We start from the raw sequence: 140,295 nt of genomic DNA, 5'->3' as shown, positions 1-140,295 counted from the left end.
TAACTATTAATAGTTTTAGAAATTGTGCTATAAGAATCATTGTTAGTGTTTAAGCAATCAGAAAAAACTGTAAACACTAACAATGATTCTACTACTCTGAACTAAAAGCAAAAAAACTGCTTTACACTCAATTTGCACTTTTGTAACACACAATTTGCAATTGTATAAATATAATCCACTTCACAGCACTCTTTTTGCTGAACTGTAAACACAACTCACTGCTTTACACACAATTTCCAAATGATCAACACACTCCTAGTAAAACTACACACATTTATGGCTGGTATTTACACTATTTTGCCAACTGTCTGGCTACACTGTCACATGTGAGAACTGTTTTACATCATTAGTTCACTTTGCAATCAGCATGAGCTCTGTAAATAAGACACAGGTAAGCTTCAGTGTGGAGAACAATGGAGGAAGAAGACTGAGAAGAGTGAGAATTAGAGGAGGATGAGGACATGAGGAAGCAGGAGGAAGAGGAGGAGGACGAAGAAATAGAATTACTGATGTCATCAGAGCTACAATAGTGGATCATGTGATCAACCATGGAATGACCCTGAGGGAAGCTGGACGGGTTCAGCCTGAGCCGCTACACTGTAGCAAGCATCATAAGGACATATTGATGAGAATGGGTTAGTACAGTTCCCTCACTCTAAGTTTTGTAGGTGTACCATACTCTAATGAGAAAAACAACAATACTGTACATGTAAAACTGAAACTGTTACTCCACAGAATTACTAGACATCCAGCATCTGGAAGGAGGCATGCGAGGATATGGACCAGGCATCATGTCAGGCCTGGATACGGCACTCCAGGAGACATGTTCCCCGGTGCCTTGGACTAGAAGACATTGCATGCGACGTTGATGAAATTCTGTGGCCGGACCCAGAGAGACAATGAGACTGATTTTCTCTCTCTTTCAGTGAAATTGTATGTTTTCTTTTGTTTGTTTTGATGTGTGTGAATAAACATTCATACTTGAAATTTGAATCCCTGTGTGTTTATAGAACTATTTATGACAAAAGTTTGACCTCACATGGACAGACCTTATGCACAGAGAAAGCAAAAGCCAGATGTGTTTTCAGTTACAGTTTTTTCTGATTGCTTAAGCACATTTCTGTAACTATTGGCTATTTGTGCAAAACTCTACACACAAATAAAAAAACCTTACACCAAATCAGCAAAACATTGTAGATCTCTTGCAAAAGCTAATACGTCTTGCTTAACTCTTCAAACCTTTGTAAAAATGGTATTTTTGTACCACACAGTTAACACAAACCATCATATTACTAAGCACACAATGTGCCAACTACACACTGATGGTATTAACTGAAAACACATCTGGCTTTTGCTTTCTCTTCGCACAAGGTCTGTCCATGTGGGGTCAAACTTTTGTCATAAATAGTTCTATAAACACAGGGATTCAAATTTCAAGTATGAATGTTTATTCACACACATCAAAACAATCACAACAAACACAATTTCACTGAAAGAGAGAGAGAGAGAAGATCAGTCTTGTCGTCTCTCTGGGTCCGGCCACAGAATTTCATCAACATCACATGCAATGTCTTCTAGTCCAAGGCACCGGGGAACATGTCTCCTGGAGTGCCGTATCCAGGCCTGACATGATGCCTGGTCCATATCCTCTCATGCCTCCTTCCAGATGCTGGATGTCTAGTAATTCTGTGGAGTAACAGTTTCAGTTTTACATGTACAGTATTGTTGTTTTTCTCATTAGAGTATGGTACAGCTACAAAACTTAGAGTGAAGGAACTGTACTAACCCATTCTCATCAATATGTCCTTATGATGCTTGCTACAGTGTAGCGGCTCAGGCTGAACCCGTCCAGCTTCCCTCAGGGTCAATCCATGGTTGATCACATGATCCACTATTGTAGCTCCGATGACATCAGTAATTCTATTTCTTCTTACCCTTCCTCCTTCCTCTTCACCTCCTCGTCCTCTTCCTCTAAATTCACCTCCTAGTCTTCGTCCTCCTCCTCTTCCTCCTGCTTCCTCATGTCCTCATCCTCCTCTAATTCTCACTCTTCTCAGTCTCCTCCTCCCTCCATTGTTCTCCACACTGAAGCTTACCTGTGTCTTATTTACAGAGCTCATGCTGATTGCAAAGTGAACTAATGATGTAAAACAGTTCTCACATGTGACAGTGTAGCCAGACAGTTGGCAAAATAGTGTAAATACCAGCCATATATGTGTGTAGTTTTACTAGGAGTGTGTTGATCATTTGGAAGTTGTGTGTAAAGCAGTGAGTTGTGTTTACAGTTCAGCAAAAAGAGTGCTGTCAAGTGGATTATATTTATACAATTGCAAATTGTGTGTTACAAAAGTGCAAATTGAGTGTAAAGCAGTTTTTTGGCTTTTAGTTTTGCAAACTCAGTGAGTGATTTTGCTATAACTATTAATAGTTTTAGAAATTGTGCTATAGGAATCATTGATAGTGTTTAAGCAATCAGAAAAAACTGTAATACCATCAGTGTGTAGTTGGCACATTGTGTGCTTAGTAATATGATGGTTTGTGTTAACTGTGTGGTACAAAAATACCATTTTTACAAAGGTTTGAAGAGTTAAGCAAGATGTATTAGCTTTTGCAAGAGATCTACAATGTTTTGCTGATTTGGTGTAAGGTTTTTTTATAGCCAATAGTTACAGAAATGTGCTTAAGCAATCAGAAAAAACTGTAAGACACACCGCCTGTGGTGGCCACGCAATGATTGGCACCGTGGCTATATAAGCACCACGCATGCGTGGCCTCCTCGGTTAACCTTGATTGGAACGCGTTTCCGAGTGGCCTGGAGCTGGAGAGATAGTCTCTCCACTCAGAGGACCAAGGTTACAATGTAACCCATCGTTCTCTTTTGTGTCAAGACGTATCACTCCACCCTACATATTCCATATGTACGGGGACTCTGTAAGACACACCACGAGGAAACCAAGGAGACAGAGCTGCAATGGCTGAGGGTGTGATGGCAGATGAACTCGGGTGAGACGTCCCTGCCACCTGAATAAACACCCATGTGGTTAACAGAGAAATATTTATATACACACACCCATCCCTTGTCCAGTGCCCGAGGGCCCTTGGACTTGGCTGGCCTGCCAGACGCTAAGCCGGTTGTAAAGGGTGGAAGGCCATCCCAGCCTGCCCTCCTTAGCAGCAGGCTGGCTCGGAAAAAAACGCCTCATGAGTCTGACCACCACCTGGGTGTCGGAACGTCATGGGAAACCTGGCAATGTATGAGGCGAGACTGCAAGACCAATTCAGGCAGCATAGCCACAATAACCACCAGGGGGAGGGAGATCAACTCCACCATCCCCAAAAAACGACACTCTGGCCAGGGTCCTAATGGGGAGCCATGGCCTGGGAGGAAGGGTAAATTGAGACCTGTTCTTTTCTACGTCCTGCTGTGCAGTGCCCAGTACACGTTTGGCAAACATTGTGCGGGCTGCTACATTTATGCAGAGGAACCTGATAAATGTAGATGGGGTCATCGCCGTCTCCTCACAAATTTCAGACAAGGAGGCACCTTGTAGCGGGGTCCCATGGAATGTGCCCACAACTCTGCAGGGGGTGACCTACACGCCCTCCTGTATGCCTCTTGGATCACCTCCTCAATCCAATGCAAAAGCATCTGCCTGGTGACCGGGCGGCCCAGGCAGGTAGGCCTGTAGCAGACGAACAGCAGGTAAGTTGTTCTGCGGGCATGTGTGCGGGCAACGTATACTGTTAGAGTCCTAACAGGACTTAGCAGTGACGACCCCACTTTATGTGCCCCACCATCGCCCTCCTGAGGAGGGTGGAAGGGGTACGGCCGAATGGACCCCGGTAGGGTCTTTGTGTGGAATGCAGGATGCAGCATTCCTCATGTGCAGAGAAAGCATGCAGTTCCCCCACTCTCTCAGCTGACACTATGACCAGCAAGAGTGTCCGAGAGGAAGCCAATTCAGCACAACGGTTTCCAGGGGCTCAATGGCTCATTATCCAAGTCCCCTGGAGGAACAGTTGGCCCCCTCTGTAGGGGCGTAATCCCTCTGACAACTGGGCAATAAGGTGGCAACCTTCACCAGCCGGAAGAGGTAACCCCCAGTGCTTAACCCAGACACCGTGGTAATACACCGGGTGCGGCACGCTCTGCCGTAAGAAGACCAGCTGGGTGGCCGAGCACCTATGGAGGCAAACCCATGGCCAGGAACTGAGCCCTCTCAGGGGCCAAGGCACAATGTGCGAGCCCCTGGGGAAAAGGGGTGGAACAGAGTCCCCTGGGCCCGGCACAGGAGATCCCGTCTGGCTGGCAGTTCCCAGTGCTTCCCACAAAGGATGGTCGCTGGGAACCAGGTCATCTGAGGCCAATTCGAGGCCACCAAGATGAGACTCACCTTCTCCACCTGAACTCTATGAAGAGTGGGTGCAGAAGGGTAGAAGGGGGGGAAGGCCGTGTCCACTACCCCGTCTGTGCGTGAGGGGAGGTTGTCCATCCCCAGGAGAGAACAGGAAACAGTCTGCTGTCTCCTGGAGGCAATACAGCACCTGGTATTGCCAGGCGGACCCATCCAAGTACTAACCAGGCCCGACTCTGCTTAGCTCCTGAGATCAGACGAGATCGGGTGGTTCTAGAGTAGTATGGCCGTGAGCTCTTTCTCACCAGCACATGGCAGTTCGGAAGACCCGGCAGGAAATGCTGGAGGGCCAGGTAGCTGCCTTCAGTCGCAGCCCCAGCCAGGGACCCTCCATCGGCCAGAAATACCAGCCTGCCAGGGAGGCGTTCGACGACACCATCTGGCGACGCAGACCCAGCGCATTAGGAGGGCTCCCCGCATCTGCGGCAGGCCCCAGATGCGAAGAGTCTTCCCACCAGCAGAGAGCCCTGCGCATCCTGCGTGTCACCAACACTCTGGCTTGCAGATCCCTCTGGGGGCACATTCCCTGGCCCAAGAGGCGATGCTCACTGGGTGCATATGTAGATGGGCCAAAGGTGCTGTGTGCACTGTGGCTGCCATCAAAACCCAGGAGGCGAAGGCACAACTGCCAGGTCACGGAAGCCCTGAAGTGAAACTAGGACAGGCAATTTCCTAATGGTGGCCTTCTCCCAGGCATCAGGGCTTCTCCAGAGAATTCCTGCCCTGGCATCCAACCACATGCCCAGGAATTCTGTGGACTGGGAGGGCTGCAGCCGGCTCTTTCTTTTGTTGAGGCGCAGACCCAGGCGCTGCAAGTGCTGCAGAAGACGAGCCCTCTGAAGGTCGCACTGGCTCTCCTTTCTCTTCCTTTCGGAGTTAGCACATACCAGCTCATCATCCAGACCTCTGAGCTGGGTGTGACACTCTGCTGTAAGACCAGCTGGGTGGCTAAGCACCCAGTGCATCAGCTGCAGTAACACACCAGATGACAGCCGACAATTACCCAACCGGGAGCCGCCTAGCACGTGACCGCAGCCGCAGCAATATGCTGAACCACTAAAATACAGCTGAAGCAGCCACGGTGAGTAGGCCATACACTGCAGCGATGCACCAGGTAGGCCACAGCTGCAGATTGAATAGCCATGTCCGCACGGCACCGCAAGCACTACACCAGACAGAGCCAGCGTGTGGCCCCGAGCCAACACGTGTAAGCCCCAAGGAGTGTCACCGGCTGTGTTAGCCCACCACCGCAAGCAATACACCAGGGCAGAAATGGAAATGCCAAACGGGGCACAGAACTCGAAGGTCCTGCCATTGAAGGTGAACCTGAGGAATGCCTGCGGTCCTCCTATATTGGGACCTGAAAATAGCGTCCTCCAGGCCGATCGTGGCAAACCAGTCGCCTTGGAGGATAGCCTAATAGACCCCTGGCACCATCACCATTGTCCGGCATGTTAGCTCACGACACCACAAGCAATACACCGGACAGAGCCAGTGGCCCCGAGCCAACACACGCAAGCCCCAGGGAGTGTCACCGAGTGTGTTAGCTCACCACCGTGAGCAATACACCGGGACAGGAGTGGAAATGCCAAATGGTAGGGCACAGAACTCAAGGGTCCTGCCATTGAGGGTGAACCTGCCCGAAAACAAGCGTCCTCCAGGTCGAGTGTGGCAAACCAGTCGCCTTGGAGGACAGCCTGTCAACATTCTGCACCAAAGTGGGCCTCAAAAATCTCCCATCCTTCTTGTGGATGAGAAGTACCCGGAGTAGAACCCAGCTCGCCAATCGCACTGCGCTACTTCTCTTCCTTTTTCCCAGAGAGAAGTGATTACTGCTGCCAGAATCTCCCTGAGCTGAGGGCCTGACCTAATCAGCAGGGGGCGGCATAAAAACTGCAGGCGATAGCCCTGAGTCATGGTGAAAACGATCCAGGGGTCTGCCCCATGGGGGGGTCAAGGCGGGGCTGGGCTCCATAGAACGTCAGGGCCGAGGAGAGGGTTTGGGGCCGACCACGTCTGGCCCTGCTGCGACAGCTGGTATCCAGACACACTCTGAGGTCACCCGGAGCTACCGGGGGCTGCGATGACCCCATTGGTGGAGCTGCTGGGATCCGCTGTCTGTGGCTCTGCTGTTGTATGCCTGACGTCTCCCGAGCGGGCCTCCTGGGCCTGATGCAACATCTCAGTTGCACCTGGCCCAACAGAGCTGATGGCACTACAGGCAGCCTAAGCCGACAGGCCCGATCCTCCGCATCAGTGGCAACCGGGACAGCCAAAGATGGCGCCTCATCACCCAGAGGGAGGCATGGTCCTGCCCATGGCCGCTGCCTGCTCCTTCATCAGCCTACCAGTAATGTTGTGCAGCCGCGTCAGCGCTCAAACTGTTTAGCAAGCTGACACTGGCACAAGGCTGAAATAGCCCCTGTATAGGCCAGTTGTCCATGGACAGCCATGGCTCCATGCATTATAGCGAGCCTGGCCTCCATGGCCCTCCTTTAACAGCACAGACTTGGAGAGTGACATGAACATGACCAGTGCCTGGTCCATGGAAGGACATGGCCCACAGCCGATACTTTCCTGACCATGCACTCGTGCCAACTGCCTACATAGCCCTGTCTACCAATGGCAGGCTTCAGACGGCTTGCCAAACTGCCTTTTTTGCAGCACCACTTCCTCCACATCAGGAAGTAGCAGCACAGCTCTTATTTTTTAGAAGGGGCAGGACACCCGTGTCCTCCTCCTCAAACAGGAAGGGCCCCTCACAAGCTGCTTAGGTGGCAATTCTTTCTGTTAGCTCCAGTGTCCTGGCAGCTCGGGTAACAACTGATTTTGTGGCAGCGGGGAGGTGGCTGCTCCAGCTCATCCTCCATCTGCCGATGACCCACACCCCATGTCTGACACATGAGAGAAGGCGGCAGATATGGAGGCTTTGTATAAGCTGTTAGTGTAGTAGCACCAGTGTGGTTGACAAAACTGTTGTTTCACTTGGAAATAGTTTCTGTATGTCACCGTGTTTTAAAATCAATGAGTTTTTGTCGAGCCTGTCTCTGAAATAGTCATTGAGTTAAGTGTTTACTTCTGTAGGTAAAATAGGTGTTTAACAGCCTATTAAAATTGTAAAATGTTTCATGATGTTCAATCAACTGATCCACACATAAATAGTAGTGTTTTAATGGTACACTCCTTTTACCAAGGAGAAAGTGCTTCATTTTATAATTCAAAGGTAATTCACACTAAGTGAGAGAGAGCTCATTGTCCAAACAGTACCATACTGTATGGTGGATGGGACAGGTCTAGTCCAGATGTGTACAGCATAACTGCGAGCCTAAAACATACATGCAGACTGCATAAGAGTGGAATAAACAGATGATATACATTTACAGCCGGGTACTGTGACAGTATTGTTACATCACTTTATACATTTATTCATTCATTCATATTTATATAAGATGACATTTACAGTAAATCACGAGGGATGGTGTAGTCGGCCATGTTGGGAAGACCAGAAAGCACACAGCAGTTCAGAGCGCTGCAGCTGACGTCCATGTCACAGGCCTGAGACCACTCATTCGTCTCACTGTCATAGTGCTCAACACTAGAGGTGCTGGTGATGCCATCGAAGCCCCCGACAACAAAGAGCCGGTTCTCAAGTACTTCGATGCCAAAGCTGCGGCGGGGGGTCATCATGGAGGACACACTGTGCCAGGTGTTGGTGTGAGGGTTGTAGACCTCAGCGGTCTGCAGACAAGCTGTTCCATCAAAGCCACCAACCTTTGGAGTCAAGGATATGAAGAGAGATGCATCACTTATCAATTCAATTGTCACATAAAAAACTAGCCGCTTTAAACCGCTGATGGAAGCTGGTCACACATTTCTTTCATGCACTTACTGCATAAACATGGTTGTCGTATGCAATGACTCCTACTCCATTGCGTCGGCTAGTCATGGGAGAGATCAGGGTCCACTGGTTGGTCTCTGGGTTGTAGCACTCTGCTGTTTGCAGGTACTCATTCCCGTCAAATCCACCACATATGTAGATCTGAATACAAAAAGGGGTGGCAACAATAAGAAATTGTCATTTTTGTTGGATCAAACTGTCAGCAGCATTTTGTAAACAAATCTTTCTGTTCTCTGTCCCATTGTGTTCCACCCACCTTGCCGCTGAGTGCTGTGCAGCTAGCGTGGCTCCTCTGCTCATGCATGGGTGCAATTTCAAGCCACTGGTTGGTTTCTGGCTGGTAGAACTCAGCACTGCTGAGACGTGTGTGCCCATCATAGCCTCCCATGGCATAGATGCACCCGTTCAGCACAGTCACGCTCACATAAGTGCGGCGATAGTACATCGGTGCCACCTCTTGCCATGTCCGTGTGCTCAGGTCAAACCTGAGCACACTATTGGTGGCTATGAACCCCTGGGCAAAACCACCAACAAAGTAGACATACCCACAGAGGTATGCTGCACCATGATAGGCGCGAGGAACCTGAGAAAGGTTTGTTATGTTCATCCAGTGATTTGCACGGATGTCAAATGCATTGATTGCATTAGTTAGATCCCTGAAGCTGTTCCAGCCTCCAATGGCCAATAGGAGGGCAGAAGGCAGACGAGGCCGACCGAGGATTCTGTCTTTGCATTCGATGACCTCAGAGACCATGGCCTGGCACCTCAAGTTGTCCGTCACCAGCTCATTGGACAGCACATGACTCTGTATGTACTCTGTAGGCATCATGCTCAGCCTGACCTACAACAATACAGAGAATAAAGAGGCTATAACTTAACAGTCTGTGTCAGAATAAATAAAAATACATACAAATCATGGTTCCTAATAAAGAACATCACAATAAATACAACAAGTAAAACAATAAAATAATGGTCAGTTATTTGAAATGCTATTAGCTACCGGAACAAACAAGGTCTTCATTCTCTTCATCGTGGCAGTCAATCAGGATCAGTGGTGCAAAGTAACTAAGTATTTGTACTTTGTTACTGTACTTAAGTAAATTTTTATGTATTTATACTTTACATAAGTAAAGATAATAGTGCATACTTTATACTTTTACTTCATTACATTTTGCAGTTGTTATCTGTACTTTCTACTCCAGTGTTTGTAGTTACTTGTTACATGTGATGAACACAGTGCTGGACTGATGTGAGGTCAGACTCTGCATGGAGGTGGTGTCACGCTGCCAGCTGTGTTTCTATAATGAGCCTCAGTCATGATGCCGGTGCTCTGGCTCAGTTAGCTAACTAGTTAGCTGCTGTCTGCTAACACAGGTCCATCCTTCTACTTTTACTTGAGTATATATTTTGCTGGGTATTTGTACTTTTACTTAAGTACCAAGCTTCCTCCACCTCTTTGAAGTCTTATCTTTGATATATTTTTTTCAATCCTCTCATTACTCTCCTCCCTTCATCTGTCATAGTATCATTATCAGCTTATTGATTGTCTGAGTTGCATTAACCTACACACAAAGCTTATGCAAATAGCCAGCATTACATGTATATGTTCCTAATTAGTTTATGTACTTGTACTACTAATAATAAATTATTATAAATGCTTGTGCCAGCGCCCAGCTTTAACAGGAGGTTTAATAACTTTTGTTTCGTTTTCTTATATTTTCATTTCTTGCTCTTTCATAGGTAGGTTGTCACACCGCAAATGCTCGGTAAGGTTTTGGAAAAGATGATGATTTGCATAATTTCTCCTCCATTTCCAGAGTCACCCAGAAGACCAGCATGCACATGAGCACAATGCGTCACTCAGGTAGTCTGTGTTGCTTTCTATTTATCACTCATCAGAATAGATGATATTGCACCTTCTGGCCTATAAAAGGGTAAAGGATGGCTGTACTGGCCATCATCATGACATGGAGCACATCTAATAACTGATAACCCCCTATTGGGCTGAGGTTGGCTTCAGTCACTGTCTTGAAATAGATTAACCTATAAAGTGAAAAATATAATGTATAATATAAAGTACCTCTGACAAGAGAAGATCTGCGTATCCTTCTCGTTCCTGAGGTTCATGTGTGATCCACCGAATGATGGCCTCAAACACAGCTGCCTCCTGTCTCACATTGAGGTTGTCACGGCTAATAATGTCACTGACATCCTGGGCCGAGAGCTGCAGGAACTCTTCGCCGAAAGCCACTTCCTCAAAGTGACTGAGGACATAGTGGAAAGCCTTGAGGTGCAGTTCAGGGACATGGTAGGTTTTTGTGAACTGCCAGATGCCAACGCAGTTGTATGGGCAGAGTGTCTTTTCAAAAAAGTTGCAGCATATTTGCACCAGCTCCACTAGATTGAGGGAATCAGCTGCCATGAAAAGCCTCCGTGCATTGGACTCTGTCACGTCAACAGAGCCGGTGTATGCAAACTCAATGATGAGCTCCATCATGTCTGAGGATAGGTCAGGGATACTGTAGACTTTATTGTCAGCTTCAGACGAGCGTGTGAAGAGAGCTCTGAAAGACACAGAAAAAGTTCCACAACATTATACACCACTTTTATGCATTTCAGTTTTTAAAATGCTTACTAAAATTAGTCACTAAGTCACTGGTGGATTTATAGGTAACATTATACAACAGTCTAGTTAAAGGTCTAAATCTGATTGCTGTAACATTATCTAATTTACTTATGACTTCTAAACTATACATCAAGTTTAAGTTTAAGATAAAATAAGTTTGAGCCTATAGCGGGAGAAATTACTATAAGATGCATTAATGTCAACATGTCAAACATGTCCTATCATCCAAGTCCCACCTGGGGCCAGCAGATTAAGACACACTTGTTCACTGGTTGTTTTTGTCATGTTCAAACATTAAGGACTGCTGCTGCTTTCTTTATGAGGTCAGGCTGACAACATTTTCCCCAGCAGTTGACTAGTCATCACAACAATATCAGCAAACACACTGAAACACTGTAAGCTATAAAAACAAGATTGCAGTGAATAATCTCCAACACTCACATCATAAACTACAACAAATCCTTGTTTTTAGTTGACTAGTCATCACAACAATATCAGCAAACACACTGAAACACTGTAAGCTATAAAAACAAGATTGCAGTGAATAATCTCCAACACTCACATCATAAACTACAACAAATCCTTGTTTTTGTCAACCTATGTAAAGGTTACTAACACATTCATTTAAAAATGAGATAATCAGTTCACCTGAAGTAAGTGTACTTGGCCAAGATGACTCTGTGGATGGGAAAGTCAACCTCCTCCACTCTGATGACAGCATCGCAGAGCAGCCCCTGCTCACGGAGATCTGTGTACACGTTCATGCTGACTTTGCAGACTTCTTCTGTCAGTGTTTGTTGCCTGTCTCCTCTCAGTATGTAACAGAAGTTCAAAGACACATTGTGAATGGAACCCTTATCATCAAAGCACTTCACATCACCATGGAGACATGTATACACATGTCTCCATGGTGATTTGAAGTTCTTCAAATACTATGACAACAACTACAACTTTATCAGGTGCTCTTAATATAATTTAATGGCAATTATTTGTCAAAGACAGCAGACTGTCTCTTATCACTATTATAACCATTGATATGAAAAATATGTTGATGCTGTACATAAAGGCCTCCAATGAAAAACAGTACCATACTGTATGGTGGATGGGACAGGTCTAGTAATCCAGATGTGTACAGCATGACTGTGAGCCTAAAACATACATGCAGACTGCATAAGAGTGGAAAAAAACAGATGATATACATTTACAGCCAGGTACTGTGACAGTATTGTTACATCACTTTATACATTTATTCATTCATTCATTCATTCATTCATATTTATACAAGATTTACAGTAAATCACGAGGGATGGTGTAGTCGGCCATGTTGGGAAGACCAGAAAGCACACAGCAGTTCAGAGCGCTGCAGCTGACGTCCATGTCACAGGCCTGAGTCCACTCATTCGTCTCGCTGTCATAGTACTCAACACTAGAGATGCTGATGATGCCATTGAAGCCCCCGACAACAAAGAGCCGGTCCTCAAGTACTTCGATGCCAAAGCTGCGGCGGGGGGTCATCATGGAGGACACACTGTGCCAGGTGTTGGTGTGAGGGTTGTAGACCTCAGCGGTCTGCAGACAAGCTGTTCCATCAAAGCCACCAACCTTTGGAGTCAAGGATATGAAGAGAGATGCATCACTTATCAATTCAATTGTCACATAAAAAACTAGCCGCTTTAAACCGCTGATGGAAGCTGGTCACACATTTCTTTCATGCACTTACTGCATAAACATGGTTGTCGTATGCAATGACTCCTACTCCATTGCGCCGGCTGCTCATGGGAGAGATCAGGGTCCACTGGTTGGTCTCTGGGTTGTAGCACTCTGCTGTTTGCAGGTGCTCATTCCCGTTCCATCCACCACATATGTAGATCTGAATACAAAAAGGGGTGGCAACAATAAGAAATTGTCATTTTTGTTGGATCAAACTGTCAGCAGCATTTTGTAAACAAATCTTTCTGTTCTCTATTATGTTCCATTGTGTTCCACCCACCTTGCCGCTGAGTGCTGTGCAGCTGGCGTGGCTCCTCTGCTCATGCATGGGTGCAATTTCAAGCCACTGGTTGGTTTCTGGCTGGTAGAACTCAGCACTGCTGAGACGTGTGTGCCCATCATCGCCTCCCATGGCATAGATGAAGCCGTTCAGCACAGTCACGCTCACATAACTGCGGCAATAGTACATCGGTGCCACCTCTTGCCATGTCCGTGTGCTCAGGTCAAACCTGAGCACACTATTGGTGGCTATGAACCCCTGGGCAAAACCACCAACAAAGTAGACATACCCACCGAGGTATGCTGCACCATGATTGGTGCGAAGAACCTGAGAAAGGTTTGTTATGTATATCCAGTGATTTGCACGGACGTCAAATGCATTAATTACATTAGTTAGATCCCTGAAGCTGTTCCAGCCTCCAATGGCCAATAGGAAGGCAGAAGGCAGACGAGGCCGACTGAGGATTCTGTCTTTGCATTCGATGACCTCAGAGACCATGGCCTGGCACCTCAAGTTGTCCGTCACCAGCTCATTGGACAGCACATGACTCTGTATGTACTCTGTAGGCATAATGCTCAGCCTGACCTACAACAATACAGAGAGTAAAGAGGATATAACTTAACAGTCTGTGTCAGAATAAATAAAAGTACATAAAAATCATGGTTCCTAATAAAGAACAACACAATAAATACAGCAAGTGAAACAATAAAATAATGGTCAGCCGGAACAAAGGAGGTCTTCATTCTCTTCATCATGGCAGCCAGTCAGGATCAGTGGTGGAAAGTAACTAAGTATTTGTACTTTGTTACTGTACTTATGTAATTTTTTATGTATTTATACTTTACATAAGTAAAGATAATAGTGCATACTTTATACTTTTACTTCATTACATTTTGCAGTTGTTATCTGTACTTTCTACTCCAGTGTTTGTAGTTACTTGTTACATGTGATGAACACAGTGCTGGACTGATGTGAGGTCAGACTCTGCATGAAGGTGGTGTCACGCTGCCAGCTGTGTTTCTATAATGAGCCTCAGTCATGATGCCGGTGCTCTGGCTCAGTTAGCTAACTAGTTAGCTGCTGTCTGCTAACACAGGTCCATCCATTCATTTCCACTTCTACTTTTACTTGAGTATATACACTCAACAAAAATATAAACGCAACACTTTTGTTTTTGCTCCCATGTTTCATGAGATGGACTTGAAGATCTAAACTTCATTCCAGATACACAATATTACCATTCCTCTCAAACATTGTTCACAAATCTGTCTAAATGTGTGATAGTGAGCACTTCTGCTTTGCTGAGATAATCCATCCCACCTCACAGGTGTGCCACATCAAGATGCTGATCTGACATCATGATTAGTGCACAGGTGTACCTCAAACTGCCCACAATAAAAGGCCACCCTGAAATGTGCAGTTTTGTCTCACAGCAAAATGCCACAGATGCCACAAGCATTGAGGGAGCGTGCAATTGGCATGCTGACAGCAGGAATGTCAACCAGATCTGTTGCTCGTGCATTGAATGTTCATTTCTCCACCATAAGCCGTCTCCAAAGGCGTTTCAGAGAATATGGCAGTACATCCAACCGGCCTCACAACCGCAGACCACGAGTAACCACACCAGCCCAGGACCTCCACATCCAGCAGGTTCACATCTGAGATCGTCTGAGACCAGCCACTCAGACAGCTGCTGAAACAATTGGTTTGCATAACCAAACAATTTCTGCACAAACTGTCAGAAACCGTCTCAGGGAAGCTCAACTGCATGCTCGTCGTCCTCATCGGGGTCTTAACCTGACTCCAGATTGTCGCCGTAACAGACTTGAGTGGGCAAATGCTCACATTCGATGGCGTCTAGCACGTTGGAGAGGTGTTCTCTTCACGGATGAATCTTGGTTTACATTGTTCAGGGCAGATGGCAGACAGCGTGTGTGGCGTCGTGTGGGTGAGCGCTTTGCTGATGTCAATGTTGTGGATCGAGTGGCCCATGGTGGTGGTGGGGTCATGGTATGGGCAGGCATCTGTTATGGACGAAGAACACAGGTGCATTTTATTGATGGCATTTTGAATGCACAGAGATACCGTGATGAGATCCTGAGGCCCATTGTTGTGCCATACATCCATGTACATCAACTCATGTTTCAGCAAGATAATGCACGGCCCCATGTTGCAAGGATCTGTACACAATTCTTGGAAGCTGAAAATGTCCCAGTTCTTGCATGGCCAGCATACTCACCGGACATGTCACCCATTGAACATGTTTGGGATGTGCTTGACCGGCGTATATGACAGCGTGCACCAGTTCCCACTAATATCCAGCAACTTCGCACAGCCATTGAAGAGGAGTGAACCAACATTCCACAGGCCAAAATAGACAATCTGATAAACTCTATGCGAAGAAGATGTGTTGCACTGCATGAGGCAAATGGTGGTCACACCAGATACTGACTGGTTCTGAGTCCCCAGACCACCAATAAAGCAGAAACAAAATGCACATTTCAGGGTGGCCTTTTATTGTGGGCAGTTTAAGGTACACCTGTGCACTAATCATGATGTCAGATCAGTATCTTGATGTGGCACACCTGTGAGGTGGGATGGATTATCTCAGCAAAGCAGAAGTGCTCACTATCACACATTTAGACAGATTTGTGAACAATGTTTGAGAGGAATGGTAATATTGTGTATCTGGAATGAAGTTTAGATCTTCAAGTCCATCTCATGAAACATGGGAGCAAAAACAAAAGTGTTGCGTTTATATTTTTGTTGAGTGTATTTTGGTGGGTATTTGTACTTTTACTTAAGTACCAAGCTTCCTCCACCTCTTTGAAGTCTTATCTTTTACCCTTTTATAGGCCAAAAGGTGCAATATCTATTCTGATGAGTGATAAATAGAAAGCAACACAGACTACCTGAGTGACGCATTGTGCTCATGTGGCCATCATCATGACATGGAGCACATCTAATAACTGATAACCCTCTATTGGGCTGAGGTTGTCACTGTCTTGAAATAGATTAATCTATAAAGTGAAAGTTATAATGTATAATATAAAGTACCTCTGACAAGAGAAGATCTGCGTATCCTTCTCGTTCCTGAGGTTCATGTGTGATCCACCGAATGATAGCCTCAAACACAGCTGCCTCCTGTCTCACATTGAGGTCGTCACGGCTGATGATGTCATTGACATCCTGGGCCGAGAGCTGCAGGAACTCTTCGCCGAAAGCCACTTCCTCAAAGTGACTGAGGACATAGTGGAAAGCCTTGAGGTGCAGTTCAGGGACGTGGTAGGTTTTTGTGAACTGCCAGATGCCAACGCAGTTGTATGGGCAGAGCGTCTTTTCAAAAAAGTTGCAGCATATTTGCACCAGCTCCACTAGATTGAGGGAATCAGCTGCCATGAAAAGCCTCCATGCATTGGACTCTGTCACGTCAACAGAGCCGGTGTATGCAAACTCAATGATGAGCTCCATCATGTCTGAGGATAGGTCAGGGATACTGTAGACTTTATTGTCAGCTTCAGACGAGCGTGTGAAGAGAGCTCTGAAAGACACAGAAAAAGTTCCACAACATTATACACCACTTTTATGCATTTCAATTTTTAAAACGGATACTAAAATTAGTCACTAAGTCACTGGTGGATTTATAGGTAACATTATACAACAGTCTAGTTAAAGGTCTAAATCTGATTGCTGTAACAGTATCTAATTTACTTATGACTTCTAAACTATACATCAAGTTTAAGTTTAAGATAAAATAAGTTTGAGCCTATAGCGGGAGAAATCACTATTAGATGCTTTAATGTCAACCTGTCAAACATGTCCTATCATCCAAGTCCCACCTGGGGCCAGCAGATTAACACACACTTGTTCACTGGTTGTTTATGTCATGTTCAAACATTAAGGACTGCTGCTGCTTTCTTTATGAGGTCAGGCTGACAACATTTTCCCCAGCAGTTGACTAGTCATCACAACAATATCAGCAAACACACTGAAACACTGTAAGCTATAAAAACAAGATTGCAGTGAATAATCTCCAACACTCACATCATAAACTACAACAAATCCTTGCTTTTGTCTCCCTATGTAAAGGTTACTAACACATTCATTTAAAATTGAGATAATCAGTTTACCTGAAGTAAGTGTACTTGGCCAAGATGACTCTGTGTATGGGAAAGTCAACCTCCTCCACTCTGATGACAGCATCACAGAGCAGCACCTGCTCACGGAGATCTGTGTACACGTTCATGCTGACTTTGCAGACTTCTTCTGTCAGTGTTTGTTGCCTGTCTCCTCTCAGTATGTAACAGAAGTTCAAAGACACACTGTGAATGGAACTTTGTCATCACCATGGAGACATGTGTATACATGTTTACATGTCTCCATGGTGATGTGAAGTATTGGTGGGCAATATTTAAATATTGCCCACCAATACTTCACATCACCATGGAGACATCACATATACATTAGGACAGATCAACCTGTCTCTGGAAACAGGATATGTACCACAGGCTTTTAACCTGCTGTGATCATTCCGATACTTAAAAAACCTTCACTGGACCCGGACGTCTTAGGAAACTACAGACCGATCTCCAACCTCACCTTTATTTCTAAAATACTTGAAAGAGCTGTTGTAAGTCAGCTAAGTGACCACCTGCATAGGAACAGTCTGCTTGATGCTTTCCAGTCTGGATTCAGAGCCCATCACAGCACAGAAACAGCACTGCTTAAAGTCACTAATGACCTCCTCATCGCATGGACTCGTCTCTGTACTCATTCTACTGGATCTCAGTGCTGCCTTTGCCACAGTAGATCATCGTATCCTGCTACACAGATTAGAATGCGAGATTAGGATTACAGGAACAGCACTGCGCTGGTTTAACTCATATTTATCTGATAGATTTCATGTTGTTCATGTTAATGATGTTTCCTCCTCGCCTACAAGGGTTAATCACGGTGTTCCACAGGGTTCCGTGCTCGGACCCATCTTGTTCACCCTCTACATGCTCCCTCTAGGAAACATCTTCCAGAAGCACGGCATAAACTTTCATTGTTATGCTGATGATACCCAGCTGTATTTATCCATGAAGCCTGAAGAAACGGAGCCACTAGTCAGACTACAGGTATGTCTAAAGGACATAAGGGACTGGATGACCTCCAACTTTTTACTTTTTACTCTATTAAACTCAGACAAGACAAGACAAGACATCTCAGAACTAGATTATCAGATAATACTTTTTCTCTGGATGGAATTACTTTGGCCTCCAGTACGACTGTGAGGAACCTCCGAGTTATCATCAAGACATGTCGTTTGTCTCTCATATTAAACAGGTCTCCAAGACCGCTTTCTTTAACCTGCGTAATATTGCTAAGATCAGGAGCATCCTCTCTCAGAGTGATGCTGAAAAGCTCATCCATGCTTTTGTCACTTCAAGACTGGACTACTGCAACTCATTATTGTCTGGATGCCCACATCAACAGTCTGCAGCTGATCCAGAACGCAGCAGCTAGAGTTCTGACAGGAAGCAGCCAAAGGGATCATATCTCTCCTGTTCTAGCGTCTCTTCACTGGCTCAAATGGACTCAAGAATACACTTCAAGATCCTTCTTCTAACCTACAAGGCTGTACATGGACTTGCTCCATAATATCTGCAGGACCTGATTGGACCATATGTTCCTAATAGGACACTCAGAGTGCAGGTTTACTTGTAGTTCCTAGGATTCATAAAAGTAGAATGGGAGGACGAGCTTTTAGCTATCAGGCACCGCTACTATGGAACCAGTTACCAATCTGGGTCCGAGAGGCAGACACTGCCTCCACCTTTAAGACTAGACTTAAAACTTTTCTGTTTAGTAAGGCGTACAGTTAGCCTTAGACCTAGTGTGTAGGGCTGGTAGGTATAGTTACAGTCGCCTCAGCCACAGGTAGAACAGGTGTCATAGGCCGATAAAATCTTAACTTTGCTGCTCTAGGCCTACGCTGTCGGGGGGCACAAACACGACCCACTGAGCAGTTCCCTCTTACCCTCTGACCTCTCCTCTACTCTCCTTAGTCTGGCTCATACTGGTAATATCGTCTCATAATCTGTGTTTACTGTCTTCCTCGTAGTTTTGTGCCTCGCTCTCGCTCTCTCTCTTTGCAGGTCTCAAGACCTGCATACTGACCTGCAGTCCGGCCTCTGATCTCTCCTGTGCTCATCGACTTCATCAGCCCCTGCTGCTCATCTTTGCTTTAATTACTATCAAATTACTATTACTACTTATGGACTGACGATATATATAGATATCCATTATAATATAATCACTGTTTCATCTTGCTGTCATGTTTGCTCTGTACTGTATCATATTTGCTGCATGTTTGCTCCTTTCTCGCTCTCTCTCTCTCTCTCTCTCTCTCTCCTTCATCCTCTCTGTCCTGTCTCCGCTTTCTTCTCCTCCTCTACACGGCCGACTGGCAGCAGGAAGGTTCTTCCTTAAGAAACGGGTCCTGCTCGAGGTTTAAGGGAGTTTTTCCTTGCCAGTGCTCTTAAGGGGGTTTAGGCTCTGGGTCTCTGTGAAGCGCTTTGAGACAATTTCTGATTGTAAAATGTGCTATATAAATAAAACTGAATTGAATTGAATTGAATTGTCCAGAAGTTCTACTCCTGGAAACTATTTAACCATTTCTTGTCTCTTTAGTGGCCAAAGTTTTATAGTATTAAGATGTCACATGTGTACACATAGCTGATTTTACATGTTTAGTAATTGTAGAGTAAGGGTCATTTGAGTTTAGAAATTATTCGTGCATCCCACACTGTTATAAAGGCCACTTGTAATTTGGTGGCAGTGTAAATGACCTTCATTATGTTTTGTTTTATTGAATTTTGTTATTATTATTGGGTATTATTTGTCATTATTTATGGGCAATCAAGCTTTATTTTGAAATGTGTGCTTTTATTTTGAAGGACTGTGCCTTTGAAGTACGGAGTAAGGAATTATTGGCTAGTTTGTATTTTGTGTGTGTTTTTTTTTGTTAGAACCTGGCTGATGAGGCAGTTTTTGTTAAACTAAGGAAAAAATTGTACAAATAAAGCAACAAGTAAAACATCAGTTATGGAGTTGGGACTGTGATTCGGGTGGGATACTACACTCATTCATCATGAAATTAGTAAAAATGACATAAACTGCTATATTGTTGCAACCCAGCTAGCGTAAGGTTCTCCCTTTGTTTAAAAGCTAAGCTAAGCTATGAACAAACCAAAATATTACTGTGTACTTTGTTAGCTAGACATTTAGCAACCTTAGTTAGCAGTTTAGCTATGTGGGTAGCTAGCTAATTAGAGTTTAATATACTTATTACTTACTCAATTTTATAACTCATGCTCCTTATAAGTAGCATGAGCTCCTTATATCCTCATAATCCTTATAAGTTGGAGCAGGTTGGCTTCCATTCAGATTGACTTGGTATGAATCTGTTCTGTGGATAATTCGCTGTGTTCCTGTTATGAATGGTGTGTTTAGCTGAAGACTACTTGCAGCAGACATTCAGTAACAGCCCCGTCTTGTTTGCCGCCTGGCTGTTGAGCCCACTTCGTTAGTCAAAGTCAGTCGTACTCATTAGCTTCTCTGACCCCGCCGTTCGCTGTGGCTGCTGCACAGGAGTACACTCCGTTCTGTAGCAACAGCACTGCACACTGTGCTAAACTTATTGTGGTATATATGCAGAGTCATTTGTATGGATGCACTCAGTGAGATAGTTAATCTGTAAGCGCCTGCCGGAGAAAGCAATTAACCTCAGCGACCACCGGGGGAGTTGATATGGGGGAGAGAGAGCATCTCCCTGCTGCTTAAATATACACCGGAGGGGCTCACACCGCTCACATTTAGCCAACCTATTATTCATCATCGCCGCTTTAAACGGCCTCTTCATGAAGACAGGACTCACTCCCTTTTACACTGACATGTGTACTGTAGACACACACACACACACACACACACACACACACACTCTGTCTGACTGATCCCCATGGCTCTGGAGTTTCACATTGCCCTTGACGCAGAGATGAATAAGGTCAGCTAAAGAACAAGAAAATTAAATGCTGCATTCCTGGTGATCAGGGAATTTAGCAGAGGGAAACTATGCAGACTCCATGCCAAGTCTGGAAAAGGGAGATAGAGAAAGGTCCAGCCTGAGTATTTTCAATGCCAGGACAGGTTTGGCCTGGCCAAAGTATCCAGTGAAAAGTTTCACTAATGCTTTATTAGATTGACTTCTCTGCTCAGTGACGTTATAAAATCTCAAACATGTAAAGGGCTCAGTGGTCGACTTCTTCCTGCCCGTCAGAGCGATAAACTTTTTCACAGCCTGTGCTGTTCAATATGAGTCTGACTGTGTGTTTGTGCGCCACCCTGACCTGCCAGCTCATTCCCTCATGCATCAGTAACCTCTCTAATGAGGAGAGAAACACCGGCGCAGATGGACGGAGGAGGAGGAGGAGGAAGAGGAGGAGGAGGAGGGGATGTGCAAAAGAGGGGGATGATGGAGGATTGGTGATGAAATGAGCTGAAAGACGTGGTTGCAGTAGATTCCTGTTAGTGTGCAGGAACATTTAAACAAGTCACGTATTAGATGTTTTAGTTTGGACGAAGTTTTCTCAGAGCGAGCAGAGAAACATCAGAATTTGCATTTAAATTTCAATCAGACACATTTTAGCACCACAACTCTGTCCAGTTTTACACAAATAAGAGCAAATGGTTCATAACAACAATGCTATAATCTCAAAGATCAGCATGCTAATCTCTGAGATTCCAACAAACAATTAAATACTTATATCTCTGCTAGAAATGGTGGAAGAGACACAATTAGTGACATTAGTGACATTAGCAGCTTAGCTCTGGTAATTGTTAATCTGACTAGATGGATCGTAACATTTTGCCATAATTGACACATACTAATGTAAACTCAGGGCATGGCAGCAAATCAGAAAGCTAAAACCTCTGATTTTAAAACATGGACTGACACCATGATGTAAGGTTAGGAGTTGTTGGGATACTTTGTGCTGTACAGAAGAGTTTCAGCTGTAACACGTTGCCTCCAGAATGCAGTGTGGGATTAAAGTCAGATTAAAGTTAGACGGTTTGATGTGATGACCTCCCAGAAGAACCCATCAATGTGGATTTGAAACTAAAGAAATAATTGCTACAAATTTTCTTCACAACTCATAAATCTATTGCTGTCTTTAAGACTCTGTGGAGGTTTAGCAGCATCAAACCTGACCACATGGTCTAAACATTTCCCTGTAGACAGGAGACCTTGGCTCTTACAGTAACATCCGCTTCTGATTAAAGCAAGCCTGTCTCTGTCTTTGTCCTTTTTAAGTCAACATCTGAGCAGACGGGGGCCAGGTCTGGGTTGGGGGGAGGGTGTTCACCTCCACCGCAAATCACTGCGACTGATGTCTGTTAAAGTGACGCCGTCTATTTCAGCACATAATGCACATACAGAGCCATGAGAGATGTCTGTTGTGTTAGAGGGACTCGCATGCCGTCAACTGTTTGAGTGAACTCCAAACACAGCAAACCCCTCAGAAAGCAAATAAACTCACAACAGATGTGTTGTGGTGATGAGGGATGTCTCTCTGTTTAGCCACAGACGCGCTGGCATGCGAGCTCGCAGCCCATCAGAATGCACGCCACCTTTCCTGGTGTTAGTTACAACAATATGAAATGAATTCCAAAATAGTTTGGGTTGATTGAGCCAATTTATGATGCCTGTGGCATCCCACTTTTTTCTGTTTTAGACGCAGCTTCATACCATTTTCTGTTCAGCAGCTCTGCAGTTTTACTTCACCACAGAGTGATCTGCAGCCTCTGCAGCCAGGGTAAGCTATTCTAGTGGAAGTGCCAAAACTGCAGTTCCTCAAATTGCCACATGTGGGTGGAAATTCCAATGACCTCCTTGTTGCTCCAAATCCACCTTAGCAGCAGAAAAAAGCATGTAATTTTTCATTGCAGCAGTATGATGGATACATTTAGCAACTTTAAAAACACATTTATTCTGGCTATGCACACAACTCCAAAATGACATATGAAACAATGATGGAACCATGGCATTTGCTAACATGCTAGCTAAACCTTTGAGGTCCTATAGGTCCTATCCTGCTGTGTTGAAAATGTTAATCTGAGGTAAGCTAAAGCTGATTAAAAGCATTGGATCACATGTATATTTAGATGATTTTACTTCTCTAAGTTGAATGGACAACTTAAGAGGGCTAAGAGCTAGCATGGAGCTAAGAGATGGCACATGTTGTGTGTGGCCATGTAGGGGTGGCCATTTCTATAGGGTTTCAGTTTTGATGACATCCAATCACATATTATCATACAAACTGTAACTGCCTTAAATGATTTATTATTTCAGCGTATGACCACCAAACACATGTGTTGTGTTGATGATTAAAGGTGAAGTCCTGCACTATGTGAACAATAAGTGCTGACTATAGACTGCGGGGGGATTTTAAACTTCCTGAACTGTTGGTGGTAGGTACAAAAGTTAGCTGAAAGTAGCTAAATGTCATATTTCTGTGACTGAGTGCCATCATGATGGATCACCACTGGGCATTAAGTCTCACAACAATCAGTGTAGCATCTCCCTCAGTCTGCACTCCTGATGAATGTAAGTCTGTAGTCTCCTTTTAGCTTTGAACTTGTGTCCAGGTACCATAAAGTGGGCTTTTATCAGAGCTACTGCTGGAAATGAGGTTGATGAGGGTGAAATCTATCATCGGGACTCTAACACTACAAATGCAATGGTTAATGTAGACAATACAAACTGAAGAAGGCTTGAAGGCAAAGTTCTAAACACACACACACGTCACTCGTCTTTGTCTTTCCTGTTGTGTTTCTCTCTCGCTCTCTCTCTGATGTCTCTCATTTGATCTACAGTGTCAGACATCTGGAGCAACGCTTTGCTTGAAACACCTGTTTTCAATTCAGCCAACTGACAGAAACATTTGATTATTTCTCTCTCTCTCTCTCTCTCTCTTTGTCTCTCACTGACTCACAGGATATTTGTAATGTTGAAGCCAAAGATCAGCTCTGCAACAGGTAATAGATGGAGGAATCGTTTGAACTTGATTAAGAACAATATGGAGGAATATTTCCCAAGTTATTATGTCTGCAGTTTTGGCACTTTGGCTGCTGAATGAGGTTGATTTTAAATAGCTTCAGTGTGTCTGAGATTAAAGTGAATGTTAAACTTTTGCCCTTCACTTTATAATAGGAAACACCGGTCTTCAATTTGACATGTTTTCATGATAGGTAGTATGGAATCAGGTCACATAGTGCCTGTTATGCTAAGCTAAACATTCATATGTGCTTTAATATCATCAGCTGTGGATGAAACTGGCAAAATAAACGTGTATTTTATTTGGTGTTGAACAGGAACAGCACCCGAAAATATCACAGCGCACACTGAAGTGAGAATAAAGCTGAAGAATTTCCGAGCTAGCAGTGCTGCCAACTTCTCTGAAACACTTAATTATGCCTAATTGTTCAGAGGACAGAACACACACAGAGGCAATTAGAAGGGATATGCATGGACGGCTCTTCACAGGGACACAGCGTTTAGGCCAAACAATAACAAAGTATGCACAAATACACAACTATATGTGCAAATAAATGTATGATAACTGCTGCTACCACTGCATGAATATTAACACTGTCTACTCAATGCTACTTTACATATTTTTAGCATTGTATTCTATGTTGAAATATAAAAGCCCTGTTTTATAAAATAAATATCAAAAACATCACGTCAAAATCCATGTATTAGACTGCCATTAGTGTTTTCATAGAGAACATCATCTGAACTTTAAGGCTGAACTTTGACATTTGGTTAAACGGGACAGCACTCATATCATAGTTAGCATGAAGCTAACACACGGCTACGTGTTATAGTGTTAGCTTCATGCTAACTATAGATGGACTATACATAATGCTAATGTACTGGCTGGTTGTACTCTTCTCTGTGTGATGCATTGTGGGATACATGCATTTGGGCAGCTTTACAAAATGGCTAAAAAAAGGGAGTAGGGGTGATTTGAGACTCAGCCAATGACAAAATGAGAAGTGGGCATGAAATAAAATGCTGCATGTACTCCCAAAGGTGCTACTACCTGATCTGAGAGACCTTTTTTGGGGGTGAAATATTTATAACTTAATTTAGATCTTGGTCTCTGCAGAGGGGAAAAAACACACTGACTTCTGAAAGTTCCAAGTTCAAAGGCAAGGTTCCTGTGATGGAAATGTCTCTTTAGGTTGAAAAAGCAGGACATTGTACTGTGTTGAGCTGTAAACAGCTGTTTCTCAGTAGCAGTCATGGTTTTAAGCCTGGATACAAAATGTTGGTGGGTTTGTAGATGACTATACAAAGACTCACATTCACCATCAGATGCCATTTACATTAGGAATAATAAACATGCAGGGAGACACCAGTCTTCTGTGCATGTAATGGCGTCTGCATCCACAGCGTGTATGATCCTGCTGTGTGTTTCCCAAATTGTCAAAGTGCTGCTTTAAAGGACTGATGACACGACACATGTCTGTTACTTCTAGTATGCATATTAAATACTTAAAGGAACGGAAGTCTACAGTATGTATTAAATGACTCGTACACATATGCAAAATAGGCATGCCGATGTGTGCATACATACATACGCCTATACAAACTGTACATGAGCACCACCGCACACACACACTCACACAGACGCACTCTCACACACGTCAGATGAAGAATTGGTCGCTGCTCAACCAGCCGAAGTACTTCAAGCAAAAGTAGTACTTAAGAAATTTCACAAGAAAAGTCTAAACAGGTAAATATACATTAAAATACACTTAAACCATAATGTGACAGACTATGTGACAGAGTGTTCTTTTGGTACGTTTTGAATCTGCTCTGCAATTCAATCATGTGCAAAACTGTGTTTTTTAGTTTATAAAATGCACTGATGTCACAGTTCCATCACACCGCAACCCAGAGGATTGAAATGTTAGTGCCGCCCTCGTGCGTTATCTGGTTAACCCGTCCTCGGATGCAGTCCAGAGTGACGTACAGAGCTGTACCATTCTGGACCTGAAACGAAGCTCTCAGTCCGATACTGGCCCACTCGCTATTCTCAGGCATAGATCCAGACACCTGCTGAGCCACAGGACCCGCCTGCTTGCCCTGACCCCCGACCCGCTGCACACTGAGTTTAACTATGTTACAGGAGTGGATCAGCTTCAGGTTGAGGGCTATGTTCGCCGTCCCCTTCTCGTGGAATATAAAGTTCTTTCGGTTGCCTGGTTCGCCTGGGCGGGCCAGGTGAACCTGCGGCGTGTCAGGGCTGATCTGCTGGAATAGCAGAGGTTTATTTCTGACTGCTCCGAAGGGAAGACCGGTCCTGGACACAGTCGCAGATAAAGCTGAGGACACAGCTGATGGAATCCAGATGAGGCTCAACATGCTGATGCCAGTGTTGTCTCCAAAGTAGCGGATGTTGCACTGAGATGGGGAAGTGATCTCGAAGCTGAGCGTGTCTCCACTGTCCACGCTCACAGCACCGGACAGTGTGATGGAAGTGTCTCTGTAGTTCACACCGGTCTTGAAAGCCTGCATCACCTCCTGCCCGCTCCCATTCCGGTTGACATATGAAATCAAGGAGAAACCCTCACGGACGCAGGTGTGACCCATGGAGTAGAGTGCCTGCTGGAGCACGAACTTCACCACTCCGCTTTCTGTGAAGCGCACCCCACGGTTGTCGTGAGTCAGGCTGATCATGTAGGGGTCAGACACCGAGGTTATGCGGAAAGTTGGGCGGTAGTTAGTCTGATAGTGCGCCAGCAAGGACATCTGAGCCGTCATAGCTACAGCACCGGTATCATGAGACAACCAGAGGAGACTCAGAGAGGGAGCAGAGGTATCATAGGGGTGAAGATCCTTGCTCTGATTGCAGTGCTGGTTTGGACTCTTCAGCAGCAGCGTGAAGGTGTGGTTAGGCTCCACCTCCACACCACTACTGACGCTGACCCCCTGGAAGTATTTCCCATCTGGCTGTTCAATGCGAACCCCACTCAGGTCCTGCTGACCCTCCTCCTCCTGGCTCCCGTTGAGCCTCATTCCCACCTGGAGAAAGTTCCTGCAGCTGTGCTTTATTGCAAAATTATGATCCAACCACACCAGGCCGTGCTGCAGGAAGGTCACCTGCCCCGCCTCGTTCCACAGCAGACTGCTGCTCTCCTTGCCTCGTACATTAAGCTGCAGCCCAGGGAAGATGTGGGCGCTGGATGTCCTGGCGAGCGGAACCGCCACGTTCGCCGACCAAGACTGGGAGAGGCGGCTCTCTGAAAGTTGACCGCAGACCGTGTCGCTGACCGCCATGCAGGGAACAGTGACGGGCTCTCCATCACAGTCGGAGCAGGCCTGGCACTCCTGAAGCTCCTGGTTGTAGAAGTAGTCGTGACCGCACAAGCCCATCATGGCTTCTCTCTCAGAAAGTCCCAGACACCTGAATCCCCCTACACAACAGCAGACAGAGATATATAATACACTTCTGTCTGTATTGGTTGGATAATGTCTCCAAAAATAAAAACGGTTTCCTCACCTGGTGTATTCAGGCACTTCACCCGCTCTCCACAAGCATTTGGTAACTCCAGACATTCATCTCTGTCCTGTAGAACACACACACGACAGATGTGAGTTTCACCTTTTTATCCCAGACAGAGAAAGGCTGTCAGCACAGTACCTGGCACATTCTGTCTGCGGTCGGGGAGCACTGTGAGATCAAGAAGAAGCCCGGCGGACACATGGTGCACTTCTCACACTGAGGCGGATCCTTCTGAAAGTCGCAGTACTCCTCTGACCTGCAGGCCGACGGGCATCCCAGCAGCGGCCGAGGAAAGTGAGCCTCCCCGGCAACGTCCATCACCTTTGAGTCTACGTCCATTTTGTGGACGGCGTAGGATTTCTGCAGATGGCTGCGGGCCTGGCTCTGCAGGCCAGCCAGGTGGCTCTCGAAGTAGCTCTGCAGCTCGCCCTGCAGGCCCTGGAAGGACACCTGTTTGATGGTGTCCGACAGGAGTCCATACTGGGCCTTCACCACGTCCATTTGCTCGTACATCCGCCGCTGCTGCTCCAGGATCCCGCGCTGCTGTGAGAGCAGCGCCTCCTGTTGGTCGGCGAGCTTCTGCTGCAGGTCGTGGATGAGGATCTGCTGACCTCTCAGGGCTTCCACAAGCTTCTCCTGCCCTTTGGCCAGCTGGAGGTGCAGGATGAGGGCATCTTCAGAGGGAACTTCATTTTCCCCTGAGATGAAATCAAAGTAGATAAACTGATTAAATAAGATTAAAACAGAAGAACAGTTTCAAGTGTGAACACTCAGTGACCCCGAGGGCTCAGTGCAGCCAAAGGCAAGTGTACTGAAAGTTTCCTATATGGAGCCACATCAAAGCACTCTACATTTTCTGGACAATTGACTCTGAGACATTTTTCCGGTCCAGCTACTCCTGTTGCTCTGCAGGTATCTTTTTTTTTTTTTGGACTGAAGGTCAACAAAGTCAACCCTGCCTTCAGAAAACATCCACTCACTGGTGGGAAAAGACACAGAAAGTCAACAAAGGCGTTCATTTATACTCAGGCTGCTCTCACTCATGGCAACAATAAAATGCGCGCACTGTGTTTAATTAGACAACAATCCAAAGACACGGGGTTAAATGATGATGAAGATAACAGACCTGGCTTGATGTCACATGTGAGCTGGACACTCAGAGGCGCGCCGCCAAGTTCCGACGACGGATATCCAAACTCCGGAAAATCTCCCAGAAACTGCGCGGCTCTGTCGGACAGATGGACAGGAGGAAGCTGGCTGGAGGAGGAGGAGACGCTCTCCTCTGAAACGGCCAGACAGCCCTCTCCTACGCACGACCTCGCCCGAGTTTTTGGCCGTAACCTCAGCGGCAGTCTGCACTCAATCCCTCTACAGTCTCGGGTGTCGTTGGTGGGCTGAAATGGTTTCACACGCGCGGCGCAGTCCGCGTCGGCGCATCCTGCGGGTAAAACTTCAGGCGCCCTGGTGCGTGCGCTGCCGCGGACGGCCGGATAAGCTTCCGATGATGCCGCTCTTGGAGAGCCCGGATACGCGTTGTGTTGACCGGCTACTATCTGAACCGCTTTCCCTTGCGCTGCTGGGTTGAACTGCCTCGGCGGTCTGGACGATCTGCTCCCCGGACAGTGCGCTCCGGTGCACGGTCTTGGATCTCCAGTCTCCGCGCCATAGCAGTGCGTCCCGCGGCAGATCTCCGGCACAGCCTGCGCGGGGTTGTGCAGGGACACGCAGGAGAGCAGCAGCAGCAGCACTGATGTCAGTGGAACCATCCTGCCTCTAGTGTGTCTGCAAACCAAATAATCCAACATGAAAAAAAGTCTCCTCTCTGATAACTGTCAGAGGTGATGGCAGGACTGTACCTTCCGGTCCCGGGCTCGGTCAGACTGCCTGTGAGGACGCGCTGCTGCTGCTGCTGGCTCTCTCCATGCCTGACCCACTCCACTCTGATGGATCCTGCGCTACAATCAGTCAGTATGTGGCATTCCTGAGACTTAATTAGCATCAGGTTTCCCTGGCCACAAATTAACCCTTCACCCTCCCTGCTCTCCTTGCCCTGTGAGGTGAAAGATGATTAACAACCATTTCTGTGGAAAAAACATTTAAATATCCCTCACTCTTTTTATGTTTATGGAAAAATATTATCCTCCAGAGCATTTTGAGATGTTTTAACCCTTGACTGTCACTTTTCATTGTGCTTCCTGTTGACTCTTGCGCGACCCTGCAGGCTGTCCACTGCACAGAGAGAGGCTGTACCTTTTTTTTGTTAAACACATCCTGAATGTTGAGACAGCTGCTGGTCCTCAGCCTGCAGCGTCCTTCGTGTTATACCGGCCTTGTCAACACAGAGTGCCCCCCCTCCACCCTTTTTATAGACAGAGCCAGCGGAGGTCAAACTTTTGTTGAACAGAATGGCAGAAGTCAGGAATGTGAAACTCACAGCTGTTTTTTTTTTAGCTTTCTACTAAACTCTCAGATTTAGTGCTGCTGCACAACCACACATCCAGTTAGAGATTATGTGAGGCTGCTCTCATTGTAATTATCAGATTATTTCAGGGTCAGGAACTCAAAGAAATGCAACAACCACAATGACAGCATAACAAGTCCACCTTTTAGACTTTTATTTTGATATGTTCTGTGATGGTAGTACTGTACTCAAGCACAACCCGACACTAACCTGACACCTTTTTAAAAAATGTTTATAACATACTCACTCCCAGTAGTAATCTAGCTAAGGCTTGCCTGCTCACACAGATGAATTGCTATACCTACTATATTAAGTGGCATCTAACATATACATACAGTATAGACCCCGTTCACACTGGGGAAATCAATCCGGCTAGAGCGGGATTCGGGCTGTTTCTGGATAGTTTTTTTCTGAGTCTGACATGAATCAAGATATTGATTGATAGCTAGATTGATAGATTGATTAATGTATTTCAATCCACCTCTCGGAGGTGGATCTAGCCAATTTGGCTTAAATCTGGCTCTGGTCTAAACGCAAATCCCGCTAGCGACGTCATACTTCCGGGTTCACAGGGACAGTGTCTGGGTCGTGGGTCGCTTTGCCCCGAGTTCATCCGCGGCCTGAACGGACTCTGTATATTACATGGCGCCATTTGGAGGACAACAAACAAGCCGGGTAAAGCTGGATTGAGATTTGAAAATATCCATCTTAAATCCGGATTCAATCTTACTCTGGCTGGATTGACTTTCTCCAGTGTGAACGGGGTCTTAGAGTGTGGACCATCAGCTAGTCTAATTTAGCCAACCTTTCTTACACAACACATATGGATTGTGATCATACTTGTGAGCAACAAGCAACACATTTGTTATAAGTTAACTACCGGTAATCACAGAAGAAGTTTAACTTAAGTCAAACGTCCTTTTCCTGTTATGCTGCTGAGCAGTGCAGGGGTCCTGATCAGAAACCTCAGACAGTATGGACACATTAAACTAACCCATGCTTATTTTCCATGGTGTAAACCTGTGGGTTGGGATATTGCACCACTAACTGCAGCATGAAGTGCCACCACAGCACCACCCACTGAGTTCAATAGGCGTGTTGAGTACAGCAGAGTACACACAGAGGGCACCACAGCACTCCTGCATGCATCACTCTTCACATCATCCCCAGTCTGACAGGCTGTCCTCTGCAGTTCTACGGTTTTTGCAAAGCGACCCACTGGTTTTGTCATTATCAGCCCATTTTCTTGAGAAAGGTGTGCGCGAGCTTTCAGGCACACCTCCTGATGGCTGCAAACACAGGTCTCACACCTCAACATCTGGGGCTGAACAGACCCCGCTTTGTCAGGCTGTTCTTTTTTACCAAAGGTTTGACAATGCAGCTCCTTTTTTATATGATTAAACACACTTCCTGCTGTGATCTATGAGCTGCAAGACTGACATACTGGCAAAATCTACTCAGCTGGACCAGCACTGCAGTGTGTGTGAAGACACAACAAAGCAGGAGAAGTCACCTGGCTTTCTGTGAACTCTATAGCTGTTAGTCAGTGTATTTATTTGAGAAATGTTTAGAAGACGCTTTGAGTTAGGTGGTGGAAGGGGAGGGGGGGTTGACTTTTGGTTTCCATGTGTTTGTGAGAGAGAAGAGGGGGGAAATGAGGGTGGTTGGGACGCCCGCACTGTACCCAGAGTGTTTGTTTAATACATCACAAACCCATGAAAAGCTCTTGGAAGCATTCAAGGTTATTCAGCCCCAGACCGTGCGTGTGTGTGTATGTGTGAGGAAATAAAGGCTGTTACAGGTATGCAGTACAAGTGAAGGATCACGGGTGTGCAGCTGATGCAGAGGGTGTAGAGACACACACATGTGCAGTCCTCCATCATCACATGGGTGATGACACTTCACATACAACACTTTACAGCATCGGGTGTTCTACATATTTCCGACATCGCCTCCTTGTGGCGAGAAGTAGCTACAACATGTTGACGCCTCCAAAGCTCAGCGTATCACCGTATATCAGACCCCAAGCTGAGCTACTCGTGTTAGAAGGTACATGAGAGGATTGTGTGTGAAACTGAGCTACCCATGAGCACAACAGACTGTTATATAACACCACTTATCATCCCTGTGCACATGTCAATGACCTTTGACCTTTGTATTATAGGAAGCAGTATTTAAACAGTAGTATACTTCAGCACAGAGCTGGACATTCATTCAGCTTTAACTGTAAAGTATCTGCGCGGTCAGATAAGAGCCAGCAGCTATTCACAGCTCGACAGTTGGACTCTCCTCAGTTCCTGAAGATAACCCACCTCCTTGCACCAACCCGGCCTCTTAACATACTCAAAGAAATGATGCAAAGTGAGCGCAGGTGAAGAATTCTGACCAGCAAGGGGATATAAGTGTGGAGTCTGGTATCTGCCACTCCTGTCTAAAGACCTGCTGTAAATCAGTTACAGCGAGGTGAGTTATTAACCGAGACACGTCACAGTCCTCCTGCTGAATCAGCCCGATTCTCTCAATCCAGCAGAGACCTCCTCTCCCTCCATCATCTGTCCGAGTGGCTGTCAATCATCAGCAAGCCCCTCTCCTCCTGGCATAGAGCTTTGGAGCGGTTTGTAGTCCAGATTAAGGAGGATGAGGATGAGGAGGGGGGTGGCCCTGTGTCTGCCCTGACAAGACTGTTGTGAAAGTGTCGAGCACTCAGCTGGAATGCAGTGACAGGTCTGGACCTGAACTTCCGCATTAAGCAGGAAGAAGCCAACAGTCACACAGAGCCAGATGCAGTCCACAGCAGCATCTGACGACTACTGCTCCTTTCTCGTCTTTGGTTTTTTATCTCGATCAGAGAATAATATTTTACAAGAGGTGTTGACGTCCATGCGGTGGATATTTTGAAACTTGACTGTTGGAAAAAAGGATTAAGACATTTGAAAAGGTGAGTTTGATCTCAAGTGGTGAACATACCACTAGTTTGTTTTTTCCTTAAGCGCAGAGTGAGAATATTTGTTGTTGTATTTTTTATATTTAGATAGAGCCGGTTCATCATAATTAAATGGATTTAAAAGATAAAAGACTAAAGTTGTCTGAAGTGTGAAATTTGACATTTTTTTGTCAAACATAACAAAAAACTGTCATTATATTTAGATTTTTTTTTTTAAAAAGCAGTGTTGGTTCATATATGTGTTGTGTACTTGTGAACTGGGTGGACCCTGCTCTTGTTTCAGACATGCAGTGTGACTCAATAACAGCATGTAGCTGACAGGGTTAACCCCTTAGAGCTGTCGGTTTGTCACTGGTGAGGACTGGAAAACAGTTTAAAAAAAAAAAAAAAGCTGTCCTTTCAGAATAAAAGCCTGTTAGCTGAAAACACGACAGTGTTCAAGGAGACTTGTCTAAATGAGATATAGAGCTTGTGTATTGTTGCGTGTCCATGTTCTTCTAATGGCCCCCCCTCAGGGTTGTGTGTCTGCTGTTGAGCTCTTAATTTGCCTAGAGTACAGCCAGTTCTGTAAACACATCTGTTTAAAACTCCAGCACAGACATGTGATCCGAGTAAGAGAGGGAGTTCCTTCATGTCACGGTAAACATGCTTGTGCTTCCAGAGCTGATGTCTGCTTTCCATTTTCTCACCCTAAAGTACACACATGTGGACTCACAAAGAGGCCCGAACATGTATCTGAGATCATTCACAGGGCCGGAACAAATTCTTAAGGAAAGCAGAAGTCCCTCACTGTCTGTGTTTTCACATGTATGAACTTTAAATGCACTTATTGAAAGGAAATGAAGTGATCTTCATCCAGCAGTAACATGCTTCAGTGTTAGTCACGCTGGAAGCTCCTCTGTCACCACTGACACACACATCTTCTGTGTGAACACATTGACGTCAACGGCCTCTAATCTTTAAAGAAAACATTGGGGATGCTCTATATTAAATTTTATAGCTAAAGCCAAAATTATGTTAGCCTAGCTTAGCATAAGGTGTCATTCATTAGACCAGTGATTTTCCTCTTTAATTCTGTTTTCAGTTACTATTTGGATCAGTCAAAATCTTGTTTCTATTTGTATTCATCAGCATCCACCTTCATTTGACCCCTGCTGTTGTAGCTTTCGTTAGCCTTTTAGCATCTTTTTGGGTATGTATGCTAGCCTGGGCTTTTATCACCTGTTTTTTTTAAACAAACAAAATGTTAGCATATTAGCTGGTTGTTTGGTCTCTGCATGCTAGCAGCACTAATCACATGACATTGGAGAAGCCGTCCTTGGAAATGGTTGCTGGGTTAGTTACAGTCAAAGAAGACTTCCTAATTTTGCCATTTATTTAAGATGTGACTCTATTCTAAAGCTCGTCTTATGAGGAAGTGTCTGTAAAATGTGTCTTTTCCCATCATCAGCAGATGTCTTTTCTTACTTCTCTCTAGATTTGCAAGCGAAACAATTTAATAATACAATGTCTGTTATTCTTATATTTATTAAATGTATTTCTGTGCTGATAAATATCACACGTCAGCTGGGGTTTTCACACCTTTAAAGGGTGACATAGTGAGAATGTAGGAGAATGCAGTGCCGATGAATTTGCAGGCCGCTGTTTGTGTCAACACTTCAGATTGCAACAGGGCAGGAAGTTTAGCCTTCACCACTTCCTCCTTCCTTTCTGGGTAAGTGCAGGGCGGAGGAGTGGCACGCGTTTCGACAGCAGTTAGAAAGGATCACACACACATGCAGGTGGCGTGGAAACGATAGCTTGACTCTCAAAGACATTCCATCAGCATCATAGGAAACACCATCAGTGTATATGTCTGATCCATGGAGTCAGAACATGCAGCTTCTTATGAGCCGTTCACACACCAGCTGTTAGATGTTGAAACAGTATTGATCCTGTATGAACTCTTGCCTTAATTAAATTCCTGCAGACTGTTTTCTTGTTGGATTTAAAAGTTAATTACTTGCAGTGAGCTACACTGTCTGAAAGATAATATTTTTATATCTAATGTGCCATAGCAGCAGAGAAGGGGGGGGGGGGCAGAATTAGTTACTCAAACATTTAAGGAGAGAATCTGATTGGATGAGGTGGAAGCTGGGTGGAGCTACAAGCTAGGCCAACATGAGGTGTGTGTGACAACAAAGAACTGTTACATAACTCTAGCCGCAGCAAGCGTCACGTAGACTAAGCTATTTTTTTTATCTAAAGATAACATTTCAACATAATATCTGGGTTAGCCGGTGCAGCTTTTTTTTTATTTATGTCCCACTTTTTAATTATTTGTACAACCATATTAGCACATGACAGTATTGTGTTCAGCTAAATGCTAACATGCACACATTAACATATTATTGGGCATATCTAGTTTGCGTACAAAGCAGCAAAAAAATACAAATAAAGCTAGAGTAAAGCTAGAGGAGCATTCAGCTAAATGCTAACATACTTATATTAACATGTTAGCTAACAGGTTGTTAGCTTCATGCTCAAAGCAGGAGGCCAGGACTTGTGGCTGTTTCAATAAATGCATGTAAAATCTTCAATGTGCTGATTATGCATCACAAACCACCTGATGCCTCAGGTTAGAGGGTGATTAGCATAGCCTAGCATATGGACTGGAATACTGGAGACTAGTTTACTTGTCTTTGAACCATACATTCAATATGTTATGTAGATAAATAATTACATATTTCATGAGAAAAATCAGTCATTTTTTGACTGAATTTGAGTCTACACACTGGTACGGATCATTTAGATCATCTACTGACTCAGATGTAGCAATTCACTTTTTATGTCACGGTGCAGCCCGGTGAAAGAGCCTGTTCGTGCCTGCTACCACTCATGTTCCACTGTAAGAAAAGTAAACAGGGACTCTGCTTTGACTGCACATTCTAAACCCAGCATAACATTTCCTCTGAGAGACGGAGGCTTTGAATAAAAGCACATCTCAAAGGAGGTGTTTTCACTTCAGTTCAGGCTAGACTAAAGAACTACCATGGACGATGAAGACATTTCACTCCATGCATCCACGTCAGGTTCAAATGTATAAATCTGCAACACTCTATGAGTCAGTTCTGAGACCTGGTCAGCAATTTATGGCTTAGTTCATCATGCAAGCTTGCATACTCTGTGCTGTCAATGGTTTCAGTTTCCTCCTGGCTCAGCGTGTTTCAGTGGATCCATTTAAAGCATTTCAGTGTTGTTGAGTTTTTCAGATCAGTCTTGCTGTGATTGTAAAGTAAAAATTCAGAAATGAAATGATACTGCAGCATGTGCAACAAGACACCACACGTTCAGGCAAACACTGACAGCCTGGAGCTATGCGTAGCCTACGTTCTTTTCCTCCTGCAGTCTGAGATGTTTTGCAAGATAGCGTAGCTTCAGGGAACGTATTATAACAAAGTACTGCTGCAGCGCTCCGTCTCAACACTGCAAAAATAATGCATGTGTTTTCTCCATGACAGATCCAATCAATGAAGGTTCTTTGCTCAGTGCAGGTCATTGATACGCATGCAGTGTGTGTGACTCTCCACTGTCTTGTTTTTACAGATGGTCGACATAGACGCCATGTTCAGCGACCTGCTGGGGGAGATGGATCTCCTCACACAGGTGAGTTCACACCGTCTCCATGGCAACTACGAAAAGGAATAGGGTAAACAAATATATGTAGCCATAGATCACACCGATGAGGTTTGTCAATGATTTAAAATTTTGTACAGAAGTGGGCAGCGACGGATTTCTTATCTTGGTTTTGTGGTGTGTGTGTTTGCAGCGTGTGCTTTTGCACAGAAAAAGCCCTCATGGGCAAGTCTGCACAGGCACAAAAAAAATTGTCAGAGGTTTGTGTTCACACTGTGAAGAAAGATTTACATCAAACCAGGAGAAATGAAGCCCATGCAGAAAACCTGAAGATCCCCCCCTGTGGCGTCTAGGGGGGCTGGCCACAAAAATTAGCATCAAGCATTGACAGTAAAAACTATGGACAGAGCTTCCGTGACGACACCTGTTTGTTTCTAAAGAGCCTTTTTGAGGCTTGGTGGGAGGTTCCGGGACTCTCCGACCGCCGCCATGTTGGCAGCATCACAGTCCACCACAAACATGTTTATTTCTGCTGTGACGTTGGCCATTTTAACATGGGAAATGACTCGCTTCTGGAGCCAGCCCCCAGTGGTTGCAGCATGAACTACAAGTTCTGACACTTCCACATGGGCTTCAAGTCCCAAAGGTTGCTGCTTGGCGTCAACACCCCCTATGGTTAACCCCCATAGATTGCCTAAAATGTCCATCTGTACAGCACTTATAGATAAGATCACAACATAAACTTGTACCAGTTACATTTAATACTGTAAATAAAGGCCAAACTGTAACAACTGGTACAGGCTGGGTACCATTATAGGAAGATGTTTTCACAGTAAAAAGGGCAGATTTCATGCAGTATAAAACCAACAACACATTTTTTTCTCCCAGTCAGCCCATGGTTAATGCTAATATCTTAAAATAGTCTTTTCTTCTTTAGCAGCAGATGACAAAGTCAGTAAAAGCTGCCATCCATCACTGGGACGCTCCACGACAGACGCAGCGGGGAGGAGCGCTCTCTGTGGTCATCTAACATCCATAAATTACTCTCTCTTTTTCAGAGACGAGGTCAAATGGCAAACTCATGTGATTTCACTTAAAAACAACAAAAACCCTGCTGATCACTCTGATGTTGTTTTCCAGGCCAGCAGTCATTTGAAATCATGTAGCACTCATAGACATGTTCGTTCTTCTCCCCCTGCAGAGCCTCGAACAGGAAGTGGCCCCTCCTAAGTCTCTGCCAGCTCTGCCCAGTGCAGACAAGGAAGTCAACTTCTCCATCGGCTTCAGCGACCTGAACGGTGACTCTTAATGTTTTGTTTGTGTCATGAGTGTGGTGTAGAAACACAGCACACACACAGTTGACTTATTACAACACTCACAGTTGTGCAAGGCTGGGAGAAAATGAGCGTCATTGGAGAGCTGACATAAAAAAAGGTGAAAGAGCTGATTCAGTCTGTATGTGGCCCCTGCTCAGGACGTGATGTCACAGATTAGGGCCTAATTACTCACCGTTTGCAGTAAAGTGCAGAAATAATCGTAGAGCAAGGTAGAGCAAGGCTTCTGTTGTTATTAACACTTTAAGTTCCTCTTTTGGTCTGTTCTCTATTAACCCTATTAATGAAGAAATGGTTCCATTACCTTAAATTATACATTCAGCCTAACATGAACTCAAAGCTAATCTCAAGTGCATCATTATCACGCTCATGCTAATGCTAACGCTCAGCGAGTAACCACAGAGCATCAGTATCACCAGGATACACCGAAAAGATGAAAACATATTCCACAATGTCTATTCAAAGACTGAGATGTTAACTGTTGGCAGCTAAAATTATGCTAACATAACTGCTATATTCTCTTGGTTGGATTGTTAGCACCACAGAATAGGATGCTACAACAATGCTGCTAAATGGGACAGCCTTCAAAGAGAACAACCCAATACGAGGTGCAGCTCAGGTGTTAGCAAACAATATAATTATTAATATCCTTTATTTATATATCATTTATATATATTTAGTTTTTACTCTTTAGATATTATTGACTATTTCTCTGTGTTGCAAGCTGTCAACACTTCCTAGAATAAAGGGAAGATTTACTAGCAATGAAAATGAAAAAACTTTCATAATTTCGTTTAGCTGCTGAATAAAATTACAAAACAGGAACTTGTCTAAAAAAGGGAAAGTTTTAAATGTTCACAGAAAAAAGTGAGTCATGTTGCAACAGGAAGTTACTGACATATTTAAAAGTATAGTAAACATCAGGTCATGTTACAAACACACACCTGAGTTATTTCTTATGGAAATGTTCCAGAGTCCCTCGGTGAGCTGGAGGACAATGACTTGGATGCGCTCATGGCTGATCTGATGGCCGACCTCAACGCGACGGAGGAGAAGCTCGCAGCAGAGATAGAAGAGCTGAAAGTGCCATCACTGCCCCCGGCGAACCTGCCAGCACCCAAAAACCTGAGCATCCATCCTGCCTCCTCCATCACCTCACCACCATCAGCATCACCTGCAGGCAGCAGCAGCACCCTGGCCTCCTCATCCTTACCACCCCCGCCTCCTCAGTCTGTAAAGCCTACAACAGTGAGTCACCTCATATACATATCATACAAGTCACCTTTTGACCTCTCTGTTTCAAAATGTGAGACGCGAGTCAGGAGTTTTGATCCAGACTAATAAATATTTTGTTTTCAGGGGGAGAGACTTGGATTTCTGTGCATCAGAAGCAATAATGTCACAGTCCGTCTTTTATTGGTGGCGTGTCTTGAGCGATTTCTAAGCCGTGCGTGACGCGACAGTATTACAACGAAAACATCCCCGTTTCTCAGCATATGCATTTCCTACATGTCCTTCTTTTTGGTGTGTGTGGAGTGGTATTGCTCTTTATAACGGCCGGACAGTGAGATCACAGCCGTGCTGAATGGAGGCGTCTGTTACAGTTACAGAGGTGAAACAGGCCGGGGTCTGTCTGGAACAGATCAAAAACACACGGCTGAGAGGATGGGGGGGGTGCAACAGGATCAATGGCAGAGGTTTGAGTAAGGGGAGTGGGGGGAAATGTGGCAGTGATGTGAGGGGAGGAGGGGAGGGGGTGGGGGTAGACGGGAGCTTATTGCTTTAGCAGAGTTTGTTACCTCATCCCTCTGAGGTAAATACACCAGCTGTGCCGGGGCAGTGAATGCGTCATTGTTAGGCGTACAAACTCATTACAGCTAAAGGAATATTACACCTGACTAATCTAAAGAAAATAGTAGCTAATCCCTGCTAATTGAAATTGGTAGGGAATAGGTGGGATGACATGACGTCTCTCCACCTACAGGAAGAGATCAGCCCATCTGAACACTGAAGTGCTACAACCACAGAAACAGATGGTGAAGTGTAGTCAGTGGGTTGATGGATGCAAAGGCCGCGTTCACACTGGGGAAATCAATCTGGCTAGAGCGGGATTCGGGCTGTATCTGGATCCAGCTTGATTTCAATCCACCTCTCGGAGGTGGATCTAGCTGGATTAGCTCAAATGTGGCTCAGGTCTGAACGCAAATGCAGCTAGCGTGATACTTCTGGTTCACGCTTACAGTGTCCGTGTCACGTACAAAAGCCATATGTAAACAACCGTCGAACTACGACAGCTTTGCCCCAAGTTTATTTTCTCACACGAGGTCCTACTGCGGCCTGAACGAACTCTGTATATTATGAGGCACCACCTAGTGGTTTGGAGGACAGCAAACAAACCGGATTAAGCTAGATTGAGTTTGGACACACGTGTGTGATAGCCAGATTTGAAACTAGGTCTGAACGTATCCAGCTTAAAGGCTATCCTGATTAAATCCTCTAGCTGGATTGACTCTCTCCAGTATGATTGGGGTGAAGTTCAACTGGGTGACACCTCAGATTAAATTAAATTATTAGGTATAGCCATCATACATGGCATTTGGAATTACAAATGTACCATCTTGTAATTAGATAGTTAGAGACAAGATTTCTGTTTTATTTCTGAGGTCTGTTCGAATCAATTTGGAGCCACCAAGTGGCCGTTAAAAAAACTGCAGTTACGAAAATTTGGATGTTTCACGTTTAAATTGACTCGTTAGACCTTTGATCATTTGTTTCTCATTTATCTATATGTTTTTATTTAGTTTTATTTAGTTTAGCATTTGACATCAAAAAGAATAATATATATCATGTAATTCATGTGTGTATTATTATTGTTTAGGAGGAGATGGAGGCGCAGATGAAGGCAGACAAAATCAAACTGGCTCTGGAGAAGCTTAAGGAAGCTAAAGTGAAGAAGGTAAGACAGCTGCACTGTTCTGTGAGCTGACATCCACCGGCAGCACTAAAGACTCTTAGAAGAGTTACGGCTACCTGGATGTTGCTGTAAAAGCTTTATCTTCAAACACGGCGCGGCAGCTCTTTTCTTACGGACAAGCCATCAATCACAGTAACGGATGGCTGCTCTCATCCAGCGTGTTTCCTCTCTGCCTGATATATGTGGACACAGGAGCACAGATCTAACATCAGAAGTATCTGCGATTTTACAAAACATAAAAAAGGAGCTTGTATATAAATGTGTATGAGGAAGTTCCGACCACTGGCCAGTTTCACAGGAACATCTGCCTCCTGCGAGGTGTGTCATCGGTGGTTTCAGCAGCACTCTCTGTGGTCATATCGTCAGCTCTCAGATACACACTTTCTGGTTTCACCGTGGATTCTTTTTAAAGACACTTTATGCACATTAAAGCACAGAGGAGCAAAATAATGTGATATTCAGTGCTGTTTCTTTTAAGCATGTGTTAAAACCAGATAGTTTTCTAGTGAAGGTTGAGACAGTGTGATATGTGATCTAACACTCTATGTGATAACATCTCTGGAACCCTTATGACAAAAGGAAAGAGACTGTGGCTGTACTGTGAAACACCTCGGCTGGATTTGTTTCCAGATGAGAGACAGGGTGAAGCCATATAGAATAGAATAGAATAGAATAGAATATACTTTATTAATCCCTTTGGGAAGGTCCCTCTGGGAAATTTGGGAGGTTTGAGGAAATTCGAGAGCGAAGCAGTGCTCAGAGCCAAACTATCTGGATGAGGAGAAGAAATCACTAAAACAGAAGTAAAGCTAACATGTGTTCAGTGTATGCAGCCTGCAATGAAGCTGCATGTGCTTCAATGCCAGAGGACAGCTAGCATTAGAATAAAGACAGGATGCTAAGAGGAGTTAGCTACCTGGTTCTGTCTAAATGTCATTTATTGACATCATCATCATCTTTATTGTAAAGTTTTATGAACATTTATGCTCTGTTTCATAGTAAAGCTTTTCAAAGCTAACACCTGCTGCTGTCTACAGCATGCTGGAAACCTTTGACCTTTGAGAGTTTGATGAGAAAATGCCAGCTGGTGTATCTAAATCTCTTTTATTTACATTTCATATTTTCTTCATTTAGTGCAAAAATAAGCTTTATGAGTAAACGCTGAGTTCAGGGCTCAGTAAATCAAAGCTAAGCTAAGTGGCAGCTAGCTGTTTTTCTCAGAATGTCGGGTTATAAAAGTTATGTTTCAAATCATTTTACATGTGTGTCACAGTTGGTGGTGAAGGTAATGATGAATGACGGCAGCTCCAAGACGCTGATGGTTGACGAGAGGCAAAATGTCCGGGAGGTTCTAGACAACATGTTCGAGAAGACTCACTGTGACTGCAACGTGGACTGGAGCCTGTGTGAGACCAACCCTGAGCTGCAGCTTGGTGAGTGCCGGCCATCATCAGCAGATATCTGCAGAGGGACTGGAGCACCAAGGGTCTGATGGTCGTAATTTATTGGAAATGGTGATGTGTAACATGGGAGAGGCTGCTGCTGCTGTCAGATGAATCTGTCAGCCTTCAGCCTACAGTCAGCAGTTATTACTGCAGCGCAGAGGCTCCACATGTGGAGGTATGTGCTGTTTTAAACACCTGGTGGATTTTCTAGGCAGCACTTAAATCAATCAATCAATAAATCAAGAAAGCTGGTCACTAGAATGAGTAGAGAATGAGGGAGAATAAGATGTCATACTCTCATTGACAAGTGATTTCTGGGTAATGTAGTGCAGACGCAACCACGGCGGAGCAGCAAATATATCAACAGAACCAGAAGAAGGCAGCGGTGACAGATTACTGCTTTAACAACATAAGCCTTCAGTGTGTTTTTATTGTCAACTAAACACACACACACACAGTGTTCAGGCTGGGATATTTCATCCCGGTCCAGATGATGGACTGTGTTTTTATTGGCACGGTGGCAGCCACACTGCAGCGAACTCACACTGAAACACTGATCTTACTCCCATCCATCTCCCCCTTCCTCCTGCTCTCTCTCTCTCTCTTCTTTACACACACACACACACACACACACGTAGCATAGACAGGTGGGTTTAATTTGCTGTATCGGTCACTGTCAGTCATCCTCCCCCTGTCAGGAGGAAATAGAAGCCTCATGATCTCAATCCTGCACCCGAGCTGTCCGTGCTGTATTTACCACCATCAGATTCTCCGGCTGCTCGTTACCATCTGTCTTCTAACAACTTTATCAGACTGTTATAACCTTAATAATTCATATTTTTAACAAATCAATCTTATATAGATCATGCACGGCGACTCGTTTTACTCCAGCCTGAAGCGGTTTTAATGAAATTCTGGTGGTAAAGCCATTAACGCTTCACAGCAATAAGTCTCAGGGTCAGTTTTATTTTGCTTTGAAATCCTTCAGTAATTTTATATGCAGCTGTGACGCACACAATTAATGGATTACCTGGGAATTGTTTTTTTGTACAGTATTCTTTTAGGAGAAGATTTACTTACTGTGTCGTCAATCATCAAAACTGTGTCGTTTTAGTGTGTACGTAGAAAATATGTTGAACTATTTTCAGCTCTCATTATCACAAATTATACATGAGGAAAAGTGTGCAAGTTGTAAGAGCAGCTATGCAGTATGGTTTAGAGACTGTAGCAGTGAGGAGAAGACAAGGCAGAGCTGGAGGCAGCAGGGATGAAGATAAAGATGACGAGGATGGACAAGATCTGGAAGAGCACAACAGAGGGACTAAGCCAGAGAGGCCAGATTGAGGTTTGGACATGTGCAGAGTAGTAGTTATACTGGTAGAAGGATGTTGGAAATGAGAGCGGTCAAGAGGAAGACCATAGAGGAGATATATGGACGTGCTAAAAGAGGACATGAAGGTAGCTGATGTAAGAGAAGAGGATGCCGAGGATGGATTTAGATGGAAACAGGCGGTTCGCTGTGATGACCCCTGACAGGAACGGTCTGAGGTAGAAGAAGAAGGAAGTCTGGCAAAGACGTCCGGTTAAAGAGCTGCAGCTATGAGAAAGAAGAGTGAGTGGCTACTGGCTAGTTATTATAATATCACAAAGTCTTTATGATTATAAGTTTTCGTCAGCTCATACTTCAAAAGTTCTTGACAAAGATTATGTCAATACTCATATTTCCAACATAAGGACCTGGAACCACTTATTAATAAGGACAGGAAAGAAATGCTAACAACAAGAAAGCTGCCATGACAACAGAGAACCGTTTGTTTCCACATGTTTACTTACTTTCTGTGAAAACAGTGAGCCACCTTTGCTCTGAATGGTCAGCTGATTAAGTCCCCCCCCCCCCCCAATTTAGGAACAGCTTTCCTTGTGAAACGATGAACAGACATAGAGATATGAACAAACAGTGCAAGAACTATTATATTAAAAAAAACGTTAAGACTTTAAGTTGGTACATTAAGTTTATAATTAGTTCAAATGTGACCTCCTTGATTGTCCATGTGATGGTAAAGATTTGTACCACATGTAAAGATGCACTACAAACAAATAAGGACGTCCGTCTCCCTTTAGTCAACACTTAAATGAAACGACAGGTCATGTTGAAAGAGCTGTCTGACACACAGGTTGATATTTATAGCATGTCATCCTCTCCGTGGGTCGTGACTCACGCACACCAGGGTGTGGATGGCTGCTTGTGTCATTACATGACAGCTCCACGGTGGAAATCATGTGAGTCGACTCATGATCCCCACCCAAAAAGTGTATTCCGAACCTTTTAGTTAACCCTTTAATCCTTATCAAGGAAAACAACAGCAACACCATCAGATCCACTCGAGCAGATCCTCCCATGTGCTCACCATGCATGCCACTGAAAGGCACCATGTGGTTAACGCATTTTTTTTAACTCCTAATAACTCACTCCAGCAGCAGCAGCAGCAAAGTCACACCATCCATTTAATGACTGTAAGATTCAAACCATAGTCTGGAACCCTGGCTGCAATTTATTTAATGCCTACCTCTGCCTCGCCTGTTCAACCTGTAATTGGAGGCTAAACTACAGTCGAATGCCCAGTGTGTGATGGAGATCTGCTGAGTGTGGGTGGCAGAGAGGAGGGGGAGGAGGGGGGGAAGTGGTTTTAATGTGTTTGGAGGTTTATTGTTATTTAAAGCCCTACCAGTAAATAAGGAGGCTTTAATTTTCACCCATTTGACTTAAAGCTCAGCTGATTGTGACTGCTGTCCACACACATGTGTTTTACTGATATGTTCTGGTTTAAATAACCACATAATGCCGAGTCAGCGTGAGAAAATGAACTGGATGCAGTTTCATCTTCTAAAGTGACTGCTCCAAATGATTTATATGGAGGAAAGATCAGCTGGATTTACTGCAAATGAACACATTCAGCTACTGTATCACACTGTGACACTGTGGGCACTATTTACACCTACCACACCTCTGGTTTCCTAAAGTGATCCATGACAAGAAGTCAACAGGTTCATGGGACATTAGCACAGAACTGGGTGTCCATGCAGGGGGTTCCTGGGTCCTGGAACTCCACAACTCAGGCCTTTTTTTAGTCTTCCATCATGATCTGTAATGGAGTGTGGGACTTTAACTGACCAATTTGTTGTCCCATTAGAAATTACAGGTAGACTTTCAGGAGATATTGGGACGTTTTGACTGTTTACTATGTCGCATAAGTTATCTACATCTAATTTGACCATCCTTTGACAGAGCGGGCGTTTGAGGACCACGAGAACCTTGTGGATTTGCTCTCAACCTGGATGAGGGACAGCGAGAACAAAGTGCTCTTTCAGGAGCGAAAGGAAAAAAACGAGGTTTTCAAGAACCCGCAGGTCGGTCCCCTCACTGTGTGCACCTTTGTAAATCAACACTCTTACCTCTCTGAATATAGTTGCAGTAACCAGAGGTGATGTGTGTGTGTGTGATATCTCCAAATGTCTGGCATGCGCCCGTTCCTTATTCTTGGCTTGGCTTTGTGCAGATCTCTCTCCACACGGTTTCAGTTCAGCTCCATCTGGCTATTTTCACTGCTGAGTTGTCTGAATTATGAGACGTCTTTCCTCCACGCAGGATGACCTCTTACATTTTACGTCCTCGCTGCAATACATCAGACAAAACAGCTCCAGGCCAAAGACAGTGAGATCTTGGCATGTTTGTTGATAATAATGGGACCCTTTATAATCCGAGAGTATTTAATGGATTCGGTCTGTTGGCAGAGACAAATGACCTGTTGGAAAACCCAGTGAGACGTTCTCATTTTTAAAAACGCTCCATCATGTCCTTCAGATCTGTTTTATACAGTACGTCCCTGTTAATTTACTGTTTTAACTTCTGACATGAGCTACCAAATAAAATGTCCCTCTGGGCTTTGTCCCACAGTGGAAACATACTGCAGGTCCAGGCTATGATGTGGACTGTTCCAGTCACATGGAGGCAAAAGTTTAAAGGACTGATGGGAAGTTTCTGATGCATGATATGACTTGTGTCTTCTTTGAAGATAAAAGATTCTTGAAGAACATTAAGCCGATAGTGTGAGACCTTTGCATAAAAATGAACATCAGACATGTTCAAACCGGGGTTGAATGAGTTCACACATGGTTTGTGGGTAAATTTCTCTGGTGTCCATGGTGACAGACAAGCAGGATTACAGTCGACGAATGACGGCAATCAACAGCAAGGACAGAGCTGTATAACAGTCCAAGGTTCATATTATGGTTGGTATATGACCAAAGCGGCATGATGAGGCTTCTCTCTCTCAGTTCCAAGCTAGGTTAGCTTAGCTTAGCTATTGTTTGAACAAGAACTAAGCTAAAGCAGCTAAGGTTAGGCTACAGAGCGTCTCCTATGTAGCTTTAAATCAAACAGCCTGGACGGTCTCAGCCATTCTGTGGACGCAGACATTTCATACCTGATGAAGCTAAATGCTACAAGCTGCCATTGTTAAGCTGTTACATAGCAACATAAAACTAACAGCTGCAGTACTGGAGAATAAATGATTTTAATTTGCTACAGCCCGACACTGACCTCTCTGAAGCTTTAAAAATGAAAGATGGCTGACATCGTTTCTCATTCTTTTTCTTTTGTTCCTGCAGAACTTTTATCTGTGGAAGAAGGATAAGAAAGCTCTGAAAGACATAAAAGACAAAGACAAAGGATTATTAATACAGGTAAACACACATATGTGCAGAGGCACGGTACGCTTTTTTCATTTGTTTTCCGAACATGAACTCTGACCCTCTTAATCTCCGTTTCTCCTCTGCAGGAGAACTTCTGCGGGACTTCCATCATTGTGCCTGATCTGGAGGGGATACTGCACCTCAAAGAAGACGGCAAGAAGTCCTGGAAGCAGCGGCTCTTTCAGCTGAGGGCCTCTGGGATTTATTATGTGCCCAAAGGGAAGACAAAGGTCAGGGGTCAAAGTAGACATGATGAACACACATAGTGATGCTCTAATCTGGAATCCATTAAGCTGAGTTAGCTTTGTTGCTACGCTAACCAAAGCTCCCCGCTTGTTTCATGGACCGCTGAATATAAACAGAGCTTTTACTCCCTGTTGGACACCTACAGTACTTAAAATATATCTTGGATCTCTTGGCAGCTCCCGAACATACCACTTGTACATTAAGCCCTAAACGTCTTTTCTTTCTTTCTTTCCAGTCCTCCCGTGACCTCGTCTGCTTCGTCCAGTTTGACAACGTGAACGTCTACTACAGCAAAGACTACAAGAGCAAATACAAGGCCCCGACTGACTTCTGCTTCGTCCTGAAGGTGAGTTATCAATCTGACTCCTTCAAGAGACACACACTCCTCTCACTGTCAAACTGATAAATGCAGAAAGTTCAACTTCTGCTTTGAAGAAGCTAAAAATGGCTGCTAGGTGTTACAATTTGCGATGCATTGTGTGATAGCAATGAAGAACTGATGACTGCTGTTTGCTTGACTGGAATTTTAAGATGCAATAAATACTGTAGTTTGAAGAAGTGAAAGGAGACATTACACCAAATTTAGCCTAAAGTGTTGAGCGCACTTTAATTTAAATGTTACACATGTGAGGCTGAGAAGTGCTGATGGGACAAAAACAAGAATTAAAGTGGTGAAGTCGTGTGATATGTGAAAGTTTCTTTCTTTTCCTCTATCTGGTCTGGGAAACACTGGAATCAGCAGAGAGTCTCAGATGTTGAGGAGCAGAGAAAAAAAGCGCTTAGAGAAGCAAAGAAACTGATTTAACTTCAAGTGAGAGACACAATCCTCAAGGCCGGAGCTGAGGGGAATGAGGTGCAGCTTGAAATGACCTGCCAGGGGCCATGCTTTAGAAGGCTGGCCGGGTTTCACAGGTCCTTCATCTCTGGTCCTTGTTGTTATCAGTGAAACACACAGCTTCTTGTAGCAGTTTACAGCGCTGTGTTAAAGTGTTAAATTAGGGTGTGTTCCGACAGATCGGTGGTGTTTATGAAGCACTTTAGCCTCACTGTTAAATATGCAGAGCGCTAATGCCATCCCCATTATGTAAAACCACATACCTCATATCATGTTGAAGACTTCTCCTCAGGGGATTGACTGACTGCAGGATCACCGGAGCTGTCTGCAGTGTACAGCACGTACTGTTGTGGTCAGACATTCAACATGTTTTAGCATAAAATAAAACAAAAGGACATCATCTTCATCTTCAGTGTCAGGATTCACAGGATTACAGGGACCGTCTGGGGACACACATGTTGTTTCCATGTTTGCAGACACAGATACTGACACAATCACCCCTCACTAATATATCTCTCTGGATCCAGACACACTCCGCCCCCTGGTGGTGACGGTGAATATTGCTGATTATTGAAGTAGCACAGACTCAGACTTGAAACATTGTGGTTTAAACACACACCGATTTCACAATGGACTAATTTCATAATTAATTTTCATAATTTACTAAAATCAAATATTATTTCTTTCGATTTTTCTGTGCAGCAATCGCCTGAAAAGAGTCAGATCTTTGGTTCACTATCTTTACGGACAAACGCCAGATTTACCAGATTTAGTGAGATTAGTGATAAATTATGATTAAATGTCACAGCACACTTCACTGATCTCACCACTACAATGCCGATTTGTCTGTGCAGCATCCTCAGATTCAGAAAGAGTCTCAGTACATAAAGTACCTGTGCTGTGATGACGCCTGGACCCTGAACCTCTGGGTGACCGGAATACGCATTGCAAAGGTAAAATTCTGCTTTTTCACATCAAAATAAATATATAACCTTCTCTGAAAACATCCCGCTCTGTTGCATGCCCTCTTGTATTTGCAGTATGGCGTGGCACTGCATGAAAACTTTAAGACAGCAGAGCAGAAGGCCGCTACGAGCTCAGCTTGGGCGAACCGCAGCACTTCTTCCAGTTCCAACTCGTCGACGCCCTCACCCACCATCAAAGGTTAGCGTGATGTTACTGAGTGATGTGACACATGCAGGAGGATGTGACGGTGAAGACCTTCTCTTTGAACAGGAAGTTCACTCAAGGGTTTCTCTTCTTCTCTTTTAGCCAAATCATCAAGCCAGGCCAATGGGATCTTTCCAAAACCAGGACCTGCACCTCAGGTAACTGTTAAATGTCTTGAGTTGCATAAAAATCTACCAACTACAACTACATTTCCCATCATGCCATCAACACCATTTTTCACTGCAAACTGTCTTTCCACTTTCTATAAATCCTTTCACGTTGTCTTGTCAGGACTTTGGAGACTTGCCGCCTCCACCACCACTAGCAGCCAACATCCTCCCACCACCACCTCCAGAACCAGGCCTCCCTCCACCTCCACCTCCTCCTCCTCCTCAGGCTGCCAAAGGTTCCGCAAAACCTGCTCCACCGAAACGACAAATGCCAGCTAACTTTCCTCCACCTCCAACCGCGATGGACAATCTCCCGCCTCCTCCACCGCCTCCACCCATCGACAACTCAGAGGCTCCGCCTGACTTCCTACCTCCGCCTCCTCCCGCCTCCGGCTTTGGTTCTTTCCCACCTCCTCCACCATTAAATTCTCTTCCACCACCACCTCGACCGGGTGGTTTTGGAGGCATGGACCAGTCCCTGCCTCCTCCGCCGCCAGATCCAGAATTTTTACCCCCTCCGCCACCTCCACCTCAAGCAGTTTTCACAGGAGGAGGAGCACCACCGCCACCACCACCACCTCCGCCTCCACCTGCTGCTGCTGCTCCTTCTACTGCCATCCCACGAGTAGGCCTGCGGCCTGCTGGGTCACTGAAGAAGCTGCCTCCCGCTCCTCCAAAGAGAACTACACCATCGATGCAAGGAAGTGGTGGAGGAGGTGGTGGAGACTTCATGTCAGAACTGATGCTAGCCATGCAGAAGAAGCGTGGGGATCATCCTCCTGCAGTGCTAGCATCAGGGACATAAAATACAGCGACCGCACTTCAAGCTGCTTTCCATGGAAAAGCAACATCTACCTTGTTTATCTTCTGAACTGCTTCTGAGATACTTCTAATATTTTACAACTTAATTTTACAATTAAAAGAGGTTACTTAAAGCATCTTAAGAACAGTTCTGCACAGTCTGCAGATAACCGTAATGATCACCAGAGTGCTGCAGGGATGATTTTATTTTTTGTAAAATAATCTCAATAATCCTGATAATCCTGGTTCCTGCTGAATTATTTACAGTAAAAGTTTACAGTCACGCACAAGCTTATCATTGCAAATGTTTTAGAACATTTTAGACATGTAACCAAAACTGTTTTCAAAAACTCTCTAAAGGGGGTACTGGGTATTCAGCAGCACTGTATTTGAAATATTTGTTATGATATTAAAACCCTGCCATCATATTACAAAGAGACATTTTTATTGAATTGTATATATGCTATGTTTTATGGAGGGCTGTAATTACTGTAAACAGAGTATAACCTGCCGCTACTAGCTGTATAAAAACACATGATATATCACATAAACTGAGCTGAAAGCAACATCCACACTGGATTCTGTTTCATCATTGATCAGTGTGATTCCTCTAAACGTCTGTTTCTGAATTCCAAATGACAGTTTCAGTGACAAAATACAGCCATGTCACTCAGGAGGAACAGCTGACCTTTAACCTCTCAGCCCACAGAGGGGGTCTTGCTGCATAGCCCGCCTCTTCTGCAGTCTCTTGTGTAACAAAGGGGGAGGACAGGATGTGGTGCAGCAGCTCCACCTAGTGACAGATGAACAGATTACAAAGAAAACTTCTCCTGACTTTGTCTGGTTCAAAAGTTGTTTACATGACACAAACCTCAGAGAAATCGTTCATCTCAGCTTTTCTTATAGCAGACTCTGCCATCCAGTTCCTCAGCACGTATCTGGGATTTACATCTGGAAGATATTTAATGCATTCAGATGAAGAAATGTTTAGTCATTCATTTACAGATTTAATGGCTTACGTTTCATCCTGTGCTGACGATCCAAGTCACTGCCATTCTGACGTCTGAACAGAACAAGAAAACAATTAGTAATATCAGATTAGGAATATGTTTTTTATTTGATTTTTGAATTCCATTGCTTACCTGCTGAGGCGGCGCAGATACATGTTGAGCCAATCAGAAAAGTGCGTGTGATATGAGAGGTCATCAAGAGCCCACATCTGAAATGTAGGACAGACAAACACAATGTGAGAGGGCATCTCCAGCTTCTCTGAAAAGATACACTGTGTGCAGAGCGAGAGAGAGAGAGAGAGAGAGAGAGAGAGTGTGTGTTGTTATGATTGGTGGAAATTAGTTTTTGATAGACTTTATACACCTGTGACAAAAAGCAAAGATTGTATGCCTTTCAACAACTTTACAACCTAATATTTAGACACGTTGCTGCCTCAGCTCTGTACCTGTGTGAAGTTCATGCTGTGAAGCTGCTGGGCTGAAACCTCACTGAGTTGCCTGAAGGTCATGGTGAAGTCTGACTGTGTATCCTCCATCATCTGGGACAACACACCGACACAGATTATTCAAAAATACAAACTACAGTTATATCAAAGTGCACGGTAACCATATTGCTAAATGACTTGCTTTGAGCAGGGAGGCAATGAGGTAACCGTCTGTCACCTCCTCTTCACCAAGAAGATCCAGTTTTGCTTTAAATATCTGGTGAAACCTGTAATATAAACAAACAAAACATTAAAATGAGTTTCTATTACAATCATGGCTTGGAAGTAGCACAGGAAACAGGTTTACACATGGAGCTCACCTCATCTGGTAAACATTGACATATCCTTTTAATATCACTTTAGCCCTGAAAAATGATAAACATTACACAAATATTTATCACTTTTCTTCCAAATGATGACATCCAGATGTCATGTAGATCCTACTGTTTCTGCTGTTCCAGTGTGAGCACAGGACTCAGAGCCACCAGCAGCTTCTCCAGGTTAAACAGGCCCACATTAGGCTGCCCTCCAATTCTGTATCTCCCCTCGTCATCAGATGTGTTGGGGACAAAATCTGCAACATCCACAAACTTTTGTAAGAAACAGACATCTACATAATTCAGAAAAACACAGCATCGTACACACTGGGGTTATAGGACTCCATGAAGCCGAACGGTCCGTAGTCAATGGTGATGGAAAGAAGACTGAAGTTGTCGGTGTTGCAGACGCCTGTGGTGATAACACAACAGCAGGTGTCAGCAGAAAGACGAGGTAGACTGTGCGATAAAACAGGAACACGTTCTCACCGTGCGCAAAACCCACAGACATCCACTGAGCCATCAGATGAGCCGTTTCATTTACGACTGTGGAATAAAACACCTACAGACACAAAGAAAGCCACAGTAAGTTATTATTATTATTATTATGAAAAATATTTTCAACAAATAAATGTAGATTTGACTCACCAAGTATTTTTCTGTGTCATCCAAACTTATAAAAGAGAAGTGCTCTTTGATCACAAAGTTCAGCAGCTTTCTAAAGAGTAACATAACAATCAGATCATGTCACAGAGTCGCACCAACAAAACCTGACATCATGCTCACACCTCAGAAGATCTATCTCTCCACTTTCAGCCAAAATCTCTAATGATCCAATTCGAAACCAAGACTGGGCCAAACGCAGAACAACAGCTCCTGTGGGACAAAAAAATATTTAAAAAAATACGCTCACACGGTTTTAAATTAAAAAAAAAAAAAAAACAGAAACAAAAATTGTTCATATGAATTCATCGTACCCCTCTCTGTTTTCACATTTCCATTGTAGAACTGATCCCTCAACACCGGCTCCTCGCTCACAATCAGACTGAAACAAAGAGTCATCGGGTCAATAAAAGAAACTCAGTAAAGGAAAAATCTTTCACATTCACAGCTTGTTAGTCTCACCTGGCAGCCCTGCTGGTGGGGACACCCAGGAAATGCATGGCCTCGCTGCACAGGAACTCCCTGACAGAAGAGCGGATTACAGCCCGACCATCTCCAGACCTGCAGAAAGAGGCAAAGACAGAGTGTTTAATAATATAGAGACACAATTTCGCAGCTCTGCTCTCCATTAACAATTAATATAAGACACATGGACACATGTGAGTTCATGTTTTACTCCCTAAAACTGAAACAGACTTCCAGACATGCAGTGTTGATCTGTTTTGTGTAAACCGTTCCAAAGTTGGATACTAGGAAAATACAAATGCAGGGTTTGGCAGAGTATAGTGAAAAAATGAAAAGAAATATACCTTGAATATGGAGTTTTTCCAGAGCCTTTAAGCTGCAGTTCCCATGTTTCCCCCTTCCTATGAACGAGCACCATTTATAAGGAAAATATGCAAACGCTTGAACTAGAAATGCAGCTTATATAAAGTTATAAATATAACTCTCTCACCTGTTGGAATACTGACCAAGAAAATGTGCTCGGCCGTCACCTAGCTGACCTGCCCAGTATCCAAACTATTAAAGAGGAAGATGAGGGAAAAATAAAAACTTATTTGTGACTAAATTTCTTTGTAGCCTCGCAGAAAATCTCAACATGTTTATTTTTAAAATGTATTATTCACCTGGTGTCCCCCATATCTGTGAGCAAGTGGTACAGACCCCGGTAACAGTCTGCTGCCACTTGCACAATGCAGGAAATCCTCTGATTGCGTGACAGCTACATGTAAATCTAAGATCTCCTCAATGATGTCCTGTTGAGACAATGACAGATGTCATTTGTCATGTATTTCATGGTGCTGCTCATGATGCTGAAAACACTATGACAGACTCACCTTAGAAACTGCGGCCACTCTTAATGGTCCCCTCAGTGGTGTTGGAGTGGATTTGGAAAACACACAGTTCTTCACAGTGCGAACAAAGCTGCCATCAACCTCATCGACTGGGAATGCTTCTGCAGAACAATGTGTCATTACTGCTGTTCTCTCTGTGGTGACCTTTATATACGAAAAGCTCTTTTTACCTAATATCTTCCCGCAGGAGACTCTGAACCGGTCCAGACTCTGAAGGAGGTTTGAGTCGCTCATGTTCCACCTGGACTTGATTGGAGTGAAGCGTGAGGATGGCTGGCTGTTTGCTGCTGTGTTGTCATGACAGTCAGCAGAGTCGGTCCCGTGACAGAACTCCAGGACGTACACAGGTGTGAAGCTCCATGCTGCTGTCACAGCAAAGAGTAGAGCACTGCAGGCGCGCCACATTTCCAGAGATCACAAATCGCTGAGGAGTAAACTGTGGCTTCCAGCTGGTCATCATAAGAAGACAAACAGCCTCACAGTGCTGGTGGAAGAAGAAGTCTGATTAAAAGTGAAAGATATGTTAGCTTTAAAAATGGGGGAAAACACAACAACATGACCGAGAAGGACTCAAACACATCTGGCAGTTTATATAGTAATGTTTATTATTATTATTTAATAACTAATGCAGTAACACTGCAGATAATTTGAACTATATTTGTTATTTTTAATGCATGCACGTTTAATTGTGCTGTAAATCTGAAATAGTAGCCATGAAGTATTATAACTAAAAAAAGGCTCAATATTGCATTTAAACTGTTTAACTGCTACAAATGATCACAGAACTTTTGGACTTTTTAATTTCAGTAAAGTATTTAAATATGACAGACAACAAACTGCTTTGGCTTTGGAGAACTGTACTGTGAGGTATTAAATAATAAATACAAAATGATATTGTTTAGGGTTTAAGCTTCTAAAAGCTGTTTACAAATCCTAGTTGCTAGCTTCGCTGCTAGCTTTTCAGCTGCTAGCTGCGTCCTAAATACTCGTAAATGTCTTGAAGACACATTGGTAATAACCACTTTTTAGTTTAAAGAGTTTATTTACAATACCTATACCTGCTCTGTTTTAAAATAAAATCACTCATGCCTCTGAGAAGTGTATTCCTGCTGCACTTCCGCGTTATGAAACGTCATCATTCGACGCCGGGTTGCTGTTTTCCGTTTCCGGTGAAATATAACCTGTCCCAATGCACGCTGCTGGGGAACATGGCGGGCCCGTGGTGGAGGCAGTGCAGGAGGTGGAGTACAAACTGTACAACCGTGAGTTGGTTTGAAACCTCGTGGTATCTTAACGGCAGGTCTGTGTCCTCCTTCGCGTCCACCCTGGGCCGGAAGTCCGGGTGCTCCGGGCCGCTAAACGAGGTGAGTTTGCGGCGACAAGCCGGGCGGGGAGTGCTGTCAAACCCAGGAAGGTCATCCACACAGTCGAGCTGTCAGCCGGCACCAGCGATGGGAGGTGTAGGTCCTCCACTGGTCTATCTGTCGCTGCGGTGTTTGTGACGTGCTGTGGACTGAACCCTGACAGTTGATGCGCTGTTTTGTTTTCTTCTTCACATCTTTCAAACGAACCTGTCCTGCGGTGACTTGGTGCAGGGTGTGTTGGTTTTCTCTGAGTCCGCATAAAGGTCAAGACCTGCTGCTGACATTACTGATCACTTCCTCTAAGCTGTCTTTAACTCAAGCAGCTGTCCACCTGAGTGTGACCGGTGCAGTCAGCCTGCCAGTGTTTTAGATCCGTTTTTTCAGCTCATTCATTCAACATTGACTCAGATGTGCTGGACTTAATTTAGAAACACTGTTAGAAAAGATGAACTTCTACATCAGTCTCAAATCAGGATGTATGTTTTTGTATTTATATTAGTGCAGTCTTAATGTCACAGCTCCCTGGAATTAAAGCCTATGATAGCCAGTTATGTGTGTGAATGTCTATGACCCAAAATGGAGCCCTGGGGGAGCCCTCTGTGTCATTTTAGTTGATGCCCTTTTTTAAATTCAGATTAAGATCAGTTTAATTTTGTGCCAGAATCCATTCTGTCTAATACTACATTATGGTTAGCACACGTTACCTGCCTATGCTAACTGTTATAACCTGTGGCTGCTCATACATACTAGTACATTAAGTACTGTAGACTTTAATGTAGCTCTGTTTTGAGAATAATCTTGTTTTTTAAACGTATGCGGTGCCACACAGGTCATTTTCCTCAGATATTGACCAGAATGTGGGCTAACTGATTTCATGAAGTTAGACCCAGTGTTCACTATTGCTCGTGTTGTGGATTTCCTTAATGAACAAACCTCATTTCTGTTTTTCATGTCTTTACTTTCAGAGGCATCATCCTGCATCGGCTGCACAGACACACTCAAAGACTCCAAACTTTACTTTGTCTCTGATCAGGTGAGCTGTGACATGTCATCATATTTACGGTTATATCTTCATCTTAGGATGTTGAAGATGTTAAGATGTAAATTCCTTCTCTCTCCAGACACACGTCACGGTTCCTGTATCCCACAGTTCAGCCGTGCTGTTGCAGAACAACTCACAGTGACGTGAAGCTGAAGGACCCCTTCACATTAGCCCAGAAAGACTTAACCAGTTTATATGATGACATCAAAAAGGTAAATCTTCAATACGACGCTGGAATCTAAAGCTCGTCTAATCTGCCAAGAGCCTCGGAAGTTATTTTGGTCTGTTTGTGACACTTCACAGGAGCTGTTTGTGTCCAAAGATGAGCTGAAGTTTCTATGTGACTACTACTTTGATGGCAAAGGCAAAGCTATCCGACCAATGATCGTTGTCCTGATGGCCCGCGCCCTCAACATCCACAGCAACAGAGCCGGGTAAACTAAGACATGTGAACCGTGACAGGCACCACACCATATCATAAATCAAAATTATTATCTGAAATATAATCTGGGGTTTTATTTCATCCCACTTCCTGCAATCTGTTGTCTTGTTTGTGTCCTGCAGAGATTTGCTGCCCGGGCAGAGGGCCATAGCTATGATCACTGAAATGATTCACACTGCCAGCCTGGTGCACGATGATGTCATCGACGGATCAGACAAGAGACGAGGGAAGAGGACGATTAATGAAGTGTGGGGTGAAAAAAAAGTAAGGCCTCCCTCTCTCCTGACCTCAGGTCCTCCTTTGTTCCTCCTGTATGTTGATCCTCTCCTGTCTCCTCTCCGTCAGGCCATCCTGGCCGGAGATTTTATCCTCTCAGCTGCATCGATGGCGTTGGCTCGCATCGGTAACATCACCGTGGTGAAAGTGTTATCCCAGGTCATAGAGGACCTGGTGCGAGGTACGGTGAGCACGTGTTTTTCCCACTATCAGTGCATTTTCTAGCAAAAAGGACCCATTAACACACGGTGTTGTCCTTCCAGGTGAATTCATGCAGCTGGGTTCCAAAGAGAACGAGAACGAGCGCTTCAAACACTACCTCGAGAAAACCTTCAAGAAGACGGCGAGCCTCATCGCAAACAGTTGTAAAGCAGTATGTACGTTCTCTTGCCACACAAATAGCACCGAGATGAAGAAAAGACTCATCTCCTGTGCTCATTGTTTTTTTGTTGACTGTTGGCTTCTCTTTTCTTTAAGGTATCTATTCTAGTAAACTCCGATCCTGAAGTTCAGGAAATAGCCTACCAGTATGGAAGAAATGTCGGCATCGCCTTCCAGGTAATGTTTGAGCAGAAGCCATGTGCTGCATGTAACAGGTAGCTAAAGAATGTTTCATTATGGAGCCTAAAGGAGCAATAATGAGTTGGATCCACGTCAGTTATGATTTGATAACTGCTGCTATAATCCTCCTTTCATACAGTGTCCTATGTTTTATTGTCTGTCATTGAGTTAAAGGTAGGGAATTAAAGGTTCTGCTTTCTGTCTTGCAGCTTGTAGATGACATTTTGGACTTCACCTCAGGATGTAATCAGCTGGGCAAGCCCACTGCCGCTGACCTGAAACTGGGTTTGGCCACTGGACCAGTCCTGTTTGCCTGTCAACAGGTGAGCCGCCCCATCAAGGTTTCATAGAAAAAGCACACACAGAGTGTATCTCACTGTCAGTTACCTTCCTCTTCCTGTTTTCAGTTTCCGGAGCTTCATGCCATGATAATGAGACGTTTCAGCACTAAAGGAGATGTAGATCAAGCCTGGCAGTACGTTCTTAAGGTAAGATGGTGTCAACAAAGTTCAGGAAGTTACGAAATGTTACACAAGCTTTACTCAGATTTGAATCAGAAGCTTCTGGGAATCTTCAGGTCTTTCTGTAGACATTAAGGCATCATGTCGGGGTTAAATCTGAGGTTGGAGTGTCAGAATTGCCGATCCTTGCTGGCACAGATCATCAACCACTGTTCTTGTTTTAGAGTGACGGTGTGCAGCAGACCAGCTTCCTGGCCCAGCGCTACTGCCAGGAGGCGATCAGACAGATCAGCATGCTCAGGGCGTCCCCGGAGAGAGACGCCCTGATCAGGCTCACTGAGATGGTGCTCACCAGAGACAAGTGAACCTCCTCGGCCGGGCTTCTTCTCAGGCAGCTATCTGTGGAAACTCACCCTCAACCATGTGTCTGTCCAGGCCAGGGGTCGACCTGAAGCGGCGAGAGCAGTGACAGGAGGTTTGAAAGAGCCCTGCTGCTCTGAGCTGGTCGTTTCATGGCTGTCTCTCCCCCACAACCAAAAATCAAAGTGAATGGTTTAATCCTGCTAGAACATATAACTACAAACCATTGTGCAATCACAGTGATAATCTGAAAACAAATTCTAATCTGCACCCCAAACCCTTTCACTACAAGACAGTACTGTAACTGTAGCACCTGCCCACGTCCTCACTCTAGCCAGCTGTGACCGAACAGCTCGTTACATGCTAGCTCTGAGCCGTGGTCGGTGCTGCAGGATTTCTGTAATTCCAAACGGAAGTGCGTCATTGTCGTCGGTGTGCTTGTTGGTATCCGTCCACACCTGAAAGGCCAAACATCATCGTCACGTGTCTTTTCTTGACTCCGAAATGTTATGAGGTTACTTCTGTAATACAAAGTGCCCTGTAACAACCAAGGCCTTAACACCTACAATGACTGTGTGTGTGCTCAATAAACCAACTGTTCATTTTTTTATTATTTAAACCGTTTTTGCTTCTTCTTTTTAATAACCACACCTGCATGTTGTACATAGAATTGTTTATTATAAAAGACTGTACATTAATTTTTCAATCAACATAATATATATACACAAATGAAGGGCAGACGGGGATAGATTTCAATATTTCTACCCATTAAATTGAGCTGGAACATGTTGATGTTTGGGGCATAAATTAGTCTATGGAGGATGTATGTATATTGGAGGGCCAACACAAAATAAAAAAAGATGATTCCTAGACCTGAGTGACACCTAATATCGATTGAAAAATGGATTATATGTACACCTGTGCAGCCCAGAGGATCACATGATCCTTGAACACCAAGCAGGTCATTGTTGCTTTGAGAATACTGCAGAGGTATTAGAGTTGTTTATTGGTCTATGTTATAATATCTGAACTGTGAATGGCAGTGTCAGGCAGGACACGTTTTACCTATCAGAAGCCCATTATTGCCCGGTAGCGGTGGATTTTCTGTGGATTAGTGTGAAATCAATAGTAACAGTGATGCGACTTGATACATGGAATGTGTTCTCCGGCTTTTAAATGCCTTAAAAGTCATTTTGTGAGTTTAAAGGAGCAATCTGTGAATAAGATTTAGTACTCTCCTTGTTCTAGAAGGGGGGCGCTGTTGTGTTTGTAAGGGGACCTTTGGAGTCGGATCCACCACTCCACCAGTAATGATCATAGGAAACTAGCACCGAGCTGATGTAATCACACCAGATACCACTATTAGCCTCATCATTCAGAGCTACATTTCTGCCGGTATGTAAAAAGATAAGCCTGACTAGCTGAATAACCATGTCGCAGTCTGAAGGAGGATAGGCTGGCTAGGACTGATTTTTAGCAAAGCACAGACACACAGGGTTTTTGCTAAAATCTGATTCTTTGTAGAAAGCTACCTCTGCCACTGGCAGCATGAGGTACAGGTAAATAACATCCTGGTCACCACCGTGAACCCAGATTTAGATGTTTATCCAGCAGATCATCAAGGTTGGTTGTTGGTACAAAGTGGTATTACATGAGGTTACGGTAGCATGGCAGCTTCAAGATATACAAACATGTCATAGCTCTTATTTCTTCACATTTTTCAAGTCTGTCAAACAATCTTAACAAATTGCTCCTTTAAATTCAAATATAAATCTGCATTTAAAATGTGAGAGGGAAAGTCTGTAGTTTACTTCAGAGTCCAAAAAAAAGTTCAGTGATTTCAACAGATTCAAAATAACAAAAAGGTGAATACATTTACAACATAATGGAAGCATAATGGCAATAAACTTAAAGAGTACATTATATCTCAAAAAGTTGCATGCTTTAACGCCAAGCAAGACTGATTCTGTAGTACTTATCTGGATTTACAGTTCTTAGATTTTGAAAGTAGGCCACCTGCGTTTGTTCAGAGTTGAGGAGGGCACCACTAATGAAAACTATCATATAATAGACATTCACTGGATTTTACATTACAAGAAAAGCGGCTGCAGCTCACATTGTATGTACAACAACCGACAGGACGAGCACATTCTGAATTTGATCCTCGCTCGCACGTTTTTGTTCAGGCAAGATGTCGTACTGTATCCTTCAGCTGTGGTCAACCTGTGTGAGCATGTGCAGTCCAATCCTTTAGAAATCTATCTTTACATATTCCATAAATGTCCCCCACCTGTCCCCTATAACACCAAAATAAACTAAATAGATATTACTTTTCATTTTATTTGCAATCAGTAAGGGAAAGAACATTCTGTCATATCAAAAAAAGAAGGGGGTTCATACAGTTATGTCTCAGGAGTCGGGCACTGCTCTCAGTCTCTCAGTGGATCATGATATGACTGAATAAATAAACTTTACCGCATGGTCCCTTCAGTCAGCGTAGTGCATGATGGACTCCACGTAGTTGCCAGGGAACAGGCCGGTGACGCCGTTGCACACGCCCTCGAACCAGCCGTCGTCGTTCTTCTTGATGACGTAAATGATCGCCCCCTCCATGAAGCTCAGCTCGTCTTCCTTGTCCTTGGAGTAGTCGTAGATAGCCACCACTGTGAATGCAAAGATCATATTAGCGTCTAATTAACACACACAAATTCTCGGCTGGGTGACTCTGCACCAACCTTTCTCAACGTAGTTCTTGGGGGCCCACTGCGGGTCTCCATCGGCGTATGGGTCGTTGTAGTGTACTACAGCAGCGTCCTCCTCCTCCTCGTAGTCCACCGGAGGAGGCGGAGGAGGTGGGGGAGAGTCGTCAAACATGGGTATGTCATCCGGAGGAGGAGGCGGAGGTGGAGTCGGAGTATCAGCAACTGTTGAACAGAGGTATAAGGTCAGAAATTACTAGTCAACATGAGCCCGGAGGAGGAGAGGGCGGCAACATGCAGGACTTTATGTGAACATGCTGTGACATGCAGAGGTTGAAATCTGTTAATGTTTGTACTCATGTTGTGGCTTTGACATCTATTCAGGCATGCATCTATGGAAAACAAATAATGAGCCACTCATACTGTGAATAGTACAAGCAGAGTCCTGTCACTGAGAAGGTTAGAGGTTTGTAAGCCACGGAGGATCAAACCCGCCAAAATAATAAAAAAAAAAGATTATTGTTACATCCTATATTGGTTTATTCTTATATAACTTATTTTAAAATTTAATTTATTAATTATAAATTCATTTTCTTCTACTACCAATCATTTTATAATTCTCACTTGACTGATTCTCACTTGTGACTGTAAGTCACACCCCATCTCCATTAGATGAAGATGGTCCTCCGTAGAAAGCATCCACACTAAGGAGTAAAGACCTATAAAAAGTTTCACTATAATTTCGCATCACATTAAAATGCCCTGGTGGCTTTGTACCAGCAGGGGGCAGCAGAGAGCCCTGCTCTGTGGTGGTGACCTGTGGCACATTTGTTTCCTCCTACATATATTAACATTCACCTCAGCTCACCCCCTGCAGTGCTACAAATACACTCCGTACTCCAACTGCTGCAAGGCAGCAAATTACTTTAAAGCACAAAAGACGTGTGCGTTATACTCCCAACTACAAAATGTGCAAACATGAATGTATCTCAGAAAAAAAATAGTTGCAAATTAGTTACATGAACGAAGAGTTTTGTGAAAAGGAGCAGAAACGGTTCTAAACAGATGAATGAACAAGCACAATGCATGCTGGGTGTCCTGGATGTTCGGTACAGACGGGGAACTGTATGTCTTATAGCCTCTTCACTTACTGCTCTCCTGCATCCTGGCCACAAAGCCAGTCAGAGGTATCTGTGGAGTCAGCTGGGGCATGGGGGGAGGAGGAGGAGCGATAGACACTGAAAGCAGGCAGAGAAGGTGAGCGACGGAGAGAGAGAGAGAAGACAGAGAGAGAAAAAGCCTGTCAGTCACTAGTGACACCAGAAGCCGAACACCAAGCAAACACAACAGTAACACAGAGTAACACTGCAAGAACTGTGACACAGGGCAGAAATGTGTGTGTGTGTGTGGTGTCGCCCCCTTCAATCAACTGCAGCTTTTCCACAGAGGTTGAAAAGTTCACTGACTGTCTGTAACTGTGATGAGATTTCACAGGGTATCTGAGGATCAGCTGGGATTATGTTTGATTTCTGTGAATCAAGACTGTTCCCACTCTTTACAAATAAAAAAATAATCAGTGCTCCCAGGAGCCAGAAGGGGGCACTGTTTGCCTGAGCAGCATCACAGGCAAAAAAAAAACCACTGCCAGTAGACTGTTAATTGAATCCCAGCACATGCACCTGTAGGCTGATGATCATACAGCTGGGGTCTGTAACTGGTTATCTTATGATGTGGGTAACAGGAAACACTGCACTGTGGTCTGATCTATTTTAAGAATGGACAGGTCAGAGGCCACCTGACTGCTTCCTCCTGCTGTCTCAAAGCAGTAGTTATAAAAATCTTCCACAGAAAAGTGACCTGAAACAATGAGGGTTTTCTCTAGTTTCTGTTAAATAGAGCTCTGAAACTACTGACATTTTCATCAGTGTGCTGTGCTGTGTTGATGATGAGTAAACAAGTCAGTGATTAACTAATATTTTTATGTTATAAACAGCAGAAAAAGAGTCGATCCACTTCACCACAAGCAAAGAAACTTAGAAACTAGAATCAAGTTGATGTAAATGCACAACAAGCCTTGAGCACAGAGCTATTCTTTCTCTCAGCGGAACAGCAGCATCTTAAACAAATATGGAGTCTACAAATCTGGGCTGTATTGTCTCCAAATGATTCTACAGGAAGCTGACATTAGAGTGAAGGGTGAAGGGGAGAACCAGCCGGCCGTGGTTTGCTAATAGTCTTGCATAACTGAAGGGCATCTTGCAGCGAGCACAGATTGCTTGTTTCCTCAAGCAGATCACCTTATGGGTAATAATTGGATTTATTGAACACTTAACGTTTTTTTTTTAAACACATTAGCAACAACTGTATCTACACATCATCTTTCACTTAATGTTGGATTGAGAAAAGACATGAAACTACATGGTCTCTAAAAAAATCTAGATAAACGGTTATATTTGTGGCTAAATAGCATGCTAAAATCACTTAATAACTTTTTAATTACTATCTAATGTTATGTTATTATAGTTATACTAACAGGATTATTTAATGCTAATATCTTCTTAAATGAAGCCAAAATGTGTCTTCATGTTGTTAGCAGGCATTGACCGTCTGCTGTGCCTGAGTCCAAGGATGAGGCACTCTGCATCAATACTAAAGACATCCCACAGATTCAAAAAAGCCTGAATCTGCACTTTCAGAGTTGAAGAAAAATTCAATATTTTTTGTTACAAGAATGCCAGCCTGCCCTTCAGAAAGCATTGACTCACTATTTGGCTACAAATGTTAGCCTCCTTTAGTTTTGTGACTGTGCCCAGTTTTGGAAGAATGTGAGGTTTTGTGCTTCGGTGACAGGTCAGCGTCTATAAAGCTGGAGACAGAAAGGCCTTACTTGAGTTCTGGCCATAGCCAGGAGTGCCCCCATTAATGTGAGGCTGCTGCTGTTGCTGCTGCTGCTGCTGTTGTTGCTGCTGCTGCTGCTGCTGTAGTTGTTGCTGCTGCTGCAAGGAGAACTGCGAAGTGACCGACGGCGCCCGGCGGTAGGTGCCCGTGGCCGAAACCATAGAGATAGAGGAGTTGGAGGGGTTGTGCCGCGAAATCTGCCGCGAGATGGTTCCAAACTGGGACATTGGAGCAGGGCCCAGACCAGGCCCAGGGGCCACAGCTAGAATCACCCAAAGAGAGATGGAAGGAGGGAAGAAAGAAGAAGAGGAAGAGGAGAAAAAGCAACCACAACATGAATCATCAACACCTTGACAAAGGAGCGTTAATTACTGATCAGAGCCCCAAAAGTAACCAGTCAGAGGAAGCAAGGCGAAGTGAGGTAAAGCAACATACACTGCTAAATGATGCCGTCACATGGACAAACACCAAGATCCCATACAGGTAAACCTTTCACTCACAAAGCAGCAAAAGAAAAATGAGGGGGTAGATTTGGTGAGGACAGGAGCAACAACAGCACTCTAATATTTGAAGCTTGCAGACGTGTGTGAAACACAACAACACGGAGGGAGAGGAGGGGGTTAATGGTTTTGTTCTGCTCGAGCATTTCCTGTTTGCATTTGTAGATAATATACGGTTTCCCTGGAGACCGCGCTCTCAGATAGGAATGGGTGGAACCAGAGGAAGTAAAAATCCTGAGGAACACAAACAAACTTCTCCACACTGTCACCGCCTGATGTAATTATAGCTGGAAGGGCGCTCTGATGTTCTGAGGACAAAGTGCAAACATCACCCGGCTGGAGAACTCATCGAAGATCACCAGAGAGGATGAGATATGAGCAGCCGCTGCCGCTAGCTGCGCACAGAGGCTGATAACTAATCAAACAGCTGGATGCTTTTCAGGCCTGCAGAGCTGCAACCATTCATCAAACTCAGCAGAGATTCAGAGTCAATACACAGAGTAAATTAAAGCTGCATCAGGCAATGCTGGATATTTGCAAATGGTTATTCGAACGTTTTAGAGGCAATTACCTTGAAATCACATGATGCGATTTTAGATGGTCTCTGAATGGAAACTCACTGTTTTACTACTTACCTGAGACCATCCTGACACCCCAGCTGATTTAGTCTGGCTACACCATTAAAACACTTCATAATATTCAAACACTTCATAATATTCAAGACCTTAGTAATGCAGGTGAGAGTTACAGAAAATCACTGTTGCTGTCTGAATCACCTCTGTTATAACCAAGTGAAACCATGATGCAGACACAACAGCACAGTGTGGAAAGGTTACCTGAGGCAGTCACTGCTCTGTGACGGGAATCAAACGCACTGTAACACAGTGAAGCATACTGTACCTGTGGAGAAGTCTCAGTCATGGAGGGGATCTCACTCTGAATCTTTAGATGTCATGCAGTATAAATCAAGAATTTTAGAGATTCATCTGGCAGTAATTAGACAGGCTCTGTGTGACGTGACCTCTTTTGTAGCCAGTAAAGATCACTGAAAAATAAGGAAGTGCCGCTGCCACCACCAACACCACCACCACCACCGAAGAAGTAGATTAAAAACCCAATGCTTTTAAAGCTAATGTCTGCACACACTGCAAGCGAATACGCAGCAAAACAACCAGTGGCCATGAGTTCAGGTCAACAAGTTCACTGGCCGGGAAAAATCGGCCACGGCCAAAAGTCGTCAACAGCCAAATTAAATTTCCTTTGAAAGATAACTGAGGATAAATTTCAAATAAAGTTAAGAGTGCGGCTGCTTACACTGCTAGATCTGTTCTGTACTAAATCGATAGTAGCTTGCTTAAAAAGAACAATGCAAGACTCTGCTTGCAGTGTGCACAGACAGACACCCACAGCTCCCTTATTTGTGCGTCTTTGCCGTGAGCAGGTCATAACAGTCGTAGCGATGATCCGCCGTCCAGCCAGCGGAGGCGACAGAAGCCTCGGAGGAGTCTCACCTATGGGTGCCAGTGGTGGCGGAGGCGGCGGTGCTGGTGGGGCGAACCCGGCCGCGGGAGGAGCAGGTGGAGGCATACCAGGAGGAGGAGGAGGGGGTGGGGGAGGCGGGGGGGCTCCAGGAGGAGCGGACAATGGTGTGACTGAAAGGAGTAGTCACATTAACTATTGCACATCCACTCCTATAACATAACATCAAAGTAATTTGCTTGAGAATCCTTTACGGGCCCTGGAGGAGCACTTCGACTTTGTCGAGATACTTGGACACACACTTCTTTGTGGTATGAATCGAGTGTTTCCATGGCGACCAGCTTCCAGCCAGAGCCTGTGCTGGTGCTGAGGTAAAACAGCTGCTACTGAAAACCATTTTTTTTCCTCAGCTCAAATCATTCCCAAATAAAACACTGAAACACAGTAGCATGGTTAATGAAACAGCTACGTGTAGCTTATGTATGCCGTTATGTGGGTCTTATACTGTTTAACTGTAAAGCAGCAGGCCTCACGCAGCTTGGCCTATTTACACAGTGGGATAGAGAATCAGCTGTGCTTAGAACACAATGGGCCTTCATAATCCCTGTCTGGTAAACATAGGCTTTGTGTAGCATAGCCTCACTATCTGCAAATAGCACGTTACAGAATATTAACACCTCGTCCAATATAGGTTTATATTAACTGATTTGTAGCTCCAGATTGCTATAATACCCGTCACTGTTTGCTGTTTGATCTATGTGCAAAAGTCATCTAGTGGGACTCACATGTATGCACACTGTGCAAACAGCATACATCTGTATCTCATTAGTCAGTCATTGTTTAAAGATGGCTTCCCTCACTGATATGAGGGATTCTACAGCTTGCCCACAGATTTGAAAAGGAATTCAGAATATTAACTCTAAGTGGGTTAGCAGTCTGTGAGGCCAAAAACCTGACTCTGCCCTGTAAAAGCTGCCCCCCCTTCTAGCAGCGGAGCTCACCTGGTCCAGAGTTGGGGATGGAGGGTGTAGGCACAGCGATGGGCATGCCGATTCCGCTGCTGCCGCTGTTCTCTCTGCTGCTGCTGCCCCCGCTGCTTCCACTGAGGGAGGAGGAGAGAGACAAAAGAGAACGAGGACGTGGCTTTATTCAGGGCAACCTGCTCAGACTGCACAACAGGTAACGCTGCAGATGCAGACACTCCACTGCATCTGGGCTTTTGTCCTACTTAGATCTATAGCACTGCAGACTTCACATTTACATTGTCTTTAAATCAGTAATCATTGATTCCTGTTAGGACTGAGCTTCAGGGTGACGCCCAAGTGAGGCGGACGCTGTGGATCATAATCACTAAGGCTTTCATTTGGCCCACAGTGAAAAGTGGAAGTGTATCTGATGGTAAATTGTTATTATTAACTCAAAAATGTTGCCATACTATTAGCAAATAACATTTTCTGCAGTAGTATGTATCCGGTTACACAGTATAGACATGTGAGTGCTGTATGTGTTTCAGCCCCGCAGTGGCCTGTATAGGGCTGCTTCACCCTGAGTTTGACCCCGGGTGCTTGTAGATCAATGGCCTGTCCAACTACCCCCCCTCACTTTCACTCTCTCCTGCGCCGTTTGGTCTTGATCCTCTTTTCTCCGACCCTTTGCCTTTTTCCCACCTCTTTCCTTTCATCCCCACATTTCCACTGATCCCCACCTCTCTCCCCCTAACCAGCCCTCGACCTCTTTCTCTCATCTCTTCATCATCTGTAAAGTGATTCCCCGTGCTCCCCACCCCCGCCTCCCCCACAACTCCTCTGATTCCTTCCATCCCACTGAACCCTGTGCTCGCCAACCCCACCGCCCCCTCACATTCTCTTTATCCCCTTTTCCCATCATCCCTCCCTCTCTCTCTCTCTCTCTCTCTCTCTCCTCCTCTCTGATCTATGTCAGTCAAGCCCTGGGGGCTTTTCCAGGCACAAACAGCAGGGGCTACCCCTCTGAAGGATGACAGTGGCACTGGGGGCGAAAAATGTCTGTGGGGATAAAGGCTAAACAATATCATGTCATCCTTCTTTTGAAGTGAACGCCGTACTTCAAACCCCCATCTGCATGTTTGGGATTTATCCATTCTAATCCTTCTATAAGTTACCCGTTCCTTCTCTAACCCGTTTATCTCTTTCCCGGCTTTTGCTTTCTCCATCCTCAAGTCTTTGTTTCAAAAGGCTGTGAAATAAAAAGCACTCGGCTCCATTCCTGCTGCTCCACCTTCTTCTTTCCTGCCTCGATCATTCAGCCCCTACTTAATACAGGGAAATGTTTATAAAGCAGCCGGCTGTGACAGCCAGGCTTTGCACACAGCTGACAAAAGTCCCTGGAGCCCATGACAGAAAAGCATTCTCTGTGACCATGAACACCAAGTAAAAACAGTACGTCCTATACAGCTGTGTGCTTAGGCGTTGTGGCATGACATAACTTTAAAAAAATAGACTGTGGCCCACAGCATGAGAGACAAATATGGAAAGCTCTGTCACTGAAAAATATTGTTCATGTTTCAGATGTGCATCCGAAGCACATGTAATCACTTGTATTAGTATTTTTATCTCAAACATTGAAATAATTCCCCAAATGCTTTTTACAAGTTTAAAGATACAACACAGAATGTTTGTCTCCCCCTTCTGGCAGTGAGAGTAATTACACTGTTGAACACTGTTGAAGCTCATTTGATGTACGCCTACAGATGAACACGCTTCTGATTTGGGACTGTCTGTGGCTAAGCTAATCTAGCTTTGTCCAAAAATGGTGACTGAGAGTGATCAAACCATTTTAATCAATATCCAGTTCACATCTTTGTGTCGGTAAATTGAATAAACTGAGAGAGAGAACAACGCTAGCAAGGAAGCTAGATTAGCATAGCTGTGGCTTGGCCTTGCTATAGAGCACCCTTCCTTTTTTATGTGGAGCTTCAGAATACTTCATCTCCACCATACTCCTTATGGCTCAAGCCAACCACACCAAGGCAGGAATGTCACCACAGACTTAGAACTTGAATGGATTTTGGTGCATACAATTCAGTTTGTGTGCCTTATTGTAACTGTGTTGGAGCAGGAGACATCATAATCATTCCCATACAATGATGTTAGACAACATGCAGCAGGAGCACACACATGTTGAAGCCAGTCCTTAGCTGAAGATGACAGAGACTGATGGGCTGAATAAGCACAGCCAACTCCGAGCCAGCATAATCAGATAGTGATTCCACAGCATTATTATTTGAAGTCAGGAGGGTCTGACTGTGAGGACAGCATTAGTTTGTTACAGGGTCATTAGGGCGGCTTTAGCCCACAGATCAGTTACTGTGCTGCTGAAAAGACACAAGTCCTGTTTTGTTGTTGGTGTTCACAAACAAATGTGCAAGAACGAAAGTTAGGCCAGAGGAGGAAAAAACGCAAAAAGTTTTGTAATATTTATGAGCGTCGCAGTCAGCATTACAGGCTTTTTAGCTAATGAGGCCACTTCAACTCACTCATAACTCAAATTTGATGAAAGCACCTCCCGCTTTCTGCACGGAAATTTCAGGGGAACGATCCTTGAGAGCGGTGTTCAAGGGTTTCCGTGCTGCAGCTGACTTTTTTTTTTTTTTTTCAGAGGCTTTTACAGATATTAATATCAGAGTGATTCAGGCCGTGGTGAGAAGCCCTCCAAGCCTTGTCAGACAACCGTGGGATTTAGTGTAAGCATAGGACAGGAAGAGGTGTGAAAGTGCTCTAAGCTGCTGAACTAAACGGAGAGATTAGACCTATCTGACATGTGGGGGGGCAACGCTTTTGGAGAGATGCTTTTCACACGTTATCAGAACTTCTACTGTGTACTTAGAGGTGTAGCTGGAACACTTATTCTGTTTCTATGAGTCCAATAATGGCTCATACACTCTCCATTACAGCTTTGATTGTTGATTACCAGTGAAGACTTTACTTTTTATCTGCACATTCCTACAGATAGCATCCATAAATCTGTTCCAGGAGTCATTTTAACCCTATAAAGGTGATCATGACCATGAAGGTGTTTATTAAATAGTTGAAATCACCTATTTTAACTGATATATTGATTTAAAATGCAATTTACTGGGCATGGTTCTCCCCATAGCAACATTCTGTTCTACCTAGCAACGGTTGCTTCTTCAGGAAATAACAGACCACAGAGAATCAGGTATGCATCTCAGCCATGTGGCATGCTGATAGAAAGCTCCTGCCTCTACCTGTGTGTGCGTTGCCTCTGGTTGAGCGACGCCGTGCGTCCTGGGCTGTGCTGCTGCCCGTGCTGGCTGCCCAGTCGGGCGGGGCTGGTCATATAGTCGTTGGGCACCGTGGGCGGCTTCACCGGCTCCAGGGTCTTGTAGGGCGTGTTGCGTCTGTAGCAGAAGCAGCAAATAGTGATAAATCAAAGATAAGAGAATGATCATAATTCGGTTTCAATCCTCCTATCAGAGGTGCTCAGCGGAGCGCTGTAAATCCTATCACGTTTGCCCAGCTGGATCACAGCTGAATGTGACTAAATCTGGTCAGTGCTGATGACTGCTGCAGGGCAGGACTCCTGACTCACACTAATAGTTAAAAAGTTGCCTTTTTCCTGCATCCTGTCATGATTTAAAAAGAGAAACAAGTTCATTGTGTTTTTGTTGTGCCACTCTTCACCTTCACAATTATCATAATAAACAAAACAAAGAAAAAAAATGCAACATTCCTCTCAGTGTTGGTGTTGGTGTGTGAGAATTAAAGGATCAGTCGTTCCTTCATGGTGGCTGAAATGGAAATCTTACCCGAGCGTGCCGCGCCCTGACATCGGAGGGCTGGGCGGCTTCTGCGTTGGCGGATTGGTCCTCGATAGTGTTCCTCCTCTGATTGACTGATTGTTTCCATGTTGCTGTGTTTAGAGAGAGAGAGAAAAAAAAAGGATTCTTAATTTATAGTCCCAGTGGAGAATTACCACTTGTGTGACAAGAATCTAACATTACAGGCTGCCTAGATGACAACTCCACAGCAGAGGTCACATAATAATACCACCCCAGCTTGTCTGTTTAGGCTTGTAATTTTGTTGTTATGTGAGATATACACAAGTTGTCTAGGAAGCCTGTAAGTGATCAACAAAACATTTAGGGACACACGTTAAAAATTAAATGACGACACGACGGGTAAAAGGACAGGGAAGGGTGTGACAAAGCCTCGGGCTGTACGTTCTTTTCTACGGGACTACAGGTCAGTTAATGGGGAGACGACAACAATAATCACATGTGAACAAATCTATCAATATTGTATTGTAGCAAAATGGGTCATGTGACATGTGACTTACCTTTGCTTTTAGCCACTTAACGTGGGCGATTGCAGGAGAGAGAGAGAGAGAGAGAGACAGAAAGAGGGCATGTCAAAACGGCCGCATCTGAACAGAGCAATAGGAGTCAAAGTACTAGTGAGAAAAATGGCTCTAGTTACACAGAGGGAATGAACTACTGCAAGTCATGCTACCAGAGGAACAACGCTACAGTGTGAAATGCACAATTTCATCTGACGTGTTACTTTCCAAAAGCCCTTGAATGCATCGTAAGCATCTTTTAGAAAATGCAGCATAAATAAAGTAAAGCATTCTTCTGATTGTGTAACAAACAAAATATTCTGCACTTGACAACAATAGACTATTGCAAACAGCAGCCACATCAAAAAACTCTTTTTTTTGGATGATGTGCTGGCTTTCTACATTTGATGTGTGAAGTGAAACCTGCCCTGTAGAGGCTGTAAAGGTGCACATATCTAAAATTATATGAAGCTCTCATGTTTTTCTTAGATTGGTAAGACCTGTGGTCAAAGTGTTGTATCTGTTTTATTTCTTGTTAAATAAATGTATCTTTGTCTTTTTTTTTTTTTTAGCTTCAATTGTGTTGTTTCCACAGAGGTGTGGGATGCTGCAGTGAACAGTGAGCCACAGTAACAATAGAAAAATGCCCACAAAGGGTTAACAGGGTTAACTTAGACCTACAGCACCACACCCAGTGGCAGAGTCACACCGCAAAGAGATCTCAGATCATTCTATTAAATCACCTTAGACACAAAATATACCTTTTTATGTCATAAAAATGTCTGGCTGCAATAAAAAGGCTGTCTAGTCTCAGAGAATACATAGGCAACATAGCAGCAGGGTTGATCTGCAGTTTGACAGCTACAGAGTCAAGTGGCTCATCTATAATGCATCTTCCCCAGTGGCTTTTGCAGGAAAAAAAAAAGCATTGCAGCATCACAGGAGAAAGACCAGAAGGAAATTCAGGCCATAGGTCATTATGAAGAGATCTTTATAAGCTGGGAGTGGTTCATTTCACGTCCACATTTCACTGTCTCTGGGTTATCAGCGTTTAGATGAGATTCAATTTACAATGTAGGTCACACTGGAAATGCCAAGGCCAGCTATTGCTGTGCCTTATCTTAGTGGCAAACACTGCCTTTGTGCTCTACTGTACACAGCAGGCTGCAGAGATGAAAAATGGACAGACAGGTTCAGATTAAGGTCATTATCACCTTTAAAAAGTGCTTACCATGTTAAACTGAGGGGAAATAATCAACAGAACTGCAGACATGATGGAGAGGAACAGTTACTGAGGTCAGTGAAGGCATCGACAATACATTTCAGCCTCCATTTCTCTTCACACCACAACAATTCAAATGTTTGTTGGGATTTTAGCAAGAAAGTCTATGATTGTAATTTTAAAGGCAGCCCCCAGAGGCAGAGGGTGGAACTGCAGCTTCACACACTTCCTCACAGGGTTAATTTCTCAGCCCTGTTCTTTGGTTTCTGAGAGGAATGTGTTGGACTTCTTTGCCATTTGACTACAAATAATCTGGACTACCCCTTTAGTAATCTGACACACAGAATATCAAATTTAACTTCAAACACCTGACATCGTCATGTCTGGATTCCTGAAAGCCCCCGCTGACTAGATTACGCATCAGCTGACTGGAGGAATAAATCTCATCTTTGGTGTTAATACTAAAACGCATGGCGTCTCTGTCAGGACGCCTCGAGATGCAGGAACGCCCTGATCTGTCTGCTGCTGCCAGTGATTACTAATATGAAGCTGCTGTGTTGGGATTATTTAGCAGATAAATTCCCCTACATCAGGTCATGTGATCAGAAGGTGTTTAATGTGAAAGGCCAGAGCAAACCTGCGGACGCAGAGCTTCACAGCAAACTGGAACCAATCGACATGATTTAAACCCCCACTAAAGTATTGATCCTAGTGAGTAAGTAAACTCTGGCTATAGACATTCCATACACGCCTAAACATCTGACAGATGCCAAATACTATATGAATTAATACGGAGTATTGACGCTGAATATTGATTGGTTCTTGGGCCTGTGACGTGCATAGATGCGAGGAGGTGAGTGATGTAGCACTGAGGGAATGTATGTGTGTCTGTGTGTGTGTGTTCCCCTTCATTCACATTCAGCTAAATGAATGCAGCATTTATAAAGACATTAAAAGGAGAAAATCCGCTGAGATTAGGCCCACTGTAATACGTAATGTTCCTTAAATAGACACATCAAACTGTCTCAGCAGCCATGAAGAGCTACAGCCTAATTCTCAGCCATTCCTCTGTTTAACCTAACACATACACAACTATGGATAAGTAAAAAAAAACCTTAATCATAATTAATAACATAACAAGAATGCATCACCATTCTTGGCCTTGGTAACAAGGAGTAATTGTATTTTTCATATTTAGATATGATCCAGATACCTACATACAATTCAACAACAGCTCTGCAGATGTGTTTACCATGCTCATTAAATAAATGTGTATGCATGTATGTAAATTTAATTCACTTTACCATGGTCCTCTATACAAAGGGCACAATTATGCAAAAAAACAAATTCTATTACCTTTTCTGGGCATCAGCTAGCTAAGTTAGCCATGTTTAGGGTCAGTATGTGTAGCGGTAGCTAGGCTAGGAGGCAGCTGACAGCACGGCTGAAAGGCAGCGTAGCTTCCCTATACAACAGGCTGTTAGGCTGAGAGGCAGATGAAGATTAGTTACCTCATTTACATAGGAGGCTGTTAACTGTTAGCTTAGCTAAGAGGCAGTGAGCTAACCTCAAGTGAATGTAGCCAGGAGTCAGGAAATTAAAGCAGGAGACGGTTAACTAAACAAGGGATTAATTGACTGCTGCCTGCTGTTCCTCAACCAGAAGCAAGGATTCATGCCAAAACACTATTTCTTTTAATCAATCATTACAATTGACACTTTGAAAACCACTGGTTTAAGCAGCACGGATCCTTTTTTTGGCAGATTTACAGTACAGACATAAGCATGATATTGTTTCTCTCACTTACTACATGTTCAGGAACATACTACTCATTATAACTGGTGAAAATCTGGTGCTTGTGGTTGGAAACACATTCAAATCAAACGTTTCACATCCCATTAAACTTGACGGAAGGATTCAATGCAGTTGCCTGCACAGTAAATTGAGAGTGGCACAATGGCTTTTATCCCGTCTTATCAATGCCCGTAACACTACGGGACGTAATGGTGGGCCTCTAATCCAATCTGTCTGACAGTTGAGATTGATTGGCTGATTGATGGCCCAGAGGACGCTCAAGAGGGAGGACGGAGAACACAAAAAGCGCCTGCAGCCGTCAGGAAATGATGTCATTATCGGGACAACCCAGTGACCCCCTTAACGGGGCCCTAATGGCAGAGTGATCGGAGTGATTTTGTCACATCAGAAAGCTTCTTTCCAACCTCTCAGACGTTACCGATGTTAAAATACAGTACAAATCTAATCCTGACAATTTCAAATCCAGAACAAGAGCCCGGCCGGGGGCCTATAAGTGCCTATAAAAAACGTCTCTGATCACTATTTTCACAACACTCCAAGAATAGAGCCGTTTTCTAAAAGCTATATGATGTAATCACTTTTTTCAGTTCATCTCCACCCCCAACCAGTTCCCACCAACCCACACTGAAGCGTATTCCTGTAGGGTCAGTGAGGGGGGTGCTTTCTGAAGATGAAAGAGAAAAACACAAGAGACGGAGTGTGAGTGGAAAAAAAAGAGTCAAAGTGGGAGAGAGGAGGAGGGAGATAGGAACACCTCTGGCGAGAGAGCATGGAAGCGGGGGGGAGGGATGGAAAATTAGATATAGAACAAGAAAGTGGAGTAAGTAATGGACTGAGTGCAGAAAAAAACATTTTTTTCAAGGAGCAGGTCTAAAACTCACCTTAACACCATGGCCGACATCATCCAGCACGGTGTAGTCGATGGGCTTCCTGATGTACCTGACGGGCCGCTCCATATTGGCCGGCGCTATGATCTTATGGGTCCTTGCCGTGTTCTTGTTGGTGGTCAGGATCCCGATCTCCCGCCTGGCCACCTTTTCTTTGTGGATGTCCACCGTCTGTGAATGACAGCAGGAAAAGGGCATGTGATCGATTGCCACGGTGAACAAACACACCCCCCCCCCCCCTGGGATCGAATGAACTCGTCATACAGCAGCTTTAAGGCGCTTTAATTAAATCATGAGGCTGTGCTTTTCATCACCGGGGTCTTAATCTTTTTTACAGCAGCCTGTGCGCTCACTAATAAGATCAATGTTGTGGAACAAACCGGGTCCTGCAAAGAGCAACGACCCGAGCGTGTGTGTCAGGTCGTTTTCTGGCTTCACAAATTTATGAAGGCAATTAGTTTAGTAGCCTAAAATCCAGATGTAGCGGGATGACTCAGCAAATTATTCAGGTAAAAGTGGGACTCTGGGCAAAAGGTAGTATAGAGATGGAGCAGGTTTAACACACAACCAGGTTGGAGCGCCTGTCAACGCAATCTTGGCAAAGCCTGATGCCACCTAACTGGTTGATTTACCCAAATGTAGCACAGTGTATTCATATGACTCAGGGTGACGCTGCACTTCACATTGGGTTCTCTGCAAAAAGTCACCCCTGAGATATTGATTGTGTTCAACATGACTGAGACAAACATAAGGTAAGGCCACTAAAGTTGAACCAATTAACCCTTAACACCAAGTGAATGTTTACTTAACTTGGCTGTAAAACTTGACAGCTTAACATGGAGGTCTATGGAGATTGAACCACCCTCAAGTGGCCATTCAAAGAACTGCAGTTTAGTCACTTTAACTGCAGTTGAAAGTGGTGTTCAGGGACACTGCATTCATATTTCAGAGGAGTAAATTTAAGTCTACTGTGTACTTAAATCATATTTTCACTGATATCTTTCTTCTCTTTTTCTTTAGCTAGGCATGCATCATTTATGCTTCCGGTGATTGCACCATTGTTTGATTAATTTCGCACTCCCCTTCATATTTTAAAGCATCCTTGCTACTGCATCCTTTTCATTTGTGCACACACAGTATAATCTATGATGTAGTACGTGCTTTATTTGGACATGAACCCGATCTTATTTTCACAAAATGTTACCTAATTACTACAAATTCGTAAAGAGGCAACGGGGGAATACCTCCCATCAGGAGCAGCTGCCAGATGAAAGGCTGCAATGTCTGCTGAGGGGCAGACCAGTAAAGCCATGGTCTTCCACAGCGGGTGGGGGGGTGGAAGGACTCGGCGACCAGAGCCAACAGAGGATTCCTTTCATACCGCAGTGATCTGGAGCTGGACTGAGCTGTGCCTCTTTATTCTGCACTGCTCCCACTGTCCTTCAAGTATCACTCCTCCCGAGAGCTGAGGAAATCAACAATGTCCTGGTTGGCTCGTACTGTGTAGTCCAGTGCAGACATCTCTGGACAATATCAAATCTAATTTTACACAGACACTAATGAGATATGTGCGCCTGAGTTGCCTGACAACTAAACTACTCCTGTGTCTGTAAAGGACAGCAGACTCCTGCAGGACACGCAGGGGTATAAGAAAGTGGATTGTTTAACATTACAGGAAAAAGTAGTATCAATATTTCATAACAGGCAAAGTTGCTCATACATAATTGCTCCCAAAGAGACTTCCCATACAAAGGACGAAACATCCTATGCTCCGTTGTGTCTGTTTGAATTAAGCGACGATGACAAAGCCTTGACTGCAGTCATCTTTTCTAACCTGAGCTAGCACGCCAAAGCACAAGAGACTAGTAATAAAAAAAAAAATGTTGTAATCCAAAGTGATCCCAAACCAGTGCACACAAATATTTCATTTGACTGTATCAGATGCCCCACCGAGGATTTGGGCTAATAGCTTGACAGCTTGGAGATAATGTGCAAATTTCAAATGTCATATATTGTGATCATCTTTGGAAACAACTGGGCCAACGTCATTTGCGAGGGGGGAGTGATGGGGTTCAGTGAAGCTGACAAAAAATGGACTTGTGAACAGTCAGGTCACAACAGGGCCCCCAGACACAAGGCCACTCACTACCAGCCAGGGATGGCTAATTTTAGCATTCCGTCTTCTTCTTAGTGCTTTGTGATGCATTTAGGCTTTTTGACGGAGGTGACACTGAAGCCCTGATATTCCAACATGTACTCCGTCATGGGAAGCACCACAGGAGCCAAACTAGGGAGGCAGCTAGTCTTGGCTGGCCCTTATCACAGAACAGCATGTAGACAAACGTCATCACAGCTGGCAAAAGAGAAAGGAAGTGAGAGAAGGATGCGGTGTGAATTCATCTCCTTCCTCCTGTATACCCAGAAAACAGCCATGATATTACACAAGTGTTGACAGAAGGGTCAGTGTGAAACTACTTCTTTAGCAAATACAGCACTCTGTCGAGAGAAGACTGCTAATCCTCTGATTGGTGTCCAAAGAACATTAAATGGATCTGACAAAAAAAAATGCAGAAGCCAGGAAGTAGAAAAGCGCATTCTGGCTTGACCCCTTTTGACTGACCCAGTGTGGAGTTTCAATCCGAGCAATGGCTACTTAGCAGCCTGCCTCCTCCCTCCACTGACTTTTCCTACTGGCACTAAAAGGTGTTTACTTGATCGCAATGGTCCATCTGCTGGGTGGAAAGAGACTGAATGCATCTTGCCAAACTGAAAAGGTGGATGATTCACATGTGCTCTCAACCACCGTCACCCATATGTTTGAAGCCTGCGGCAGCTTTCCCAGGGTCTTGGCCGTGGTGTTTAGCTTATCCATCAACTACACGCTTTTAAGGATTTAAAGAGTCTCTACATCCATCTTTCACCATCAAGTTCGTATTCTGCACTTTTTTTTTTATTTTCTCCCCATCCCACTAATTCTTCCCACTCCCAGTGAAGAGTCATCCACCTATGACTAGTGTGTGGATTTAGGTCAGACTTTGGAACTCCTGCCAAAATCTTCTTCGTCATCCACACATTCTTAGCCAGACAGAAAAAAATGTCTTCAATGAAGATCTTTTGGATACGAGTGAGTCAGCTCAGCGGCTGCCTCAATGAGACGGTCTTGTTGTGTTGTTAGTAGCAACAAGTGCCTAAATAGTTAGGACTTGTTTATTTCTTTTTAAGCCAGATTGTTGCCATTTTGGTTGCAAGGCTGCAACCAAAGTATGCATTAGTAAGTTTCTAGGATCTAACGTTTGTCTACTGCAGGGTAGTGAAAACTGCAACACTTACAGCTCTTTTCAGGCAATTTAATAAAAACAGAAACTATGAAGCAGCACAAAGGGAGAGGCAATGACAAGATAAGGGCTTATTAAGCCACAGATGGAGTCGAAAGATACCAGCATATTACATCACTGTGAGCTCAATGGATCCAGCAAGCCTTAAGTTCCTTTTGTCTTTGTGCAAATGGGTCAATAGTTAAGTCTGTCGCGTTCAGCTACTTAAACACTTCAACTTCTAGCCTGGTTTGGGGTAAAATTTTGTCTCTATGATCTGACAGAAGGAGGCAGTGTATGTGTATGGAACAGGAAAAACCTGACTATTTGTTGCTGTAGTATCAATGTTTTTTTGACCACCTTCTGACAGGTGTGTCTTGACTGATCATTATCTTTGCCACTTGATTTGGAAACCTGCAAAGGCAAATACACACCACTGTATGACACTGTCAGCATCCTGGCTTTGATGTGAGTACTCCCCGTTTGCAAAAACGGACAAAACCAGGATATAAAACTAAACATTTTAAAGGCCAACTGACTGTAAAAGACTCTTGCTAACTTAGCAAAGATAAGACTAACAACCTGTAACTGAACACTGTAGAGAGCTGTGTAACGATGGATTTTTATCTCCCTATTTGGATATGTTTTGTCCTGTGATGACCCTCTCTTTCCAAGAGAAAATCTTCAGGCCTGTGCAGTCCCACATAAAGTAAGAGGGGGAGGGGCTAAGTACTTGGGAAACAGAAACGGGTCACACAATGACAGAATGCATCCACACACACACACACACACACACACACACCATCAGCGAAGGGGCAAAAGTCTCTCAGTGCTCTTCCACAGCCAATCAAAGCACCAAGATGGAATTTTGAAGCCTTACTCAAACCTAACTTGACAACTTCCCACTAGACACACTAAACACACACACACTGGGGTGGGTGAGGTAACAGAGGAGGATAAAAAAAAACATGTCTGTAGACTTTGATACGGAGCCGAGACAGCCGGTTTCACTTCAGCACATGTTGAGAGGGAGACAAAAACAGCCTTTTCAGCGCTTCGGCAGACCGGCCGCTGGGATGATATCCTCAGTAAAATGCCAGCTATGCATAAACTCACGCACAAACATCAACACACAAAAAAAGGAACGGCTGGACACAGTGTGATCTGCGGGCGTAGCAGGGTTGACACACAGCATAAGGGAAAAGCCTACTACTAGGCAAACACACCCTACATACCGACAAGCACATGTGGCTCGCCAGACCAAACGTATGTACCAATAGTTAATGATAGAGCTCCACTGAACATGATTATAAGATTTAAAAAAATGTTTCAGCAAGGCACTGACATCTTTTTCCTCTGAGAAACCACACAGAAAAAAATGGATGGATTCCCATGGATTTCAGGCCAAGAACATGAGGACATGAACTATTTTTACTGACGTGAAAAATCATAAATCAGAACTACATGATTGTGAAATGAGATGAGGAATAAAAGGGTCCAGAACGTCCTTTCTGTTCTGTCGGATTACGATGAGATAACCACTATGAAGCAGATGTCTGTTAAACACATTGAACCTCAATTTCAGGCTTAGGATTTAGCACGGTGGTCAGAGCTGCTAACAGGTGAAGACGGCCTGATGAAAACATTAACATCTTTTCCATTTGGAGTGTAATTATTCCAGGAAACCACATTCCCCCCTGAACAATCTGCTCCACAGAGTATTTTATAAAGTTCTACGAGGTCTGAAGTGTGCTTTTTTTCCCGCTGAACACACTTTTCTCCTTCAACCTGTCTGATCTGCTTCAGCTACTGATATTTCCAGCATTTTCCTGAAATAACCTGTTGGGAGGGAGGGGAGCGTTGTACATGTTGCTTTATGCACTGTGGAAAAAATTGGAAACAAGAGCTTTGGTTGATTTTCTGCCATTAAAACACCCAGTGTCTGTTACATCATTATGTTATGAACCTCACTGTAATGCAGACAACATTAGCTCTGCCTTTATGATGGCCAAAAGACAAAAACCGATATATGTCTAGTTAGATTGGATATTAGATAATGAGGATCAGATCAGCCCATTTTTCAAAAGTCCAATAGATTTTTTGGGGGGCCTGATCTCATACCGATGCCTTGCTTTAGACAGAAGCAGAAACATCCAATTCAACATCCAACAACAGTTTAAGCTAGGTTTTATATTTTAGTTTAGTTTTTTGAGTGTGGTATTCATTGTCCCTGTTCTTTAGGGCATTATAAGTATGATGTCTCCCAAGTGACAATGATGTGAAATGATGTAAGAGTTTGAAAGATGTAAAACAATCCAGTATTTTCTAAGATAAAAGGAAAACTTAGAAAAGGCCAGAGGCTATTTTATAATATTCAATTATCTCCTTGAGACATGTTTGTTTCCTGTCAATCATCTCATGACCGTTCAGGCTAATCTTGTGACTGAAGGCCTAATCCCCCCGAAACGACCCTCCATTGAGCACCGTGTCCCAGATCTGAACCAGTAAACTGCTGATGCCTGGAGGCCTCTTGTGTGACTCCCACTCCACTGTCCTCAGCTTCTCACTGTGTCCAACCTCTTCTGCAAGAGCAGCGCAATCCAACACTCCTAAACTGTGTGAGCGAGCCAAAACGCCTCTTTGTCTGTTCTGTCTCTCAGCGTGACTTCAGCCAGCACATCTGAAGCCTGTCATCTGTGGAGTCAAACAGTTGTCCAAAGGCCCTTCGGTGGAGCTGTTAGTGCAACATGTCGGGAGCTTCCATCTGCACTCTGAGCCAATATGAGAGGTCAACTCGCCCCTGTGGGGAGTTCTCAGTTTGGCAGCTCCTTGTTAAACATCCCTCAAAAACCGGATTCGTCTGGTAGAAATCTAACATCCCATGTGTGGCATGATGCAGCCAGAAGCGGAGGTTGTAAGGATTGGACATAGTGTGAAACCTTGAAGAGACAATCTCTCCCACTCTCACAGCAGAGGAGAAAAAAAACAACACACACACACACTATTAAAGAGAGCCAGCACAGCATACCAAGGTCGACGCTTTGTTTGCTAACACAGCACATATGGAAACACCTCGGCTGACTTTCACCAATCGCACTTTGGGCTGCGGCCAAAACAGCATTCTGTCTCAGCCTGAGAGTCTTTACCACATACAAGAGACAATAAACACAAATGCAACTTTCCTCATCAGTCTTGCTGAAAAATAATTCCCAAGGAGGACACTGCAGAACTGTGGTGTGTAGACGTAGTGTAGTTAGGTGGGAAAGAATGCACTGGTAATAATGATGGTGCTCTGCAGAAGGAAGTAACCACTGAGCAGAGGAGCTAATGATTCACAGAACATCCTCAGACATATCATCACTCAGTCCCCTTTAACCTCCAGAGCGAGTGTGCACAGCCACACTTCATATCCGAGGCACATTCAGGAAGCATACGGTACCATATGCGATCTAACAGGAGACTGACAGACAAATCAATACCGATTCTGACACATCATTAAAAGGAACTCTTGTCTGTTTTGAAGGGCTTGGAGCAGCTCCTTCTGTGCACCCTGCATCAAATTCTGCCCATTACTTAACCAGCACCAGTCTGCCAGATGACATGCTTGTGCCAGGTTTTTCAGTCTAATACTTAGACCTTCACAGCTACCTTCATGAGTAGAAGACAGTGGAATAGATAGGAAAGGTACACAGGGATTTCCAGAGAGGAGAGCCGTGCAGAGCTGTCCGACACAGGGCAGGGACAGCTATGGAAGTTGCCGTCTGCAGCGTCCAGTTTCTTGAGATGACAAATATGTTGCAAAAAAGCTTTGGGACACACATGGACAGGGCAGTGCTGGCTACAAACTTCATGATTCATTCAAAGGAAACAGGAAGAAACAACCAAAGCTAACAAGCATAAAGCATAAAGCAACATCCAATAATTGGTAATAAATATTAATTGTCATATAAAGGTTGCAAGAAAATTGAATTAAATCCAAACTTTCTACCATCAAGCTTGTGTTTTTTAACAACCACTGTCCTGCAGCAGGGGACCACACAAAGGTCTGACCACACAGACAAGTCACTATAATCCACTGAACAAAGAAGGCGGCATCCAGAATGAGTGTAAATATTCAATAGTAAAATGACAGCACACAGGCCAGGCTAGCTGGACAGACCACCGGGAGAGACCAAAAACACACAGCAAGCAGAGCGATCAGCAGGAAACACAAGGACAACACACACACACACACACACACTGGGATGGTGGATAAGGCCTCATTTCCTGTTTGGAGGAGTGCCATTCTTCCTCAACAGGGGGTCAAAAAGTCACTACTGCAGCACGCAGACACAACCCAAAGCCTTTGCAAGTGTATTGCTACCATGTCACTGCCCACATACACACACACACACACAGGCAACAGAGTGTATCAGCATGCAACTGTAGGAATGTGGACTGGAATGCAAAAAACATAACTGAAAACAGTGAAATGTGTGCCAAGCTGAACTCAAACACAAACTGAATCCTGCTTTGAACACAAGTGTGTGGCTGACTCATGTGATCAGATAAGAATATTGTGTAACTGTAGTAACAGCATCTCAGTGAACCTCACAGCTGTGGGAACAAACAGGGAGCGGTTCAGTGTGTGTGTGTGTGCGTGTGTCAGCTGCTTTTTGCATTCGGCCTGTTTCTGCTGCTGCTGTGCTGCTGCTCCATCACTCTGGTCACTGGGTTCAGTCTGCACACCGGCCAGATCCAAATGTAAGTGCAAGTGATTGACATCATTGTAAATACATCTGTGCTGGCAAAACACTGAGTTGTAAAATGCTTTTTTGGCAATGACAACCATAAATCCATCCTCATTACCATGTTGTCAACTGCTCTTTTAGAAGAGCATGCTCAGGCTTATGCTTGATTAATTAACACCAAGTGGTCAATTTGTGTCTATAATCTACAGTTTGATTAGATAAATACTAAACATCAAAACAAAGATCTGTCTATATGTTTAATTTCCTCAGTCAGACTTTAACAACCAGAGTTTCCCACAATTGTTGCCTGAGTAAGTATTTCCTTTGTGACATGACTCAGATGTCCAGTTCTATAAAAATACTGAAAGTTAAAGGGGAATTTACTGGAAGTGTCTTGACCACATGCAAACAAAGCATCAAAAGGTCTTTGAATAATGCTCAGAATATGCACAGGTGTTAAGTGTGTCAAAGTATATATATATATATATATATATATATATATATAAGTTCAGATCAACTGATGCATGTACCAGCGGCACATAGTGCTGCCACACATAGTTGAGTAATGAGCTCTAACCCAGAGGTGATTCACATCATGTGAACTGGTGAAGGACGATGTTAAAGAGAATAACAGAGACAATGTGAGCTTGTTAAAGTCTAATGCAGGTGTGGATAAACCTTTCAAAACCTGGTACATGCCAATGCTTGTTGTTACATCAGTAATTTGCAAAGCACAGGCGAAGAAGAGGTAGGACGACAAACATGCATACTTTCAGGAAATAATGAGCATAATACAGAGGGGAAGGTTCACACAGCAACAACAGTAGGCCTGTGTGATGTGCCTGTGTGGTTAGTGGCCTTTATATGCTCAGCTACTGGCCAATGCCTTTAAGAAAATGGGCAATTTGTCAGCATACCAGTGCAATACTCCTAGCAGCAATGAAGATTGAGCCTCCTTAGATTACAGATTATAAATTAACTTTTGGACTGAAACTGAATTAAATTGAGATCATTTGGCTCTTATTACCATCTTCATTGACACTACATTAAATCTGCCACTAGCTGCACCTCACCAACATGACATTTACATTTAAATGAAAGTTGATATATTTTCCATGTCGTTCAGTGCTATTAATCCTTTGTATGTCCAATTTGGGGTGTGAGTGTTGGACATATTCACCATTGTACAAGAGATTTATTGTCTTTAAAGGGCAAAAAGTTGGTAGTGAATCAACAAACTTGTCTTTTCACAATCAAATGACGTGAGCTCCAGCTGCATCTAAAATATACATACAATGCAGTGACAACAATAACAAGCATTGCGTGTGAAGTGGCTCTTGCAAGCAAGAGAAAAAAAAAGGTACTGTTAGCTAGATGTCAGCAGCCTGTGCATTATCTGGTGTCAGTTTATTTTGTATTCTATATATCTACCAAATGAAGCACTCAATGAATCTGTTTTGTCTTTGTTTCTAACTTTACTCTATATAAATAAAGCTGCAGGACAAAGATCGGGGGCACTTTCACTTTCGTAAGTCTAAAAATGACAGATACAGAGAGACACCTGTCCCAAACAAGGGTTTATGTATTACCATGGCAACAATGACAGGTCCCATGTGGTTGCATGCATCTGTGTTCCATTTTATATAAAAACAAGAAGGAAAAAGCTTCAGATGTGTCAGTGGGGAACCACCACACACACATTCTCTGTTTAGGGTATCACAGAGAGGTTTTCAATGTGAGGCATTTTCTTCCGTCGGACAGACAAAGCGCTCCCTGTTCACAGCCTCTTAGCAGCCACTTCACACGCAGCACAAGGTGGAAGCCCTGCAAGCCACCCTATTCTGCCCCCAGCACTTCCGCCTCCTCGCTGCACCGAGGCTGTGAATGGCTGTGACGGCAGGGAAGGTGACACACACACAAACACCTCACACTGCATGCACACACTGGATTAAAAAAAAGCCATCCTCGCTGAGCAGACTCACCCTGACCAGAGCGTGCCTGAAGTGGCACTGACGCCACGCAGCGTCTCACCACACACACAGTGGCACATTAATCTGAGATCACCAATCTGTACAGCTTCAGGCTTGAAGAAAGGGATTAGACAAAAGAATGAGCAAAAAGCAGATGAACTCTAAAGTGTTTATTACTACTACAGTGTTCATATCATATTTCAGTGCCACCTGAGGTGATGCCCTTTATTTTCCCTTGTTAAAAACACAGAGCCTGCGAGCTACAGGCTTCCCTCTCCATTACCCATTCAGCAGTATGCCACACAGGCCTTGAGGGCTTCTTCTAATCTCATATCCATGAGCAGAGAGGGCAACTCGATAATGATCCACCACTGAACAAGACAGCAAAGAACAGTAACACACCCACAGCCTGCAAAACTCACAGCCCTGCCTCTTTATTATTATTATAACTGAGATACACCTCATTACAGCACATTAAGACCTGTGGGCCTGCTTATATACAATACACTGTAAGGCAGAGATGGATGGGAAAAGGACATCCTGGGTTTGCTAGAAGTCAAAGCTGCTGAATAATTGACATTTCACTGAGACAAATAAGAAAAAAATGATTATGATCTGACCTGAGAAGCAGCGTGTTATTCTTTCTCGATGACCTGAAGCTTTGCTACAAGCTAAATATAGCAAAGGAAGTATGGAGTTTCCCACAGACAAAATGAGAGGCATTATTCACTGTATGGCCTCTCTTGCTGATCTAAAGTACCACATCTGTCTCTCACATACTTTTCCAGTGTGGCTCATTGAGTTGTCATGGAGACCGAGGCGGGCTACGGCGTCATGGTGACCTTGCTATCGGCTGAATGCTATTTGTCAGGATATTGACTCAAAACCTGAAAGAGTAAATATGCCTTTTCTCTGGTCTCTTTCGTCCCTTTCTCTGCTCGTCATCATCCATCTCTGAAACCTTCAAGCCTCACAAGTCCTGTCTTCCTCCATTTGACCGAGAAATCTGACCTTCAATGTATCCTGAAGGAATTTCAGATTTAAAAAGAACGCTAACACAGGCCGAAGATGTGAGGAAGACAAAAGGACTCCTTTCCATTCCACATCACACTGCTGCAAACTCCCATTCGTAAACACTCTTTTAACACGTCTGGTGCTCAGGGTTTGGTGAATGCCACCCAGTTTTTAATCTACGGGATCCCACATGGCTGGAGTTCTCTGTTTGATTTGTCTGAGCTCTTAATGCCTTCATTGGATGAGCGGCTGGATTTACCTGCACATGGCAAAAACCTCCTGCCGCAGAGAGGAAACATTTATAGGTTCAAAGCTTAGTAAATGTATAAAATACTTTATAAAATGGATGCATGCAATGCAATGAATGAATGCAACTGAAAAAAAATTAAGTGAGCTTTTAATTTTTATTTGCTTAAAAACTATGGAAACCACAACTAAGGTAAAAAAAACTAAATATTAGTACTGACTATGACACAAATCAATCCTTTTATAGACTAACTTGGTGGTAAATGTTTTACAGTGGGTTTCCGAGCCGCTGACAGGAACCAAGAGCATAAAAATAAAAGGCCAACAGACCACCAGTCAGACACACATCCAGACAGAAATGGACTGATAAAGCAATAAGAAAGGAGCTATGGACACTACAGAAAGCCTTGTTCAGTGTTCTAAAATAACAAGAGTCTGTGTGAAAGTGAGACGAGAAGTGGGAAATGTGGGGGACCATTCTCCACAGCTGTACAGTCTGTGGTGAGTGTGTATTTCTGACCTGAGAGATGTGGTTGATGGAGGACTCCATGCGGCGCAGCTGCGAGGCCTGGATGTCCAGCAGCTGCAGCACATTGTTGGCTAAGGCATTGATCTGGTAGGCCACGCTGGCCAGGGACTGGGTGGTGTACGCTTTGGTCTCCTCCAGAGCTTTCCTCTTGTCCTGGGCCTGTGCACGAACAGGAATTAGAGAGAGAGAGAGAGAGAAAAGACTGTTACTGTTAATATCACGTAACATTGGCATTCATCTTCTAGTCCTGTGTTCAGGTCAGATAATCGTGGTGGATTCAGGCCAATAGAGCAGCCAAGACTTCCATTTGTCTTCTGATTCTCATTCTCTAGATACCACACACGCTCGAGGACGAAGACGAAGACGATTAAGAATAAGTACATAATATATGTATATATATTTATTTATGCTCACTACTTATGTGTTTATTCTGTTAGTTTACATCATGCACATGTTTCTCTGCATCCAGTAAACAAGAGCATCTGCTCCTCTGACCAGAGCACATGATTTAATATAAACGATATCAAACAGCTGTTGTACCATAATGGATGAGCAGATGATTACATTTCATCATGTGGACACATTAGGTGTCATCTTGCCAGATTCACTCACAGCACATGGAAAAACAGACCGGGGTTTTTCAACTGTAGCACTGTAGATCACACACCGTCCACGGAGCTCTGCCCAGCATGGCTGCCAAAGGGAAGCTGGCAGGGCTTTCTCTTCCTGTTTTCACACACTGTAATGTCTAATTTAAGATTTGGCCTTTACCCCTGAATATATGGAGGACATTACATAAATCTTTAACATGTTGATAGTAAGAAAGATATCCTGACAAACTCTAATAGCAGCTTTTGAGAGGCATGCACTTCAAACTGATTAGCTCTAAATGGAGCCATCATGTTTGATCTCTGTAGGGTCCCTGTGCTAAACAGTTAAAAAGTCCAAGGAGCGCTGCCTGGAGGGGCCAATACTGGGCTCTGATAACAGGCTGCTGTAGCAGGAGGAAGGTGGTGGCAGCAGTGGTGGAGGAGATGATTACTAGTGGTAGTAGTTAGGGGGCAAAAGAAGGAAATAAAAGGGAACAGTTGGCCATATGAAGAGGAGAGGACAGAGCAGAGGAACACAACCCTGTCACTGCCTGCGTCTTTATTGATTCTCTGTGGCAGCGCTTAACTAATCCAGAAGCAATCCGTGCAGCTAAAAGCTGCAGACCTGGAGAGCTTTCGCGCCTGTTACCCTCAGTTAGCCGTGTTTCTTTTAGTGCGAGTGTGAGCAGCAGATGCGTTCCTCCACAGGGCTGAGCGCCATGTGTTGAAATCACAGTCATTCATGTGTACACACAGACACCTACCCCTGACACCACAACATGCAATACGCTGGATGGAGTAACAGCTGGAGGTAATCAGGTGAAACAACAAAAACAAACAAACAAAGACATCCATGACAGCACCTTTTTTTTTTGTAAGTGAAAAACGCTGCATTTTTTTGTTGTTGTTGAAACAGAGGAGTGAAGTACTCATGCTTGGATCTGCTCGCCTACATATCAAATCTGAGACAATGCATTGTTTAAATTCAATTTTTAAACCTAAGCAACTACACAAAATATTTTAACATGCATATAAATCAATGTAATGATTTGGAAAGTGTCAAATATATTTTAATAGCTTACATTACAATTTGCTGTTGTTTCCTTTGAAATTTCAGTGGCAGTGTTAAAAACTGCTGAATGAACTTGTTGCAGCTGGGCAGACAAACAGCATCATTCATCTCTTTGGCTCACGGCTGCTGAACTGTGATGTGTGGACATAACATATTCATTCAAACAAGCTTAAAGCCAAAGCACAACATGTGATGTTTGGTTCATAAATGATCCACATTTATCATACATACTTCATGAATGTGTGCATTCAGGCCTCTCTGGACCACAAGCAGCAAACATTTGAGTGCTCAGGCTTTAGAACGAGTGCACCTAAAGACTATCAAGGATCTACTGCAGAACACAACACGGTGGCAGGATTGATTTGTTGAGAAAGCCGACATGCAGAGCTGATCCTTCTGTGTTTACATGAGGGTAAATCTTTAGCCTCGTGTTAATTGTGGTGCAGAGTTTTAAGAAAGAAATAATCAGATTCATAAGATCTTGTTATGAATTGGCAGCTTTGTTTCTTAACCCCCTTTGTGCATTTGTAATCTGGAGCTGTGATGATGTGTGGTCAGTGGTGGGCGCTGGGAGGACAGATGTGACACTTGATTGCAGCATCTTAAAGCCTCACGCTCCAGTTACAGATCCCACATCCATCCACAGATCAGAAACCCGTATAAATCCTCAAACTAAACAGATTTCTTGTGCAATTACCCAACAATCTGTGCTGAGACTGACAGTGAGAAAGAAGCTAAACTACAGGAGACATTCGGTTGAAAAAAATGAGAACAAGCGGTGCTTGTTGGAATGTGCTCGATCGGTACAAAATAACAGGAGTGGAGTGAGCTGAGCATACTCTGCCACAGCAGGAGACGCAGAGAATGAGGTGGACTCCCAGAGAGCTTTAGCGCTCCTGGGGCACTTTATCTCATATTTCTGAGCTGAGTAATGACTGAGTGAAAGACACTACGGAAGATCCAGGCAGTAGTAGACGGGCTGTCAGCACCTCTGCTGGGTTTAAAATAAGCAGAGTACGGAGGAATGCATGCTCTGACAATAAAAAAAGATCAAACAAGAGGCAGAAATGTTCAAATGCTGCACGTGTGCAATCGGTTTAGGCAGTTTTTGGGACAAAAAGGGAGTGGCAAGACACACTTTGCATTCTGGGAACTTCCATCTTTCAGTCACCCATCCAGTCTGGTGAGATAACGGCCATAGAAGTGCACTCATGCTTTTTTTTTTTTGCAAACAAGTTGGTGTTTTAATGTGAGAGTGCTGCTGGCTGCAATGAGACAATAGGAAGGAAAGGTTCATGCTTCCTCTCTGAGGACAGAAACAGCAGCAAAGGAGTTGTAGCTGCTCCTCCACCCAAAGCAGAAGAAGGAAATGGATAAAATGAGTACTCCCTCCAATGACTAACAGGGACACAATCTAAAAACTAAACCTCAGAGTCAGGGGCAGGCTGCATGTATGTGTTGAGCTGGATGTTCAAACATGTACGAACATTTGCCAACAAAACAACACAGTACAGTGTTTCCACAGTGCAATCTGCTGCTGGATTTGTACAGCTGACAAACACATTTATGTGCTCCCACTTGTCCAGAGGGGAAACGCTCAGGAATGTTTGGAATTCTGCAACATGTCATACATTTTTAAACTGTCAAAGGTTGCCAAGGAGTTAAGCCATGGAACGAGGAGCGGGCTTAGAGGAACAAACAAAAAAAACATAATGTAAGTGAACTGTGAAGGATTGAATGATTCTCTTCATACAGAGGAACTTCGTCCTGTGTACTGTGTAAAACGGGATGAGTGTAAATCCATCTGGAAGGTCGTAGAGCTCACATGGCACTTGGCCGGCCCGTGATGTATCGACCTGTGATTACTGCAGACTGGACAGGGTGAGATAAGTGAGACAGGAGGCAGCTGAGAGCTCGTTCTCAGAGGGTTGTTGTATTGATGCGGCTGTCTAACGGGCAGACAGGCCGACGTGTTCGGGATCTAACTGAACATTACTGGCTATTTCATGACCATTTAGTTCCTCCTGCCACTAGTCACATGTCATTTATCACAAAAAGGTCAAAGCATTCCGAGACAGAATGTGAAAAGATAACAATAGTGTTGTTAAATGAGAGGCTCGCCTGTGGAGAGATTCCTCTCTTTGCGTCCGTCATAGTCTCTTGGAAATATAATCCAACCAACGCTCTTCAGAAACCTATGGGTGGTGTTATGGCTGCTTCATCCATAGTTATATAGAGTTGGTGGTTGCACTGTTAATGCACATACAGCCACAACTTTGTACAGAAAGATGTGAAGCCAACACATTCAGATCACATTAATGTGAATGAAGGCTTTTAGAGAAGCTAAAATATTTTCAAATTAATCTGTTGAGTTTGCAGATTATTTTACGTCGTATGTCTTAAGTTGTGGTTTTACTGTTATATCTATCTATATATTATACAGATGTTTAAGCAGGTGAGTGGTGCATAAACTAATTCCTCATCTTCCCTGCTGTAAACTCTGTATGACCTTATCATCTACCTGTAACTCCCTCAGCAGAAGTGAGGCGGAGGAGGAAAACACAAAAAAAAATCATCCCCCTCACGGAAATGTGAGAAACCCCGACGCAAGCCACCTGAACAGACGAGATAGTGAAAGTGACACCGGTACGTGTGGGGAATAAAGAAAGCCTTCCTTAAACAAAGTCTTAAAAGTACTCTGCAGTACAATGCATGAATTAATAATTCCTCCTCCTCCTCCTCCTCATCCACCTACCTCCACCTCACCTCCTCCACGGGGGCAGATGGAGGCTGACTGAAAGGCCATAAGGTCTACCTGACCTTGAAGAACTGCCAGCATGCAATTAAAAATTCCTCCAGTGTGTCAGGAGGAGAGACACAAAGGGGAAGTTTACACATGGAGGAAACTCATTAACCTTCATCCAGTGACTTGGTAATTGGATCGTCCAGGCAGAGAGCCACAGTACTGTGGATATCACAGCATAACCATAACCATCATGACGAGGATGCCATTTCCTGTTTGCTGGACCACATGATCACACACACACTGATGCTGGCAGTTCAAATTCAAATTTCTAAAAGCAGGCTGTAACAGATCAGCCCAACAGGCTGGACCAAACCAACCAGCAGTCAGCTGAGGGAGGAGTGACAGGTGGTCAAAAGGATGAATGGGCCTGGCTGGTAGGCTGAGAGCCGCCAGGCCTCTCTTCATGCTGCAAGAAAAAACCAGGCCAGAGAGAGAGAGAGAGAGAGAGAGGACAGGAAATGAGGACTCAGAGTAACCCAGAGAGGCAGAGCTATGGTTTAAAAAAAAATATTTATCACCTTCAGGCGCGCCTGGCCCCTTTCCAGGGGAAAAACTCACATGAACCCTCCTGGGAAAACAGCACAGAACAGGTACAGCAACGGCTCTGCTTATCAAAGGCCAGCCCACAGCTTAAAGAGGCTAATTTCTGAGCAGCCCACACTTCTCTATTCACATCAAGTGGGCATCATGCTGGCTCAGCAGGAAAAGTCACATGTCCTCCTGAGCTTGCAACACTGGGTTTGAACGGGTTCATTATGACCTTCAGGAGCACCAAATCACACTTCCATGTCTCTGTTACTCGTTATTGTCTGGTTGGATTTCATCTGTTTCTGCGTCATCTGTTGTCACAAATATGAAAAATATAGGCTGTAACCATAAACATTGTCTGTTTTATACCAATGTTCTTCCTCCTGCTTTGAAACCTGACACCTGTTTGTCCCACAATGCAACTCAAAATTCAGTGAATGATTCTTTCCAGGCTGTAATTTTAGCATCAAATCCATCAGAAGAAAAAAAACGAATTTTCAGTTGTATTGTACAAGGATACTTGTTTGTGTATCTTACACCCCATCAAATTACCCACAATCCTCTGCACACTAATGGCACAAAACAGCAAAGGTTCTCCATATCCTAGGATGTAATCGAGTAATCTTGCCTGGCCTCTGACAGATCAGATTTAAAAGAAGTATCCTTGCAAGGAAGTATCGGGTATATTAAGCTAATGGCTGCTAATGTAACAGACATCTGCAAAGCTAACCTTTCAATCTACTGAACGTATCAGACTTGGAGGAGCTCTATCTTTCACATAAGCATATATCCCTGATAGAGTTTACCTAACAAAAAGCATCAGGAGCTGGATTTAAAAAAACATCTTTACTTGAAAACTGGAGTCAAAATGAAAACATTTTTTAAATAATGCTCATTTTGTCAGCTCTAAAACTCACAAATGCAGCCTAAGTGCAGCCATTAGAACCCAAACACTAACATCAGTGAATCTAGCAAAGCAGCCAACAGCCCTTTGCTTCCTGCCAGCATGCCCAGGTGGTCCACTTTGCATACAGTATGTGTCCTTGTCACAGAGGTTAAACAAACATGACATCCATGATTGACCCTTCTAAAATCAAATATTAAAATGCTAAATCATGCAGCAGAGTGTCTTAATGTGAAAGGGTGTTTCTTCTTCCTGACACCAGCAGAGAAGACATTTCCAAGGAGCCGATGTTCAGTCAGCAGGGCAAACAGGAAACATGACTCTGACCTGTCTGTGTGTCATACACCACACACATTCTCTCTCTCCCAAAAACACTCTCTTAGACAAAGTAAAGTCACTATGAAGTGGAGAAAGTGGGGCAGGGATCTGTGGTTGGTCAGACAGAGCCACCACCATCTGCTTCAGCCACAGTGAGCAACACCAAAGCCTCCATGACAAGAACAGAAAAGGAGGAGAAGCAGAGGCAGAGGGGATGGAAAGTGAAGGAGGAGTGCTGAAAGGACGAGCTGAGGCATGTTGACATGTCACTCGGCCGAGCACACTTTTTATGTGTGTGTGTGTGTGTGGTGAGTATCTGCGGCAGACAGAGGCGGCTTATGAAAAGTGCACTGTTAGTCTGACACTCGCTTAACGCGGAGCTCGCGACGTGTGCTGAAAAAGCTTCAAATCCTGCTTTTTATGTCAGCACTTTCAGCAAGGTGCTCCACTAGAGCACAGAGAACAGAACCGGGCAGACGCATGACACAACTTTTCTGAGAAACCGAACTAAATTTACATCAAATGCAGCAGAGTGGCTTCTCAGCATCTTCATGCAGCCCAGAACTATTTATCTGAACAGATGGCAGAGTTCTGTGCTGCTCAAATCGAGGGATGTTTCCTTACAAGCAAAGACATTTACTCCAATTAAAACTCCACTGAACATTATACAATTACACTGATTGTACTGTAAATGACAAACTATCATAATCAGCCACAATCAGGCTATAGGATGACACAGAGAGGGTATATCTCCAGTTGTTCTGGTTTTTCACTTTGTCAAAGTGAAAAGGGAAGTTTTTCTGTTCAAATACTGCCATCCAGATAGAAAACCAGTAAACACAATCTCCAGTCATAAGCTTCTGCTTCTCGATGTTGTGTCATTGTGGGAAATCATGCTGCAATTACGCCTCCCTCTCATGTTACAGCTGGCCGTGGTGAACAGAATCCCTAACATGGGACATTCCCACAGTTGGTCCAGTTTTACATGAACTTGTTTGTGCTCTAAATGGGACACAGTTTGTTAAAACCTGCCTGCGTGGGTCGTACCTGGCTCTCAGAGCTCTTTGGCTTATAATGCCAAATGCTGCTAGGAAGGAGGAAGAAAACAAAATTACAGGGAGTCCCTGAGGAGTGCAGCTGGAACGGACACACCCTCTGTAGCTGATATGGTGGGTTGTCTTCCTGTTGAAAAAAAAATGGGTTTCTTTTTGTTTTCCACTGTTTGCCTGTCAGCTTGTTCTATTTTTTAGTAGTGGCTTACCACAGATGTTTCTGCACTAAAATAGTTGAAATTACACTGTTATAATCGTCACATTTAGAAATATATAGCTTAAAATGCGACACAAGCGCAATATATTTAAGTCAGTACATGTAAGTCAGCGGAGATAAAAACCAGCTCTGTTCCAAAAATCAATATCTCCAACCTTTATTGACCAACTAACAAAGGCTTTGTCTCAGCCACGCTGCAGGCCGGCAACCGAATGATCTCTAATTTATCCGAAACAGCTGCTTTCCACTGATTTCACTGTAACAGTAAGACTCTAGTGACATGATGCATACCATGATACAGCCACCATGATTCAATATTATTCAACATATCATAATACTGTAAGCACGCTAACAGGTAAACCTAATTTTAGGTAAATGAACCATGCCACACTATGTATTGGAAAGACACGTATCATGATGCAGGAGTAAAATTTCAATTTATTCCAATAACCTGCAAAAATGATATGCATTTTGACAATTGCCATATATTATGTCTTATATATTAATAAGACTGACAGGCAATATAATTTTTGGAAAGCTTATTAAATGTAATTACATATTATATCACTGAGGTTACGATTTATTTTACTATAATGTCTTGTAACAGTAGAAATTGTCATATATATGTATTGCTATTTTGTGTTTATACAAATAAACAATAATCAAAATACAATAACCTAATTTTTGGGAAAATTTTAATAGTTTAAAGAGCTTGCCAACTGCATATTAGCAAGATCTGGCTGTATCAATACAGTATCTATCTATTTAATGGCCAAAATCTGGCGGTATGATTATGTACCCTGGTGAATATTGTGAGAAAACTCCACCATATGCATAAATCATATAGTCTTAGAAACATATAAATAACCACAGTATTCAATATATTACAACCTTTTCCTACAGCCCTGATTTACATTCCAGCATTGCACGTTTATATGGCACCAAATGATATTTAACAGGTAAATAAAAGCCATGCACTGACATCACAGCTGCTGTATAAGTGCTTACAAGTCCATAATGTAGGCGTTTTACCACCACAGCGCAGGAGGATCCCCGAAGGGAACTTAGGTATTAAATGGTGAGTTTAATGACCCTATGGAAGGTAGAGCACTGTGCTGATGTTCATGTAGCTGTCACTACAGTGGCACATCTCGCTGAAGTGTTGAAATTAAAAAGTGTTTAAAGGCTGAATCCCGTCCAGTGACCCGCCGTGAGGCCTCTCTATCAGCAGTGAGAGTGGGAAGCAGTTCTGAACCGACCCAGTGTGATAATAAAAAGTAGACACACCCTCTGTGTAAACGGAATAAATGTGATCAGCAGCTCCCCGAAAACGTCCCACAAGCCAAACGATCCCCAAACTGTTCCTGGCTTATTTTCAGGGATCATTTTATAACCGACTCCAGCTTCTTTATCCACATTTCCTGTCCCAACAACAACCATTCAATCCGCAGCTTTCCACAGCGACAAAAGGCGGAGGACAGGACAAACGTGGAGGCTCCGTAACATTCACTTACCTGGACATAATTGTTCTCGCAGTAGTCTGCTACTCTGGTGAGGTTTTGGTAACTCTCTACGAGCGCTCTTTTGCCGGCCGGGATCTCTTCCTCTAACAACATTTGTAGCTCTGCCATCTTACATGTCTCCGCAGAGCCTCCCGTCCCTCTCTGCCTTCCCTTTGATTGAAACCACCAGAGCTCCCTCGGAAAAAAAGAAAAACTCCTCCGCCTGCTATTGTGGGATTCCTGCCCTCCAAAGATCGTCTGGGCGGAGCAAGAGCCATCACTCCGAGGTGAAAACAATGCCCCCCAGATTTGTTAACAGGAAAGCCCCCGTCTCATTTATATATTAACATATATTTTATTATTTTTTATTATTTTAATAAATTTGTAGAAGCTTATATATTAACACAATTGCATTGTAAAATATCTATAATAGTTTAAAAAATCTATGGCTTTTGTCAGTTTTATTTTTATTACAAAAGAAAAGAGAAATTAGCATAAAAATAATAATAAATAGTAACAAATAGTAAATTTACAATTCTAATGCATTATCTTAAGTTAGCATTTATATTAAGAATATATCTTGTCCTCCATTTTCTATTAGGTTTAAGTTTTAATAATAATAGTTAATAATATTCAACCAAGATAACCAATCTTCTTTTGTCAATTTGTTTTGTTAAATAGTTAATTCATTAATTTAAAGTTTAAAGTTTTTATGTCTAATAAAAACCAAGTATTTTTATTGTACTCGAAAATAAGACAAAGTAAGTGCTCTTGCTTTGCTGTCCGGACTTCCTATCACTCTCCCAACTGAAAAAACAACGATCCTGACTAGAGCATGCTGGGTACTGTAGTTTTATACGCAAGGATGTGTAGCCTTTAAGAGTGATTGATTGTATGCTACCGCTAATGCTTTAATATGTTTCAGTACTTGACATTTCTGTCGTTCTTTTCATAAACATTTCACGCCTTTTTAAAACCCGACAGCTAGTCCAAAAAAAACTACAAATTACGCTAAAGAATCGCGGGGTATTGTGGAACTTGTAGGACTCGTCGTTAGAAATCTGGTGGGAAACTACAATACCCAGCGGTGCGTGGCCTTATATGCTGTTCATGGCGTCTGGTAGAGGACTAAAGACAAGTCCCCTTCTGACAAACAGATAGGTCGCTGAAAATAACGGTAAGTAACATTTGTTTTGAGCTTTTCCGTCGAAAGTTTGCAAGCATATGTAGCAGTTAGCATAAATAAGGACGTGTCGCAGGTGAAATGTTGTGTCCTAGATACACAAATGTCTCAACCTCCGCCTACTGGTGGTCATAACATACTGTACACTGTTAGTTACAAGTTAAGCTAGCAACAATAGCGTCACAAAAGTCCAGCGAATTATATTATACGTTACTATACTCTTCTATATGCTTTACTATAAAAGTGTTTGTGTTATATGTAAATGTGTTTTTGTTGAGGTATGTTGATTGTAAAGCCGTGTTTGTTTGTTTGTCGACTGCAGGTTTTGTGGCAGTTGTCCGTCAAAGTGACACGATGGAGGTGGAAAGTGTCAGTGCGGCCGATAAGACGCGTTTGACCGAGCTGAGGTTCGAGGCCGCCGTGAAAGTGATCAAGAGTTTACCCCCGGATGGTAAGTGGAGGCACCGGGCTGCTGCTGCATGGTGTCAGGGCTGCTCAGGTGCAGTGCGGAGCAGCAGCTTGTGCGATTTAAGTAATCCCCTTTACTAGCAGCTTTACACCATGTCTGCTCTGTCTTGAAGACTTCACAACAAAAAAAAGCTACTTCCTACTTTTCTATAATAAACTTTCTCTCCACAGGTCCCTTCCAGCCCTCCAATGACATGATGCTCAAGTTCTACAGTTATTATAAGCAAGCCACTGTGGGAGCATGCAATATACCACGGCCTGGCTTCTGGGATGCAGTTGGTAAAGCTAAATGGTAAAGTGTTTTTAAAATAATAATAAGTTCCCTTCAATGTGAAGCTAATGAGCACACTTTGCTCTGACACCCAGACTGAATGAGACACTGTGTAACTTGCAGCTTCGTGCCTGCTTCGACCTCAGGGTGAAACTCTTCTGAGATGTGTGAGGCGATCTTTGCACCCGCTAAAGTGCGACTTAGAATGAACTCTTACACACAAAGTTCACTTTCTCTCAGGAGAAATGTGAAATAAAACACTTGAGTTTGTAGTGTTTGGTTCAGATTCTGAAGGCCTTTGAACCACAGCATGCAAAGAACACACTGACCTCAAATAAATCGTCTCTGTTGACAAAGCTGGAAACTGGAACAGACTGTTTTGATGAATATTTGATTTAACTCTTTGTATTTTTGTTCCCTTTTATTATTATTGTAGGGATGCGTGGAATTCCCTTGGTGATATGCCGAAAGAGGAAGCCATGTCAGCCTATGTTGATGAGATGAAGCTGGTATGTTATGCCTGTTTTGCAAAGTCATCATGAAAAAATGAGATTTGAAAAAAAGCTCATCATTAACAAATGAGCATAAAACCTGTATTTCACTTAATTTTATCAACAGTTGTCAATCATATTATTGAGAGGTGTTGTGTCTGTATTTTGCATGTAGATCCTGGAGGGAATGCCCATGACTGATGAGGTGGAGGAGCTATTACGGGTCCTTGGTCCATTTTACGAGCTGGTTGAAGAGAAGAAGAGGATCACGCAGATATCAGACCTGAGCACAGGTAGAGGTTTACTCCCTTTACTTTGCTACCTTTCACTTCCTCACGTTGAAAGAAACGGATCTCAACTTTTTTTCTTCACAATGTCTTGCTGTTTGCTATTTGCTCAGCCCGTTTGACACAGTTTGCTAGGCAACTGGAAGGCAAGTACATGTCTGTGGTAATATTTCAGTGTGGTGGTATATACAGTAGTTTTAGTGTCTTGTTTGTGGTGTAGCTCAGATCGTGTTTATTAGCTGTCCTATTACACATGCTTTGTTAGTACTAGAGAAACAGTAGCATTGTACTCTTAGAAACAACATCTGGGGGTGCCCGGGTAGCTCACCTGGTTTTGTGGGTGCACTGTGAACTGAGACTATACTCTTTACTGTGGTGGTACAGGTTCTGATACCTTTGCTGAATGTCATCTCTTTTTCCTCAGCTCTGTTGCTTCGTGTCTCTTGTCACTGTCCAGTATATTAAAACATGTTAAAGAAAAAAGGAAACAACTTTTAAATTTGAATGAAAAATGTGACAAGGTAAAAAATACGCCTAGCAACTGCGTGTGGCTCAGAGGGATAAAGGGAGCAGTGGCTTTTAGTATTTATGAGCTTGTCATAAAAATCCATCTTGTTGCACAGGGTTTGGTACAATGCTGAATTCAATGCAGACAAAGAGTGTCGCAAAGGACATTGTCAGATCCATGGAAATGAACGGCACCCTGAAGACTCAGCCTGCCAGGCAAAAACCAATAGAGGACAGGCGACAGGAGGATGTGGAAGAGGAAGAGGAAGAGGAGGAGGAGGAGGATGAGGAGGAGGAAGAGGAAGAAGACGTAGTGATAAGGGAGGTTGGAAAAGGTAACAAAGCTCCATATTTTTGATTTGTGTGTGAATACAAGAGACTATTTAGAGTTTCTTCTTTTTTCCAGACAAGAAATCAGCAGTGTTACAACCAAAGAAGAAGAGCTCAACCAGGAGACACAAACTCGTGTCAAATGGTAAAGTGACTAATGGGGTCAACCATCTGACCAACGGCAGCCATTCCAGGGCTGCCCTGAACAGTGAGGACTCACAGGAGGGTTCGGTTGGCGAGCCTCTGCTCAACGGGCACCACACAGGTTAGGAAATAAAACGACTCCCCCACACTCATGCTGACTGCCTGTGTATGAGTGCATCATGTGATCAGATAATCTGCTCAGGCTGGTTCTCAGAGCTGTAGCCACCCCTTACACATTAGCTGCTCCTGGGGCAGCTTTAATGGAGTAAATTAATGGCTCTGCTCAAGTGGAGCACAAAGCCCCAAATTAGGTGAACTTCCTCCATGTCACTGTTAATTACAGTGGAGTGTAGCCATTATGATGCAGGTCCAGTCTGAGCTGCTTTTGTTCCCCTTTGTACTGCCACCAGATCCAAGTGGAGAGGTGTCTGGACCCAACCATCTGGCCAGTGACTCAGACAGTGAAGTCTATTGTGACTCTGTGGACCAGTTCGGTCAGGAGGCAAGTCAAACCACACAAATACTGGTCCTTTTCTAAACTGCTTAGTTATCACATTGTGCATCTTCTCCAGAGCTCAGAGCATAACCGCTCTCTGGATGACCTGGAGGAAGAGGAAAGTCATGTCCTGTTGCCTGGAGAAGTGTTGCAGGAGAGCTCACCAGAGGTCATCAGGTGTGGAGGGGAAGACGGAGAAGCAGGGGGAACAATGTCACAGGGGCAGAGGCTAAATGTGGACGTGCCACGCAGCTCCTTGATCAGAAGAGGACATGGTATGGCTGCAGGGATTTTACCCTCAAACAAGTACAATAATATGTGTGTATTTACTTTTTTTTGGCTTTGCCTCTAGGTTCCAGGTCTCCAGGTCTTGGCTCTGGATCTATGATGCCCACGCACAGCAGTGGAGATGGGGATGGGGGCCGCTGGGGAGGTGCTGTAACACCGGGCGGGAACCTAAATGAGCAGATTGTGGTGGCTCTGGCACGGCTGCAGGAGGACATGCAGAGCGTTCTGGAGAGGCTGCACACCCTCGAGGCTCTAACAGCAAGCCAGGTCAGACCAGCATGTCCTCTTTACCCATTACATTGAGAAAGGGCATTTAGAGGACACAAATCAAAGGTCCAGATGAGTGCATCTAATCTTTTAGTTCATTTTGCACCAATGCTGAAGACAGTTTATCTGCAAACATTTTTTAGTACCTTTGGTACCTACCAAAGTTCATTTTTGTGCATATTGTATAATAAGTAACCAACATGCTAACTGCTACATGAAAGCTGTCAAAGATTCTCATCTTTGTTTTGGTTTTTCTTTGATGAACCATTTACTGTAAACATAAAGAGAATTATTCTTGTCTTTAACTATCGAAGCAGCATACCTTCTAAGAGATATGACTGAAAGACTGTTCTCCACATCAGTGGATATGTAACACTACATGGTGTGTAAAAATGCAAAGTTCTGTGTGTGTATGATTTTCAGGACAGATAAAGAGAATGTACTTTGGCTCAGCAAACATCATGAGGCGATGAGAGACTAACGGTGTCAGCTTCTCTCTTTAACAGGCGAGATCTGTGGCTCTGTCTCCTACTTATGCATCACTTCCTGTGAACAGGAGGATTCAGGTAAACACTGCTTCTGATTATTAATGGGAACTATTAAAACAAGTTAAATGTGTAATAAAGCTGATTCTTTCTCACTTAGAAACCATCCTGGTGGCCTTTCGACATTTCACCAACCAGTCTGGCCTTTGCTGTCATTTGGCCATTTGTGGTTCAGTGGCTTATCCGCTTATTCTTGCAGAGGAGGAGAAGGTATCACTGTCTACTAATACTAATATGCATTGTACTGTACATGCTATATTTGTGTAATAATATGATGTCTTCTCACCAGACAAATCAACTGAACCTGCTCACTGGAGTGCTCTGAACATCTGTGGTTGGGTTGCTAATGGCTGTAACTCCCTCCTCTCCCCCATGATTAGACCCACAGCCCAGTAATTTGCTTTTGCACTATGAAGAAGGCACCTCGAGCGTGTTGCACTCTGGAAGCAAACGGGAAGATGAATGTATGGGCTATTTGAGATGTACTGGAATGAACCTTATCCTCTGTCCTGAGATGGGGAGTGTCTGCAGTGTGTAGCTTGATGTGATTAGACGTTTCCCACCATTCATTAGCCGCCCAGGTAATGCTGCTATAATAAAACAAATTGTAATAACTGTAGAATAGATGTAAGGATTGAATGTAATACTGTACTGAAAATGTGAGATTCTTTATATAATTCTTGGAATAAGTTAATATTTATTGGTTTTAGCATCAGTTAATAGGCTTCGCTGGTCAGATTCCAGGTTTATGTTTAAAGTGTGAGTGTGTGAGTGTGTGTACATGTAATGCAGTGTCTGACTTTTCAAATAGACAAAGTGCCTCAACATCGTAAGGTACATTCATATTTTAGGTGGCATTATCATTTCCTACATTCACATATTGTAGCATAACTGTTGCAGAGTTCTGGACCAAATTTGCATTAATCACACCAACTAGTGAGTCATGAGGAGGTGAGAGCCTTCCACTCAGATATCAGATTATAAAAATGCATAACATATGTTCATGTTGTTTTCTGTTGCAAAATCTTAATGTTTTTTTTTGTTTTGTATGAATATCAGAGAGCTTTGGACTGATTATAGTAATCCTGGCCAGCTTATTGCAGAATTGTATAAATAGCTGTACAGTTGAGATCAACATGCAATATTTTAATTGCATCCATGTGTATTATTAATGTAGAATATTATATCATATTTGCAAAGGTTGGCATCTGCAATAGCACTAATCTTTTCCAGAGCCATTATGTTTTAATAAAAAGAAGGGTTAGCTCATCTTTCTACTAAACACAAAGAGGCTTTCTCACCCTCTCTGTGGATAGAGTGGTGTCTGCATGTGACGATATCAGCCTGAAATAAAATTTTCACAAAGCAGTCATGTTTCTGCATTATTTTAAATCAGAGTGCAGTTAAGCCCCGCCCACAGGAGGAAGATCAACGTAGTTTTCTTGTAATTTCTAAACATGTCAGTCTTCATCTGCCCATTTTTGTGCAGCATACATTTTATTCAGTCTTTTTATAATAATTATGCAGACGTATTCATATTCTCATTACATTTATTTCTAAATTATGTTGATATTTGTAGCAATAATTACCTCCAATTTCAAAGTATGTTACAAACATTTTATTTGCATCTTTTTACCTCAGAGTCACCAAGATAAAACTTTACAAGAAGCACGTGGTAGTGTGAAAATCACAAACAACATAAAAACAGTTGGAATAATAAGGAACTACTAAAACAAGAACACAGTGTTTATAGCAGGAGTTACATATAAAATATATTACTAAATGAATCTTTAGCAGTGTTGCACCCCTAAGAGAGAAGTTTAGCAGGCCCGCCCACCCAGCAGGGGAACATTTCAATGATGAACAGTGCAGTTAGATAACGGAGCATATCTGTGTGGCAGGTTAAAGGGAGAGTCTGGATTCTTTGAAGTGGATTTGCACGAGTTACTTATCTATAATCAGTGAATTATCTACACTAGACTGTGCTCGGAAGATCGGAAGGCAGAAAAGAGGTCAGGAACCGAGCTGCTATTATAGTGAAATATTGTAGCCACATAAAAATAAATCAGTTTCAGTGTCTACTGTATATTTAGCCAAAGTTTCTAATATAATGATCTTGCAGTCAGACATTGAAAAGCTACCAGACTCCACTGATAGAACCTGGATTTACCCTTACACAATACAGGTTTCAGCCCACATTTGCCACAATTTGTGTTACTGTATGTTGTATTTAGCTTTTTAGCTTTAGCGTGTTAACACATTCATTTGTATTTCAATTGATGCATTAAAACACCACAGTCACACAGCAGATCAGAAACTCATCTGTTGTCGGGGGTAAAATTATTGCTTTTTCCCCCCAATGGAGTCTGTGTAGCTTTTTTTTTTTTTAATCTGAGCTTTATAGGCAGCTAAAATACATTTTTCCAGGTGACACTTTCCACCTCATTTTCAACCACCATGCACTATGGACTCATGCAACCCTGACCTCACAGTAACTGAACTACTCCTTTAACGTCACTATAGTACCCCCACAGCATAATAAAGACACGGCAAATAGTATGTTTGCTAGAATTTAACTTAAAGAGACGTAACTAAATAATACAGTGATGTGTTAGAAATGTCTGGCTGTTATAACCAGTGATTGCACATAACATAAAAAGTTTTTTTTTTATATCACAACAGACACATAATCAGATCCATGTCTGTATATTTATTAGTATAACAGGGTCTGATAGAGGTGTGCTGTTTAAAATAAAACACCTATAGGCTGAAGCCTGACACGGCAATGTGCTGAGCGTTGTTCCTTGCCTCAAAGTACGAAGTGTCGGTTTCGTCCTCCGGCTGAGGTATAAAAAGCATCGGCTGGTTCTGCAGGTTGTCCCAGTCCAGGCCATCAAACAGGGGGTGGCACTTCAGCTCTGGTGGAAGACACACACACACACATCCCATTTCAACATTTGATGAAAACACACAGCAGGTATGTTGTGCTAATAAATATTACAGTTCACATGAAACAGCTAACTTGTCTGCATATTTACATGCTTCCTTTAAATACAGGAAACTAATGGATTCTAACCTCCATTAAACAAAAGCCTGAAAGTGGGTCACAGTGGGTCCCCGAGGTCAGAGAGACTCTTGGAAACACAGTATATATATATATATATATATATAAAAAACGTGTCAACCAGAGGATGAAGATTGTGCTAACAGCATAGATCTTAAAGGTGTTCCTCACCCTTTAGACCAGCTCGTTTTGTGTTGTCCATTGTCAGCAGAATTTCAATGGCATTCCTTGAATTCACAGAGAGCTCCTCCTCCCCCTCAGGCCAGGGGATGTCTGAAATAGATATGTTTTGTCACAAAATGTAAGCGAATGAGCATACAGTGAAGAACTTCTGAGCATTTTGTGGTTGAGGTTCAGGACAGGAGATCTAACGCACCTCTGTTGAGAATATTCTGGAAGACCAGCTGAGGTGTCTCGTCGTTGAAAGGTGGCACGCCGGTTAGGAACTCGAAAAGACACACCCCCAGCGCCCACCAGTCCACCATGCAGTCTGAGGGGTAAAGAGAAATGTGAGTGAGATTATAACGCACAGCTGGATTTCCTGTTAGAGCGTGCACTAACTGTACTGCAGTGGCAAAAGCAGGGGCTACGTTAGACTTAGGATGAAGGATGACCTTAGTAATCATAGTGAATAAATTGACAGCAGTGATACACTCTACTGGAGGGCATTTCAAAAAGCAGGTCCCCATTATGAAAACACTCAACATCCAACACACAGAGATGCAGATTTTGTGTCTAACTGTGCAGTTTTAAAGGAACTTTGCTTATTCACTATAATGATCAGTGTCTATTACTGGGTTAGCACGGGAGATAAATCATTTCTTCCACACGGGATCATTCATATCTCAGATGCTCATGAACTCGAACAGCAGCAATCACGCTGGTATTTTTGGAACAAACAGGACACGTCAATGGCTTATATTAAATGGCAGCGCCTGTATCAGTTACAAATATGTAAGATAATAAGAGCAATAACCCATATTTGTCCAGTTAAAAGTGTATAAACAAACCATTCCCCTGCTGTTAACAATGGTGTTAGCGCATTGTTAAAGGAGACCCAATTTTTTAAAACCTTTGTAACCACACACACAGCAGGCTCGCAGTCTCCCTCCAATCAGGCCAATCAGGGATTGTTCACCAGAGACAGAGGGGACAGGGAGACGGGGAAGGAATCAGCTCATTCCCTCAGCGTATTAGCAGGCCCAGTGACATGCAAGCTCACTGGCAGGAAACATCAAATATCATGATACACTTACCATACTGAGCACTTCCTGAAACTAAAAGAGAAGGCCTGTCACCACAGCTACAAGGTAAAGAACGCCTATGACGTTGCCAAAAAGACTCGACTGTTCGGGTTTTGAATTCCCTGCTCTTACCGTGTGGTTTGCCCAGAAGAAGCTCCGGAGCCAAATAGTCAGGCGTGCCTAAAATGAGTCCACCCTCAACAGGCAGCGCGCCCCTTCGGACGCTCTTTGGAGTCCTGAAGGGGGTATGAGAGGTCGACATGGGCTGAGGAGTCTGACGAGAGGGGAGCAAAAACACATTATAAAAAGGGACATGTAAATAAAAGACATCACAACACGCGTCTATACTAGAACAAATATTTAGAATCAAGGCCGTACATCCAACTTAAAATTCCACATATAACAATCTGAATAGCTTTTGTTAAGATTTAAAAATAAAGTCACAATTTTTAAATTAATATCAGATACCGGCTCCTATATTGACTCAATAGTTAGATCGAATATCAGATAATAGGGCTGATCCACATGGAGCATGCAAAGCTCAGGTATCAGGACTGAAAAAGTCCACATCAGTACCTCTCTAGTAGGTTACAAGATGCACCAATGGCCCACAGTCAGAAGGTTTCTATATTTTAAATGAATAACTATAACCAGAGTGTACAACCTGACATCGTGTCTCTGTTTATCGTGCTTGCATCGGATCTACCTGATAGAGAGAACTGTTGGAGCTGGCTCTTTTCTGCAGTGGTGTTGCAGTCCCAGATGCAGAGTGATAAGAAGCTGTTGTAGATAGGTCCATAGCCTCCACAGATCCAGTGCTCATTCGGGACACCCCTGATATGTTGGAGCGGTTAATGGAGCTACAGTAGCTGCGGAAACAGACAATGTTTCGCGGCTTGAGGAACAAGGGGGACTGCGACACACTGCAACCCAGATCAGGAAGTCGGTTTAGGAAGGAACACTGGGGTTCACCGCCCTGACCAAAGTGACCAAGCTTAGGTGTTTCAGTTGAGACAGCAGAGGGCACTTGTAATTCAGCTGTAGAGGAGTGTCTCCTCTCCTCTAGTTCCACGGGAGACAGAAAGTTTCTCTTTCTGGAGGGCTGTCTTGGTTGTAGAGCTGCCAGCCTGTCAGTACAGAGAGAGGTTTCATGCACGGAGTCGTCAGAGTCCAGACTCAAGCTCCTGCAAATATCGCTGTTCCCAGAACACGGAGACGTGACACTTGAATGTGACAAGTCTTTGACTCCGTCTTCGAACACGTCCTCCCCTGGCTCATCCAGGTCAGAAAACAGACTTTTGGCCACAGCAATGGGACTGGAGCGTTTCGGGCCCCCAGCCTCCTCAGAAGAGGTCATAAAGTCGCCTAGTTGGATGGAAGAAAACACTCCAGTCAAGCCGGTGTGAAACCTGGCAGTCTCTTCTGGAATCTTGAAGCATCTCTTGTAGTCCGAGTTTCTCTTCTTGGCTTGGATCTTCAGCGACTCTGGACTACATTCTATGTCTGAATATGTTCTCTTCACAGATGAGGGAACCCCAGGCCCATGGTGTTCTCTCACTGATGAGCAAATATCCCCTCGAGGTGTGGAGACAGACTCCTCTTTGTTTGTGTGAGACAAGGTGGGGGCACATTCTTTGGATTGCCCTCTCCCCTTCTGATCATTGATGTGTTCATTTTCTTTCTAAAGAAGAAACAAAACCATTACCACAACAAGATGTTAGCTTACAGGAGAGATAAACATAAGAATAAAGAGCGGTCACGTCACTCCGAATCACTGTCACTGACCTCCTCACACTCCCACAGTGGACTGATGCCACCTTCGGTGTCCGTGGTGCTGCCTGCACTCATCGTTTCGAACCTTTTCCTGGTTTTTAGCAACGTGGGAGTCAGATTTTTGGCCAGCTTATGAGGACTAAACACACTGCTGTTAGGTCCTATTTGAACAAAACAGAAAAACCAGTTTGACACAAATTTCCCAAGCCAAGGGCAAAGCTAATGAATATCTACATTAACATACCCAGTTTCCATGGGCGGAGAGCCGGAGAGGACAACTGATCTTTTTTCTTCATTAAGGGAGAATCCAAAGAGTTGTTCTTCTGTTTTAGTTTGCTGCAGGACATGGGGCTGGAGGCTGCTGATGCACTGCAGTGACGTTTGCCCTCTGCTGCAGGTGTATTCTGTTTTTATTGACATAAAGAAAGAATTGTTATGCAGCAGAAACGCTCCTTAAAAACATCTTTTTATGTGACATTAAATCACTTACAAATCCAAGGGAGCTGATTAAGGAGAGGACCTGACCCGGAGTACGGAAGTAATCTTTTTTTGGTTTTGCCAGGGAGGGAGTAGTTAGGATATCCATAAGACTCAGCTCTGATATAGGAAGTACCAAAATAAAACAAATTACCATTTTTACTAGTGACAGTTGTTACAATTTCTTAAACCCGGTTGGACTTCATACCTCTATCAAGCTTAACCTTCGACAGCCCAAAGTCTGTCAGTTTGATGTGTCCTTCATTGGATATCAGCATGTTGTCTGGCTTCAAATCCCTGAAAAGTAACCATTAAATTCAAGAAATACCGATCATTCAGTGTTATTCAAAAGGCGATGACCCTCAGTTGCACTAGCAGGAGCTCCAAAATGTGTTTATTCATAATTAAAATCAGCTGATTCACTTTGTTATTTGTTTACATGTAGATGTAATGTCTCTTGTCTGCACAAACAATTAATATGAGCAATTAATTTAAGAATTTGACTTCATTTTTGCCATGTTTGTGGCTATAGGATCGATGTAACATGCAAGTACCTGTGTATTATGCCATGCCGGTGGAGATAATCCAAAGCAAGAGCAACCTCTGAGATGTATTTTACAGACATTTCCTGGTCGAAATAGCCATAAATATGAAGGAGAGATTTGACATCTCCACCAATGAGGTATTCCATTACCTGCAAGTAACAGTAACATTGAACATTATAAATTATAATTGCATAATTTACAATATGCTTGTTGGATGTGTGTTTTCTCTAGTCACTGTGTGTTACCAGATAGATCTTTGTGGCTGTCTGCAGAGAGTAAAACAGGTGAACCACGAAGGGACTTTTGCTCAAAGCAAGTGCATCTCTCTCTGCCTTCATCTGGCCAGTCATATTTTTGTCGACCATGTCTGATTTCTTCATCACCTAAAAACAAAAAGATTAATTTCAGCTCATCTAGAGCTTGACTGTAAACTAATGTGAGCATTTAAATTCCAGGCTGTCTCACCTTTACGGCGTATAACCGTGCATTGCTCTTCTTCCGTGCAAGGTAGACCTTGCCAAAAGCACCGCGGCTGATGGGCTTCAAAACGATGAAATCGTCGATCGAAGGCGGTTTAGGAACATCCCCTGTTTTCTTAGTTTTATCCAAGTGTTCCTTTTCTTCTGCGTCCATTATTTACCACATTCAGAGCTGGGGCCGTGTTGTGTTCCTAACAGCCAGCTAACTCAAAATAAAAAGTCGTTGCATGATAAAACAACACTGCGGTTTGTTTTGAATTTTTGAATTCCACTGCTTTTCGCGGGGGCCTCTGACCCATATTTAGCTGTCCAATAAACTGCCTATGTGCAAATAGAATAACACGCTTTAATAGTGGCATACCTATGGGATAGTTATTAACTTTATCGATTAATATCTATGTACTTTAACTTTAGTGAAGAAAGCTGTAATAATAATATAATATTTATAGGGTGTACGTTATATTTTCCTTTCAGGCAGCAACAAATACATGAAAAGCTAATGTAGACATTGCGTAATAACGACTAAATATTTGTTTCTGTATGGCATATCATGGGGAAAATAACAATAGAGGCAGATATTGTCTTATATATAGCGATATTATTTAACTGTAATATTCAAACTGTGAAGTTTTAGGTTTTTAAGTGATGTACCGGATGTACCCGGTTGTGATTCTAGTCTACGTCATTTTGTAGTCCACTTGACCTCAGATGCCGGAGGAGAATCCATTTGCTTTTATTAGCTAAGCTGATGAAAGTTGTGTAACAAGAGAAAACAAAAGGGCACCGCTTACAGGAGGACGCGTCCTCACACATCAACCATCTTATTACTGCATAAAGAAATATCTTTCGGCAAAAATGTTTTCACTGTCGACCTCTTGTCAGCCACAGCAGGTAAGCTGACTTTACAGCTTGTTGATTAAGCTAGCTGGCGTGTGTTCATCTTATTCATCTTTTATTTTTAAAGTTTGAGACGTACGAGGAGGAGTGGTACGGGAGTATTAGGACAAAATGTACCGTCTGTTGTTGTTTGTGTCTTGTCTTCTCTGTCGGTCAATGACATTTTAGCTGGTCGGCTAATGTTAGCATCAACATGTCAACGCTTTAGTCAGCCCATGCTTACGTCACGTAGTAACAAGTTATTTTAAAGGAAGAGCGTGACACGTGCAGTTTTAGGCAGAGCTGGCTATGTGCAGTGTTCATTAAGAACAAATTAAACGGTGCTAAGTGAATATCCAGTGGCTCAAGGTTAGGTAACTGATCGCACATCTGACGTATGCGTGGCCCCACGCTGTAAACTCAGGTTCACGTAACAGTCCGGACCCACTGTCCTGTCTCAAACATTACTCTGCTTATGTGACTGTTATAATAAACAGAAGGTTATACATGTCGCCTCTTATTGTTCACCTCCCAGATGATGGTGCCTCTCAGCCAGCTCATCAATGCCCTCCACTCTCTGAAGAACTCAGCCACAGCTTCAGTCCAGACGCTTCACAAAGACTTCACACCAGAGCACAGTGCTTTTCTGAAGGAGGTGAGATGGATGCTGCATGAATACTCCTGTGGTGTTAAACAGGTGTTTGGTGGAGATGAGTCTGTATTGTTATTATGCTCAGTTTTATTTGGGAGGGGGCAGGAAAAGCCTTACCAGCCTTTTCTTTAATTTCATGTATTTTTCATCCTTTATGTATGTCATATAGTTAGAAAAGCATGTCAACACAGTGTCTTTATTCAATAGGCACTCTCTGTTCATCATGTGTGAACCTTTATGGCCCTTTTGTTTACAGCCCAGTGTAAGCCTGAGAGATCTAGGTCTGTCAGAGGTCAGGGTGAGTCAGCTGGACGAGCTAGTCAGCAGGTTACTTCCTGTACCGGGACCAGAAAAACCTCCGACTGCTCCTTCAGCATGGAGCACAAGTCACGTTTCTGCAGACAGCTTCTTCCACAACAAGCATGGTAAGCAGCTCCACTCAGCTTTGCTCTGTTTTTTTCTTTGGTTTTGACAATAAAAATTCACACATTTGTCATTTTGTGTCTCAGGGTTTTCACAGAGAAGATTGGGGGTTTTTGGCTCACAAATTTTCCACAGACAATACCACAGCCCTTTAAAAGATGTTTGCTCAGAACTGCAGTTTTTGCCAAGTGAGAAACCTAACATTACTTAACTTAATACCCACTGTGGAACGTAAGGTTCATGCTTCATGTTGTCTTGTATGTGTGTTTGCACAGTATGGGTGCAGAGTCGAGGTTTTAAGACACTAAGAACGAAAACCCGGCGAATGGAGGCTGGATATGATGGTCCAGTGGAACCGGAGGCCTACACCCCCTCCTTCATGAAGGTATGCATGTTGTGCATAGAAACACAGACAGAGAGATCGACCATCAGGATTAGTGGTGAAATTTGATTTTCTCTGCAGATCTTTGTGTGAGACCCTTTTTTAATCATATCATTTTTGTCTATGTTTGCCTCACAGGGATTACTTTCAAGGGAGAAGGCAGCAGAGGCTCAGTCACTTGATCAAGTGATGAAACAGAGGAACTTTCCAGAAAGCCAGCAGGAAGCTTTCAAGACTGGTTTCACTGAAGGGTTCATGAGGTCTCAGGCATACACTCAGAGAACACAAGGCGTGTGGCCCATATCTATCCTCATATAGATGCAAAAAGGACTTTATAATGAGCAGTTGCAGTGGATGTTCTTGGGGTGGCAGCACTGAGTTTGACTAACTTTGTTTCTGATCTTGTTTTGACAGACTCACTGAGGAGAACCAGGCTCATCCTGCTGGTCCTCCTACTTATTGGTATTTATGGCTTGTCACGAACCCCCTTTCTCTCGGGTAAAGGCTCCTTTTCTGATGCTGGTTTGTTTCAGTTTTAATTCCTTCCTATCAAATCAAATAGCAGCCCTACATGCACACTGCAATCAGAACAAAGTCTGTAAAGGACGATGTATACAGTTTAAACATAATTACAGTACAGCTGTTGGATCTGCCTGCTATGGTGTGCATGTAGACTTTATTCAGCATGCTGGAAGCAATACATGTGCATACATCTGGATCTTTGTGTGTAGCAGTAAGCACATATAGTAGCGATGGTGTAATGAATCATTGTGCTGAACTGATTTTGGGATTCACAGTGAGGTTCCGCACTACAACCGGTCTCGATTCTGCCGTTGACCCCATCCAGATGAAGAATGTGACATTTGAGCATGTCAAAGGAGTGGAGGAGGCGAAGAATGAGTTACAGGATGTTGTGGAGTTTCTCAAGAACCCACAGAAGTTCACTGTTCTGGGTGGAAAGCTGCCTAAAGGTATTCTTACTTGTTTCATTCCATCTTTTGGCTTTTCGAGTTAATAAATTCACTTAATAGACTATCATGTCTTCTTCTCAGGGATCCTCCTTGTCGGTCCACCCGGCACAGGAAAGACTCTGCTGGCCCGGGCTGTGGCCGGAGAGGCCGACGTTCCTTTCTACTATGCCTCGGGGTCAGAGTTTGATGAGATGTTTGTGGGTGTTGGTGCGAGCCGAATAAGGAACCTTTTCAGTGAGTTTGCTGAACATTAGAAAACAGTGAGTAAAAGATATATCCAAATAAACAAATCTTTTCATTTGTGTGGTTTGCAGAAGAGGCAAAAGCAAATGCTCCCTGCGTCATCTTCATTGACGAGCTGGACAGTGTGGGCGGAAAGAGGATCGAGTCTCCGATGCATCCTTACTCCAGACAGACTATCAACCAGCTGCTGGCTGAAATGGACGGGTCAGTGTCATCCACACTGACCGGTGTGAACACAGTATCACCGTGGACAAAACCTGCTCACATTTCTCCATGTTTTACAGGTTTAAACCCAATGAAGGCGTCATTGTTATTGGTGCTACAAACTTTGCTGAAGCTTTGGATAAGTATGTTTACATATTATTTACTCACATTTTGATTTAGTTATCGTATTTACATAGGTATAAGCCATTAGAAAGGGACAATATCAAACAGATACTAGTCCTAATCGCAAACAGACCTAATCGCTCCTCCTCCTCCTCAGCGCTCTGGTGAGACCCGGGAGGTTTGACATGCAGGTCACTGTCCCTCGCCCAGATGTGAAAGGACGCACAGAAATTCTGAACTGGTACCTCTCCAAGATCAAAGTGGAACCTGGTAGGACATTTTACACTTAGATTCATGAGAAGAGCTGAGACTAAGCCTCAGAGGATACTATTGTCTCTGTTCACCTCAGTAAAGACAGTGTGTTTCTTCTCCTCTAGCCATTGATGCAGAGATTATTGCCCGGGGGACTGTGGGCTTCTCCGGAGCAGAGCTCGAGAACCTGGTCAACCAGGCAGCCCTGAAGGCAGCAGTGGACGGGAAAGAAATGGTCACAATGAAGGACCTGGAGTTCGCTAAGGACAAGATCCTCATGGGTGAATACACATAGGGCTTTAATCCCTGTTTATAACACAGACTACCTGTGTACACAGGAAGAGATACACTGATAAATTCTTCTCCATGCGTCTTTTTTTCTGGCAGGACCTGAGAGGCGGAGTGTTGAAATAGACAAGAAAAATAAGACCATCACTGCGTACCATGAGTCCGGCCACGCCATCGTTGCTTATTACACCAAAGACGCAATGCCTATCAATAAAGCTACCATCATGCCCAGGGGACCAACTCTTGGCCATGTGAGCTTCACTTACATTTACACAGTATTGAATGTATTGTGAAGTCTTTGATTGCTAAACTGTCCCTGTGTCTTCCAGGTTTCCATGCTGCCAGAGAACGACCGCTGGAGTGAGACGCGAGCCCAGCTGCTGGCTCAGATGGACGTCAGCATGGGCGGCCGAGTAGCAGAGGAGCTCATCTTCGGAGACGACAACATAACCACAGGTTAGGAACTGATTTATGAGCGGTCAGTACTGTACTGCTGGACAGAGCTCATGAAGTAGTAACATCAGATAACATGTACATTTCATCACCATAGGCTTCTTTGTTGTGCTCAGGTAGAGGATTATATCTGTTACATTAGGTTATATTTTCTTAACTGGATCGTATGCCACATCTGATGCCTTCAAACACCAGTGGCTGTTTTAAAGTTTGTAGCTAGAATTATTTTATCAGGTATTTTATCTACATTAATGTAAAACTGTTTCTAATTGTGATGATGCATTTTTATGCATTTCAGGAGCCTCAAGCGACTTTGATGGTGCAACCAAAATTGCAAAAATGATGGTGACCAGGTTCGGCATGAGCGACAAGGTAAAAAAAAGTTACTTGTGTAGCAGATTATGGCAAAAAAGTTTTTTTTATTCTTATTTTTTGCTTCTTTGTTGTACTTTTTCCTACTTATTCTCACATTATCTGATGTCAGTCAGTGGACATGGAGTAGGTCAGTAGGACAAGGCTAAAGAGATTCGCTTAAGGATGTCATTTCCATTGTGTTGCAGCTCGGTGTCATGACCTACGGAGACGTATCAAAGCAGAGCCCTGAGACACAAGCCGCCATCGAGCAGGAAATCAGAGCTTTACTGAAGGTGAACTTCTCTACATCACAAATCATTCATATCGTCTGCCCCTGCATCACTTTCTGACTCATCTCCCCCCCCCCATCCAGGACTCATACGAACGTGCCAAGAACATCCTGAAGACCTACAGTAAGGAGCACAAGAAGCTCGCCGACGCCCTGCTGACATACGAAACTCTGGACGCCAAAGAGATCCAGTTGGTGCTGGAGGGCAAATCACTGGACCACTAGTTACCTCACGAGACTCTAGACTCTTGAATTTATGTATATATGAAGCTGTGCAATCAAGCACAGGCCTTTCGGAGGCCTCGTATTTCTTTTGGTTGTCCTCAGTGTGAAGATGACTGACATAATCACGTTTTCCCATGATATGCATTTTTATTTTTTTCATGTCCTATAGAGAAAATGATCAGGGTCACAGTGATTTTTAAAACACTTCACTTTAATTTGATGAAGATGAAATAATACTGAAGTCCACAAACTGATTGAAGTTTCATTAAAGGCTTTCGACCTGTCTCTCTGGAGTAGTTTCATACACAAAGGTCATACTACATTTATCCTTTAGCTGTAGCAGTGTACAGGAAACACACAACCCCTTCATGTCAGTGTTATCTCTCTGTTTCATTTTACCACACGCTCTGTTTGTTTTGTCCTTATTTATTTAAGTGCCCAAAGGTTTGTGTTTTTTCTGCCAGTAGTGACCACGTTCTGATCAAAGCTCAGCTGTAATTGATAAATCCGAGTTGTTTGTGTGTGTGTATATATACTGTAAGCATATTATTAAAGGACTGGCTTTTGGAGTTTCTGTTTGCTCCTTTAGACTCTTGAAGCTCAAATGTAGATATGAATCAGTCTTTTAAAATGTTGTAAATAGAACTAAGTTGGCCTTACATAGTACAAGCTATATGTAAACATAGCCCTAATATATATTTACATTAACCTAAATGCTAAAAGCTATTTTTCAGAATCAGAAATACTTTGTTTATCCCATTTTTAATATAAAACGGTGAGCTGAACGGTGCTTAACGGCTCCGTACAACAAAAAGGAACAGCAGGTGTAAAAGTAGTGGTTGAACAAGCTTACTACAACTCAGCCCATTATCACTGTCACCATAGCTAGTGTGCCAAGTTAGTCTAGTTAACAGACCAAATGGAGATCATCCCATTTACAGCAAGCATGATATATAATGTATATATATATATATATATATATATATATATATATATATAGATAGATAGATATATATATATAGATATATATATATCTGGAAACTTTACTTAAGCATTTGAGACCTTTTAGTACCATGCTCGCTTCCCTACTTTCTGCAGCATCAAGATGTTTTCTAGTAACACTGAGATGAGCTTTTATGTTCTTTTTGCTCAGCAGTGGTTTTCATGCAGGTCATTTTTTCCCAGTCTTATGGTGGTGTCATGAACACTGACCTACCTGAGATGAGTGAGGCCTGCGGTTCTTTGGATGTTCTGGGGTGTTTTGTGCCCTCTTGGATGAGTCGTCGGGTCATTTTGGTGGCCGGCCACTTCTGGGAAGGTTCACTACTGTTCCCTGTTTTCACCATAGTGGATAATGGTTCTCTCTGTGGTTCACTGGAGTCCCGAAGCTTTAAAAATGTACAAAACTATAACCTTTTCCAGACTGAAAGATAGATCTCAATGACTTTGTTTCTCATTTGTTCCTGACTTTCAGTCTGCTCCCCTGGCTCAGGCTGGTCCTATTCAAGTGATTTCTTGACTTAGAACAGGTGACAGTAATCAGGCCCTGGTGTGGCTAGAGAAACTGAACACAGCTCTCAAAAGATGTGATATACACCACAGTTAATTTATGTTTTATGAGGGTGGGGTTGGATTTTTTTCCCCTTTAATAATAAACACCGTCATTTAAAAACTGTAATTTTTTACATTTGTTCGATTATGTGAAACATTCAAGCGTGACAAAAAGCAGACATCACACAGTGGGCAAACACTTTTGTCACAATAAAGGAAAAATAAAGTGAAATGAGTGTGTATTGTTCCACAAACAAAAATAAATGCTTATTTCCCTCAGCCTTACTTCAATGGTCTTTAGAACATGCAATTACACTATTGAGTATCAGGTGCAACAAGGCTCCTTTGTTTTGACCTGGCACAGCATCTATAAAAGGATGTGAGGGTTCAGCCACACAGACCAGTTCAGCTTCACCATGGAGAAACCTGCCTTTTGGTTTTTGGAGGAGCATGTTAAGCTGACTTAATGACATGATCTGTCCGGAAACATGGAGAGCTCAGAGGATGACATTGCTGTTGTTGGGATTGGATGTCATTTCCCTGGAGGTATGGCTTTGTTCCTTTAAAGATTACATGCAATTCTTTTATATAAATATTTTTATATATTTTATTTTAGGTGAGGGTTTGGACAGTTTCTGGAAGGTTCTGCTGGAGGGAAAGAACTGTGTGGTAGACATTCCAGCAGATAGGTTTGACACCAGTTTGTGGTATGACGCTGATGACAGCAAACCTGGAAAGACACAGACAGCCAAAGCAGCTCTTATAGAAGGGTAAACATCGTGTTGTTGAATGTTCTATTTTTTCTTCTCTTCAGAAAATTATGATGGATATACATTTTTATGTCCTAGGTTCAATGAGTTTGATCACAAGTTTTTTGGTATCACTGAAGCTGAGGCTGACTTCATGGACCCTCAGCAGAAGCTGCTCCTGCAGTGTACATATAGAGCTTTAGAGGATGGAGGAATGGCCATGGAAAGCATCAGCGGAAGCAGAACTGGCGTTTACATTGGTACTCCAATCACTATTGATCTGTTACATGTAAAATCCTAAACATAATTTGGTGATGCACAGATTGTAATTCACTTTGCTTTGATTGTGCTGCTGCAGGTCTTATGAACAGAGACTACGAGATGCTCAGAAATAACAGTCCTACCACGATAACCCACTACAATGGCACGGGGACGGCCATGAGTGTTGCTGCTAACAGAATATCCTTCGCCTTCAACCTCACTGGCCCCTCTTTTACCATTGACAGTGCCTGTTCCTCATCTTTGGTGGCTCTTCATGTAGCCTGCCAGGCTATAAAGCAAGGTGAGACGTCATATTTGACTGATCTATGAAGGATGTCAGTATCTTAGATCTTCAGAAAGTAGTCCACAGCAGCTATATTGGCATCTTCACTATCATAGTGGTGACTACTGAGCTTCTTAGAGAATAGAACTCAATCTTTTTTGTTGTAAATGTACTCTTATACAACAAAATTTGACAAATCACTCCATCTTGGGGAAGAGGTAGTGTTTAAACTCCTGGATGGCAGCCATTACCGATGCTCAGCACTGTGGGCCACAGTGTTGACCACTCCTCTTGTCTTCTTTTTGTCTTTGATTAAAAATTTCTTCTCTCTCTGTTAGGAGACTGTGAGATGGCGCTATGTGGCGGGGTTAACTGTATAATAGAGCCACGCGTTTTTGTTGCTCTCAGCAAGGCAAAGATGATTTCACCTGAGGGAACCAGCAAACCTTTCTCCAGCAGAGCAGATGGCTATGGCCGAGGAGAGGGCTGTGGTGTCATACTTCTGAAACCTCTGAAAAATGTAGGTTTAAATGTATTTATTTGTTATTTCAGGCAGCCAGATAGTCTGGTAATGGTGTGACTTTCTGTTCAAAGGCCACAAAAGACTTCAACAAAATATGGGGTATCATCAGCAAAACAGCGGTCAACCAGGATGGACACTCTGTCTCACCGATAACCAAACCCTCCATGACACAACAAGAAGACCTCCTGCGAAGGATTTACTCTCAGTCTGATCTCGCAAACATCCAGTACATAGAGGCACACGGGACTGGAACCCAAGTTGGAGATCCAACAGAGGCGGGAAGCTTGTCGAACATCATTGCCAAAGCCAGACCTCCTGGTTCTGAGATGTTGTGGATTGGATCTGTAAAGGGGAACATCGGACACACAGAGTCTGCAGCAGGAGTCGCTGGACTCATCAAGGTTCTCCTAATGATGAAGCATGAGACCATTGTTCCATCAGTTTTTTACTCCAAAGAAGGTGCCAACATGAACATAAAGGGTCTGAATCTAAATATTCCAACTAGGGCAGAAAGATGGAGCAGAAGTGGGTCACAAGGAAGGATAGCTGGCATAAACAGCTTTGGGTTTGGGGGCACAAATGCACATGTTATTCTAAGAGAATATAATCCTACCACGGCTCCAATGCAGATACCTAAAGGAGGTCCAAATCTTTTTGTAATATCTGCATCCTCTGAGAACTCACTGCTCCTGTCCATTACTGACTCCCACCAAAGAATTTGCAGTGACCAGACAGTTGACTTGCAGGCACTCTCATACACCTCAGCATGTAGAAGGACTCACAACAAACACAAATACAGGAAGGCCTTCCAAACATCTTCACTCTCAGATTTAAAACAGCAGCTGACATCTGCACAAAAGGTTGAATCAGTAAGGTCCGGTCTCCAGGTGATCTTTGTGTTTTGTGGAAATGGGGTTGCCTACAGGGGGATGTGCAGGCAGCTAATGAGGGAGTTTCCTGTGTTCAGAGAAAAGGTCAGAGAAATAGAGAGTCTCTTCCAGAGCTATAACACCATCAGCATCAGTAAACATCTGAATGGTGAGTGTGATAATGATGATTTCAGCAAACCAAATGTTGTCCAGCCTCTTCTTTTTGTGATTCAGGTTGGCGTCACCACCCTCCTGAAGCACTGGGGTGTCAGACCTGATGTTGTGCTTGGTCACTCTGTTGGCGAGGTTGCTGCCGCTCACTGTGCAGGCCTCTTGTCTCTTAAAGATGCTGTGAAAGTGTTGTACTACCGCAGTACACTCCAGAGTAAGGTCACAGGGGGGAAGATGCTTGTAGTCAGCAATGTCCCGGCAAAAAATGTGTTGAAGACTCTTCCAGATTTCTCTGGGAGAATCTGTGTGGCTGCTTTCAACAGCCCTCAGTCCTGCACTCTGTCAGGAGATGCAGAGGCAATACAAATCCTCCACGACAGGCTGAAAATCATATTTGCAGATACAAATCTCTTCCTCCATGTTTTAGATGTCCCAGCAGCATACCACAGCCATATGATGGATCCAGTTCTGGAGGACATTGAAAAACACATACAGCTGCTGGATGCCAACAAAATGGAGTGCAAGCTTTTCTCAACAGTGACAGGGGAAAGTTGTTCAGATGGTGATTTCAGCACTGGCACATACTGGGCAAAGAACATTAGAGACCCTGTTTTATTTGAACAAGCATTACATGCTGCCATAAAACACAAGCAGTCAAGCAAAGATGTGGTCTTTGTGGAGATTGGACCTCGTCGAGTTCTCCAGAGGAATATCTGTGAGACTCTGGGGAAAGATACTGTAGTTCTTTCCTGTGCTCATCCAGAGAAGGACTCTGACACCATCCTATCGACTGTGGCAAAACTTTTTGAACTTGGGGTTAATGTTGACTGGACCCAGCTGTACTTGGGTCATGAGGCGTTCCCCACAGATTTTCCAGTCTATCAGTTTGATAATTCAAAGAAGGATCAGAACTTTGAAGCTCTGAGAAAAGGTGAGGAGCCATCTGCTTGTTCTCCACATGCACTCATATCTCAAATAAAGCAGGGAGGCAAAACATTCCTGTGTAACCTCTCACTGGATTCTGCACCATATCTGTGGGAGCATAAAAACAACAGCATTTCCATTATCCCAGGTGCTTTTTATGTTGAGCTAGCATATGCCTCTGTCACGGCAAGCCTGAGGCCAAAGAAACCTGTTTCTCAGCTCCATCTCAGTGTTAGTTTTGAGAGTATGTTAACACTCAACTCAAATTGTAAACAATTAAAGGTGACAGTGGAGCATGCAGACAAGAGGGGCTCATTCATAATACAGTCTTCTGTTGCAACACATGCCTCTGGCACATACACTTGCACAGAGAGTCAGCTGCTGTTAGAGGAATCAACCATTTGCCTTGATGTGATCTCCCAGAGGTGCAAACTGGTGATGACAAGAGGCGAGGTTTACTCAATTCTCTCCCAAGCAGGATTTGAGTATGGCCCTATATTCAAGCAGCTCCGTTATGTGTATTTTGGGAAGGAATACAAGGAAGCTTTGACAACAATACAAGTCCCCCATGAGCTTGTGAAATATCTTCATGACTATCACATTCACCCTCTGCTCCTGGACTATTTTCTGCAACTGACTGCGGTGGTGACAATGGGGCAGCTCACAGCCAGGCAGGGATTCCCCTCAGGTATCAGTACTGTAGCTGTATCAGGACCGCTGCAGGAGGAAATGGTCATGTACCTGCGAGCAACTCAAGAGACGGCAGACTTCCTTGATGTATGTGGTTGCTTTTCCACTACAGAGGGGAAGATCTTAGTGGAACTAAAGGGGGTGAGAATTACATTTTTGGGCAGCTGCTCAGATGTTTCTCAGTCATTGTTCTTCCACAATGAAATCGTTACAGTTGCTGAAGATATGGACATGCAAAATTGTAAAATAAAAGCAATTGTTTTTGAAGATGACCTCAGCATCGCTAAAAGACTTAGGTGGTACTTGCACCCAGCGTCAGTTGTAGTCAGGAGCAAAGAGGATGTTCAAAGTTTAGTGCTGCACTCACTTAAAACCATTGTGGATTTGGAGAGTGTTCTCTTCATTGTAGGTGAGAATGTGACCCATCTGTCATGTGAGAAGATGCTGAACTGCTTGGCGAGATACTGCGAGATGTTTCGGCAGATTGTTTTAGCCGTGAAAAAGAGCAATCACCCCTGCACCATCCATGCCATAACTTACAGATCAACAGAATCAACCGTGGACCGCGTCAGTCCTGGTTTTGTGCTTTCTGGTATGACAAGGGCTTGCGCGGCAGAGATGGCATGTCTGTCTTTTCAGCTGATTGACCTTGCTTCTGTGACCTTTGAAGACATTCAAACACTGGCTCATGTGATTAAGAGCTGTAAACAACAAGAGGTCAGGGTCAGTAAAGGGGAAGTGTCAGTGACAAGAATCACTCGGACACCAGCGGAGGATAGAAGTTTGTATGAAGGTTATGTGGACTCTGTGCATCCTAAAGACTTTGTCCTTCAGACAGCTGATCCATACAGAATGACTCACCTGGCTGCCATTCCTGCTAATGGAAACCCTATCCAAGAGAAGTCGGTTGAAGTGGAGGTAACCAATGTGTGCGTGCATTCATCTGATTACTTTCCTGTGAGCACTTCACATGTGAACTTTGGAAGGACTTTCTATTGGAACAACCACTCCGCTCAGAGTCACAGTATACTGGCTTTAGACTTCAGTGGCATCGTCACAGCTGTTGGAAAAGATGTTAATAACCTGAGAGTAGGAGACCATATTGCCTCATGTTATCCAGTTGCCGCCACTACAAAGATTGTAATTCCTGAAGCAGCATGCTACAGCACAAACAGACTTCCATTTCTAAAAGAGACTCCATGTGTGTCTTTCTTCATACTGGCATGGGAGATCCTGCAGAGAACATTGTCTAAAGTCAAAGAACAGCACAGAAAACTGGCTATTATCTCCTCAAACTCTGCCTCTGCTCTGGTGAAAGTTTTGGCTCTCACAGCAAGCAGATCAGGCTGGAACGTCTCCTCTGTGCCCCACTTCAGGGTGGAGTCTTCACATTTGGATCAGAGTCATGTGTTTGTTTTTCTGCCACCATATAATCACTCTTGGAAAAAAATGTATGAAACTGCTGGCCACGAGAAACACGTCATTTTTGTGTATAGCAGTCAGCCGACGATCTCAGTCTCTGCACTGCAGAGTAAACACATTCACGTACATAACCTTGATGTGGCCAATGTACTCCAGAGAGCAAAGCTATATGCACAGAATGGGGATATTCTCAAGTGGCTAACGTCATTAGGCTTTGACAGAGCATCACTACCTCTGAGAAGAGAGCTGTATCAGTTTAAAGAGCCTCAGTCCAACACAGATTCTGAGTCCTATTTCACAACAAACACAGTCCAGCAGGTTATTTTGGAGCATGAAGAATATGATTGTCCAGTATCCAAGATCCCGTTGCGTGAGAGGCCTGAACAACTCTTTAAACAAAGCTGTGTTTACATTGTAACTGGAGGGCTCTCTGGTTTGGGACTAGAGACAGTTAAGTTCATCGTACATAACGGTGGTGGTTGTGTTGCAACACTGTCCAGAAGAACTCCATCAGAGAAAATCCAGTGTGAAATGGATCTCCTCCACAAAAGCAATGGAGTTGCTGTCATAAATGTCCAGTGTGATGTTTCTGCACCGACACAGGTTGTGGATGCCATCTCAAAGATCAGACAAAGATTCCCTTCTTGTCCAGTAAAAGGAGTGTTTCACAGCGCCGCAGTGTTGCACGATGCACTGGTTGAATCCCTTGATGAGTCACTCTTCAGGAAGGTGCTGCAGCCTAAAGTCAGTGGTGCTTTAAATCTCCACTATGCAACACTTAATGACAAACTTGACTTCTTTGTGTGCTATTCTTCCATCTCATCATTCCTAGGTAATGCCTCCCAGTGTAACTACGCAGCAGCCAACTCTTTCCTCGACACATTCTGTCATTATCGTAGAAACCTTGGGCTCGCTGCTCAGTCCATCAACTGGGGACCTTTGAACCTCGGCCTGCTTCAGAACAAAGACCACTTCCAAAAGTTCTTGGAGGCAAAAGGGATGGTGACCATGGATGTGCGTGAGGTTCATGAGGCACTTAAAAAATGTCTTTTGATGAACAGGCCCCAACAAGTAATATGCAAATTCAACTTCCAAAATCTCAACGTTCACGTTCTTTCACAAAATGCTTCTCTCAGAGAAAGACTGTCAACTTTAGTGAAAATGGAAGTCAAAGATGAAATGAATAATGACCCCGGACTCCAGTGTTTGACTTCCACACATGAGTGTGTGAGGACAATTGTCAGTGACATAATTAATGTATGTGCAGATGAACTGGGTGATGAGTCCACTCTGTATGCGCTGGGGATTGACTCCATGTTAGCTATGACTTTGCAGAACAAGATTTTCCAGGAGACAGGAGTAAATGTACCTTTGGTTATAATACTGGACCCCAACACTACAGTGGCCAGTTTGATAACTGGTGTTTTAAACAGTGGATAGTTCTGTGTCATAAATGGGGCTTACTACTTTCTGAAGTAGGTTTAAGTCTGTTGATTTAAGTTTGCGGAGCTCTCCTGATGGAGTATAAATGTCTGGATCTTTTAAAGTTTTAATGCAGAACCTTTGTCTCCCCCTTCTGGAACTGAGTGTAAGTGTTAACACATACATAGCTGTATTGATGGGTAACAGAAGATGGCTTGACTTTTGATTTTGCTTATATAATCCATTACTCTACAAAATAAAGCGAAATATACCTGATAAGTATGCTTACATGTATTAGATGTTACCTTTTTTATTCAAACGTCATGTGGTATGTCTGTAATGAATATAACTGTGAATACAGGCATTTCTAATTTCTGCAAAAAAAATATTTGTAAAACAACATTATCAGGTATGTAAAAATGTTCTACTTGATTTATTCTGTCTCAATAAAGAAAAACCTTTAGTTTGCATGACAAGAAAAACTTAAATTAATCATAACATTTTTCAAACTGCAAATATGGGTTAAGTCTTCTTTGTTATCAATAAAAACATAGCAGAAAAAACTAAAATATTTTTTGTGATGTTATTTTGTTTGATTGCAACAGTCGAAAGAAAACACTGAACTTTGTTATTTGTCATCAAAACAATTTAATTCAATATGTCTCAATTAAAAAAACAGTTTGCAAACAGTCTGTTAAAACGTCACTAATAGCTAATTACTTAAACACACTGTATGTATAACATTTTTATATTGCAGTCAACAATGGGCCTATACTGATTAAAAATGAGAGGAGAAGCTGCTAGGAGTACACAGGGTTCAGAGGGTTTAAACTTTAAACTATAATATACATTGTAGGACAGATAGTATCAGATCTTCATTTTATTATTAGTTTTTATGACTTGTTAATCCTTGTGTTGGCTAAATTGAATATGCCACCAGGGGAACAAGCCAGAATGTTGTATCACATGTTTTTTTTCCATCAGCATCATAAAGTTGATTATCAATCAAAAGTTATCAGTGATAAGAATTGGCCGTGACCTGTAAGAGATGGCTGCATGAACCCAGGCAGATGAACATTTATCTGTGTCCAACTTAGAGATGATCTGAAGCTGAACTTGAAACATCCATAAAATAATACACATACACGTTTATTAGTATATCAATAAGCAAAATCTGTTAAACAGCAATCATTAAAAAAATCCAGTTCTAAAACTGCTAAACAAAAATAAACCCGTAAATGTAAAACAATAATTGCAAAGGTCAGTATTAACACAAAATCCTGCTGTGTTACTAATAGAAAAACATTTCTATAGTATCATGACGCAATCTAATATCTGCATTCTTTTTTTTTACAGTCTGGTAGAAACCTGATCTGTGTCTTCATTTGGAAAAGACTCACTCAGTATATCCACCACTGTTGATAGAGTGGCGTTCGGATCCAGCAGTTTCACCAAAGGCACATTCAGGCTTCTCTCCTGAAAGATCAGGTTTTGCAGAGTCATGGCCTGCATGGAGTCAATGCCCAATGAGGAAAGAGGGGACTCATCTTTTAGCTCACTCGGGTCTATGCCGATGGTCTCGCTGAGCAGAGAGATGACATAATCTTTTGATGAAACTACCTCAGTTTGTTTAGTTTGGGCATCTGCTTCTTTGGATTTTTGGAAGGCCTCCTCCACTAATGCTGTCAGGCGCATGGTCAAGGCCACATTTTGAGAGAGGATGTTGTACCTGATGTTTCTGAAATGAAACCTGCAAACAGCTTGCTGGGGTCGGTTCAGGATAAGGCACTGTTCCAAGCTTTTGTGAATCTCAGCTACAGTCAACACCATCATCCCCTTTGCCTCCAGAAACCTCTGAAAATGTTCTTTGTTCAAGAGCAGGCCGAGGTTCAGAGCTCCCCAGTTGATTGACTGACCGGGCAGCCCGAGTTTACGCCTGTACTGACAGAACATGTCGAGGAACGTGTTGGCTGCGGCGTAGTTTGTCTGCGATGCATTTCCAAGGAAGGCTGAGATGGAGGAGTAACACACAAAATAATCTAACTGACAATGAAGGGTTGCGTGGTGCAAATTCAGCACACCATTTACTTTGGGTCGGAAAACCTTCTCATAAAGAGACTTGTCAAGGGTCTCAATCAGCCCGTCATGCAAGACAACTGCACTGTGAAACACTCCTCTGATTGGACAACTCGGAAACCTCTGGCTGATGACACTGATGACCTTGTGCACATGCTCAGAGACAGATATGTCACACTCCACGCTGGTGATGCTGTTCCCACACTGTTTCTCCACTTTGTGTATTTCTTGCTGCACCTCTGGAGACGGTTTACTCCTGGACAGTATGACGATGTTGTCGCCGCCTCTTTGTGAAATGAACTTGACAGTTTCAAAGCCCAGACCAGAGAGACCACCTGCCACTATGTACACTGCTTTCTTTCTAAACAGCTGCTTTTTTGTGGGCAGCAGTGGGATATCCGACAGTGTACCCCTAACGTTTTTTTCCAGAGCCACTACAGCCAGTTCCTTTAAGTTGAAGTATGATTGAAACCTCTCAGAGTGGAGACTCTTGTTTTCACTCTGGAAGGTGAAGTTATCAAAAGCAAACTTCCTGCTTAAGTTCAGGGATTTCAGCCAGTGATAAATGTATGGCCTGTGTACTCTCAGGGATCCTTTTTGCAGAACCGCTGGCATCTGAATTGTCTGCACGTGAACGCTTTTATCTATACTGTGGAACTCTTCCTGAGTGAGTAACCCCTGCATCTGAGATTCACAGAGGATTACAACATGTTTGACACCTGGAGACTTGCAAATTTTATCCGTCATGGATTCATCAAATGGAGGAAGGATGACAAAAGCATCCATCTGGTTGACATCTACAAAAGAGCCATTGCACTGTGTGCCAACAATGACATTCCAACCTGATTTGTATGAGGTAAATGCCAAGACTTTCACCAGAGCAGAGTCAGGCACAGTACTTATGATCCCCAAATTGTGTTTGGCTCTGGGTAATGCTCGATGGAGGATCTCCCATGCTAGTACAAAGAAGGACACACAGGGTGTTTTTTGGAGGAATGAGAACCTGTTAGTGCTGTAGCAAACATCCTCTGGGACTCTGACTTTACTAGCTGCTGCCACAGGATAACAGGAAGCAACATGGTCGCCCACTTTCAGTTTCCGGACATCTTTCCCCACTGCTGTAATAGTACCGCTGAAGTCAAGCATGAGCAACTTGTGTCTCTGGGATGAGTGTTTGTTCCAGTACAGTGTTTTGCCAAACTTCAGATGTGAGGTGCTCACAGGGAAGTAGTCATATGAATGGACGCAGATCTTACTGGGCCGGATTTCAACGGATGTGTCAGTGACTGGCTCGGCTTCCTCATCAAAGTGAATGGCACTCAGTTGAGTCATCTTATGTGCATCAGCTGTCTGAAGAATGCAAGGTTCAGACAATGCACATGTGTAACTGCCCTCTGGAATGTCAGTGGTTTCAGGCAGGGTACGGACAATGGAAGGTTTCAAAACCAGCCCGTCTTTTACCACCAATTCTGGGTACTTGTTGCAAGGATATGATGTTAGGACCTCATATAGAGCTGCAATGTCCTTAGCAGATACAGAGCTTATATCTATCAGCTGAAAAGAAAGATCTGGTAGCTCTGCAGCAAATGACCTTGTCATACCTGCAAGGGCAAAACCGGCACTTATGTGGTCCACTGTGATGTCAGACGAACAGTAGGTTACTGTCCTAATGGAGTTGGGGAAATGAATCTGCTTCAGCTCAAGGACTATTTGGCGGAAAATCTCACAGCAGCTGGCCAAGTTCTGCAGGACAACATCGGCTCCCAGTGACGTGAGGTTTTCTTTACCCCACAAAAATAAGACCTCATCAAAGTTCTTCTCAATATCTGTAATATTGAGATTTGCCAGGAGAGAAGGAAACCCATGACTCAAGATAGATTTTGCATGTGTACAGGAAACATATCTAGAGTTTGGGTCTAAGTGCTGTTGCAGACCTGCAGAGATCCCTATACGGTCAGAGAAGACCAAAGCCTTTGGAGCAGCAGCAGGCATGGAAGCTTTGGGGACGACACTGAACACATTATGGTAGAAATACTCCTCAACCACGTGAGAGCGGCTCCCCAGGTACTTTATTAGCACATGTTTAACCTCAACCAGCACTCTGCCTTCCTTATCTGCAAAGCAGCCGCAAACCTCAAAGTGATCAACGCCCACATCAGTGGCTCTCAGGTATACGATCATCTCATTTTGAATGGGTTCGAACACTGTCAGGCTTCCAATTTTGGCAGGAAAGCCTGGCCTTCCAGCAAAGATGTGCTCCACTGTAACTGGAAGAAGCTGCATCAGATAATCCAACACAACAGGATGAATGCAGTAATCGTACAAATGAGGCCGCAGTACTCCTGGAACTGAGACAGCTGCGAAAGCCTCCTTCAGATCTTTACCATAATGCACGTCTGCTTTGTTCTGGAAGACATCTCCATATTGAAAGCCTCCTTGAGAGAGATACCAATAAAACTCCTGAGAGCTCACTACAGATGTGCATCTCTTGTAGATGGAGCTCAGTGAAATGCATTGTTCCTCAATCAGCCTCTCTTTCTTTGAAACCACTGTGCCTGATGCATACACCGCAGACGGGGAAAGCACCGTGAAGCTAGTTTCTGTCTCTTTCTGTTTAAGTTGCACCTTCATTTCTGGAGAATTTTGTGTTAGGACAAATGGACTGTGAAAGCTGACACTGAGCTGTAGTGAGCTGAGTGGTACTTTTGGTTTAGCGCTGGCCATGAACGCAGCTAAACCCAACTCAGCGTAGAAGGCACCAGGAATGATCGGTATGTCGTTGTGTTTGTGCTCTTTTAAGTAGAATGAGGAGTCAGACATCAGATTGCAGCTGAAGATATCGCTTCCTGTCTGACAGAGCACAGGATGATCACTCGCGCTGTTTTTCTGTGCTGCTCTGATGATAACATCTCTGTCTGAACAGTCAAACTGGTATTTTGGGAAAGGCAGTGGCACTGTCTCATAACCTCTGTAGAAGGTGTTCCAATCCACCTGGACACCCAGTTCAAACAGTTTAGTAACAACAGACACCATCGATTCACGATCTTTCCCAGGCTGCACCGAGGTGAGAACTGCTGCATTGTTTCCAAAACATTCCATGATGTTTCTCTGTAGTGCCCTCTTTGGCCCTATCTCTACAAAGATTGTGTTCTTCTTCCCTTTAGCTGCAGATCTAACTGCCTGCTCAAAAGTGACTGGCTCACGTATGTTTCTAGCCCAGTATTTTCCTGTGCAGAAGTCTCCCTGCTCAACTTCCTTTCCTGTCACTGTAGAAAACAACTCAGTATGTAAATCATTCACCTGTAAGGAGCCAATCGTCTCCTCTATTTCTTGCAGAATTGGGTCCATCATATGGCTGTGGTAAGCAGCAGGGACATCCAACACACGGAGGAACAGATTCTGGCTGTTAGGTGAGATGTTCAGCTCCTTGTGTAAGGACTCAATTGCATCTGAATCACCTGAGAGGGTGCAAGACTGTGGGCTGTTAAAAGCAGCAAGGCAAACTCTACCAGAGTACGGAGGAAGAAGAGAGGTTACCTCTGAAACAGGCATGTTGCTGATCACAAGCATCTTCCCGCCCATGACTTTGCTTTGGAGGGCGCCCCGGTAATACATGACTTTCACCGCATCCTCAAGAGACAGGAGGCCGGAACAGTGAGCGGCTGCAACTTCACCGACAGAGTGTCCAACTACAGCATCTGGCCGAACACCCCAGTGCCTGAGCAGAGTGTTAATACCAACCTGGATAGCAAAGAGGAGTGGTTGGACAACATCTGGCTTGTTAAAGTCACTACTCTCAGAGTCACTCTCCAGCATATCCAGGATGTTCAGAGAACACAGAGCTTGAAAAAGTTTTGTAATCTCTGTGATCTTTTCTCTGAATGTCGGCTCACATTTTAGCAGCTGCCTGCACATGCTGTGGTATGTGACACCATTGCCACAGTAGACAAACACTAGTCTTGGATCTGAGTAGGCCGGGCTGACGTTTTTGCGAGCAGTGGAACTAAGCTTCTCTTTAAGATCGACTACAGATGATGCCACAATGGCCTTCCTGTATTTATGCTTCTGGTGGCTTCTTCTGCATGCTGATGTGTACAACAGAGAATCCAGATCAACTTTGTGATCTGGATTCTCCAGCTGTTCCACGGTGTCTTCCATCATCAAAGTGAGAGATTTCTGTGAATTTGCTGACAAGACAAAATACTTGAGTTGCTTTCCATCGCTCTTTGGCTCAACACGTGACTGTTTGTGTTGTTTGACAATAGCATGTGCATTTGTTCCACCAAAGCCGAAGTTGTTCACTCCTGCGACTCTTACACCAGAGGCTTCCCACTTTTCGGTTTCCTTTGGAATCTTAATGTTCAGGGCTTTGGCATCTATGCTGGAGGCTTCATCGGAGTAGCAAACTGAGGGAACAATGGTCTCATGCTTCATCATTAGGAGAACCTTAATGAGCCCTGCAACTCCGGCTGCAGATTCTGTGTGTCCAATGTTGCTCTTCACTGAGCCAATCCTAAGTGTCTTTGAACCAGGAGGTCTGGCTTTGGCAATGACATTTGAGATGCTTCCTGCCTCTGTTGGATCTCCAACTGGGGTTCCAGTCCCATGAGCCTCAATGTACTGGACATTAGCAAGATCTGACTCAGAGTAGATTCTACGCAGCAGCTCCTCTTGTTGTGTCATGGAGGGTTTGGTGATCGGAGTGACAGAATGTCCGTCTTGGTTGACTGCAGTTTTGCTGATGATACCCCAGATATGGTCATGGTCTTCAAGAGCCTGTATAGCAACAACAAGACCAAAATAACGCAATGAAAGCAATTTGGTCAGCCGAAGAAAGTAGTTCAACTAAGCTAAAACTAGAGTTTAAGTGATTTCAAATTTGTTTCGCACATTCATGATGTACATTTTGTAATAATTAAACCAACAATTTCTGTTATATAGTCAGATTGAGTTAGGTCATATTCCTTTGTGCTAGTGTTAATTTGTGATAATTGGCCCAAAGAGTTGCATATGACCATCATGTCGGACTTTAGTGGCAAAAATTTGTTCAAATTTTGATCGCTCAGTTTTACTTTATGAGCCTTAAATCCAGCAACATTATCTGGCAGATTGCAGTTATATATCTTGTCCAGTATTTGCAAATTTTCAGTTACTGTATAAAGTTTCAAGCTTGTTCCACTTGACAGCAATTGCAGCTAGTCCAGAAGACAACAAATACAGACATTAGACTAAAAACTTGTTTAAAAGATTTGAGCTCTTCACTATTTGAAGGTTGTTTTACTGAATATAGAATACAGTGAAAATTGATGCATCTATCCAACACAGTGACACAGTTTCTGTGTCAGCATTCCAGTTGACTGGCTAGGTTAAGTAACACAACCACTTCAAACAAACTAAATGAACCCTTTGGGTATCTGAAAATGTGGCAATATGAATAATTAATAGTTGATATGAATATAATAAGAGAGGAACAGATTATTCTGCATGCTCTGACCTTCTTCAATGGCTTCAGGAAGACCACCCCACAGCCCTCCCCTCTGCCGTACCCATCTCCTCGGCTGGAGAAAGGCTTGCTTGTCCCGTCAGGTGAAATCATCTTGGCCTTACTGAGTGCAACAAACACTCTTGGTTCAATGATGCCGTTAACTCCTCCACAAACAGCCATGTCACAATCGCCTGATAAGATAACGCAGTTTATGATCTCACCCAATATTTTGTTAATAAAATGTTAATAAATGTCTTTCCATCAGCACAGACCTTGTTTAATGGACTGACAGGCAAGATGAAGAGCCACCAGGGAGGATGAGCAGGCACAGTCGATGGACAGCGAAGGTCCGGTGAAATTAAAGACGTAGGAGACTCTGTTTGCGGCGATGCTCATGGCGAGGCCCGTGCCCGTCCAGTGGTTGATGACACTCGGGTGCACATGTGCTGCATTTGTTTCATAATCTCTGTTCATGATGCCTGTAATCAAAGCAATCATGATCATCTTGATACATCATAAAGTTTCTGTTGTAAATAGTTGGATCAAGGGCAGGTTTTGGGGGGTCAGCTTATTTTTCTGCCTTTACCGAAAAACACTCCTGTCCTGGTCCCGCTGGCTTTCTCCATGGAAACACCACCATTCTCTAAAGCCCTGTAGACACACTGCAGGAGCTGCTTTTGCTGGGGATCCATTTGTTCCACTTCACTATCACTGATGCCAAAAAACCTGTGGTCAAATTCATTAAACCTGCAAAACGTTGAGAACATCAAAGATTAGACTCTGTGGTTGATGTTACACCTTATAGATGTGTGTGAAAATTTATGCATGAGTAGTGTCTGGAAGTAAAGTAGTTTCCACTTCACCCACATTAGAGTTTAAAGCCTGGTTTACGCCTTTAAAACACCTCACATAATTACTTATTTGACTGTCTAGATTCCAGCCACAGCTGTAGAGCCATGTTCAGTACAGGTGTCTGAAACAGGCACCTACATATAGACACTCCACACCTGGCCACAATCCACAATCACTGGCACCATCAACAAGACCCAGCTGATGATGATGATTATTACATAAACACAGGCCTATCTTTACAGTCAGAAAGGCTCCTACCCATCGATGAGAGCTGCCTTGGCGGTGCGGGATTTTCCTGGCTTGGTGTCGTCAGGGTCATACCAGCTGGCTAAATCAAACCTCTCTTTGGGAATCGGCACAGAGCAGTTTCTCCCCTCCATCAGAACCTTCCAGAAGTTATCGAGCCCTTCTCCTGCAGGATAAAACAATCTGTAAAAACTTCCGAGAAGTGAAAAACAAATCTGACCACAAGACTGTAATTTAAAAACGATGATTCAAAGTGAAACATAGTGCAAATATCTGGATCTTCTGTAACCAAGTCGAGTCATAAATACCATAACATACATCATACCAGGTAGAAAAATCTGTGAATGACAGATGAGTCCATGAAATAATAAAAATCTAAAAATTTAATTTCCGCTCACCTCCTGGAAAATTGCACCCAATTCCCACCACAGCGATCCCGTCTTCAGCTTCCTCCATCCCGACAGACTATCACTGAGAAGGAAAAACAAATCTTTACTGCACCATCACGTTACTCTAACATCCAGGCAGCAGCAGTAACACCGCAGCTCTGCAAAACACTGTAATTAGTCCAGTTCAGTCGTGCACCAGTGCATCCTTACACCCATCCCGCTCGCCGCCTCCCTCTGTGATGGTATCCGCTTGACTTGCGGTTGATTCTTATAGCCAGCTTCTTTTTCTTTATTAAACATTAATGGTTGATTGTATGTGTGGCCATGGAGACGACGGACTTCAGTGCACACATTTATGGCACCCTGCACATGATAAGATTAATCACTATATTATACAACGGGGCGACTCTGTAAAGTTCAACCATGGTTTAAATAAACTTTTAAATCAAATCTTATTTTATTGAACTTAAAAACACATTTTAGAGCTGATATTGTTCTAAAAAATAATTTAATAACTTACTTAAGTTGTTTTGATTAGAAAGGTCAAAGGTGAAGTGGAAGCTCAAACCATGACTTTACAACATCCAACAGGACAAATGTTTCACTACAGTTCAGTGATGTCATTAGGTAATTTGACATTATTTAAAATATCAGAGGAACATGTGACTATTCTTACAATTAACTGTTTTGTTTTTAAGTAATTTATATGTATTGATTTTATCATGAGCAATAAAGGGTAAAATGATACGTGCCCACTGCTAAGTAGTAATTTCTTAATCTTAATTTGCAACAACTGCTAATGTACAACAGCATCTAATTTATCTGCGCTCCTGTAGCTAAAGTGGCTAGCTTAACAGCTAATATTACCCTTCACTAACTGAACTATACACCCGTGTAGCCAGGTTACACCTAGCTTAGCTTAGCCCTATTTATAGTTACTACTTAAGAATTAAGAATACCTTTATTAGTCGCACAATGGGGAAATTAATGCGCTCCTATGAATCTGAGTAACAAAAACAAGTTTAAACAGCCTCACATCGTTGGTGTTGTTAACACACAGTTTACTACAACGCTGCATTCAGGCAACACCAACAGCAATCAGGTTAGTTTTTATGATGGTCATCTAAAGGATGGTGTTTATCTTCATTTTAGTGCTTTTATCGTTGTCCTGCAGGCACACAGAGATCATACGGTAGCATTAAAGTTAATAGTTGGAGTCTTTGTTATCAAGAAGGTCACAGAGCCCAGAGCCCAGAGGAGAGATGAGGGCCAAAGGAATCATTTGCAAAAATATTTTATACAAGTGGTTATTTACCAAACATCTTGTACACATACCTAGTGTAATCAAATGTCTGACAACATAAAGAAAAAGTAAACTATGGAGTGTAAGAGTTTGACTTTTGTTTGCACCAGTAAACTTTACAAAGCTGTCATCAAAAGGAACAAAACTTCTCAGGCACCTTGTAAATTAAGTAACTGTTAGAAAAATACAGTATCTGTAAGCAGAAGTATGTCCAGACAAGTCACATTCTGTCCTGACAGGCAGTGTTAGGGTACAGTGCATTGGATAAATTAAATACTGCAGACTGTGAGTCCAGGCTGCTTCAGTCCCAGGTGATGGAGAGCAGGCGACAGCTCAGCTCCCACAGTTTCTGCGCCAAGTCGTCGTCCTTGCCGGCTGCAGAGCAGTTGGCAGGAGCACAGTCACTGTAAGAAAGCACATTAGATTATTAGATAAACTCATCAATCGCCCCTTTGATGTGCTGTTGTAAGTAAAGGTGGTATTCTGTTCCACCAGGTCGCACCTGTAATACCCGCCGCTCTCCTTCTCCAGTGACGGCTCTACGGCGCAGTAAATAGTTGTCTGAGCCCCCTGCACAGAGTTTTTGGTGAAAGGACTGACGAGCTTCATGACGAACTGCTGAGGGCCGTTCAGATGACGCCACAGATCCGTCTGAACGACTCCAGGGTGGAGGGAGTATGTCGTCACACCGGTGCCTAAAAAAACAAGTCAAACTGTCAAAGCTGATGCCACCAGATGAAGGTGAAATATCAGAGGACAGAAGGTTAGAACACCTTCTAGGCGTTTGGCCAGCGAGCGGGTGAAAAGGACGTTGGCTAGCTTGCTCTGGGAGTAGGCTTTGGACTTGTCGTAACTTTTCTCGCTGTTGATGTCCTCCAGATTGATGGAGCCCCAGGCGTGAGCCATAGAAGACACGGTGATGATCCTGGCTGGTGCTGATCTTTTAATCAGGTCGAGTAACAAATATGTCAACAGGAAGTGACCTGGAAAAAAAAGGGAGGAAAACCAACATATCAGACATATTACAACAAGCTCTAATAATAAACAGTGATCAATATTTAACAGTGACAGGATGTTAGTGCATCATATCCATCTGACCTCAGGATGGTGAATTTTCTGATAAGTAGGTTACCTTTAAATGATCTGTCAGTTAAATACAGACGTTCCACCAAAGTCATTCACACTGATATGCTGCCCTCTTGTGGACCACAGTCAGTATACAATGAAATCACCCATACCTAACAAGCCGATAATGTTCAGGGAAGAGGGCGCACAGCATGACAATAGATAGAAGATCAGTGCAGCTGACTGTAGCAGACCTCTGGTCTGTGTGAGTTTAGTTCTGTGAACGTGTGGATGACTGTCTGCAATAATACATCCCGTCTCCCGGTGTTTAATGTGCATGTGGAGCCACTGTAACGCCGTGATCAATACTGGGATTAATTATCGCCACCTTTTGGACAGACACTCTCTGTGTATCGTGTTTCTCCTTCCAGGAGCTGTTTGCCAGCTGCTCATCTAAACTGTCCATCGTCGCTGTGCTTCCTCCTTCTGTCTGTGTGTTCTGCACCTGAAGAAGCTCTTGGCTTCTCCACATTCATCACGCCCACAATAAATTCCGACCAATCACAGCATGGTTGACCCACAGCCTGTGGGCGTAACGTCGGCAGGGGGGAGGGAGTTCTCTGTTCTCATGGAGTATGGATCCAGCTTTATATAGTAGCAGGAGTATGTGGACTGGCTTCTATGTCAAGTCCATTAAGGATTTGTAAAGTTTAATGAGGAGTGCTGAGGTCAGAACAACTTCTTCTACACCAAACAGAAGAATAAAATGATGGACTCCTCCAGGAAAGACAAATGATTGCATTATATTGAAAAAATATGAATCCTCCTTCACTTGGAATGTGGAAGAAAGAGTGAGTCTTAGGTTGGAGGGACTGACACTGATAAAAACAGGTATATATATATTTTTTTGTCCAATGCATCAGGTATCAGATTGTTTTTGTGTTATGTATAGTGTAATGGACGCCAGTTTATTTACCCATGTGATTGACACCAATCTGCATCTCAAAGCCGTCGGCCGTCTTCCCATAAGGACAAACCATCACGCCTGCATTGTTGATGAGGATGTTGAGCTTTGCCTCGTCTGTAGAGAGAAAACAAACCTTTAGTGTTTAGATCTCTTCTTGTGTGTGGTTCTCTAAGTAACAGCTGATCGCACCTCTGTTGATAGCTTCTGCAAACTCTCTGATGGACTTGCTGTCTGACAAGTCCAGTTTCATGCAGCTGACCGTGCTGCTGCCGGAGCTTTCCGTGATCTCTTTGACGGCTGCCTGTGCTTTCTCCATGTCCCTGCACGCTATGATGATCTTCGCCCCTGAACAGAGACACAAACAACAGTGATTTAAAAGCAACATCAGTGCAGACATGCTGATGATCACAGTTATGTGCGGCTGAAGAGCGGCCTCTCCTGACAAAACGTGGACATTACTTTGAGTTAAATAGCAAAAAACATAATATACTAAAGTGTCCAATCAAACACTTTTGTATTTGTTTGAAAGTTTTGAATTTCACATCTTCCATACAAGAAAAGAACTGTGACTAAATAAAGTTTTTATGTCTGAAATTTCATGTTTTTTTCTTCTCTAAATCAGTAAATGCACTAATAATAAAAATATATTTGTTAAATGGTAATGTGAAAGGTTTTGTTATTTTATACATCCATGTGACAAATATATATTTCATGCTCATGTCCCATTTCATAGCTTCATGATTTCTGCAGAATAAGTGAAATTTCAGGGGGGACAGTGAATAAATGTATCTCAATTGCCATGTTTTAGATTTTTAGGGCTTATATTATTGGCAAAATTATATAACCTCATTTTATAATTTTAATTTTATTTTAACATTTATTCCTTTATACTTTTGGTTATTTTTCATGAATGTATACAAGGAGCATGCCATTTTTTTAAAAATTGTTTTGTTTATTTTTTTGTCAATCTTCCATACAGTGTAACATCTTCAATTTGGTTTAGGAGAACAGGAAGTAAATCAACTTGCATGTGAAGTGTACCTAACCCCTTTATTTTTCTGTATTCCCCACTCTCTGTGGCTGTCAGCCTTCCCTGCATTAAGCCTCAGTGGAGTCAGACTGACCTCTCTTCGCCAGGTCGATGGCCGCCTCTTTGCCGATGCCGGTGTTGGCGCCGGTGATGACCACCGTTTTGTCATCGAGCCTCTCAGAAGAGGACCAGGCAGACCGGAAGAAGTTTCTGGGATATTGGGAAATCAATAAATGTCTCAACCTCAACCACCAAAAAAGGGCGTCAAGTGACAAAACGGACTTAAAAAGTCTACTTCCGCTCACAGAAACATTCATCAACACCTGTTTAGCTGTCAACCTATGAATTTACCTTGTGATAATATTAGCTGGTTACAGCTACTTATCGCCTAATCTTACCTGAGGCTACAGATAATGTGTCACACAAGAGGGAGTAACATCATATAAACACGTGTTTCCTACCTGATAGCTTGCATTTCACCGTGGTTCAGCAGTCAGTAATGTCTTTAAAGCACAAAACAATGATTTAATGTCGGACACAACACTAGAAACAAGCAAACGTGTTACTGTGCGTAAGTGGGTTAAAAAGTGGCGAACCGGAACTGTCAGAAAATGTGATGTTTGCTGGAGATTCAGCCAATCAGCTGCGAGCCCGTCGCTCTCGGCTAACGCTGATTGGTTGGAATGGAAAGTAGAGACAGTCCTTTGTAGGAGGTGCGCTCGGTTGTGAAAAAGATGCGCCGGACGGGTGGAGAGACTAATAATCCCCAAGATTATTATTATTTCTTTAAAATTACTTAAGAGACTTTAAAATGAAATAAAATAAAATCAAACAATTTTATGCCTCTCATTTACTAATTAAAGCTGTGCAAAAATAAAATAAAATAAAACAAATTAAAATAAAATAGGCCTATTAAATTAAAACATTGAGCTTTATTGATAATAATAATGGTTCTAATGATATATTGTGGGAAACATACCATATGACTAAGCACAAATCTGAAACAAGCTCAGCAAAACAGTAGAACCTTCCTTTGTCCAGCAGATGGCAGCCTATGACCACCCCTTGATGGGGGAGCCTGTTAGACTTTGACAGCAGCCCAGCAATCCATAACAGTGTGACTGTTGTGTCTATGCACAGATTAACAGGTTGGTATTTGGGTAAATCTCGTCCTTGGCTGCAGCCTCACTGTTTCGGCAAATGATTTGCAGGATCCCTTGTTATCCATCTGAGCCTCTCCAGAAGTTCACCAAAACACAGTGAATGGTTCATTCAAACATTACAGCAACACAAAGCGCTTACACTTTGGACAGAAGGTCATTAGAACAGGAAACACAGTTCCAGTCATCAGCTGATTGTGTGTAAGCAAACATTTCCTTCCCCTTTTCCTTTTAGATCAGTCAGCAAAGGACTATATGAGTGTGTTACATGTATGAATACTGCATGCGGTGGGAACATTAATCTGCTCAGTAGTAACTTCAGACTACTCTTAAATTCTCTTTAAGGTTTTCTCTGAAGAAAGAAGAATAAACAGAAAAATAAACACTGAATTGTAAATGTAAATTGTCTCCGCAGTGCAATCAACAGAAATCACTCAGAAGTCCAAATCAACTTTGTGTGCACTTACCCTGATTGTGTCCCCTCCACGGCCTCTCGTTAACCTCTTGATCTGTGTTTATTTAAGAAACAAGTGAAGAAAAGTGTGACAGGAAGTGGCAGCTGATTGATTTTACATTCACAGTATGACAACAACACGATTTAAAGTGATTGCCCTGCTGTATTTCACCTCTAAATGTGACACTTAAATGTATTATTTCTAACAGTGACACATTAAAAATGTCACTTTTCTTCCTGTTGTTGTTGACAGGCTGCATCAGACATAACAGTTTACCTAAGCTATTACTGGCGCCGCAGCTTCCCAGAAGGCAAAGACAATGGGGAGGCAAGAGGATGCACTGAATAAACTACGAGAACAATCCATTAACTATAATGGAACTATTAACTTTACTTTGGCAGATGGAGGCCAAGAGGATGCAGAATTTAATTTTTATGTTCAGGGAGAAAAGATGTAAATAAAGAAGTGTGACAGTGGTTTGTGTTGTATCGATGAACCTGTTACTTTCAAGGAACATATAAGAAAAATAAAAGTTGACTAACACACCATACTGCACCACAAATAGATTGTTTTGTTTAAATAAAATCCAGAAAGGCGCTGCAATTACCGTTAGTAGAATTGACTGGGAGATGTTTCCAGGGGACCCCAAAAAATGACGGACAAGGCTTGGACAGATGATTTGAGCTACTTGTCAGTGTGGTTGAGAATTAGGTGAAATGTGGTATTACTCTGGTTCACTTTAAAATCCTGATTACATGATTCTGAAGGCTTTTTTTTCTTATTGTCCCGGACAGGTCCGTCACTTTTTGGGGGTCCCCTAGAAACATTTTCACTGTCATCCATGTTGTTTGCCTATAAATCAGAAACACCTTAAGGCAATTTCCCCTAATTGATGATAAAAACAATCAGCATGAACTGTTGAGTATTTGATGGTCGAAGAACAAGATGCTAATTACAGCATTTCCTTTTTTATGTATCTAAACGTCAAAGGTCAACTTCACTGAGACACAATTCCAAACAATATAAAACATGATGATTGTTAGTTTTACTCGTCAAACTATGTTGTCACCTTTGAAACAGGTCAGTGGCAAAGCTAGCTGAGCCACAGCTCTAATGTTTACATTACAACAATATCTTTCCAAGGTCACATCCCGCTGCCACCATGGACACACACACACGCAGGCGGCCTGCCGTCTGGCTGGAACATTAACATCTATAAAACCTCAGATTATCTGACAGCAGAGTGTGAAGATAAACATCTGAGATCGTCCTCGTCTCCTGCCGCCACCTTTACTGTACACACAAACCTTCAGCGCTTCATCCATCGCTCACGTTCTGTTTAGTCTGTCTGATGTTTACACCCCCCCCCCCCCCCCATCATGTCAGTGTATTTCTCACCCTCTTCGCCTGCCTCACCTCTTTGAGTAGTTACATAACACATAACCGGAGCCATTCATTTGTTCAAACCCTGATCCAATCTCAGAACTGTAATGGCTTTTTCAACTGCAGCACCATTTCCCCGAGATACAGATCTATACCTTCATAATTA

The 140,295-nt window shown here is 43.4% G+C and overlaps 13 protein-coding genes and 1 pseudogene across 26 annotated transcripts; 5 read left to right on the top strand and 9 right to left on the bottom strand.

Annotated features, from left to right (window-relative positions):
• Positions 1-4,533: 4,533 nt before the first annotated feature.
• Positions 4,534-4,650, bottom strand: LOC114453646 (uncharacterized; annotated as a pseudogene).
• Positions 4,651-7,886: 3,236 nt separating this feature from the next.
• Positions 7,887-11,703, bottom strand: LOC114453593 (kelch-like protein 10; the record flags this gene model as incomplete). Its single annotated transcript, XM_028433545.1, has 5 exons — positions 11,588-11,703; positions 10,394-10,877; positions 8,570-9,154; positions 8,305-8,454; positions 7,887-8,186 (listed from the first exon to the last, which is right to left on the bottom strand). Coding segments are annotated over exons 1-5 (1,635 nt in total), but the record flags the coding sequence as incomplete, so codon positions are not given.
• A 538-nt stretch (positions 11,704-12,241) lies between these two features.
• On the bottom strand, positions 12,242-16,430 carry LOC114453410 (kelch-like protein 10; the record flags this gene model as incomplete). Its single annotated transcript, XM_028433299.1, has 4 exons — positions 15,987-16,430; positions 12,930-13,514; positions 12,660-12,809; positions 12,242-12,541 (listed from the first exon to the last, which is right to left on the bottom strand). Coding segments are annotated over exons 1-4 (1,452 nt in total), but the record flags the coding sequence as incomplete, so codon positions are not given.
• An 8,075-nt stretch (positions 16,431-24,505) lies between these two features.
• On the bottom strand, positions 24,506-29,473 carry nell3 (NELL (neural EGFL like) family member 3). The gene is made up of 4 exons (XM_028432800.1): positions 28,674-29,473; positions 27,686-28,245; positions 27,545-27,611; positions 24,506-27,458 (listed from the first exon to the last, which is right to left on the bottom strand). Exons 1-4 carry the CDS (start codon positions 29,350-29,352, stop codon positions 25,924-25,926), a joined length of 2,841 nt encoding a protein of 946 aa, XP_028288601.1. The 5' UTR covers positions 29,353-29,473; the 3' UTR covers positions 24,506-25,923.
• Positions 29,474-32,558: 3,085 nt separating this feature from the next.
• apbb1ip (amyloid beta (A4) precursor protein-binding, family B, member 1 interacting protein) lies at positions 32,559-50,864 on the top strand. Its single transcript, XM_028432801.1, has 14 exons — positions 32,559-32,946; positions 36,538-36,597; positions 37,769-37,865; positions 38,875-39,149; positions 40,780-40,857; positions 42,149-42,308; positions 45,607-45,728; positions 46,989-47,063; positions 47,159-47,302; positions 47,554-47,664; positions 49,008-49,106; positions 49,194-49,317; positions 49,426-49,481; positions 49,615-50,864. The coding sequence occupies exons 2-14, from the start codon at positions 36,538-36,540 to the stop codon at positions 50,296-50,298; spliced, it is 2,085 nt and encodes a 694-aa protein (XP_028288602.1). The 5' UTR covers positions 32,559-32,946; the 3' UTR covers positions 50,299-50,864.
• On the bottom strand, positions 50,847-55,298 carry LOC114453128 (protein adenylyltransferase SelO, mitochondrial-like). Of its 4 annotated transcripts, none has more exons than XM_028432802.1 (20): positions 55,183-55,298; positions 54,295-54,625; positions 54,107-54,225; positions 53,897-54,025; positions 53,725-53,789; positions 53,579-53,635; positions 53,232-53,330; positions 53,084-53,151; positions 52,895-52,982; positions 52,755-52,824; positions 52,596-52,668; positions 52,435-52,518; positions 52,234-52,363; positions 52,110-52,154; positions 51,932-52,016; positions 51,751-51,843; positions 51,437-51,513; positions 51,314-51,357; positions 51,166-51,245; positions 50,847-51,087 (listed from the first exon to the last, which is right to left on the bottom strand). In XM_028432802.1, the coding sequence occupies exons 2-20, from the start codon at positions 54,527-54,529 to the stop codon at positions 50,965-50,967; spliced, it is 1,764 nt and encodes a 587-aa protein (XP_028288603.1). In that variant the 5' UTR covers positions 54,530-54,625; positions 55,183-55,298; the 3' UTR covers positions 50,847-50,964. The 4 variants fall into 4 exon arrangements, with proteins under 4 accessions (XP_028288603.1, XP_028288606.1, XP_028288605.1 ...); XM_028432805.1 differs by having other exon boundaries at positions 54,107-54,222; XM_028432804.1 differs by having other exon boundaries at positions 54,295-54,608.
• Positions 55,249-59,249, top strand: pdss1 (prenyl (decaprenyl) diphosphate synthase, subunit 1). Its single transcript, XM_028433544.1, has 11 exons — positions 55,249-55,488; positions 56,454-56,521; positions 56,610-56,742; positions 56,834-56,964; positions 57,095-57,236; positions 57,318-57,429; positions 57,512-57,621; positions 57,726-57,806; positions 58,019-58,132; positions 58,217-58,297; positions 58,495-59,249. The coding sequence occupies exons 1-11, from the start codon at positions 55,249-55,251 to the stop codon at positions 58,633-58,635; spliced, it is 1,353 nt and encodes a 450-aa protein (XP_028289345.1). The 3' UTR covers positions 58,636-59,249.
• Positions 59,250-59,291: 42 nt separating this feature from the next.
• On the bottom strand, positions 59,292-96,479 carry abi1a (abl-interactor 1a). 10 transcript variants are annotated; one of them, XM_028432806.1, is made up of 12 exons: positions 96,272-96,479; positions 87,262-87,429; positions 75,462-75,638; positions 71,544-71,558; positions 71,014-71,117; positions 70,453-70,605; positions 67,208-67,308; positions 66,239-66,379; positions 64,217-64,489; positions 62,481-62,567; positions 61,366-61,554; positions 59,292-61,293 (listed from the first exon to the last, which is right to left on the bottom strand). In XM_028432806.1, exons 1-12 carry the CDS (start codon positions 96,386-96,388, stop codon positions 61,118-61,120), a joined length of 1,701 nt encoding a protein of 566 aa, XP_028288607.1. In that variant the 5' UTR covers positions 96,389-96,479; the 3' UTR covers positions 59,292-61,117. The 10 variants fall into 10 exon arrangements, with proteins under 10 accessions (XP_028288607.1, XP_028288609.1, XP_028288610.1 ...); XM_028432808.1 differs by lacking the exon at positions 62,481-62,567; XM_028432809.1 differs by lacking the exon at positions 66,239-66,379 and having other exon boundaries at positions 60,416-61,293; positions 96,272-96,476.
• Positions 96,480-97,306: 827 nt separating this feature from the next.
• Positions 97,307-102,904, top strand: acbd5a (acyl-CoA binding domain containing 5a). The gene is made up of 13 exons (XM_028433442.1): positions 97,307-97,436; positions 97,765-97,893; positions 98,082-98,202; positions 98,618-98,690; positions 98,848-98,965; positions 99,583-99,801; positions 99,873-100,061; positions 100,351-100,442; positions 100,513-100,711; positions 100,789-100,991; positions 101,498-101,557; positions 101,637-101,746; positions 101,826-102,904. Exons 2-13 carry the CDS (start codon positions 97,797-97,799, stop codon positions 101,836-101,838), a joined length of 1,494 nt encoding a protein of 497 aa, XP_028289243.1. The 5' UTR covers positions 97,307-97,436; positions 97,765-97,796; the 3' UTR covers positions 101,839-102,904.
• Positions 102,905-103,217: 313 nt separating this feature from the next.
• On the bottom strand, positions 103,218-109,408 carry mastl (microtubule associated serine/threonine kinase-like). Of its 2 annotated transcripts, XM_028433133.1 has the most exons (13): positions 109,105-109,408; positions 108,885-109,022; positions 108,649-108,788; positions 108,303-108,391; positions 108,108-108,214; positions 107,862-108,021; positions 107,630-107,778; positions 106,551-107,525; positions 105,977-106,118; positions 105,857-105,877; positions 104,977-105,090; positions 104,772-104,873; positions 103,218-104,454 (listed from the first exon to the last, which is right to left on the bottom strand). In XM_028433133.1, the coding sequence occupies exons 1-13, from the start codon at positions 109,270-109,272 to the stop codon at positions 104,297-104,299; spliced, it is 2,463 nt and encodes an 820-aa protein (XP_028288934.1). In that variant the 5' UTR covers positions 109,273-109,408; the 3' UTR covers positions 103,218-104,296. The 2 variants fall into 2 exon arrangements, with proteins under 2 accessions (XP_028288934.1, XP_028288935.1); XM_028433134.1 differs by lacking the exon at positions 105,857-105,877.
• A 393-nt stretch (positions 109,409-109,801) lies between these two features.
• On the top strand, positions 109,802-115,422 carry LOC114453311 (ATP-dependent zinc metalloprotease YME1L1-like). The gene is made up of 18 exons (XM_028433135.1): positions 109,802-110,009; positions 110,530-110,649; positions 110,903-111,071; positions 111,156-111,257; positions 111,345-111,454; positions 111,590-111,740; positions 111,866-111,973; positions 112,249-112,422; positions 112,504-112,656; positions 112,737-112,869; positions 112,950-113,012; positions 113,150-113,262; positions 113,370-113,525; positions 113,632-113,783; positions 113,862-113,988; positions 114,284-114,357; positions 114,546-114,632; positions 114,713-115,422. Exons 1-18 carry the CDS (start codon positions 109,974-109,976, stop codon positions 114,851-114,853), a joined length of 2,169 nt encoding a protein of 722 aa, XP_028288936.1. The 5' UTR covers positions 109,802-109,973; the 3' UTR covers positions 114,854-115,422.
• Positions 115,423-116,892: 1,470 nt separating this feature from the next.
• On the top strand, positions 116,893-123,736 carry pks1 (polyketide synthase 1). The gene is made up of 6 exons (XM_028433411.1): positions 116,893-116,950; positions 117,021-117,174; positions 117,253-117,413; positions 117,512-117,715; positions 118,036-118,217; positions 118,292-123,736. The coding sequence occupies exons 1-6, from the start codon at positions 116,893-116,895 to the stop codon at positions 123,734-123,736; spliced, it is 6,204 nt and encodes a 2,067-aa protein (XP_028289212.1).
• A 1,248-nt stretch (positions 123,737-124,984) lies between these two features.
• LOC114453409 (highly reducing polyketide synthase sorA-like) lies at positions 124,985-132,833 on the bottom strand. The gene is made up of 6 exons (XM_028433298.1): positions 132,776-132,833; positions 132,390-132,543; positions 131,866-132,026; positions 131,552-131,758; positions 131,289-131,470; positions 124,985-130,570 (listed from the first exon to the last, which is right to left on the bottom strand). The coding sequence occupies exons 1-6, from the start codon at positions 132,831-132,833 to the stop codon at positions 125,069-125,071; spliced, it is 6,264 nt and encodes a 2,087-aa protein (XP_028289099.1). The 3' UTR covers positions 124,985-125,068.
• A 1,211-nt stretch (positions 132,834-134,044) lies between these two features.
• Positions 134,045-137,738, bottom strand: rdh12l (retinol dehydrogenase 12, like). Its single transcript, XM_028433396.1, has 7 exons — positions 137,593-137,738; positions 137,226-137,341; positions 136,291-136,446; positions 136,111-136,215; positions 134,843-135,052; positions 134,572-134,764; positions 134,045-134,473 (listed from the first exon to the last, which is right to left on the bottom strand). The coding sequence occupies exons 1-7, from the start codon at positions 137,604-137,606 to the stop codon at positions 134,371-134,373; spliced, it is 897 nt and encodes a 298-aa protein (XP_028289197.1). The 5' UTR covers positions 137,607-137,738; the 3' UTR covers positions 134,045-134,370.
• Positions 137,739-140,295: the final 2,557 nt, after the last annotated feature.

This window comes from Parambassis ranga, chromosome 20 (genome assembly GCF_900634625.1).
Source record: "Parambassis ranga chromosome 20, fParRan2.1, whole genome shotgun sequence".
Lineage (NCBI taxonomy): Eukaryota > Metazoa > Chordata > Actinopteri > Ambassidae > Parambassis > Parambassis ranga.
Note: the sequence above shows the minus strand (reverse complement) of the source record. Positions and strands in the feature narration are given on the sequence as shown.

Coding starts and splice junctions, on each gene's coding strand:
- nell3 (XM_028432800.1), bottom strand. CDS start 29,352: ATGTTGGATTATTTGGTTTGCAGACACACTAGAGGCAGGATGGTTCCA. Junction 27,612..27,685: donor CCGCAGACAGAATGTGCCAG/GTACTGTGCTGA, acceptor TGTGTTCTACAG/GACAGAGATGAATGTCTGGA. Junction 27,459..27,544: donor GAAGTGCCTGAATACACCAG/GTGAGGAAACCG, acceptor GCTGTTGTGTAG/GGGGATTCAGGTGTCTGGGA.
- apbb1ip (XM_028432801.1), top strand. CDS start 36,538: ATGGTCGACATAGACGCCATGTTCAGCGACCTGCTGGGGGAGATGGAT. Junction 47,665..49,007: donor ACTTCTGCTTCGTCCTGAAG/GTGAGTTATCAA, acceptor TTGTCTGTGCAG/CATCCTCAGATTCAGAAAGA. Junction 49,318..49,425: donor GCCCTCACCCACCATCAAAG/GTTAGCGTGATG, acceptor CTTCTCTTTTAG/CCAAATCATCAAGCCAGGCC.
- LOC114453128 (XM_028432802.1), bottom strand. CDS start 54,529: ATGTGGCGCGCCTGCAGTGCTCTACTCTTTGCTGTGACAGCAGCATGG. Junction 53,331..53,578: donor GGAAAAACTCCATATTCAAG/GTATATTTCTTT, acceptor CTCTTTCTGCAG/GTCTGGAGATGGTCGGGCTG. Junction 52,519..52,595: donor GTCTGTGGGTTTTGCGCACG/GTGAGAACGTGT, acceptor TTATCACCACAG/GCGTCTGCAACACCGACAAC.
- pdss1 (XM_028433544.1), top strand. CDS start 55,249: ATGAAACGTCATCATTCGACGCCGGGTTGCTGTTTTCCGTTTCCGGTG. Junction 56,743..56,833: donor TATATGATGACATCAAAAAG/GTAAATCTTCAA, acceptor GACACTTCACAG/GAGCTGTTTGTGTCCAAAGA. Junction 56,965..57,094: donor ATCCACAGCAACAGAGCCGG/GTAAACTAAGAC, acceptor TGTGTCCTGCAG/AGATTTGCTGCCCGGGCAGA.
- abi1a (XM_028432806.1), bottom strand. CDS start 96,388: ATGGCAGAGCTACAAATGTTGTTAGAGGAAGAGATCCCGGCCGGCAAA. Junction 61,555..62,480: donor GGCCAGGATGCAGGAGAGCA/GTAAGTGAAGAG, acceptor TCTGTTCAACAG/TTGCTGATACTCCGACTCCA. Junction 61,294..61,365: donor CAAGAACTACGTTGAGAAAG/GTTGGTGCAGAG, acceptor TTGCATTCACAG/TGGTGGCTATCTACGACTAC.
- acbd5a (XM_028433442.1), top strand. CDS start 97,797: ATGGAGGTGGAAAGTGTCAGTGCGGCCGATAAGACGCGTTTGACCGAG. Junction 99,802..99,872: donor GATAAGGGAGGTTGGAAAAG/GTAACAAAGCTC, acceptor TCTTTTTTCCAG/ACAAGAAATCAGCAGTGTTA. Junction 100,992..101,497: donor AGGCTCTAACAGCAAGCCAG/GTCAGACCAGCA, acceptor TCTCTTTAACAG/GCGAGATCTGTGGCTCTGTC.
- mastl (XM_028433133.1), bottom strand. CDS start 109,272: ATGGACGCAGAAGAAAAGGAACACTTGGATAAAACTAAGAAAACAGGG. Junction 109,023..109,104: donor CACGGTTATACGCCGTAAAG/GTGAGACAGCCT, acceptor TTTTGTTTTTAG/GTGATGAAGAAATCAGACAT. Junction 108,392..108,648: donor CGGCATGGCATAATACACAG/GTACTTGCATGT, acceptor GTTACTTTTCAG/GGATTTGAAGCCAGACAACA.
- LOC114453311 (XM_028433135.1), top strand. CDS start 109,974: ATGTTTTCACTGTCGACCTCTTGTCAGCCACAGCAG. Junction 111,741..111,865: donor ATACACTCAGAGAACACAAG/GCGTGTGGCCCA, acceptor TTGTTTTGACAG/ACTCACTGAGGAGAACCAGG. Junction 113,013..113,149: donor TTTGCTGAAGCTTTGGATAA/GTATGTTTACAT, acceptor CCTCCTCCTCAG/CGCTCTGGTGAGACCCGGGA.
- pks1 (XM_028433411.1), top strand. CDS start 116,893: ATGGAGAGCTCAGAGGATGACATTGCTGTTGTTGGGATTGGATGTCAT. Junction 117,175..117,252: donor AAAGCAGCTCTTATAGAAGG/GTAAACATCGTG, acceptor TTTATGTCCTAG/GTTCAATGAGTTTGATCACA. Junction 117,716..118,035: donor CTGCCAGGCTATAAAGCAAG/GTGAGACGTCAT, acceptor TCTCTCTGTTAG/GAGACTGTGAGATGGCGCTA.
- LOC114453409 (XM_028433298.1), bottom strand. CDS start 132,833: ATGGAGGAAGCTGAAGACGGGATCGCTGTGGTGGGAATTGGGTGCAAT. Junction 132,027..132,389: donor AAGGCAGCTCTCATCGATGG/GTAGGAGCCTTT, acceptor AACGTTTTGCAG/GTTTAATGAATTTGACCACA. Junction 130,571..131,288: donor TCCTGAAGCCATTGAAGAAG/GTCAGAGCATGC, acceptor GTTGCTATACAG/GCTCTTGAAGACCATGACCA.
- rdh12l (XM_028433396.1), bottom strand. Junction 136,447..137,225: donor CATCGACCTGGCGAAGAGAG/GTCAGTCTGACT, acceptor GTCTCTGTTCAG/GGGCGAAGATCATCATAGCG. Junction 134,474..134,571: donor GAGAGCGGCGGGTATTACAG/GTGCGACCTGGT, acceptor GCTTTCTTACAG/TGACTGTGCTCCTGCCAACT.